This window comes from Acomys minous (genome assembly GCF_964271855.1).
Source record: "Acomys minous genome assembly, chromosome: 2".
Lineage (NCBI taxonomy): Eukaryota > Metazoa > Chordata > Mammalia > Rodentia > Muridae > Acomys > Acomys minous.
This window is the reverse complement of record NC_140484.1, coordinates 58374813-58514022: the sequence shown is the minus strand read 5'-3', so window position 1 is coordinate 58514022 and position 139210 is coordinate 58374813. Positions and strand designations below refer to the sequence as shown.

Genomic DNA, 139210 nt, shown 5'->3' with positions numbered 1-139210 from the left:
TGTGATAACCTGGCCATTGTGTAGAAAGAAAAAATTCTGAAACCAAGTTTCTTCAAACTGCCCACATTCATTATGCTGTTTATAAACTTTCTTTTAGAGTCTGTTAGAAGTTATTGGTTGCAACACATATTCAAATGTCTTTAGCAATTTGGGTTTTCCTTAATAATATTTGAAATCATTTATACAATTAAAAACTTAAATTTTATATATTCATAAAAGTTACCATTACAAAATAAATCAATAAATATACATTATAAAAATCCCAGGACAGGTGTAGCATCTTGAACTCAGTGGCCATGGTCACACCTCACATTGTTGATGCAGCTCACAAAGGCAGTAATGGCTGAAAAATCAGGCCTTTGGGAACATAAATATCGTAAAATCACATAGTAAAATAAAAAAAAGAAAATTAATAATAGCAAAGATATAAGAAAATCACCACAGGGACTATTAAGAGCAGCACCAGGCAATTTCGAGCTCTGGTTGGTGCACAGCTGGAAGGTGGGTGCTGGATTTGGCGTAGATAGTTATGCTAATTAAGCTAGCATGCTTTACAATTTATGGGGAGTACTGCATTACCCTCCTCTAAACATCAAAAACAAGAAGTAGTTGCCAGACAGTTGTATTCACCTTGTCCTGGCTTTGCCTTCCCTCCAGCCCAGGGGAAGCTGTCCATGGCTGATGTCACGTGCAGCCACTCCACTAGGGTCTCAGAGTGCTGAAGCCCACTCAGAACTCAGGAAACAACTCCCTCCTTCACCACCACCACCCCCCCAACCGTGGTCTGATTTATTGCACTGTTAACAGGAAAACATTGTTTGCTCCCAGAATGTTTAACAGCAGCTCAGACTTGGAGGCCATTTGGCAGATGACAACACAGCGATTCCAACTCCTTTGATGTGGGGAACTCTGTCCCCAGGCCAGGCTAGCTTGTTTGCACTGATATTGTGTGTTTTATGCTTTTGTTTTACTTGGAAGAGAATTTTGGGCTTTAGTCAAGGCCACTAATTTAATGGAAAGTGGTATGAAATAACAGCTATTTATCCAACAAGTCTCTAGTTTGCGACCCTTTTAATCGGAAATAAGAGTTTTAACAAGGGTCAAACATTTTACCATACAAAAACAAGAGAAAACTTTACAAGAAAGCATCCTTGAATCAACTCCCACCTTGCTAGCTAGCTTTTTAGATATCCAAATGTCATATTTGCCTATTATTTTTTAAATCATTGTGGCTGCTGGGTCCCATTTTTCTCTGAATGGAAAGGAATGGAAAGTCAGAGCACCACCAGACCTGACACAAGTGACCTGTCCCGGGGGAAGAAGCACAGGGTCTAGGAAGTGGATGTTCCTTTGTCACCTTTGTTCATTAAGCTATTTAAGTTAATTAAGAACATAAATCCTAAACATGCTCTCAGATGGAAGGGTCGTGATTAATATAACAGGGTAGCTTTTAGAGTGCTGATGTACCAAGAAGAAAGAGAGCTAACAAAACGCAATCAAGCAAGCTAGAAAGGAAACGCGCGTATCGTAAAGCCAGTCGGCCAGTGGTGTAATAAACATCCCTCCTTACGCACATTAGGTTTCACCGCAGTAGTAGTAGTAAAGATGTTCCTGTATGGTGATTTAGTCGTGTGTGTGTGTGTGTGTGTGTGTGTGTGTGTGTGTGTGTGTGTGTGTGTGTGTTTTCCAAGGATGCCACCTTGTGCTGCTTCATTTATTGATCCATATGCTGTGCTTTCTGATTCCATTCTTGTTCAATCCGTGTCCTGGTCGAGTACTACAATAACAATCTCATGTGCTCTGCCTTCCTGGAAATCTATCACCAGTTCTCTTACAGTACATCTGCGGGTGGTGCACTGGCATTAATAAGTTCATGGTGTGGTAGTGGTGCCACCATTTTCACTGTGTCCTTAACCATCGTGGTCCCCTTAGGAACTGGCGTGCTGCTATCCTGATGTAAGAGTTGTGCTAGTAACTCTTAGGCGTCGTTGTAAATGGAGTTTAGATTTCACCACAGTAGCTGTACATCAGTTTCTGCACATTTCCCGTTGTGTGGTGCTTTAGTCACACATGCGTGTGGTTTGCAACAATGCTGTTGTGTAGTACCAGAGCTGTCGATGTGTATGCAGAGCTCTCCTATTCCATTCACTTCAGCCAGTGTCCAAGTGCACTGCTGTCATTATAATCTTCTGTGATCCCCTTTCCCTAGAACTTCTTCTGTAGCCACAAAAAACAAAAACAAAAACAAAATAACAACAACAAAAAAAAACAAACCTTGCAGCTTACATCAGAGCTATATGTGTTGATTACAAATACTGCAAGTGTTCTCTCATCAGCAGGTCCTAAGTTTTATAGAGATACATAAAGTTATGTGTATAGGTGACACAAACATGAAAACAAAACTGTGGAATAGGAGAGATCAACAGGAGGGGGGTGACATAGGGACAGGAGGACGTACGAGGAAAATATGCTCAAAGGGCATACTTGAGTGTAAATAGCCTTAAGTAACCCAGATAATTAAATAGAATAGTAAAATGTTTTCAATACATTTATTGAGACAAAACCACATAGCAATATTTCAAATATGAGAATAAACAAAAATTAGGAAAATATAATAAACAGAAAACATTTGTAGCCACGGTGATAAGGGCGGCAGAACACTGTGAGTTCCAGTTTAGTCACTTTTCAACGGCTCTGGAGGATATTAGAAGATACATTCTAACCAGTAGTATTTTGTTTGTTTGTTTTTAACTTTCTACTTTTGCATATGTTTCTTCAGAAGTTGCCATTCTAGTGAGAAGAGTGGACAAGAGAAGCTCTCAGGAATGTCAGAGAAAGAACTTAAGTGTCTCTTCTCAAAGAGCAATGACACACGAACAAAATCACCAACATAGAACAAAGACCTCAGAAAAGAATGTTAGGGACCATAGGATCAGGAGCATCCCCTAACATCAGGAGAAGAAAAGGGAACAGAAAAGCTTTTCCAAGAAAGTATAGCTGAAGGCACCCCAAATTCCATTTATTTTTATTTTAATTTTATTACTTTATTCAGATTACAACTCAATTATTATCCCATCACTTGTATCCTCCCATTCCTCCCTCCCTCCTGCTTTCCCCCTATTCCCCTCCCCTAGGTCTAAGACCAAGGGGACCTCTTCCCCCACTATATGGTCATAGGCTATCAAGTCTCCTCTTGGTAGCCTGCTTATGTTTTCTTTGTGTGCCACCAGGCCTCCCCACCAAGAGGAGGTGGTCAAATATGGAGCACCAGAGTTCATATCAGAGTCAATCCCCACTCCAATAACTGTGGAGAGTCCTGTCCACTGCCGAGATCACAGTAGGGGTTTGATGTTAAGACTTGTATTGCCCTTGGTTAGTGCAATAGTTTGAGCAGAACCCCCTGGGCCCCGATCCACCCATCAAAATGTTCTTGTAGGTTTCTAGGACCCTCTGGGTCCTTCTATTTCCCTATCTCCTATATTTCTTTTACCTAGAGTCTCAGTAGGATGTCCTCACATCTATCCCAATCTCCTGGTAAATGAAGACTTTCATGGGACATGCCCCTTGGGCTAGTGCCCAATTATAAGTGAGTATATACCATGTGGGTCTTTCTGTTTCTGGGTTAACTCACTCAGTATGATCATTTCTAGTCTAATCCATTTGTCCACAAATTTCAGGATTTCCTTGTTTTTAATAGCTGCGTCGTATTCCATAGTGTAAATGTACCACAGTTTTTTTATCCATTCTTCAACTGAGGGACATTTAGGCTGTTTCTAGGTTCTGGCTATTATGAATAAGGCTGCTATGAACATGGTTGAGCATATGTCCTTGTTGTGTGGTGGAACATTTTCTGGGTATTTTCCAAGGAGTGGAATAGCTGGATCTTGAGGAAGCCCTATTGCCAGTTTTCTGAGAAAGCGCCAGATAGATTTCCAAAGTGGTTGTACAAGGTTGCATTCCCACCAGCAATGAAGGAGTGTTCCTCTCTCCCCACATCCTTGCCAGCATGTGGTGTCACTTGAATGTTTGATCTTAGCCATTCTGATGAGTGTAGATGGAATCTCAGAATCATTTTGATTTGCATTTCTCTGATGACTAAAGACATTGACCAAATTCCATTTAAAACACTGTACATATGCAATAAGCTGAGAAAACTCAAAGCAGAGTAAAGAGATTGAGATTCAAACCAACACACATCTCAGCCAACCTACAGAAGACAGTGACAAAGAGAGACCCAGGAAGCACTGGATCAAAGCAAGGTGGCAAGATACGGCAGCTCCCTCCACAAAGTGGATTCAAAGAGGCAGAAGGGCTGAGGGGACACTGAAATCACAGAGAATAACTTGCTGTCAATCCAGAACTCTACATCTAGACAAAAGAGAGGGGAGGGGGAGAAGATGAAGAAGAAGGAGAAACTGTTTTCTTTAAAAAAAAAAAAAAAAAAAAAAGGTCTTGAAGCCAGGCTCAGTAGCACACACCTGGGAGGCAGAGACAGGCAGATCTCTGTGAGGTCGAGGCCAGCCTGGTCTACAAAGTGAGTCTAGGATAGCCAAGGTTACACAGAGAAACCCTGTCTCAAAAAAAAAGGTCTCTAAAATCATGAACAGGTTTGTCTTAGATGCTAAAAATGTCTTTCCAAATAGAACAAAAGGATAAAAAGATGGTGCATAATGTCTGTGAGTGGGTTTGACACTTAATTATGTCCAAGCAGGACAAGGCAACTTGGGAGGAGTAAAAGGGTCCCAAGAGCAGGCAAAAGAGGCAGAAACACCCCCTCTCTTGCGGTTAGAGTTCCATAAAAAGAGCTAACAACCATAGCAGGTTCCACAATTGCCACTTCAGTCTCTGTGAGCCCCTGTGAACCCTACTTAGTTCACTCTGTGGTTTGTGTTCTCCTGCGGTCCTTCACCCCTCTGGCTCCTACAATTCTTCCTCCCCTCCTTCTACGGGGTTTCTCAGACCTCTGCCTAGTGCTTGGCTGAGGGTCTGTGTACCTGCTCCCATCATCTGCCTTAAGAAGCCTCTCTGATGACAACTGGGCTAGGCACCAGTCTATGGCTATAGCAGAACATCATAAGAATCACTTCACTGACTTCTTTTTCCAGTAGTTTGTGCCTCTACTCTACATATCTGGGCTAGCCAGCTTCTGGTTCCTGGATACCCTGGCAGTGCCAGGCTTGGGCTCCCCTTCATGGCACGGGCCTCAAGTTAGATCAGCCATTGGTTGGCCACTCTCGCAAGTTCGGAGCTACCATTGCCCCAGCACATCTTGCAGGCAGGGTAGATTGTAGGTTGACAGGTTTGTGGCTGGAATGGTGTCCCACTACTGGAAGCCTCGCCTGGCTACAGAAAATTAGCCTGTTCAGGCTCCATGTTCTCCATTACTAGGGGTCATTGCTAAGGTCACCCTCATAAATTTCAGGAATTTTCCATTGCACTAGGTTTCCACATTTCCTGCCAATTGCCCCCAATTCCAGTCAACTATCCCTGCATCCCTCTTTCCCCCATATGATCCATCATTTTTGCATCCTCACCTTCCCCTAGACCTACACAAAATCTATTCTATTCTGTTCTGTTCTATTCTGTTCTGTTCTCCTTTTGCTTAAAAGCTAATATCCACTTATAAGTGAGTACACACCATGTTTGTCTTTCTTGTTCTCAGGAACCTCACTCAGGATGACTTTTTTTTTCAAGTTCTATCCATTTGCCTGCAAATTCTATGATGTCATTTTTTAACATATGAGAACTATTCCATTGTGTAAAGATGCCACATTATCTTTACCTATTCTTTAGTTGAAGGGCATTTAGGGTTCCAGTTTCAGGCTATTATGAATAATGTCACTATGAACATAATTGAGTGTCTTTGTAGTAGGATGGAGCATCCTTTGGGTATATGCCCAAGAGCTGGATCATGTGTAAATAGTGATACTGTGACTTCTTCCTTTCCAATTTGTATCCTCTTGGTCGCCTTCAGTTGTCTTTAGGCCTTGTATTCCTGATCTCTCCAAGACTTTTATCATGAAGGATGTTAGATTTTTGTCTAAGGCCTTTTTAGCATCTAATGAGATGATCATGTGGGGGTTTTTTTCTTTAAGTTTGATTATATGGCAAATTATCTTGACAGATTTTTGCATGTTGAACCAGCCCTGCATCTCTGAGGTGAAGCCTGCTTGGTCATAGTGGATGATCTTTTTGATGTGTTCTTGGATTTGGTTTGCAAGTATTTTATTGGGTATTTTTGCATCTATATTCATAAGGGAAACTGGTCTGTAATTCTCTCTTTGTTGAATCTTTGTGTGTCTTGAGTATCAGGGTGACTGTGGCCTCATAAAATAAATGTGGCAATGTTCTTTCTGTTTCTATTTTGTGGAATAATTTGAAAAGTATTGGTGTTGAAAGTCTGGGAAATTTTTGTTAAAAAATCAGATTGGCCCTGGGCTTTGTTTGTTTGTTTATTTGCAGAGTTTTAATGATGGCTTCTATTTTCTTTTTTCTTTTTTTTTTTCTTTTTTTTAAAGGCAAGACAAAGTTTTACTTTTAAGTGATTACAAGCACACCAAATAACATGTAACAAATGGAGTCCTAGTATCTAGTGTTTGGGTTAGGATACAGTAACAGCAACCTCCACAACGTGTTCACTGTCCAAAATTAGCCAGGATGGACTGTAAATCTGGCTGCTGCTTCATGGAGTTAGAAATAGCTATTTAATACTTTTCCATAGATAATGCCCCTGGCCTTTAAGAAAGTGGAAGGGAACAATTTAGTCCCTTTCTTTCTTCAAAGAATTGGGGTTTTTTTCTACTAGACTAATAACAGAAAAGTCAACATTGCTGCCTGTCACTTGCACTAACGCATAGGAAAACAGGTGACATAAACTCCTTAAAAACACACAGATAAGATGATGAAACTTCAGGTCCAAAAATCTAGATTTGATATTCTCAAAAAGCGAACAGACTACAACAGCATAGAGAAATAACTTAATGCCTTCCAAAACAGAACTCGAGCTCTGTGGAGGTTTCATGTCCTATGAGGACATCTCCCACGCCAACCCACAGAGCAGGTGCTTCCATCTCCTATCCACCTATGCGGTAGTTCTCATGGATTTCTGGCTCAAACTCCAGCTTCTATTTTCTTAGAGGTTATGGGTCTATTTAAATTGCCTCTCTGATCTTGATTTAACTTTGGTAAGTGGTATATATCAAGAAAACTATCCATTTTCTTAATTTTCCAATTTAGTGGAGTGCCGCGTTTTATAAATATTTTATTAATTTATTCATATTACATCTCAATTATTAGCCCATCCCTTGTATCCTCCCATTCCCCCCTTATTCCCCTCCCCTATGACTGTGACTGAGGGGGACCTCCTCCCCTTGTATATGCTCATAGGGTATCAAGTCTCTTCTTGGTGACCTGTTATCCTTCTCTGAGTGCCACCAGGCCTCCCCATCAAGGGGACATGGTCAAAAATAGAGCACCAGAGTTCATATGAAAGTCAGACCTCACTGTCCACTAAACGGTGGAGAATGTCCTGTCCATCGGCTAGGTCTGGGTAAGGGTGTGAAGTTTACTGCCTATATTTTCCTTGGCTGGTGCCATAGTTTGAGTAGGACCCCAGGACCCAGATCCGCCTGTCATAATGTTCTTCTTGTAGGTTTCCAGGGCCCTCTGGATCCTTCTATAGTGCATCCTTATGATTACCTGGATTTTCCTCCATGTCTTTTGCTATGTCCCTGATTTTGTTAAGTTGGATATTTTTCTTTCTGCCTTTTAGTTAGTTTGCATAAGAGTTTGTCTATCTTTTTTTATTTTCTCAGAGAACCAACTCTTTATTTCATTGATTCTTTGTAGTATTCTCTATTTTTCTATTTTATCAATTTCAGTTTGATTATTTCCTGTTCTCTACTCCTCTCATTATAGGTGGTTGTGATCCACCATGTGGTTGCTGGGAATTGAACTCAGGACCTCTGGAAGGGCAGACAAGAGCTCTTGACCTCTGAGCCATCTCTCCAGCCCCTCTCCAATTTCTTTATTTAGGCACTTAGTATTATGAACTTTCCTATTAGCATTACTTTCATTGTGTCCTATAAGCTTGGGTATGTTGTGCATTCACTGTATTCTAGAAAGCCTTTAATTTCTTTCTTTGTTCTGTCTTCATCAAGTAGTCATTCAGTAGAATTTTGTTCAGTTTCTGTGAGTTTGTAGATTCTCTCTTGTTTCTGTTGTTGAAATTCAGCTTTAACCTGTAGGGGTTAAAACCCTGATATTATCCAGGGGTTTATTTCAGTTTTCTTATATCTGTTGAGACTTTCTTTGTGACCAAGTATGTGGTTGATTTTGGAGAAATTTCTGTGAGGTGATGAGAAGTTATATTCTTTTGTGTTTGGGTGAAATGTTCTGAAAACTACCCATTAGGTCCATTTAGTTTATAAATCTGTTAGCTTCAGTATTTCTTTATTTTGTTTGTTTGCTTGTTTGTTAATAACTTGTCCATTAGTGAGAGTGAGGTATTGAAGTCTCCCACTTTCAATGTGTGAGGGTCAACTGTGGTTTAAGCTTTAGTTTTGTTGGTGTTTGTTTGTTTGTTTGTTTGTTTACGTGCCCTTGTGTTGGAGCATAAATGTTAAGAATTGAAATGTCATCTTGGTAGATTTTTCCTTTGATGAGTATGAAATGTCCTTCCCCATCTCTTTTGATTACATTTCTTTGAAGTCTATTTTGTTAAATATTAGAATGACTATACCAGTTTGTTTCTTAGGTTCCAGTGCTTGGAAAATCTATTTCCAATCCTTTACTCTGAGGTAATGTCTCTCTTTGATATTGAGGTATGTTTCTTATATGCAGTAGAAGGGTGGATTCTGTTTTCATATCTATTTTGTTATCCTACGTCTTTTACCCTGTGTCTTTTTATTGGGGATCTGAATACACTGACATTGAGAGATATAGGTGAATAATAATTGTTCATTTCTGTTATTTTGGCGGTGGTGATGGATGTGTGTGTGTGTGCATGTGTGTGTGTGTGTGTGTTTCCATTTTTTGGTTTTGCTAGCATGAGATTATTTACTTCCTATGTTTTCATAGATATAGTTAACATCCTTGGGTTGGAACTTTCCTTCTAGATTCTTTTGTAGGACTATATTTGTAAATAGATATTTAAATTTGATTTTATTATGGACTATCTTGTTGTCTCTGGCTATGGTGATTGAAAGTTTTACTGGTTATAGTAGTGTAGGTTGGCATCTGTCCAGGCCCTTCTGGCTTTTTAGAGTCTCCACTGGGAAGTCAGATGTAATTCTAATATGTATACCTTTATATGTTACTTGCTCTTTTTCACTTATAGCTTTTAATATTCTTTCTTTATTTTTTACGTTTAGAGCTTTCATTATTATATGGGGAGTCTCTTGCTTTGGGTTTCATCCTTCTGTTATTGTCTAGATCTATTACGGGAGGTGTTTTCTTTTCCCAATTAAAAGTATCTTGTTTAGGCTTTGGTTTTTGGCTTTTGTAGGGGGTTGTTGTTTTGTGGAGGTTTGTTGTTGGTTTTGAGATAGCATCTCTCTACATATAACCTAGGCTGACATTGAATTCATGGAAATCCTCTGACCTAAGCATTTCAAGTGCAAAATACATTCCTAATGCTATACATGTGTGTCTAGCACTTGTGGGACAGAAAGGTCTTCTTTAATGCCACATGGGTTATATAGTAAATCTGTTTCTTAACTCCCCCAGAGTATCTTTCTAATATTTATAAACAATACTTTGACTACAGCAAAGCTTCCCTCTACTGTTTTATTGGTGAGTTCTATCAAAGTTCAGAAAGTCACTACAGGTTAAAGCGTTGGAAAGCACAGAGGGGAAGAGTGTGTTTCCATGGTTTCTAGAGTTAGCGCAATTTGAACCATGAACATCCATGGCTTATTGTTATGTTTGGTACAAATGTAATGTTGACAACAATACTATTAGCAAGGTGAACCTATTCACCAACTAAAAGGAACATTCTGTGAAGTAAACACAGAAGTGCATTTACACAAGGCAATATTTCCAGAATGAAACAGGAAGATCTAAGATCAAAAATTGAACCAGGCCGGGCATGGTGGCGCACACCTCTAATCCCAGCACTTGGGAGGCAAAGGCAGGCGGATCATTGTGAGTTCAAGCCCAGCCTGGTATATACAGCAAGTCCAGGACAACCAATGATACACAGAGAAACCCTGTCTTGGAAAAAAATTTTAAAAAACAAAAAACAAAAGTGAACCAGGCAACAATGGCACATACCATTAATCCTAGCACTTGGGAGACAGAGGCGGGCAGATCTCTTGAGTTCAAGCCCAGTCTAGTTTACAGAGTGAGCTCCAGGAGAGCCAGGGAAATCCTGTCTTGAATAAAAAGGAAGGAAGGAAGGAAGGGAGGGAGGAAGGAAGGGAGGAAGGAAGGAAGGAAAAACAAAACAAAACAAAACAGAACAAAAATTGAAAAATCATTTCAATCAAGACAAGTGATCATCTCCACTCTCAATTAGTACTGTTGGTACAGTTAACACTGAGTTAATACTGTTGTTAGTTAACTAGGTAAAGAACAAACATCTTCCAACATCATCATCTCCTATTTGTACACTTGGCACGACAAATCCGATAAAATCATGAAAAAACAACCACTTCCATGGCCTAAGGCACAGTCACTCTGTCCAACAGATTATCTGACCCAACTTACAAAGGTCAGACAATTGAGTAATATGAAAGGAAACTAAAGGCCATCGCTTTGAAAAATCAGATACAAATAAATGTCATTGCTATCAAAAGGCATGAATATCTGCACTTAGTACTTGATGTTGTCATGGCAGGCAACAACATTATAGGAGTTACTCAACGTGGCTGCAGACTGCACTTGCATTTGGTGACACTCTGACTCTCAGAATGTGTGTGTTTAGGCTAGTTGTAAAGGTACAGGCATTCCCAGTCACAGGTTCCAGAGACTTAGTCTATCCTCTGTATCTTCATGTTCCCACTCAGTCTACCAGATCCCAGGATTGACCCAGCCTGACAAGAGAACATTGTGTCCTCCAGCACCACCAGAAGGACTAATTTGGGCCTAAGAGAAGAAAACAGATATAATAGTGAAGGCAGCTTTACTTACACCCTTGGATCAGGGTCATACCACCCAGAAAGCAGAGGAGAATCAAGAGGAGAGGACTTGGTTATCCATCCATCTTCAACTCACACCATTAAGTCTCATCTCAGGAAGAATTTCTCCTGAAGTCTCTGCTAAAAATGACACCTGTCTTCAACCCCTTTCGCTCCTATAATTCTTCTTCCCCATGCTCCAAGGGGAGGGATGTGATGGAGATCTCCAATGTGGACTGTCATTCCACCTGAGTTTTGCCTATGGCTCTCTGCATCTGCTCCCATCAGCTGCCAGAGGACGCCTCTCTGATGACGGCTGGACTAGGCACTGGTCATGATTTTCATTCTGTCTGGATTGCCTCACTCAGGATGATCTTTTCTAGCTCCATCCATTTGCCTCTTAATTTCATGATGACATTTTTTTAGCAGATGAGTAATACTCCATTGTGTAAATGTACCAAATTTTCTTTATCCATTCTGTTAAGGGACATCTAGGTTCTTTCCAGTCTCGGGAAATTATGAATAATATCACTATGAACATAGTTGATCGTGTGTCCTTGAGGTAGGATGGATCATACTTTGGATCTATACCCAAGTGTGGTATAGGCTGGGTCTTGACATTGATTGATTCCCAGTTTTCTAAGGAACCGCCATATTGATTTCCATAGTGTATGCACAAGTTCGCACTCGTACAAGCAGTGGAGGAGTGCTCCCCTTGCTCCACATTCTCACCATCATGAGCTGTCACTTGTGTTCTTGATCTTAGCCGTTCTGACAGGTGTAAGATGGAATCTCAAAGCATGGCCCACAGAATCAACCAAGCAGGGCTCATAGGGACTCACAGAGACTGAAGGAGCAATCACAATGCCACCCTAGGTCTGCACTAGGTCCTCTGCATGTATGTCACGTTGTTAGTCTTGTGGTTTTGTGGGACTCCTAACAGTGGAAGCGGGGGTGTCTCTAACTCTTTTGCTTGTTCTTATGACTTTTTTCCTCCTACTGGGTTACCTCATCCAGCCTTTATATGAGGTTCTATACCTAGTCTTATTGTATATCCCTGGGAGTCTTGCTCTTTTCTGAAGGAAAACAGGAGGGGTGGATCTGGGGGTGAAGGGAGTGGAGAGAGGGGAAACTTTGGTCAGGATGTATGAGAGAAAAATAAGATTAAAAAAAAAAGATGACACCTGTCCATAATAGGCTAGGAGAATTAATTAATGATCAGAGGGCAAAACCACAGCTGTGGTTTAAAGAACAAAGCTGTCTACACTACTAATAGTTTATTCAGAGAGCATTTGAGTTATAATACTGTGTATAGTGTACAACATCATTTTATATAGAATCCTGAGCCATAAATAATTCAAAAATCTGTTGCTTAGACCTACTGTCATGTTTTCTAATGCACCCAAAGATGCACAGTTACACACAAAAAACATATAAAATTATAAAGCATAGACTAATATATTTTCTGTATTACCAGTTAGAAGACAAAGTGAAAAAAGATCTCTTCACTTTTAAAACACACTAAGGTCCACCATATGCCTAGGACCATAACAGAAATGGGGACATGGAACTGGATAAAAGAAATAATCAGTACTCGTTCATGTAATAACATCTTATGATGCAGAGGGCTGTTGAGCTGTACTGTACTCCTGGATGGACAAATACACAAATTCTCCCCAATTTAATTCATTGATGAAACAAATCCAATTTTTTAAATCCCACACACCTTTGGAACTTGACAAACTGTTTTAAAAACATTTCCCACTTACTTTTTCACAAAGGAGTGCATGTCAGTCAGTGGCACACTTGTCAACATATGCAAAGCCCTGGGTTTGGTCCTCAGCACTGCAAATATTAACATATGCATACAGTCAGACTATCTCAAAGCTGGCTAACTTTACCACTGTTTTTTGCCTCCATGGAATTTTCTAGCTGATTTGACAACATGAAATGGGAATCCAAAAGTAGAACTTCTTTGTTCGGCCCTCAGTTTACAGTTGGACCAATAGTGCAGCAGTGCCAGATCAGAAGTTGAGTGTTTGCAGCCCAGTGTTGGCTTTGGCCTGGAGTGAGCAGGACATGGTCAGTACTGCCTTCCAAAACCCTTTTCCCAGCAAACAAACATGGACAAACATGATCTGAATGTATGCTCACTATGCTGGGCAGTGTCAAGGAGGAGGACAGTCTCCCACCCCCAGGACTGACCTATGGGTTGGTGAGATATTCCTGCATGTAGTCACAAACACTGCGGCAGGTGCCAGCAACCAGAGTATTGGCAGAGCCCAGCCTCATCCATGTCCGATCAGTAGATACAACTTCTAAGAGACAACAGCTACAAGGTTCAGCCTTTGAAATGATGGCCAACTGCAGCTAATAATAAACCAGTACCTTAGGCCAAGGGAGAAGACTGTGTGATTGGCTGATGAGTCACCCTCCTTCTCGACAACACATTATAAAATCTTTGTTTTTCCTCAGGAAATTCCTACAAGCTTACCGTGGGGTCCCGGGAGCGCCATGGCTGTTGTTGGCATCACCATTGCCTTGCTGGTGTGGGTGGTTACCCTCCTCGTCATATCCATCTGGAAGCAGATCTACAGCAGCTGGAACCTGCCCCCGGGACCTTTCCCACTTCCTTTCTTCGGAAACATTTTTCAGCTGGATCTTAAGGATATCCCCAAGTCTTACACGAAGGTAAGAGAAATATTGCTGCATTAAGAAAACAAGCTAGAGGTTAGATATAATATGTACACGTTAACCTCATTGTCAGCTGTCATCCAGTGACAGGTTATCACGCTATTAGAATTAACAGTCCAGTCCGTCTTGGGCCTGCAACACCCCCAGGAGAACTGCCATGCAGACCCAGAGGCCCTGTGCAGTGGAAGCAATTATGAGAGACTGGCGTTGCCGTTAGCATTATGTGACAACAGATACAACAACAGGAGTGCCCTGGCTAGTGTCAGCCTGTGTCAAAGAACAGACTGAAAATGGAAGTATTGAGCCAACTGTGATTTGCCAGAACAGCAGCATCTGCCTTTTGCCAATGCTGTGAACGTTGCATGGTCTAACCAGCATCAAAATGCTACCAGGCAAGGAGTTGATGCTTGGTGTCTGTGTTAGCGGTTGTCTTTGCACATGGCAGGGTAGCTACAGGCTTAGGAATGTTGATTCCCAAGTTAGCTGGCAGTAGCTTGGCATGAAGAGCCTTAATCTTAGGAGCAGATGAGAGAGTGATGAGTGTCACCACTGATTAAACAGCCACAGAGAAGAGAGTTGTGTCTAGACAGAAATGCCCCCCTGCAAACCCAGCTCTTCAGGTGGAGAGGGTGTCCCTGCAGCAGACTAGACAGAAAGGGTCCTTCCCCAAGCCCTTGTCTCTCTCTGTATGGAGAACAGGAGGGCAGTCTAAAGCAGGCTGACTCCTGCCTACCTCCTGCTCCACTCTGTGCATTGGTCCCTGCAGCTGGCAAAGCGCTTCGGGCCAGTGTTCACACTGCACCTGGGCTCGAGGCGTGTCGTGGTCCTGCATGGCTATAAAGCTGTCAAGGAAGTGCTATTGAAACACAAGATGGAGTTCGCCGGCCGAGGGGACATTCCTGTGTTCCAAGAGTACAAGAACAAGGGTGAGTTGGTTTTCCTGGGCCATTGGAGGGGGCAAACTAACAGGGAGAGTAATGTGAGTACCATTTAACCACTCAAATCTTTTTTTTTTTTTAAGTTTTTTGAGACAGGGTTTCTCTGTGTAGCCTTGACTATCCTGGACTCGCTTTGTAGACCAGGCTGGCCTCAAACTCATAGAAAGATCCCCCTGTATCTGAGTCACCATGCCCAGGTTGATTCCCTAAATCTTAGTGACAGCAACAGAAGGAAGAAAGACTAGGCAAAGACTTGGTTGATGGCTTGTGCCTGCATGAGAGCATCTTTAAGATTTGTACTGAGCAGGCAGTGAGACCGCCAGCAACCACCCTCACAAGAGAATGGCAGACGGACTATTTCTGACCCCAGGAAGTCTCCTCCGGAGGAGTCCTCCTCAGGCCTGTGTGCTTTTCTACATTTGTCTTTCCACTCAGCCTCAACTGTCTCTGGGAGTAGATGGCTCCATACACCCAGGTCCTTTCACTTGCCCTGAGGTACCTAACCCCGCCTGGCACTCTACTTGCAGGGAAAGACCAGGCTTTAGGTATTTGTTTTACTCTATTCTAGCTGGAGATCTCCAGAGAGAGAGAGAGTTGCTCTACCCTGAACCTTGCCCACCTGTTCCTCCTGTAGAAGGGAAGTTCAGGATACAGGCTGGCTGATTTTTTTTTTTTCTGTTTTCACAACTCTATCTTCTGTTGAGTGTGGGCACCCAGAACCAGAGGTGCTCCAAGCTCACTGGTGCCACCTGCCTGCCCAGCCTCCACCTTGTCTGTACCTTCTTACTTCTTTTTCATCCCAGATATCTATCTCAAAGCAGATAGATGAGAAATAAAGTGTCCCATGATCCTGCCTGAGTCAGTACTGGTGATAAATTCCTACAAAGCTTTTTCCTTTTGTGTGAGATTTTAGATCAAAGCATTCTCGGCTTTAGGTCTTATCTTTAGTGTCTAGCTTGGTTTCCCAGTCTGTGTTTCCAAAACTATTTTACCTCAAGCAGCAGCATTTGATGGTCCCTAATCAGTACTGTGGGTTTCTGATTTGTCTCAGAAAAAAAAAAGCAAAAATTAACCATCTCAGTCCTTGTCCTTGATATAGGAGTTACTGATACCATACCAAGCAAAGTGACAAGGACCTGCTAGAAAGGGCACAACCCTTTACGTGTCCTCTAGCCAAGCTCAAGCAATGGGCCAGTGCAATTACCATCTGCCTCTCCATAGGCTAGATTCAAGAGGTATTTGCTGTCCCTGCCTAGGGGCTCCAAAATCCTATTTTTATGCACCCCAGAGGGGCATGTAAAATCAGTTGAGCCTTAGGTAAGGAATGACTTTGAGTCTCCAGTGTTCATTATGTGAATGTTTGTGATAGTAACAGGATTAAGCACAGGTGTGTGGCAATGTACCAAGATCACAGCATACATCATTTGAGGAAATATTGGGAAAATGTCATCCTCACCAGACAGTCAACCTAGTGAAAGAGCCCCTTACCACAGTGGTAAGGTGTCAGCGCTGCCACTTTCTCAGCCATCGGGTCTTCAGGATAAAGACCTCCTTTAACCTTCAGAATAAAACTGAAATCATAAATCTGAGCCATGTCACATACTTCCCTCTCCCCTCTCAGGCTGGCCATCTCTTGTTCTAGAAAGTACTTTAGACCATATGTGCCCTGAAAACTTCCCCCTGTCCTGCAGAGTGTTTCACTATGCATCTCATATGTGATTAGACTGTTAATATGGAGAGAGTATGAGATGCAGGCAAGCACTGCACCCCCATGTGGAGATTCTAAGTCATTGTTGTCTGTCTTGAGATACTCAGAGCCTAGAAGCAGGTATCAAAACATTCTTTATTAAGGAAATGATGATGGAAGAAAGTAAGAGAGGTGGTAGGGAATGGGTAAAGAAAGAGGAAGGACTCCTGCAGTGTAGAGGGACCTGAAGGTCTTTACTAGGCAAAAGCTAGCTGGGTGGGACTGGGTGGGGCTGGGTGGGGCTGGCCCTAGATACCCTGAACTGGCTCCAAGAGAATCCAAGAGCTCCAAGAGACAGCTACTCAAGCCATCAGTCAGCATGGCTTAGATTCAGTTTTGAGGAATGAGAAATGCTCACAGAATTAGCTGAGCTAGAGATGGGAGGAAAGGAAAAAGAAGTTTCAGAGTAGTTGATTCTCAGTGTCACCACGGGGTTAACCACGCCTTGCTCTAGGAGGAGAAACAATCAGTTTCGTCTGAGGGGAAAGTACTCCCTAACATTTCATTGAGAAGAGATAGCACACAGCTTTCTCTCCTAATGTATTCAAGCTGGGACATCCTCTGACCCTCAGGTTTTAGTAAAGGATGTTGCTTTGAAACCAGAAAGCCGTGAGTCGAAGTGTTTGTGTCGTGAAGGTTAAAATCCATGAGCTCAGAAATGCTGCTTTAAAATTCTATGAGTAGACAGAAAGAGGGGGCGGGTCCTCGGTTGGAGTGGCTGCCTGCAGCTTATTTAGCATGGTGAAGGTTCAAAGCAAAGGATGAAACCAAAGAAAATAAACTGGTGCTAAGAAGCGGCAGCTATGAAACACAGCCTGTTCGCTCCCTTTTCTTGTACTTCTTTGTCACCTGTTCATCCCACCCAGCACCCAAGACCGTTTCCCCCTCCTCCCCTACTTCTCCAAGAATTGGGTATTTATGGTAACCTCTGTGGGTCCCTTTTTCTTAGGGGTTATTTTCAATAATGGGCCCACTTGGAAGGACGTGCGGAGGTTTTCCCTAAGCATCCTCCGGGACTATGGAATGGGGAAAGAGGGTAACGAGGCCCGCATCCAGAGGGAGGCGCACTTCCTGGTGGAGGAGCTCAAGAAGACCAAGGGTTAGTATATCAGCAGGTGGGAGGGGTCCTGGCTAGGCTTCCGAGGACACTGAACAACCTGGAGGCAGTTAGCAGCTAAAGGAATCCTGGGGAAGAAAAAAACGCCAAGCTGGTCCCCTGGCACTGCCTTCTCAATTTGAGTCCCAGCTCTTTCCAGAAGAGCAAAAGTGGCCTCCGGGTGTGACTGTTGTACTCTAGAAGGCATTTAAAAAGTAAAGACCCTCTGCTCAGAGGTAGTAGGTAGACAGCACAGTCTCCTTGTGGATCCCACTATATGGAGAGTAAGGGCTACTTCTGACATGGACTCTGGTGCCCAATTGTTAATCACTTCCCCTTGGCAGGGCAGCCTTGCCAGGCCACAGAGGAAGAGGATTCAGGCAGTCTTGAGACTTGATAGGCTGAGGTCAGATGGTAGGGGAGGAGGGGTACCCTTTCTGAGGATTGGGGTTGGGGGGTAAGAGGGGGGATGAGGGAGGGAGGGTGGGACCAGAAGGCAACAAAGGAGAATCCTACAATCGGGATGTAAAGTGAACAAATTTTAAAAATAAAAAGTAAAGACACTTGGAGGCTCACATATCCATTAAGTCCTCAGTGAGAACTCACAGAAGGCCGAGTTAACTAGGGAATGCCATGGTGAGGTGCTCATACCCTTTCCCTGTTTTCCAGGCCAGCCTTTTGACCCCACCTTTCTGATTGGCTGTGCACCCTGCAACGTCATTGCGGATATCCTCTTCCACAGACGTTTTGATTACAACGACAAGAAGTGTCTGAGGCTCATGAGTTTGTTCAACGAGAACTTCTACCTGCTAAGTACTCCCTGGGTTCAGGTGACTATGCTCCTCCTTTCCCGTGAACCTCCAGTTGTACTGTTTACATCAGAAGGAAGAAGAGGAAATACGCAGGTTGCGTGAGAGAGACAGGCCTAGGAAAGCAAATTACAGGAGCATACAGGAGGGCATTGGACTAGGATGGCTCAGCACCCCTCCCACTTCCGTGCCTGTGTAGGCTTGCATGTACTCACTCCTACCTGCACCACCTGGAGAGCAGTACCCCCAAAAGACACTGTTGGACCCCGTGTTCTAAATAGTATGATAAAGACAACCATAAATTCATTGTTTGAAGGTTCTTGTCAGTTACATATGTTTTGTTCTTCCTAGCTTTACAATAACTTTTCGGATTATCTACGATACCTACCTGGAAGCCATAGGAAAGTCATGAAAAATGTGTCTGAAATAAGACAGTATGCACTGGAAAAAGCCAAGGAACACCTACAGTCACTGGACTCCAGCCACCCCCGTGATGTGACTGACTGTCTGCTGATAGAGAGGGAGAAGGTACCGGACAAGATGGGCCTCCTGGGGTGGGCAGAGTGCATACAGTTCCTACACTGTGAGCCACTCGCCGGCGTGCACGCTGAGCACCATGGCTGCATTTTGATGTTCTTGGTTTTTCATAAGCATACATGGCTTCAGCGTGACCACCATGCTCTTCTCGGGTTACTTTTGGAAGGCATAGGCCCACTATTCGGCTCCCTCCAGGCCAAAGACGGACTGCAACGCTTTGGGGAGTCTAGTCTTGTGTGAGAAAACGTCAGCATCCCTTTTTCATATTCATCGCCCAATTTTGCTTAGCCTCCAGTGTTCTGGGCCTTTCCACCTTTATGTTCCTGGAGCCACTAAGCCTCTTACCTGCCTATCCCTTACTTTCTTGCCGTAATGGCTTGAAAACACTGATTTCCTCTAGACAATTTCCATTTGAGAATCCCTGCCCCTGGTCCAAAGAGCACAGCCTTGAGCCTGAAGAGAGGTTGACACTAGCCCCTACAGCTTAGAGGTCACTAGCATCATTACACAACTCTGGCACTACTGGCCAAGACAAGACCCTGTGACCTGGTTAAGAAACCCTTTCCTGTGCTTATCCTTTTTCCTGGGAGCCTCAGTTTCCCTCATCATGAGGTAGAAAGAGCTGTTTCTTCATAGCACAAGGAGTCTGCCATAGCCTGGTCTCTGATGAAGAGCAATAGGCACCACTTTCTTACAGCTGAAGAGATCTGACCAGATCCCTGACTGTCTCCCACTTCACAGGAGAAACACAGCGAGGACCCCATGTACACCATGGAAAACATTTCTGTGACCTTGGCCGACCTGTTCTTTGCAGGAACAGAGACCACCAGCACAACTCTGAGATATGGGCTCCTGATCCTCATGAAATACCCAGAGATTGAAGGTACATGACTGAGAAGCCAGACGCCCAGGTGGCACAGCTGTGCCCTGTCAGGCTCACCCTGTGTGCCAGGCTTCTGCTGTGGTTCTGTGGCCACCTTCTTACCTTCAGTGCCCCAATACCACTAAATGAACATCTTTAAAAGCACATGGCCTTGTATGCACCAGGGCTTAGTATCCTGAAGACTGGCTAGTCCTCCACCCACGCCCCACTGGGATGCTTACAGCCCAATGCTGAAATGGAGAGGGGAATGAGTCTGTGCTCTGCCCTGTAATAATTTATAATGGAGAAAATAATGTTCCAGTTTCCCCCTGAGAAACACTCTTTGCATTTGTAGGCTGAGCACAGTATAGGGGCCAGGCTGGGTCATGCTGGAACACCTCACCCCAGGGGGCTCTGAGGTGGAAATTGAAAGGGAAGCAATCAAGGCTGTCCCATAGCCACTTGACTTCCTCTTCAAGGCTTGGAAGCCAAATCTGGGCAGAAAAATTCTGTGCCTGAAGCGGGAGCAGGGGTCTTAACCCGGCATGCTGAGGGTATACATACATTTGCCAGATATGTGCAGTGTGATGACCCCACATGTAAGCCAGTGGGGTCGCCTTTAGTAGAGGAACTGAGGGGACTGACAACCTAAGGTGGAGGTGCTCAGAGGCCTGAAACCCTGCTGTTCTCTGAGCTAAGCATAGATCAGGGCAGTGACTACATACAAAGCAATGTTTGCCAAGAGCATGTTTGTGTGTCTGTCCGGTCCAGGGCCAAGATTTGAACTCTGGCCATTCTGTCAGCAATGCCTTTGACTTTTCACATCACACAGAAAAATGAAAATGGAAGATGACTAAAGTCCAGGGAGGGAAATGTATAATCACAGTAGTTAGAACTTGTACGACTGTGCTAGGAAACATAAATTTTAAAATGTTTTAAATTATTAGCATAATGATTTTCTAATATAGATGAGGAAAAAATAAATATGACAGGGACATATACATTCATTGCCAAATTGAACATATACTGACTTTTTTAAATGTTTGCTTTGGAGCTTTTTAAAGAAATTAAACATTATAGGGCTGGCTAGAGCCCTACAAACTCACACTTCCCTGCTCCGCTCCCCGGCTATGGTGATGCTTCAGGACCACTGTGTAGCATTTCCATGTGACTTGGACATTGAAAATTAACTAAATATCAAAATATAACTCATATCTTTATACATGCCTTAATAGTATATCATACCATATACACTTAATGCAGCTTGCTTTTTTCACTCCACATATTATAGAGCTCCACAGCAAATCCTAATCACAGAAAGACAAAGGAGCTTGACAAAGGCTGCTATTGCCTCTGTCATAATCACAGAGACTTTCGGATTTCAATAACTATATTCTATTCTGTCACCATCTTTCTATTTTAAACAATAGTAAGATGGCCTAGGGTGATAATTCAAAGATTTCCCTCTAAGAGGACATTCCCAAGACCCTTTTATTTCTACTGACATGAAGAGAATTGGAAAACCATCACCAGTTATGAGAATGGATACCCAAACTTCCTGTCAACTGTGGATGATCTCACAGATCTTAGCTTCATGGACATTTGTGTGGAAATGACTTAACAATTCAAAGTACCTGGGGATTGTAAATATAGTTTAAAGTGCTCCATAAACATACAGTGTGTGCCTTGGCAGGTGGATGGAAGAATAATTAGATAGATGTCTGGGTGGGTGGAGGTTTTGAGGGAAACTTGGACAGATGGATAAGTAGGTTTGTAAGAGTGTAGTGGGGTGAGGTAAGTGGATGAAAAAGTGGGTGGGTTAAATGAGCAGATAGATGAGCAGGTAGATAAAGGTGACTTTATATATAATATATGTATGTATACATATATGGGTAAGTGGGTGGTAGGTAGACATCAATTCTGGAATTAACCCTTTAAACTGACGTCATTCATGCCTTGGCAGAGAAACTTCATGAAGAGATTGACAGGGTTATTGGGCCAAGCCGTGCCCCTGCTGTCAAAGACAGAATGGAGATGCCCTACATGGATGCTGTGGTGCATGAGATTCAGAGATTCATCAACCTTGTCCCTTCCAACCTGCCCCATGAAGCAACTCAAGATACTGTGTTCCAAGGCTATGTCATCCCCAAGGTCAGGCATGAGCTGGAGAGCGCTCCACGTGCAGTGTCCTGTTAATGTCTCACCTAGGTTGCTCTTCAGGCTAGAGACTCAGGGGCACCTTTGAGCAGCATATATGGCTGGATGTGGGAATCAAGGCAGCATGCATTCTTGCCCTGCAGAACTCTTCACCCATAGTCACCCCAATAGCCTCATGACTGAAGAAATTTAAAATATGCCATCCTGAACAATGTAAAGTTCCAGCAGCCCTCTTTGCTAGGGTCTTCCAGATCAAAGTCTATGTTTTGTTAACGTGACTGATAGAAACTTCTGCTTCTTCTTCCAGGGAACAGTTGTGATCCCAACTCTGGACTCCCTTTTATATGACAGCAATGAGTTTCCAGATCCAGAGAAGTTTAAACCTGAGCATTTTCTGAATGAAAATGGGAAATTCAAGTACAGTGACTACTTCAAGCCATTTTCTGCAGGTAAGCAGAGGTCAGGGGTCACACGTTCTCTGAGAAATTGTCTCCTTCAACCATATGCTTACTTTCATGTGCTCTCCCCATCTTAGATAAGGGCTACCATCCCAACTCTGCCTTGCCCTTGTAATGTATAACCCAAGGATATTCTTTCCTATTCAAAGAAATCAAATGGCAATTTCAACAGCAGTCTTGGAAATGAAGTGTTCTGGGTGGATAATTTTATCACAGAGTAGACATTTTTCTAATTAATTGCTCAGCTTTTCTACTCTAACAAGACTCAGTAAAAAGCTCTCAAAATTGTATTACTGAATTCTTCATAAGTTACAACAAAAATTGCTAAACTCTATTCTTTAGCTACCTAGACTCTTGGTAAGCATCTGGACCTGCCCAGATGCTCCCATCCCAGGACCTCCCCTAGGATTTCCACAGCCGGTTTGATAACGTTAACAGCCTATGTTTGCATAGGCTTCACCTGTCCCATCTTCCTGAAGTTACAGCAGAAACTTTGGGTCCATTTTCCTAAACTACTGCTTGTTTATGCAGCACAGTTCTGAATGTGTAGTGTCACTACCTGGTCCCTGAATGAGGCAATGTCACTGACATTCTTGTTCTCTGACATATGGCCACTGGTGTTCAAGGACCAATGAGTGAGGACAGTTAGTCCCACTTTCAAGTGATGTGCCTGAAGCCTCCTCCCACACTCCCAATCCCTTAATGTTAGACGTGTTAACTTTACAAGGTCCCCTCAGCACCTCATCAGCACTCTTGTTCCTTCTAGGAAAGCGCGTGTGTGTTGGAGAAGGCCTGGCCCGCATGGAATTGTTTCTGCTCTTGTCTGCTATTCTGCAGCATTTTAATCTGAAGTCTCTGGTTGACCCTAAGGATATCGACCTCAGTCCTATTACAATTGGCTTTGGCAGCATCCCACGCCAATATAAACTCTGTGTCATTCCCCGCTCGTGAAACCTGGAAACTGCCTGGCACAGCCATCCATTGTTATCCCTTAAAATGTGTTCTCAAAAGATTCCAAGCATATAGAGTTTGTGCCATAAAATGGAACAGAAAAAATAAATAAAATCTTGATGGACCATGTTAGTTATGAATTTAATGACAGCCTTGTCTCCTTGGCTGTGTCAAAGTTCCCCGTAAGTGAATACCATTTCAATGCCCGTAGTGTAACATCTTCCGATGTGTTTGTCTCTGACTTCAGGATATGTTTGAATATGCATGGATAATCATGGTTATCTGCCTATCTCAAGACTCTGAATTTAATGATATATTCAAAATTCTCTTACGGTATAGAGTATCATATCCCTAGGTTCTCAGGACTATAATGTGAGCAGCTTCATGTTGGCCCTACTTTCTAGCTCATCTACTTTGGGTCACTACCCAAACCCAAAGTTTACAGACCCCACAGCAGTAACCACCGAAGTTGCTTGGACCATCATGACCCCACAACAGAAAGACTTCTTCCAGGAAAAGTGTAACTTTAACTTTTGCTTTGGGGCAGAGATGTTTTAACTTAAAAGATTACCATTAGAAAAATTCCAAAGTATCAGGGGAAAGATGGGGTGTGTGTATGTGTGGCTCTAAGGGCTATTGACTAAAATTGTAGCATCATCTGGTCCCTGTCTAAGATTGACACCTGGTTCAGCAGAATCACTAACTATATTCACTCAGTGGTAAAGCTTGAGATGCCTCAACTTCACATGTACAGTTGCAACCCAGGCCTGGTGGCATACATTTTTAATCCCAGCACTCAGGAGGAAAAAGCAGGCAGATCCCTGTGAGTTCCAGGACGGCCTGATTTACATAGCAAGTTTCAAACCAGCCAGGACTACACAATGTCTCAAAACAAAGAAATAAATAAAACAGGAGTGCAGATCTTTAGGAGAATTAGCCTGTCCTTTTTAAAAAAAATTACTATTGCTTTTTAGTGTGCATATTTCCTCCAGACCTGACATGTCCATGCCCATTTTGAAAATACAGTGACTGTCACAACCTATAGAAAACTGTTCCTGAATCATGGCAATGAAATAAGCTATACAGCAGATATGAAAGTCTATGAGAACAAGGCTGTTAGCATTCACTTCAGTACAGAAAGGAAGCATCAAAAGACACTCAAGAGACCTTACAAGATCCTCTTCTGGAGTTCCGCTCAAATCTGAAATGGTACATTCTAGAACATGTAAAAAAAAAAAAAAAGACTGAGGCAGGACTTAAAAAGGAATAACTGTCTCTGAATCATCCTTGTTCTGTAATTCACCCTGATAACTCATTTATTCCCTGAGTTGGGTTTGACAGAATCTTTCCTTTTTGTCCCCTTCCATGTGTGGAGTGAATATCCATTCATTTGCATCTTACCAGGCAACCCACAAAACAAATGGCCCAATGGAACTAAAGATGACTAGGGAAGGTCTGCCAGGTCCTCCTCAAACAAAAGAGCAGCTTTAGTTTAGGATGTTCCTGGCAACAGTTTAGATTTCTCATGAGCACTACAGACCACATGCAGACTCAACTTTCCTTGTTTGGCTTGAAGAATGAGGTGGTGATGGAATGCATAGAGCTGGTGATGTATCTTCCTTTGTTTCAAAGTCTATGCTCTGTGGGCCTCCATGAAGAAATTAAACTACAGGGTGGCTTCCGATCCTGGAGCAGGTCCAGCTCTAAATCCTTCTGGCCAAGGTCGGAAGGGTGTGTCAGATACTCTGGTGAGCGAGAGGCAGGAAAAGCATTGACTAAGAGCCTGCGGTGTGGACCCTAAGCTAGTCGAGAGTCAAAATTGAGCCAAGACACTTCCAGATTCAAGACTTGAGGGGCTTGGCCCCAACACCCACTCATCCACTCAGTACATACTCAGATGAAGAAGAAGTACAAAATATCCCCTTTATTTCAAACAGCCTCATGTAGTGTTTGGGGTCAGTGTGTCCTCCAGGCCAAGATGGGTATCAGGTCCTGCTTGGTGAGGACTCTTGGACGTTTTCCTCGTTGACTTCTAAGGGCTTGGGACTGGCCTGTAGAAGATAAAGGCTCAGGCATTTTTCCCTGCTCAGACAACCCCCTTCCATCTTTGTGTGCCCATGCTACCACGTGTCTACACCTTCACCCTAGCTGTGCCTGTGCAGCAGGAACATCCTTTCCCACAGACTATACTCTGGAGAACACCAGTATTCTCCTTTCCCTTTTGCCCCAAGATTTACCATCCTCCATGAGCTGTCTCCTTCATCTTGCATATTCTGAATTTGAGCAAGGATCTGTACCCCGTGCTTTTCCAGTTCTTCCTTCACCCTATGGAGGAAGAGTGGACAAGGAGAATGGACACAGGAAAATCAAAGTATAAAGAGACATAGGCAGAAGAGGGGCAACAGCTGCCATTCATCCTCCTGGGAAGAACGAGGACACAGGAGCTCCTTGCCCACCTCTGCCGTTTCTGCTGTAGCTGTTGGCACCTCTGCTTCAGCTGCTGGTGGTGCTGAGCTGCAGCCTCTAGGAGCTCCTCAGCTTTCTTGTTCTCCTCCTTGAACATCTGCCTGGAAGTGGGGAAAGGAGTCAGCGCTGGGCATTTCCTCCTCTTGCCCCACCCTACCTCTTACATTGCTGCGGCTGCCTCGTGGCTTCGGAGGAAGAGCCCATCAGTGAAAGTGGAAGACCCCTCAGACCCACACAGGGCAGACAGGCGATTTTTCACATCCTCCAGCTTCACCTCAATCAGTTTCTCTACAGAGAGAAAGAGGAATGAGCAGGTGAGGGCAGGTTGATGCAGGTGAGGGCCACCCTTCTGCCCTGGCCTCACCTTCCTTGAGCAGCTGCTCCTTGCTGCTGTCCAAAGCTCCCATCTCTTCTGCCAGATGTTCAGGCTTCTGAGGGGTGGAACAAAAAGAAGACCTCTCCAGATCCCCTGGCTCCCTCCGGCTTCAGAGAAGCCTGCGTAGAGCTGGTCATTTCCCCCATCAGTAAGGTTCACTGCCTAGTGCCCTGCCCCTCAGCTCACGCAGCCACGGCACAGCCCCAGGGCACTGGCCTTGCCATCCCTCTCCTGGGACCTTTTAACCTTGGGAAAGGCTGAAGGAAAGCACTTGAAACCCTAAAATCTGCAGGCCTATGGTCCTGAGCCGCTCTCCAGGGACTTAGTTACTAGCATTTCTCCTCTCTTCTCTCCTCTGTGGCTTCTTCACTGACCTGCTCTTCTGACATTCAGCCTATTTCCTGCTGGGTGTCTGGGAACTCCCGGGGTGAATGTTAATTGTTTGTTCTGTGATTTGTCTACTGTGTCTAAGATCGTCTTACACACACACACACACACACACACACACACACACACACACACGGATATTCTCAATGGATGATGACTCCATTTGATGTTATCACAGCACACACACACCCAGAACACGGCTGGGCTTGGGGTGACAGCAGGGCCACCAAGGCTTGTATAAGAACAAAGTATAATAAATGGCATAGCTTTGTATGACTCACATGAAATTCCATGAGGTCCTTATGTTGGCTCATCAAAGCCTCCAGTTGTTCTTCAAAATCCATCCTAGAAGCCAACCACAGAGCCACAAAGGCCATGAGCTACCACAGGCCTGAGTCTGTAGAGCACTCAGGGACTTTGTTCATGTCCACTCCTCCACAAGGAATGCCTTCGCCCCCTTGATCATGAAGGACTAAGCTTGGCCAGGTCCTCTGCCTACCCAGGGCATTGCTGTACATAAAGCACATCCCCAGCCCAAGCCTCCTGCCTTGAGGTTTACCTCAGCTGCCTTAGTTTGTCCTTCTCATTGTCAATCTGAGAGTGCAGGAAAGAAATTCTCTCTTTACACTCCTGCAACATGCTGTGCTTCCTGGAAGGAAATCCACAGTCAGCCATGTTTTTGAATGACTCAAAGACAGTTGAGGGAGGGTTGGGAGCATCTATTCTGTTCCTCTGTATTCAGGCAGGTGATGCGGGAGGGAACAGGAACACTTAGGGAGAACACTGTAGGCATGGTATCTTACCTCTGTGCCTCACTTTCCTTCTCCTCACAGTGCAGCCGCATAATCCTCAGGCTCTCTGTAAAGGTAATAACTGGGCTTTATGAATGCTTGTTGAGGCATCTAATTTGGCAGATGGAACAAAACAGATCACTTCAAATCTGTGGACACCTGACTGGATTTTGACATTTTCTGGGTCTGGTAAAAAGTCATAGGAAGGTCATGAGGTCAGGAGTTCTTAAGTTTCTAGCTCCTAGAGAGAGTGGATTTAGGCAGGTACTACAAAGCCTGGAAATGGCAAAGATGGGAATACCTTGCTTTTTATTCAAGATATCCTTCAGACGCACTTTCTCTTCATGCACTAGAAAACATGATAAAGGTTCAGGCATTAGGGACCAATCACAGAAATCTCAAGGTGTGACCCTAACCAAGATGTAGTTTCCCTGAGGCAGGCAGGTTTCCAGCCCTATGGTAACCACACTTCTATAAACACAATATGCCATACATTCACAAGAGACACCTGTGAGGACACTGAGTGACAGCCACTAGTCCTGGGAAGAACTACCCCAATCAGAAGGGCCATGTGATAGGTAACACAAGACAACTAAGAAAGACCTCTCCAGTAACAGAGCTGGCGGGGCAAGGCAAGAAGCTGTGTTATCTGGGGCAATGGATGGAGGATCATGTCTACAAACGACTCAGGCACAAGTGTCCTCAAAGGCATTTGCAGAGCTTTTAGAAGATAGGATGCTGCAAGAACATGAGGTTGGAGAAAGAGAAGCATCTTGGCCCTGGTGAGGATATCAAGTGCTTGCAACACTGCCTTGGAAGTCTAAGACATTACGGAAAGCTCCACACTCTCAGTCAACTTACATTCGTCCAGTTCCTTCTGCATGGTATCCCAGACAGTCTGAGCCTCTCCAAGCTCCTCACTGGCTTTCTTTTTTGCTTTACCAAAGAGTAGGATAACATTTAGTTAGGCACAGCCTCAAGCACAAGTGATGATTTCATATTCATCAAAACACCTAGGGGGGCCCAGATTTTACAAAACAGGAAACAAGGCTTTCTAAATCCTGGTCCTTCTTGCTGGCTCAGGTGGCACAGCGCCACCTTCAGAGGCAAATGACTACGGCAGTTACATGCAGGAAGGTCTTGGACTTACATCTTCATGAAACAACTACACATGCACTAACAAGGACTCCTGTATTTCTACATTTTTATTGGGCCTGGCCTGGGAAGACATCTGGCTGCTCCTGGATAACAGCCAATCGCTGAGCTCACCTTGCTGAACCTCGTTAATGCGGTTAATCAGGACCTCAACCCGGGGCTCGAGACTTCCCACTGCAGGGAAAAAAAGGAAGCTCATTGTTGATAGAGTATGCCTGCCTAGGATTCTGCAGCTTTCACGCCACAAAAATCTCCTAAGCATCTCATAAGCACAGGTGCTACACTATGGTCTCAAAGTTGGAGTGTGAGGACAAGGAACAGAGCCATAGAGATGCTGAGTTAGGCTGTAGGAACTTTAGTCAAGGGAAATGAAGCAAAGGGAAATTTCTAAAGGTAAAGTCAGGAAGTGTTTCTCAGATATAGGAAAATGTCAAGTAAGAAAAGAAAGCCCTCGAGCCCTCTGGATAAGGTGGAGGGTGCAAAGTGCAGAGGCCTGCCCTGAGGAGGAAGTGAGACTACAACAGGGTGGCATGGCAAACAAGGAGAAGGTGGCAGGGTGTGACGGGAAGCAAGGGTTAGGGGTAACGCCTCTGGACCTAACAGAGTGCTATGGCATCAAGGGAGACTTAGGACAAGGTCTGGGGAAACATTTTGCCTTCTTCTGTTCCATCTCTGCTTCTGTGATGCTGAATCATCAGGGCTCCCTTTTTAGCTCAAAAACTAAAATGTACAGAGCCACCGAGATGGTGCCGTGAATAGAGACACTTGTCACCAAGCTGACAACCTGAGTCTAATCCCTGGAATCCACATGACAGGAGACACCTGGCTCCCTTAAGCTAGCCTCTGACCGTCACACTCTGTGCTATGTACAAGAGCATGAACACTGCACACGCACACACACACATGCATGCACACATAGATGCACACACACATACACACACACACACAGAGGTATGCACGCATGCACGCATGCACACACACACATTTCTTAAAATTAAAACTGAAGTTCAGAAGCATCCATTTTTATGTGTATGAGTGCTTTGTTTGCATGCATGCATATGCACCACATGTGTGCCTGGTGCCTGCAGGGACCAGAAGAGGACATCAGATCTCCTAGAAATGGACTTCCTGATCCTTGTGAGACACCGCATGCACGCTGGGACACATCTGTCCTCTCCTAATGCTGGGCTACCTCTCTACACACACACATCCAAATTTCAGTTTTAAAGAAAGGTAATGTGAATAAAACAATTTATTTGTGTGAATTGTGGTGCTTGGGGTTGAATCTACATCTGCCTGACTTCAAACCTCAAGGTAGGCCTCGCAGGCAAAAGAGACACATGACCTTTCTGCAACTTTTTCACCATTTCCATTAAGTCTTGAATTTTCTGTGTGGACATGCACTGGCCTGCGGAGATAAAAACAAACATTTCAAACTAGAAAGGAGCTAAAAAATCACTGTAATGGGTTGATGGCATTGTCAATTAGGAAGTTCTAGAAAGTCTAGAAATACATAGACTATAAACAAAATGTACTGCAGAAAGTATTTTTAAAATAGCCAATTTTTAAAACCAACTAGATACTTGCTGAGATGAAGGAATTATTGAGGCTGTTATATAGTTATGGCAATAGTTTTATTTTCCTGGAGTACAAATAGCTTTACTTTATATAATTGATACCAATTAAAAGCTTCCACAGAAAGTAATATTTTGTATTAGTTTTTATAGTCAGTATATACATCTATTTTTAATTTTCTGGTGAATGAGATGTTGGAAGGCACTACTACCTGTGGTGTTAGCATCACAGTAAAGGAATTAGTCTACGAATCACCTGATTTTTAAAAGGTCACCGATTAACATCCTTTTGTCAAATGGATGCTAATACTGATTAACCAATGCTCAAGATCTAAGAAACAATTCAGGGATAGAAAGACACAGTAAAAAGCACTTAAGGATGCACAAGGCGCCGTCCAGATTAGGAAACTGCAGAGGGAATTTCTTAACATCAAGGGGGAAGGGGGTTAGAAAGATTCCTAAGGAATGATAAAGTCTTAAAAGCTACATTAATTTAATCTCAAAAAAATGGTCTGTAAATAGATTTTGATCCAAATAAATGCACTGTTTAAAAAAAAAAAAGCAAAATTTTTTAATCAACTAAATACTTGCTGAGATAAAAGAATTGTTGGAGCTGTTAAACAGCTACGGCAACTGTGTGATTTTTCTAGAGTACTTGTCTTCCAGATACATGCACGGGACATTTATAGATGACACAGCTGTCAGGGGTGCTCTGTCAAAACAGAGTGATGGAGGGGGGTGGGGGGGGGAGGAATTGACTAAGTCACAAACGTCAAAGCTGGGCGGTAGAGTCATGGCGTAAGCGCATCTGGTTCCCTGCTTTTGTATAACTTTGAGTTTATCACAATAAATAAATATATATATATATGTATGTATGTATAACATATATATACATATGTATGTGTGTGTATGTATGTGTGTATATATATATATATATATATATATATATATATATATATATATATATATATCGTTTTGCCGCCCCAAAACACAGAAGTTAAACAATCGTTTGTGCAGAAAAGTCAAGAACCGCAGTTTTGTTCGGATGCAGTCCCAGCAACCCTCACGCTAGGCGCGCTATTCTGGCGACAAGTTCCGGACAGCGAAGTACTTCAGGCCTGGCGCCACAGGGCCCCCGTGCGAGCCCGCTGTGGAGGTGACAGGTGTGTGCCCTACAACAGCCCCACGCTAGGCCTGGCATCGCGAGGCCGACTGGCTCTGAGGCGACACGCGCCTCGTCAGCGAAGATGGCGGTCGGCACCCCCCCCCCAACCTGCCGATCTCCTCAGGCCTCCGCCCGCCGCCCTCTCACCCCGCCAGCCCGCAAGGCCAACCCAGGCGCCCTCCAGCCACTACCTCCGGGCCCCTCAGGCCCGTGCAGCGGGTCTCCTGATCCCTCAGGCTCCACACCCAACGGGGGCTGCGGTCTGGTGGCCATACTGCTCCACTTCCCCAGCTGCCACAGCCGCTGCGAGGCTGTTACACACTGCACCTGCGCAGTACGCTGCCAGTGAGCGCTAGAGGACCACGTGGTCAGCCGCTGCGCATGCGCAGGCATAGACCTTGGTCGTCGTCGTCGTCCCCCACCACCCCCCCACCCCTCCCCAAGATAAAAACACAAATCTTATTTAAATGTGATAATCAAAATGAAGACTTGAACGCAGTAACTGGCCAGTTTCAGAGGCTAGTGTGGACAAGCATGAAGGCCTCACTGTCGACAGAGGTTAGGGTTATGGTTGTTAGAGATAGAATTAAAGGCTACCAAGAAGAGCCTTGATACCCTATGAGCATACACAGGGGGAGGCGGTCTCCCTCAGTCACAGTCATAGGGGAGGGGAGTAAGGGGAAATGGGAGGGAGGGAGGAATGGGAGGATGCAAGGGATAGGACAACAATTTAGATGTAATATGAATAAATTAATAAAAATATTTTAAAGGAAAAAATAAAAAAGCAAAAATAAATAAATAAATAAATAAATAAAGTTGTCAGTGTTAGGCTTTGGGTTCCATGTGGGGAATTTCTACTCTTGGACGGAACAGTGATACTGAGCAGACTCATGATGTCTGCTGAAAAGAACCCCAAGGACCTGTGGTGGACATGACAAACAACCCAGTTCCCAGTTCCCAAGAGACCATTCACCACGACTTCAAAAAAAAGCCTGGTGTCTCCTCCATGCTATGCCTAAGCCATGCTAAGCCATCTGCCAAGACATAGCCCGGGTCTGAGCTCTTCTGGCACATTCCACACCGACCTGAGGGTTGGGGGGGGGGGGACCTATTCTCACCTCGCTCCTCTATGGTAGTCTCTGTGACTGAGGTACAGACCTTCTTATACCACAATAAGCCAACAATCCATGTCTGATAGTTTGCTCGTCCAGTCCCAGTCTAAAGTCTCGCAATACCTGCCCCGGAACACACTAGGCTCTCAGAGTTCTTAGCGGGAGAGAGGGAGGGAAGTCTGGTGGACTCCTGCTCGGAACAGATGCTAAGTAAGGCTCCCTGGATCCCACTCAACAGCCACTCTAGAAATGCGAGTGAATACCTGGTACTCAGTTGACTTGTGTTGATGCTTTATGCACACTGTGTTGATAAGTAAGCTGGCATGAGGTGCCCATAGGGAAATAAATAGTATATTTAAAATTATGTACTGTTTTATTGAAGACCAAAACTAAAATGATATGTATGTACATGTACATGGAAACTTTTCTAAAATAGACCACACCCTGGGACAGGAAACAGATCTTTACAAAATTCAAAAGGAATGAAATCACTCTTTGAATTCTATCAGACTGCAATTTAATAAAACTTAAAACTGACTGAAAACTGCCCGCATGCATGTGTGTGAGTGTGCGTGCGTGTGTGTGTGTGTGTGTGTGTGTGTGAGAGAGAGAGAGAGAGAGAGAGAGAGAGAGAGAGAGAGACAGAGAGAGAGAGTGTTCTGATATCTTATGAGGACCATGAATTTTTTTGTGATTCAAAATGTGAGAACGTAATAATTACATGTCTGTATATTTCAAAGCACAGCAAAAAGACATATACGTCTTTCCTATTTGTGATGGCTAACCTTCATTGTCAACTTGATTGGTTTAAGAGTTGCCATGGAAGCACATTTCTGGTTATACCTCTTAGTGAGGTTTAACTGGGGGGGGAAAAAGACTTAACGTGCATGTGGGCAGCACCACTGATAGTGAGGTCGTAGAGTGAATAATGAGTCAAGAAGCTGAGCACAAGTATTCTGCATTCTCTGTGCTGACCCTGGAAACAACACAGCCAACAGTGTCCTGCTCCCACACATCCCAGTCACAGCCCCCTCCCACCTCCCCTCCCACTCCCACCCTCCCTCCCTGTTTCCCCTGCCCCCCTCCCCTACTCCTCAGAGAAGGGGAGCCCCCTCCCACCTCCACCCACCCCCTCCAGCATCCCCGCCAGGGAAGTGATCAAAAAGCAGGCAGCAGAGTCCATGTCAGAGTCGGCACCCGGTCCCCTCACTAGGGGACCCATATGAGGACAGAGCCGCCTGTCGGTTACATCCGTGTAGGAAGCCTAGGTCCAGTCCTTGCTTGGCGCCAACTAACCAGGGCCCAGGGGAGCCTGTGGAGGTGGCAGGTCCCACCAGCATTCCTTCCCTACACGGATGGACTACATCTTCTTCAACTACAGGCCAAAATGAACTCTTCGGCCCTTTTAAATAGCTTCCTGGCTGGCATTTTGTATTTTAGAAAAGTAACACACTGTGAATCTCTTGCTGGGCCTAATTTACAAATTAATCTTTCATATAAAATTTGTTCATTATTTTTAGGAGTTTCCTGGTAAGATGTTGGGGAGTGCTAACGAATGGCATCATGTCATCTGAAAATCGGGATAGCTTCACTTCTTTCCTATTTGTATGCCTTTAATTTCCTGCTCTTGCCTTATTGCTTCAGCTAGTACTTTTGAGCACAACGTTGAAAACAAGCATAGACAGTGGCCATCCCTCCCTGGTGCCTGACTTTAGTGGGATTGCCTCAAACTTCTTTATGCAGGATGATGCTGGCTTTTATTATGTTGAGGTATGCTCTCTCCAGCTCTATGTTTTCCAGGACTTTCATCAGGAGGGTATTTTGTGTTCTGACAAGGGCTTTTTCTGTACCTATTGAAATGTGCAGTGATTTTTGTCTTTAACTTCATTAATGTGGTTTATTACATTTACTAACTTGTGTGTGGTGCGTATGCATGAATTGCAGGAATAAAGCCAACTTGGTCATAATATATAATCTTTTTGATGTCTGTCTATATTTTATTTGCAGTGTTTTAGTAAACATTTTTGAGTCTACATTCATCAGGGATGTTGGCCTGTAGTTTCTGCTGTTGCTGCTGTTGTGTTTCGTTGTACCTTTCCCTGTTTGGGGTATTAGAATGATACTGCCTTTGTAGGAGTTTGGGAGTGTTCATTCTGTTTCTGGCTTGGTTGTTGTTGTTGTTGTTGTTGTTGTTGTTTGCTTTTTGTTTTTGTTTTTAATAGTTTAAGAAAAAATGAATGCAGATTCTCACTGAAAGAATTCTACTGTGAAACTTCGAACCCCGAAACAGATCTAACCAATGGACAGGACAGTCTCCACAGTTGAGTGGAGAATGAAGAGTGGGGTCTGACTTTCATACGAACTCTGGTGCCCCATATTTGACCATGTTCCCTGGATGGGGAGACCTGGTGGCACTCAGAGGAAGGACAGCAGGCTACCAGGAAGAGACTTGATACCTTATGAGCATATACAGGGGGAGGAGGTCCCCCTTAGTCACCGTCATAGGGGAGGGGAGTAAGGGGTAAGTGGGAGGGAGGGAGGGATGGGAGGATACAAGGGATGGGATAACAATTGAGATGTAATATGAATGAATTAATTTTAAAAATATTTTTTTAAAAAGAGTTCTACTGTGAATCCATATGGCTGGCCGTAGATGTTTTATTTTCTAGCTGGAAAGTGTTTTATTATTGTTTCAATCTCTTCATTTGTTATGGGTCTGTCTAAGTTGATGGCTCCTTCTTGGTTTCCAGCTTAATGGATACAGGTTTCTAAAGTATTACCTTATAATATTCTAAATTCCTTTGGTGTCTGTTGTAATATTTCCCTGCTCATTTCTGATTCAATTGAGTCTTCTTTTTCTTTCTTTTGATTAGTTTATGAAACTTGTTTATCTTATCAAAATAATAGCTCAGATTCATTGATTATTTTATTGTTTTCTTTGTTTCTGTTTCATTGATCTGTGCTCTGATTTTTACTATTTCTTGACATGAACTAGGTTTGGATTTAATTTGTTCCTGTTTATCCAAATATTTCCATGACATCATTGAGTAATTTATTTGTACTATTTCTGATTTTTTTTACTATAGGTACTTAGAGCTAAGACTTTTTCAGGGAGGCAGAGGCAGGAGGACCACTGTGAGTTCAAGGCCAGCCTGGTCTACAAAGCAAGTCCAGAATAGCCAAGGCTACACAGAGAAACCCTGTCTTGAAAAAAAGAAAGAGAGCTACATATGTTCCTTGTAGTAGGACTGTTTCCAATGTGTCCCAGAGGTTTAGTTGTGTTTTGTTTTCATTTTCATTAGTTCCAGTAATTTTTTATTTCTTTTTTGATTTCTTCTTTGATCCATTCATCACTCAGTAATGAGTTGTTTAATCTCCGTGAGTTTGTGTATATATTAAAGACCTTTTTTTCTGTCAGTTTTAAGTTTTATTACATTGTTGCCAGATAGGATACAAGGAGTGATTTCATTCCTTCTGAATTTGTAAAGATTTGTTTTGTGTTACAGGACTCTGTCTATTTTTAAAAAGCTTCCATGTGCTGCTGAGTAAAATGTGTATTCCTTGATATTTTGGTGGAATATTCTATAGCTATTTGTTAAGTCCATTTGACATATGATACCAGTTATTCCTGTGTTTCTCTGTTAATTTTTTTGTTCAGATGATGGAAAAAGTGAGGTATGGAAATAGTCTACTATTAATGAGTTGATGCCAATCTGTGCCTTCAAATCCAGTGTGGATAGATAGATAGATAGATAGATAGATAGATAGATAGATAGATAATGAAATTAGGTGTCCTGGAGTTTGGTGCATATATGCTTAGGATAGTAAAGTCTTTTTGGTTAACTGTTCCCTTGATTAGGATTAAGTGCCTCTCTAATTCCTCTGATTATATTTAGTTCGAAGTCTATTTTGTCAGATATTAAGATAAAGATGCCTGCTTGCTTCCTAGTCCCATTTTATTGGAATAGTTTTTCTATCCTTTTACATTAAGATGGTGCCTATCTTTAAAGCTAAGACTTGTTTCTTATAGAGAACAGATAGATGGATTTTGTTTCTTGATACAGTCATTCAGCCTGTCACTTTTGATGGAAGAATTGAAGCCATTGATACTTAAAGATATTATTGAAATGTGGGCGTGTTAATTGCTGTCATGTTGTTGATGTTTGGTGGTTGTTTGTGTTCTCACACAAAGTGGTACATTGTGGTTTGCTTTTTCCACCTGTTTTTGTTTTTGTTTTTTTGTGGGGGAGGGATTTGTTGTTTTGTTTTTTGTTGGAAGGGTTGTTATGCTTTGAGTTTCTTTTTTTTTTTTTTTTTTTTTTTTTTTTTTTTTTTTTTTTTTGAGTCAAGGACCCTATGTAGATCTAATTGTCCGGGAACTCATTATGTAGCCCAAACTAGTCTGAACCCACAAAAATCCACTTGCCACTGCCTCCTGGATGTTGGCATTAAAGTTATGCACCACCATGCCCAGTGATACTTTGTGGTTTTATGGGAGTATTTGGACAGAGTAAAGGGAAGGGAGAAGTGGTGTAATTATAGTATAATCACCAAAAGTTAAAAAAAAATGTTGTTACATTAATTGACAGTTACCTTTTGCCATGCCAAGTGCAGTCACTGAACTTTTGAAAAAGTAGTATAGTTTATTGTTGATTTTCAGGTATGTGTGCCAGAGAATTAAAATAGCCTTTTTTATTTTATATGTAAAGAAATGTTGTTTTCCCCTATACAGTCCAGTAAACACATCATCACAAAGTGTTCAGTCAGACTTTCAAAAGCATGACCTATAGTCATCACTTAAAATGTGTATCCTGTCTAAGCTGTGGATCCTGTTGTCTGAGATCACAGCAGCGCATGAAAAGACCTATCAGAAGGAGCCATCAACATGTGAGAAATGACTTTCACTGATGAGTTGTGAAGCTACTTTTTATGTGCAAAATATGATGACCAAGGGATTTTAGTTTCTGTTTAGATGAGAGTTGACTTTTTATTCTGATAAAGGATATAAAAAAAAAATCAACACCTGAGAAGAATTGACCTGAGACTCTCACTTGCTTTATTTTCCTGTTGCTGTCAAAGACAACTTAAGGGAGGAAGAATCTAATTCATATTACAGTTCCAGGCTATATAGTCTATCATAGTGCGGAAGTCACAGTGATAGAATCTTGAAACAGCTGGTTATATCACATCTATAGTAAAGAAGCAAAGAGCCACAGATGAATACATGCATGCTTACATCATCTCCATTTCCCCGCTCTTACCACACTTCAGCATTCCCACACTGTTGTTTTAACAAATGAAAAATCTCAAACATTCAATTTTACCAATAAAGACTCAGGAGCCAGATGCTGGGGTGAAAACTTGCTATCCCAGAGAGGCAGAAAAAGCACCCATCTGATCCTTCCTACTTAGCTCATGTCTCAGAGGAAAAAGCCCATAAAGCTCACTAGCTCAACTGACAGCCCAGGAGGAAAAGGGCAAAAAAAAAAAAAGAAAAAAGAAAAGAAAAGAAAAGAAAAGAAAAAGAAAGAAAGAAAGAAAATCTCAAGGCCAAAGGCTTGCTAGCTCAAAGCTCAAAAAGGTCCTTCTTTCCTATTCATGCCGTCTTAAATACCCTTCAACTCAAAGTCCCTCCTGCTCTTTAACCACTGTCTGCTGGGATTTTGCTTTGCTTCTTGACCTAGAATTAACTTTAGTAAATATTGTGTGCAGAAAGCTCTTGTATTAAAGGTCTGTGTTAGGGCTGACTGAACCACACCATAATCACCTGTTTACAATAAACAGAAAGTTCTTGAATTAAAAGTGTGTGTTATGGCTGAACCACACCAAACAAGAAACAGGTTTTCCACACTCCCAGGGTTCACAGTGAGATCAAATATCCTGTAGCATTTCCCCATTTTTGTCTAAATAAAAGACTTTTCTCTAACATCAATAAACTATGTACTACATGGTAAACACACACACACACACACACACACACACACACACACACACACACCTTCTAGTCCATTAGTATTTGGCAACATTGGAGAAGGTATTCTATTATCTATCCTATCTTAATTAGTCTAAAGTTTTGTAGCTAATTATTCTCTTATCATATCTTATGTCTATCAACCTAAAAACATCTATCTAGACCATAAACCATCTTTTTAACTCTCTAAGCAACTACGCTTAATTGTAAAGCTATAATTATCTAGTCTTCAACATCATCAGAGACCTAAGAAGGATAAATATCTGAATAAACAGCAAGTGCAGAGCAAGCCTCTTCCAAAACATAGAAATGACAGATTCTACTGGCTGCCTGGAGAGTCACCCAAGATATTTCTATAATGTTGGAGCATCATCTTCAGCCTTCTAGCTCAGAAAATCCGACAGACTTTTCTGTGGAGCAGGTAATAATATGAAGGATTTGCTCACATTGTCCTTGCAAAACTTGGCAGTCAACTTTCCTACATCCAGTTTGTCCAGTATTCTGTCTGCAGTAGGAGCAAGACCTTTTCTTGCTCAGTGGCTAGCTTGTCACACATGTAGCCATCTCCTAAATGAGAATTTTCTGAGGCTTATCATTTTCTTTGAAGTTGAAAGAGGGGTGCTGCCAGGAGCTGACATGTCTTGTCAAAAAATTCTCAAATTAATAAAACCTCTTTAAATGTCATATTCTACAGATCTCTGAGGTATTTAAAGACCATCTATCGCTAGTGTATCTGAATTACTTGTTTCTAGCTATATATTGACTGATTAAATTAAAAAGTATCTGTGATTAACAGAACTACTACCTAACAAAACCATGAGTTTGGCTGAATATTAGTTTGCATTTCTTAATTATTATATTATAAATAGTTTGTGATAGTACTTCAAAAGGACTAGAAGTTCACATTGTATTTCTAAGAATTACATAGGTATAGTACCTTTAAAAGAATTGATACAAAGTATATTATAACCAAAATATATCTTAACTTTGTATCATATACAAAAGATCTATACAAATATAACCAACTATTACTTTAATTTTGTATCAATATACAACGATGTATAAAGTAGATTCCATAATCCACCCTTTTCACTATTGTTCCTATATTATTTCTATATCCCCCTTTTGTCAAAATAAAATGGAAAGATTTTAACTCTAATATAGTAAAACTATTTACAAAAATGAAGCAATTTTTGCCAAGCTTTCCACAATAACCAGCTTGATTATATTTTCAGTCTTAGGAGTAAGTATTTTTGAGTTCAAAGTTCTGTAAAATGTTCATGTTAGTCTCATTTGAACTCAGAAATTTGAATGTCCTAAGCAGTCTGTAGCCTGAAGCTGATCTTTGTGTGGTGATTGTCAGCTTAGTGGAAATCCTGACTAGCCAGAACATAACAGTCAACTCAAGGGTGTCTACTGTTTGTGAAAACCAGGCATCAGAAGAAGCATAAAGCAGTTTGCCCCAGTGATTGGTGTTACACAATCCAGGTGGATTCTTAGTTAGTTAGTTAGTTAGTTAGTTAGTTAGTTAGTTAGTTAGTTTTTAGGCTTTCTATAGACTTGGTACAATCCATACAACCACAGAGGTTAGGTATACAGGTAAGAGACTATGCAGGTGGTCTTTGCAGTCACCACACCCAGCAGAGTAACAACCCATGGGAGATAAGAAGGGAGTTCAGTTCAACACAACTAAGTAGCTAGTGTTGGTTCAAACTTCAAGAGTCAGACATCAGTTTATTTTAGGCATGTCTAAGCACAGCCCAATTTGGTGAAATTTTTCCTGCTAATAATTAATTCAATCCCACAAGCACAATAAAACTTAAAGATGTGACTACATTAAAACTCGTTGTAAAGAACTTGTGGCATCTTCCATTAATATGGGTTCTATAGATTGACTGCATGTGATAAGTTCCATAAGGATAGGATCTATAGATTGAAAAGCTCACAATAAAGGTCTATGGAGGATTCAGCATGGTCCTGGACACAAAATAGTGCAAAGATCACCAAGCTTAACCACGGTCCCTCCCAGCCTTCTGAGACTATAACAGATTATTCATTCCTTTCTTTGAAGAAACACACAAGGTTCTGGTTCCCCTTATATGTGCTTATGTGTGAGCACAAAGGCCTCCATGTCTCCTGCAAGACTAGGGAAGAGGAGAGTGAAGCATCTCCCAGGGAAGGAGAAATAGGATGCACCGTTATGAAGAGACAGGATTGGCATGGGGGCTGAAATTTAATGGAAGAATTTCATGGAGAGAGGAAAGGAAGAGAGGGGATACCAGGAAAGGCTAACACTAAGGGTCTTTTGAAGTGTCATATTAAAAAACCTACTACAGTAGAAACCTCTGAAAATATATACACATATGAAGGAAATCTCAATGGAGTCATCAAATAATGGCAGCGACAAAGCCCCCAATTAGACAACTTTTGCCACTAAGTGAAACATTCAGTATCAGGAATGTGTTACATCTAGTTGAATTGTTGGCTAAAGGAGCCCCCATAGAAATCCACAAAAAACTAAGCTATTTCCATGGATATTGGTTGTTCTCCAGTAGTTGATGGTAAGGCTCTATTGCTGAAGACGACACCTATCTACCTCATTAAACACAGTGAAGTTGGGCTGGTGCCTAACTAGAGACTTCATCCTTGCTGACTAGTACTCATGGTATTGGAAAGTGCCGTGCATGTTACTAGAAGAGGAAGGTAAATACAGCCAGATACAAAGCCTTCAATCCACAACAGTATCCTGCCTGCATGATGCAGGGGCAATGGTGGCACAGATGTTGTAGAAGAAACTAACCCCTCTCTGACTGGACTTCATGCCTGCTCTATGAGATGGAGCCCATGTCTGACACTGCTTGAGTGGCCAAGAACATGAGACTATATATGAAATAGACCTAGAGGAAAACAAAGTATTAGTGTTCTTCTGAAGGAATATAGCAATAAGATGACTTCTAATGACATCCTGCTACGCCCATAGGTCAGCATCTCATCAGGGAAGCTTTCTCCAGCAAGAAATGGAAACTAATACCAAGACCTACAACTGGGTAGTGCGTAGAAAGTGAGAGACCTTGTAACACTCAGTCTCAAATGGGATATTTTCATCGAGCCCCTCCCTTCAGGGATCAGGAAGAAGAGGTGGAAAGCTGATTAAGAGCCGGATGGGATGGATAAGACCAAGGAAATACAATAGGGTCAATGCACATATGAACTCACAGAGACTATGGCAGTATCACAGCATGCCCAGGGCCTGCACAGCCTGGTCCCTGGCACTGAGGAGAAAGTGGATATGAGCTCCTATCCTAAACCAAGAAGCTATCTCCAATTGACAACTGCTTGCAAGGAAAAACTTAGTTTCTCTAATGGGGTCCCACTGGGTATGCAAACTATACTTAAGGGCCAACCCCATGCCCAGCAGTAGATATCCAACACAAAATAAACTCAGTGGTATTTTTAGAGAATTTTCATCTCATATTGCTTTGTTTGGACTTTTTTTTTATCTTACTGGTTTTTTTGCTTGTATAGTATAGGTTTTTATGGGTTTGATTTGTGTTGGGGGCTGACTCTGTACGTATATGTATTTCTAGTGCTTTTTCTTTGTTGTTTGTTTTGTTTTATTCTGGTTTTTTATTTGTCTTTTTTCTTTTTTGTTGTTGTTGTTTTAACTTTTTATTGATTCTCTGTGATTTTCACATCATGCACCCCAACCCCAATCATCTCTCTGTTGCTCCATATCCGCCCTCCACCCTTGCAATTTCTCCCACAAAAGAAAACAAATCTTGTCCTGGAAGCTTTAGTGTGTCGCAGTGTGCCATACCCTTTTGTCTACACATCTTTACTTGCAAATGTCCATCACAGTGAGTCGTTGGTCTGGCTCAAGGCCTCTGGCTTCTGCTGCATTATCAATACTGAATTGATCTGATAGGTGATTCCTCTCAGATATCCTGTTGCCCTGTGCGTGGAGATCCTTCAGCTTTGGATCTGCAGGGATGGTCCTTTCACACACTCCAGCAGATCCTAGGTGGGATAAATGTTGAGGTGGGCCAACTCAAATCCCTGGATCTGGACCTGGAAGGTAGCTGAGTTGGTCAGGCCACCAGATTTCCTGGGCTCGCAGCACCAGTGTGAGCTCTCCAGCACTGCTCCAGCTAACTCACCCAATGCTGGAGCCACCAAGGGCAAGGTCAGCTCTCAGGCCCTCAGGCCCTTGGGGCCAGCTCACCTGTGCCATCCCTAATAGGGCTAGCTCTACTGTGCTTCCCAGGTGAGGTGCCAGGCTCACTAGCTTTGAGAAACAAGGAGTTAACCTCTCACTTGCCCACACTGTGGCAGATGAAGGGTAGAACCAGCTCTTCTTAGTGCTTGCTCACACCCTTAGGACTGGCTCACCCACATCCCTGGCACCTGAGTCAGCTCTACTATGCTGCTCAGGTGAAGGGCATGGCCAGCTCTCCTGAGTGTGGTGGCAAGGGACAGAACCAGCTCAGCTCAGTACAGTGCCTCAGGTGGCAGTCCAGATCAGGGACATCTGCATGGCCTTTGATAGTAACACAGGGACATCAACACAAGCCCCAGCTGCCATAGGACCATGCATGGACCCAGATAGACCCTCACATAGAAGAATGGGCCCTGATATCCTGATGGCCTTAGGTGACAGCACAGACCACTTAGGTTAGCATGTCCTGCCTTGGCAGCATGGCCCTCAGACATCCACATGGTCTCCAGTGGCAACCCAGACAACAGACATCCAATTAGCCTTTGAAGGTAACTCAGGCCAAAGGCATCGACACAGACCCCAGTGGCAGCAGGCTCATGGACCGAGACATGGCTCTTGGGTCACAGGCCTGGTCTGGGCCAGGACATCACCATTGCCTCCTTATATGGGCCTGTTCCTCACTACCTTTGTGTCTTCAGTTCCATCTTTCTCCACAGTGTATGAGCCCCTCAGCTTGGCTTTCTCTTCCATATCTCCACTGTGTACTCCAACTTTCTCATCTTTCCATTACACATGAGCCTACCAGAGTGGCCCCTAGAGCAGGTGTTTGAATGCCTTTCTGCCTGAGTGTATTGCTTCTGTCCTCCCCAAGCAAGGAGGTGAGGGACAACCTGGAGTGGACACTTGAGGGTCTCTCTTCTGGCTATGCTGGACTAGCATGGCCCACCTGCTTGTTTTCTAAAAAGAGAAAGAAGGCACGGAGTTGGAAGGGTTGGAGAGTAGGAAGGATCAAGGAGGAGAAACTGTAATCTGTATATTGTACGAAAGATTATTTTCAATTAAAAAAATAATATGGATTGCTGTTAATTTTGTACTCAGTCATCCCTGCTGCCCCTTGGCCACATGCTGGTAAATTTGTTCTAGGGCTCAGATCTTTGTCTGGTTTGGCTAATATTCGTTCTAATTGTTTATTCTGAGCTGGTCATTGGACAGCCTCCTGTTTTATTTGCAGGACATTTGGGAAGGGTGTTTATTTTGGCCTGTTTTCAAAGCACTGGTCAGATTCTGCATGCATTTGTAAGCACTCGGCCTTTTTCTTCAGCCACTTTTTTCTACTTTTCTATTTCCTCTCCTGCTAATTATATTATCATTGGGTGTTTTTTTTTTTTTTAGTCTAGAAGTTCTATGAGTGTCTGATCATAAAAAGCCCAAAGTTCACTGTCATTGTTACCTACAGCCAGACATGGTAGAGGTAATTATCAACTTGGCAGAATCACCTTGGAGATGGGCCTTTGGGCATTCCCATGGGAGATTTTTCTTGATTATGTCAAATTTATATGGGAAAATTCATGTTACTTGTAGGCATGACTACTTCCTGGGCAAAGGACCACGGACTATATAAAATGGAGAATATCAGCTAGCACCAGCATGTATCTGTTCTTTATTCTCCTCTTTTGACTACAGACACAATATGACCAGTTGCTTCCAGCTCCTGCTGCCTTAACATCAGAAAGTCATGGCGGATTGTACCCTACATTGTGAACTGTAGTACACCTTCCCTCCTGAAGTAACTTTCATCAGGGTATTTTGTCACAGCAACAGGAACAGAAAAATAGGACAACATGCGCCATTCTCAGAAGGAAAGCCATAACACTCTATCTTGATCTTGGGTTTGAAGGAATCGTCGTGATTCAGCTGAGAAGACTCATGCATCAGACTGACTATGAACCTCAGCATGTTCCTGAAAATATGCATAAGAAGACACACATGGTTAAGTACTGGCCTTAGAGTGGTAATCCTAGGATTTATTCTAGAGGCTAGGAGCTTACATCTGTTTGTAAAATTTAGCCTGTTGTACAGAATTTTCATGATGCCAATGTTCTTCAGTTTTCTAAATTGGTGGTTAAATGAAAAGGAACATTTCTTTTTAAGAAAAATGTCAAAATTACTAAAGGTTTTGGTTTCCTTATCCAAAGACAATTGGTTCTTCTATATCTATGACCTCCAGCTTTGGAAAACATTATATCCTTATAAAATAACTATTGTAAGACAAATAGTAAAGGTGTACATTTTTTAATTAATTTATTTATTTATGTTCTATCTGCATGCACACCTGCATACCAGAAGGGGGCACCAGATCTCATTATAGATGGTTGTAGTTGCTAGGAATTGAACTTGGGACCTCTGAAAGAACAGATGGTGCTCTTAACCACTGAGCCCCATGGAATACATTTTTAATCCCAGCACTTGAGAAGCAGAAGCAGGCAAATCTCTGAGTTCTGGGCCAACATGGTCTAAAGAGCAAGTTCCAAGACAACCAGGGCTGCATAGAAAAACCCTATCTTGAAAAACTAAATAGTAGTAGTAGTAGTAATCATTGTTGTTTTTGTTGTAATAGCAGTAAATAGTGCAGCCTACAAATATAAGACAACAAAAGAAACAGACTAACTTTACCAAATGGAGATATTATGCACTATTATGAGGGACTTTGATGGTAACTTAAAAGTAAGAATTGGCTTCCGAGAGTTTCCACAGTGCCCTCCCAGGGGACAGAGAGATAAATGAATGAGAACTAAAACCAGGTGATTATGTCAATTGAAATACACCTTATCAAAGACTCTGTCCAGTTTCAGCACGAAGGACCGTGTTGGAGCCTTCCAACCATCTTTGTACTATGAAACCTTAGGTGATGAACTGTTAGATGAATGTCTAGCTTCAAAATTGCGAAATTGTGCCACTTTCCTTGGATGCCCATAGAGACATCATAAAAGTGAGATTGTGTTCATTTTCAATGATACCAATTGGTGTCCCAGGATATAAACTCCTTCCGATGACAACTCTTCAACTCTTACTCTTTTCAACATATTTTTAAATCGTTTTACATTTAGGTATTTTAAGAGTTTTCTCTGCTACTTGGAATTTCTCATGGCATATTCAATTGTATTTATATAACTAGTAATGTTTTTTATTTTACTGAAGCCAAACAAAAAAAGGATAGCAGTATTGCGTGCTCTGGGTAATCAGGTCTCCTTACCCCGGAACCCCTCCCACCTCATTTGCATCAAATCTTCTTGTTTGAAATGATTCCAGTTTTGCATGATCTGACAGAGGTCTGTGTTAAATTTTCTAAGAGCAACTCAATTAGAGCACCCCTGCTTTAACGCCAACTTGCTAGAGTCCCTACAAGCAATATTTCACACTAAGAAAACTAAAAGAGTATTAGGTGTATTCCCCCCAGCTGAGTTAGCATTTTGACGTTAATATTAAATATAGTAAAATAAAGCAAAGTCTTTGTGAAGTTGTACTGTCGACTTGAAAGGGTCTAGAGTCACGTAAGAGGCTTTGGTGATGGTGTTTTATCACAGAGAAGAAAAGCCACGCGTATCTTCCTCCACTGCTCTCTATGTTATCTTTGGAGGCCGACTGTCTCCCTGAGTTTGGTACTCACTTAGCCAGCCAGTCATCCCCAGTCATCCTCCTCCAAGGCCTGATGCTTGCACAAGCACTTTACCTACGAATCCCCCTCCCTAATTCTCTACATTATATCATACTGTGTTTTGATTAGTTTCATTGCTGTAGCTCCTCAGTGTTATCAGCAAGTTCCTTTCCCAGCTGCCCAGCAGATCGCAACAAGAGAAAAACCCGCCAGCTCGTGTTCAAAACCTGGCAAAGCACTCTTCACATTGGGAACAAGCAGCCAGTCTTCTCTGACAAGCCAATGGGAGTTTTCACTTCCCATTAGCAAGCTCAGTTCAGAGCTATCTGAGCAAGATTTTTTAAAAATAATCTTTATTATTAATTATTAATGTTATTGTCAATTATTAATAGTGTTATTGTTGGTGGTTATTAATAATGATATTTATTATATAAATATGCACTATTACTCACTTAGTAGACAACTTAGTTTTTAAACAATTTATAACATTAAAGGTAAGTGTCTACCTTCTCATTTAACTAGTTTTATAAAACTATGTTATCAAAACACCAGAAAGCTCCATTCGGGCTGTAGGCTGCAAGATGAAATTTCCACATGAATGTTAGAAGCCTGAATTGTTTTGCTACTCCTTGTAAAGTGATTGAGTCCTTTAATAACAATTTAATTAATAATAATAATAGTAGCAATTTGGTTTAACTTTTAGTAAGAGGTTAACAATGAAGATAGCATTTTGGGCACTGAAGTTCATGTTTTACACAAAACACATTTCACACCAAAATGTTTTGTTTCCATATAAAAGCCACCTTTGGAGTCCAGTGAGCACGATATCCCTAGCCATTCCTATCACCAGGGAGATAATGACACAAATGCTTAAACTTTCTCCTTGGCTTCCCAGGTAGAAAAGGATAAGTGTAACATTACTTCTAAAATTAAGGAAGATGAGAAACAGCTTCTGCAGGCAAATCTTGCGTGCAGAGACATATATATATGGTGAGATGCGCCCGTACCACTGCCCCTCCCCATGGTAAGACACATGAAGCAATTAATGGAACAGAAACAGGTAGGTCTCCAGGTAATCAAGTCAAAGCAAAGGAATCTCCCACAGGAATTCTTATGCAGAGGGGACTTAGTCTATTAGAATGGATATTTTTAGCACACAAATAGAGTAAAAAATAAAGACCTATGTAGAAAAGATGTCTGAATTGATTCTGAAAGGAAAAATAAGACTTCATCAACTAGCAGGAATAGACCCAGCAGACATTGTGGTACCTTTTACGAGCGCTGAAATTGCCTCATTATGGGTAGAAAAATGATCATTGGCAAAGAGCGTGCAGTAACTTTTTGGGTGAGATTAACAACAAATATCAGGAGACTTCAATTTATAAAAAAGAACTAATTGGATTCTCCCTCATATAGTAAAAGAAACACCAGCTTCTGGAGCACCTACATTTTACACTGATGCAACTAAATCATGAAAGGCAGCGTATAAGTCAGGAAAAATAAGTAAAGTGGCTCAGAGCCCTTATGATTCAGTTCAAAACTCAGAGTTGTATATCATTCTTATGGAATTATGTGATTTTCCCTAATCCCTTAATATAGTTACTGACACCATATAAAGAAAGAGTTGTTTTACATATTAAAACCACCCTTCACTGGGTGGTGGTGGCACACGTCTTTAATCCCAGCACTCAGGAGGCAGAGGCAGGAGGATTGCTGTGAGTTCAAAGCCAGCCTGGTTTACAATGCAAGTCCAGGACAGCCAAGGCTACACAGAGAAACCCTGTCTCGGGAAAAAAAGAAAAAAAGAAAGAAAAAGAAACCACCCTTCGCCAAGCTTTCTATATGTTTTTCCAGATTTGAGTCTGAAGTAAATAACCAGAAATAGTTTGTGTACCTGGCATGTACTTAATAGACTTTGGTCTCAAGCCTTTCTGAGATCTGCTGAATATGGCATTTAAAATGTTTAGATTTTTACCACCCCTAACAGTAAACTTTTAGGTTTCCAAGAAGATGACAGGCCCCCATCAACAAAACCACCTGGATTGTGTAACAACAACCACTGAAAAAAAAAAACTGCTCCATGTTTCTTCTGCTGCCTGGTCCTGAACAGTGTACCCTTGAGTTGACTGTTACGTTCTTCCTAGTCACAATCGCCACTAAGCTGACATATACCATCCAAAGATCAGCTTCAAATTACAGACTGCTTAGGACATTCAAACTGCTGAGCTCATATGATCAACTGTAGAATGTAGCATTTAAAGATGTTTTATTAATGTGAGACTTTTTGACAAAGAGACATGTCAGCTCCTGCCAACACCCCCTTTCGACTGCAAAGATGATGATGAGCATCGAAAAAAATTCTCTTTTGGGAGATGGCCCCAGATGTAGGAAGCTAGCCACTGGGCAAGAAAACGCTTGCTTGTACTGCAGAAAAAATGCTGGATATCTGTCAGATGTTCTGAGCCAGAAGGCTGAAGATGATGTTCCAATGTTATAGCGATATCTTGGGTGACTGTCCAGGTGACCAGCAGTATCTGTCATTTCTATGTTTTGGAAGCTGCTTGCTCTGCACTTCCTGTTTATCCTTCTCCGGTCTCTGGTGGGGTTGAAGACTAAATAGTTATAGTCTTACAATTAAGCTTAAGTTGATTAGGATTTAAGACAATGTTTTAGATCTAAAAAGATGGTGTTTGATTGGCAATGCAAGTTATAATACAAAATAACTTAGGTGTAGAAATGCAGACTCACCAAAACAGAATAGATAGTAAAATACTTTCTCCACGGTTGTCAAATACTAATGTGCTGGACATAACGAATGTATTTTTTTACCAGATAATATATAGTTTATTGATGTTAGAGAAAATTCTTTTATTTAGACAAAGAGGGGAAATGTTGCAGGATATTTGATCCTATTGTGAACCCCGATATTGTGAACTGTAAAAACCTGTTTCTTGTTTGGTGTGGGTCAACCTTTAATACAAGAACTTTGTTTATTGTAAACAGGTGATTATGGTGTGGTTCAGCCAGCCCTAGCACATATCTGTAATCCAAGAGCTTCCTGTACACAGGATTTAATAGAGTTAACCCTAGGTCAAGAGGCAGAGCAAGAAGCCAGCTGACAGGGATTAAGTAGAAAGGAACTTTGAGAAAAAAAAAAGTCATGGAGAAGGAGCTTTAGGCTTTTAGCTTTTGGCTTATTCCTCCTGGGCTGTTGGTGAGCTGGCAGGCCTTTTCCTCCTGGGCCATCAGTTGAGCTAGCAAGCTTTTGGCCTCAAGCTTTTGACTTTTTTTGGCTTTTTGCTTCTGGGACATGAGCTGAGTAGAACATCAGCTGGGTGCTTTCTCTGCTTCTCTGAGCTAGCAAGTTTTTACCCTAGCATCTGGCTCCTGAGCCTTCACTGATAAAATCGAATGTTTTGGGATTTTCTTTATTTATAACAACATCTTGTTTCGAGGCCAACCTGATCCACAGAGCACGTTCCAGGGCAACCAACTCTACACAGAGAAATGCTTTCTCAAAAAGACAAAAAACAAACAAACAAACAAAAAAAAAACAAGGAAACATGTAAAGTTTTGTTTTTCTTTGGCTGTGTTATCTGGAGACCTGCCTCTGTTCAACTAATTGCTCTGTGGCTCTCAGCACAGGGAGGGGCAACAGCACCGGTGCAGGTTACAAAACAGACCCATTTCTTTACATCAGAACTTCTGTGCAGCTAACCCTAACCCTAACCCCACACTCCTAACCTAAGCCCCACACCTCACTGCTATGGTTTGAATGAGAACAGGCCCCATAGGCTCAGGTTTGAATGCTTGCCCTCCTGTTGGTGAAACTATTTGAGAAGGATTGGGAGCAGCCTTGTTGGAGGAAGTACGTTACTACAGGTAGTCTTTGAGGTTTCGAAAGCCCTTACCATTCCCGGTTAGCTCTCCCGTGACCCCTCACCACCACCTTGTGAATACGGAAGTACCTTTCATCCACTGCTCCAGCAGCATACTCGCCTGCAGCCATGCTTCCCACCATGGTGTCATAGACTCACCCTCTAAAGCTATAATGCACAGTACACTCCTCTGCGAGGTGCCTTTGTCATGGTGTCTTGCATTAGCAATAGAAAAGTAATTCTACCACTATGCTGAACCGCATAACCCTAATACCTTATCCCTAGCACCTTAACCGTAACCATATCACTAGCCCTGACCCTCATAACCTTCAAGGCTAAGCCTGAGTAACCCTAAACCTAACCCCCTAACCCTCCAAACCTAACTGTAACCCTAATCCTAAAACTGGGGCACTAGGAGTTAGGTCCCCGACTGGTAGGCAGGCAGATAGGGAAAAGGGATGGAAAATGATGACATGCTTCCATTTTCCTCTTGATCTGAGACAAAGGCCTGGCAGGCTCGTTCTCCCATCACTGTTCCCCCATCCTCTTTCCTGTTGACTGCCCAGGCTTGTCAGGTAAGCTCAAGGCTGAACCTGGGTACATTTACTCAAAGCTGTGGGCCTGTCAACTTCCTTTTCTTTGTTTAGATGGGCCAACCTAAAATTAAAGAAATAGAGTCCATCCCTGGCCGCAATGTCTAGCCCATCTGTGAAGTGTGTGAAAAGGCTGGTCCTGCAGATCCAAAGCTGCAGGATGCCCATGACACAGGGCAACAACAGGATGTCCTAAAGGAGTCCTCATGAGGACCCCATATTGATGGTGTAGCAGAAGCCAGAGACCTCAAACCATATGACTGTTTGGACAAAAGGGTATACTGTGTGACACATCATGACACACTGCAGCTTCCTTGGCCAGATGTTGTTTCATCTTGTTGTTGCTTTCTTTGTGGGAGAGGCTGCAAGGATGGAGGACAGAAACAGGAACAAGGAGATGAGTGGGATTGGGGTGATGATGTGAAATTCACAAAGAATCAATAAAAAGGTTTTTTTTTAACTTGAGATTCTCCCACTGGACTTAAAGGAGGCTGATCTTAAGACCACCTTCCTACCACATAAGGTGATCGTCAGCAGTGCCAGTGAAAGGCTTATACAGACTCACTGGTAAGCAAAGAGGGTCTCTATGATGCTGTTTGACAACAAATTCTCTTGGGAAAAATGAATGACTATCTCTATTGTCACCAATAAAAATGGACAATTTCCTTTAAAGCTATTTGGCAGCCATTACCAGTTAAAAACAAACCACACCCTTTGGCTTCTCCTTAAGCCTTTATATTATCCATCTTCCCCTTGTCCTTTCTGTGGCCTCGAACTATGTAGTCTAGCTCACCTAAAACTCACAGGCATCCGTCTACCTCTGTATCCCAAGTGCTAGGACTAAAGGCATGCACTAACATACCCAAGTCAGGGGACACTCTGAACTATATCACCCTCTAATTACTTATTCTGTAAACAGGGAAAGTTGCTTGAAATTCCCTATGCCCAACTCTTCTTTTCCTGCAAGATCACCTAGAACTCACGAGAAAATACAGGATGGACTCAAAGACCAGCTAGAGCTGTAGTGTGCTCTCGCCCAGGGAGAAATAATGTGAAAGGGGAAAACAAATTAGAAGAAAAGTTCTCCTTTGGGCTTATAGGCCCACCAATAAGCAATAGGCCCCCAAAAAGTCCCCAAAGTGCTATCTCAATCTCTGGAATATCCAAGGCCCCCAATGTCCTGCATAACTGCTCCTACTCCCTTGTCCCAATGAGAAACAAACGTGTCCTTCTGCTGCCCCTTCCCACACACTCCCAGGACTGGTTTTATCTTAAGTATCAGGAGACAGATGGAGCCCACAGGCTCTGCCTTCTATACCCTCACAGGATTGAGAGCTGGGAAACTACACTGAGGACTAAGGGCAGTATGTCCAGTGCTTTTAGCAATTAAATCAGGCATACAAATCATGCTGTTACTAGAACAAACTCTAAACCCTTGAGAAAAGAGCAGAGTGAGCTGGGCGTGGTAGCACACACCTCTAATCCCACCACTTGGAAGGCAGAGGCAGGGGGATCTCTGTGAGTTCCAGGCCAGCCTCGTCTACAAAGCGAGTCCAGGACAGCCATGGCTATTACAAAAGAGAAACCTTGCCTCAAAAACAAAACAAAAAACAAAAAAGGAAAGGAAAGAGCAAAGTGTTAGACTGGGATGTTGCAAATGGAAAATGATTTCTTCACTGCCCATGGGACTAAAGATGAGGACTTTTTCACAAGAATTAAAATGACATATATGAAAAATGGAGAGGATATTTTCTTTATTGTGGAATACAGGGTCTTAGGAAAGCTAGGGTTAAGCCTGTCAGCAACACCCAGTTATCCCACACAGGCTTCAGGGAGACAAGGAGATCTCCATTCTTTTCCTCAGACTACAGGAGGCTATGAGGAAAACACACAAATGCAGAACTGGAATCACCGTAGGAAGTAATTTGGATTGTCTTTCATGTCATTAACTACCATATCAAGAAAAGTAAACACAAAACACTTCCATTCAAGACACACACATGCTATATTCATTCCATGGTTCTCTTAATCCTAAAGTTGACCATTATATTGTAATAATTATATATTTTGATGTAACTCAAATCCAAAATTTGTTTATAAAAAAACATTGTGACACATAAAAACATTATAGGTTAAAATTTTATAATCACTGAAGACTCAGAAATCCAGTTTATATACTCCTGTACTATCCCATAATTAACTTTTCAGCAATAATTTTAAACTTTAATGAAAATGAGAAAATGATTATTAGAGATATTCTGCTTACTCAGCAGGATGCTATTAGCATACTCCCGAGACCTCTACCAATTTAATGCCTGTGCCAGAGCAATGAAGTCACTCAGTGCACTATTTTGCCAACCCCACCCCACTCCCTCACACACATACACACATAATATAAATAAGTTATTGTAAAATCCTGGAAATAAACCGGCGCTAAAAGCTCTGCAGAACTAGTCAAACAAGATACATTAATTTATGTGCAAGTTATGGGTTCTTGTTTCCATGAAGAGGAAGTTAAGTTTGAATTTATAAGTAATGTGTCTTGAGAATAAATTTAAAAGAAAAAAAGAGAAATGTATCTTTTTTTGCTGGTTGGTGGTGTCACACATCTTTAACCCCAGCACTTGGGAGGCAGAGGCAGGCAGATCTCTATGAATTAGAGGCCAACCTGGTCTACAGAGTAAGTTCCAGGCCAGCCAGAGCTACACAGAGAAACCCTGTCTCGAAGTAATAATAATAATAATAATAATAATAATAATAATAATAATAATAATAATCAGAGCTACACAGAGAAACCCTGTCTCAAAATAATAATAATAATAATAATAATAATAATAATAATAATAATAATAAACAATTCAAACAAACTAGAGACTGTCAGACATCCTTTCTATATTAGATTTCTTTCCAATAATCATACTCTATATTAGTGAGCTGGCATGAGATGGCTAGCTGGCTCAGACACCTGCTACCAAGCTTGATAACTTAAGTTTGATCCTTGGACTCACATGGAGGAAGGAGAGCTGACCACCCCCCAGTTGTCCTCTCATACATACATTACATTACACAGAGAGGTAATTACATTTGTAAAGAATTTTTTTCTCCAATGTAAACATTTTTACTATTTTCTGAGGTGTAATATTTTGGACAAGGATGTCCCATATTCCTTACATGCATAATATTTGCATCCAGCAAGAATTATCTATTAAATGATGTTTTATATTTGAATAAAAATGTTGCCAAGGGCCAGGCGAGATGGCTAAACAGATATCAGAAGGCAACCAAATGGTGGCTGATAACTATGTGTATTACAGTCCCAAGAGATCTGACACCCTCTTCTGACCTCCACACGGTATCTATCAAGCATGCATGTAATTTGCAGATATGCATGCAGACAAAACACCCATGCACATAAATTAATTTTTGAAACTTTACCGTGCAGACTGAGACGATGGCTCACTGGGGGAAGCAGATGCTATTCAAGCAGGAGGACACAAATTCAGACCCCCATCACCAAAAACTCGGCACAGCCTGGGTGTGATGGCTCACACCTTTAATCCCAGAACTTGGGAAGCGAAGGCAAGTGGATCTCTGTGAGTTCAAGGCCAACCTCATTTACATAGTGAGTTCTAGGACAACCAGAATTACACAGACCCTGTCTCCAAAAAAAAATTTTTTTTAGTTAAATAAAAACAAGCTAGGCATGGCAGCACAACTTGTGTAATTCGAGCACTGGGAGGGATAGGTAATTAAGGTTCTGAGGACTTGCTGGCCCCGAACAGTGAACTCCAGGTTAACTGAGAAAGGCTATCTCCTGACTTGTGATACAGGCCAGAATAAGGGCGCCTGCCACCAAGCAAATGATTTAAACCCAATCCCTGGGACTGACACACACAAATAAGTATTGAAGCAAATTACTTATTTAAAAATTTTAAAGAGAGGACTGGAGAGTTCGCTTAGTTGTTAGGAGCACTTGTTTGCTCTTGCAGAAGACTGGGGTTTGGTTCCTAACACCCAAATGGCACTAAAAACTGACTGTAATACCACTACCAGCATACCTATATTTTAACCAGACTTTCTCCTCCTCTTCCTCCTTCTTTTATTTGCTACTTTTGAGTCCCTTGATGTTCTAGGTTTAACTTCTTAGCCTGATATAAGTAATATTGTGTATTAATTACTTTCCTTATTGCCCCAACAAAATACTTTACCACAACAACTTAATAAAGGAAAGGGTAACAAGCAGGCAGAAAGAAGACCCACACCTCTCCTACTGTCTCTAAGATCAAATCCTCCCAGTCGTATCCACAGCTCTGTTACTGGAAACCTGCTATGGTTTTTCTTTCCTCTTTAGCTCCATCCCCAATGAATAGCAAAGACTTTCTCTTCCAAACATCCTTCCCCCAACTTTTCCCAATAACCCAGCCTCCAACATCAGCAAGCACTCCCTCTGAACACATCATCTGAACAAGCCAGGAAAACAACAACACGGCAATCACACTCTCTGAAAATCCAGAGAGGAAATAGAAACCAAGAGGGAAAACCTCATCCAACAAAGACAAATCCAGAAATCAGCACCTAGGCCTTTAACCATGCCAAACCGAGATGCCAAGACACCAGTGTAGGAACACAATCAGCAACAACCAGGGCAATATCTCTCCACAAGGCCCAGCCGTCCTGCCTCAGCAGGCCCTAAATATTCTAGCATAGCTGAAGCACAAGGGGAAAAAAACAGCCGTTATGAGCATGATCTAGGTACCTAAGGAGGAAATTTATAAATTCCTTAAAGAAAGCCAGGACAACACAAACAGTGTAAGAAAATAAAACTGTTCAAGATTTGAAATTAAAAGTATAATCAATAAGGAAAACTCAAGGAGTTCTGGAAATAAAAAAATTTAGAAACTTGAACAGGAATTACAGAAGCAAGCTTCACTAACAGAATACAAGAAATGGAAAAGAGAATCTCAGTAACGGAAGACATGACAGAAGGAATGGATACATTGGCCAAAGAAAATATTAGATCTAAAAAAGTCCTGACATAAAGCACTCAGGAAATCAGGGAAACTGTAAAAAGATTAAACCTAAGAATAATATGTATAGAGAAAGGAACAGGAACTTAGATCAAAGACCCAGAAAAGGTTTTCGACAAAATCGTGGCAGAAAATTTTCCTAACCTAAAAAAATGCAATGCCTATAAATGCACAAGAATCATACAGAACACCAAATAGATTGTACCATAAAAGAAAGTCCCCTCACCACATAATAATCAAAATACTAAACATACAAAACAAAGAAAAATATTAAAAGTTGCAAGAGAAAAAAACAAATAACATATGAAGGCAGACCTACTAAAATACACCTGACTTCTCGATGGAGACTCTAAATGCCAGAATAGATGGACAACTGGACAGATGTACTGTCAACTGTAAGAGGCCATAGATACAAGCTCAGACTACTATACCTAGCAAAAATTTCAATCACCATAAATAGAGAAAATAAGATAATCCACAATAAAGCCAAATTTAAACAATATCTATCTACAAACCCAATCCTAAAGAAGTTTCTAGAAGGAAAAGTCTAACCCAAGGAGTTTATCAACATATATGAAAATATAGGAAATAAATAATTGTACACTTATGTACACCTGAATTTTTATAAAGAAGCTAAAAATGTATATTGGAAAAATACAGCATGTTCAATAAATGGTGCTGGTCTAACTGGATGTTGGCATATAGAAGAATGCAAATAGATCTATATTTACCACCCTACACAAAACTCAAGTCCAAGTGGATCAAAGACCTCCACACAAAACTAGATACACTGAGCCTTCTTGGGAAGAGTTCTTGGGAATGGCCTTCAGTGCATTGGCACAGGTGACAGCTTTCTGAACAAAACGCCAATACCTCAAACACTAAGACTGACAATTAATAAAAGAGAACTCCTGAAACTGAAAACTTCTGTAAGCAAAAGGACACCTTCAATCAGACAACGCGACAGCCTACAGAATGGGAAAAGATTTTTATCAATTCTACATTTGCTAGAGGGCTGATATCTAAAATATATTTTAACTCAAGAAACTAGATATCAAAAAAATCAAATAATCCAGGGCTGGAGAGATGGGTCAGAGGTTAAGAGCACTGACTCCTCTTCCAGAGATCCTGAGCTCAATTCCCAGCAACCACATGGTGGCTCACAACCATCTATGATGGAATCTGACACCCTCTTCTGGCCTTCAGGGGTACGTGCAGGCAGAGCACTGTGTACATAATAATAAATACATAAATCTTCAAAAAAATCAAATAATCCAATTCAAAAATGGGGTACAGATATAAACAGAGAATTCTCAATAGAGGAATCTCAAATGGTGAGAAACATGTAAGGAAATGTTCAACACACTTAGCCCTCAGGGAAATGCAAATCAAAAATACTGTGAGATGCCATCTTACACCTGTCGGAACGGGTAAGATAAAAACACAAGTGACAGCTCATGCTGGCAAGGATGTGGAGCAAGAGAAGAACTCCTCCATGGCTGGTGGGAATGCAAACTTGTACAGCCACTATGGAAATCAATAAAGTGGTTCCTCAAAAGAAAGGGAAATCTGTCAACCCAAGACCAGCTACACCACTCTTGAGCATATGCCCAAAGGATGCTCCATCCTACCACAAAACACTTGGTCAACTATGTTCACTGTGGCTTTATTCATAATAGCCAGAAACTGAAAACAACCTACATGTCCCTCAACAGAAAAATGAATCAACACAATGTGGTACATTTACACAATGAAGCATTACTCAGCTGTTAAGCTGTTAAAAAAAAATCACAACGGGGCTGGAGAGATGGCTCAGAGGTTGAGAACACTGTGTGGTCTTCCAAGGGTCCTGAGTTCAGTTCTCAGCAACCACATGGTGGCTTACAACCATCTATGATGGAATCTGGTGCCCTCTTCTGGCATGCAGGCATACATGCAGGCAGAATATTGTATACACAATAAATAAATAAGTCTTTAAAAAACAAAACATAACAATGATATCATGAAATTTGCAGCCAAATGGATGAAACTAGAAAAAAAAATCATCCTGAGTAAGGTAACCCAGACACTGAAAGATAAATATGGATATGGTATGGATTCACTTATATAGTGGAAATAAGCCATTAAGTAAATGATAACCAACCTACTTGACAGAGAGGTTAGGTAAAGAGGCCATGCTCTAAGGGGGGATGCAAGGATCTCCCTAAGAGGGGCAAATAGATTTTATGGGCAGACTGAGACAAGTGGGAATAGGAATGGAAAAATCAGGTGTCAGCGGGATGAGGTTAAGAGAATGTGGGGAGAAACAGCTGGACAGGGGGCGGTTGGAGAGGAGGGAGAAAGCCTAGTGCAGTGGAAACTTCCTGAAATCTATGAAGGTGATTATAAGAACGACTCCTAGTTACAAGGGATACAGAGTCTCAACTGGACATCTCTTGTAGCCAGGCAAGACTTCCAGTGGCAGGACTAGGTTACATTCAATTGAGTTGTTGGCTAAAGGAGGGGGGGGAGGGTCCCATGAAAATCCCCAAACAACCCAGGCTGTTGCTAAGACAAAGTCTGAGGCTCTGCAAACTGACAGCAGGGCTCCATTGATGAGAGCAACACCCATACAACTTACGAACATGGAGAAGTCAAGCTGGTGCCTACGTGGAGCCTTCACCTCTATGTCCTAGTCTCTGGTATTGTAAGGTACTATGCAAGCTACTGAGAGAGAAACATGGACACCAACCCAGCTACAAAACCTTTGACCTGCAATCTGTCCTTCCTGAAAAATATGCTAGGGTAATGGTGGCACAGAACCTGTGGGAGTAGCCAATCAATGTCTGGTTTGACCTAAGGCCTCACCCCGAGAAGGAACTCACACCAACTCTGCTTCGGTAACCAAGAACCAGAGACAAGACAGCCCAGATAACTAGGGTAAAATCAGACACTACTGGTCAAAACGAAAATCAATAAAATGATTTCCTAGTGATACTCTTCTCTACACATAGGCCGGTACCTTATTCGGTCATTACCAGAGAGGCTTCTTCTGGCTGCAGATGGGAACAGACACAGAGACCCACAGCCAGACAGTATGTGTAGAGAGAGTCTAAGTCGGAGGTCTTCATCCAATCCCTCCCCGCTGAGCTCAGAGAATCCCACAGTGGAAGAGAAAGAAAGCCTGTAAGAGCCAGAGAAGATAGAAGAGACCAGGAGAAGGCGGCCCATGAATCGATTAAGCAAGGGACCTAAGAGCTCACAGAGACTTAAGCAACGAGCGCAGGGCCTGCAGGTGTGGTAAGTCTAAGGGTGCAGTAGTGGTATGCATACCCACAGCTCTCTAACCTGACGTTGGCAATTTTCAAGTATTAATAATTCACTTACTGTCATAAGTAATGAAAGGGATGGGTGGTGAAAGAGAGCTCTGGCTGGGAAGGGTATGAATAAATAGTGTGATGACTCCAATGAGGCAAACCCTGGCATAATCTTTACTTTGAGAGTGGGTGCACTTCTAACCAACAGAACACAGCCCAGATGGCATGGTGTTGCTTCTGTGGTGGTGTTATATAAGATGTGTTACGACACATCCCACTAAAGCCAGATTTTCCTGCCAGGGGACTCAAGCAACGATGTCATCAACAGCCTGTAGAGGGAGCCACGGGGTAGGAGCCAAGGACAATCTCCAGCCATCAGCCAACCAGAAATTAGAGGCCTCCATCTGACACCCACAAGGAAATGAACCCTGCCAAACAGACTAGGAAATAGAATACGGCCGACGAGACCAATTACTAGATACTGTTTATTGATCTATCTAGTGACTTCCTTAAAGCATTATTTATACAACCTATTTGCCAAGCATGCTTTCATTTGCTACCTGGGACAGAGCGCCCTGGAGAAATAGCTGGAACAACGTGTCTTTGCTCTGAGCAACCTGCTGACTGCAGCATAGGCCTCTGTAAAATCTGGCTTGCTTGCCTGCCCCACCTTGTGGTTGTATAGTATAAATTGAGACTACAGACTAGGCCCAGCATGGCTGCCTTTCAGGAGCTGTGCCGCCTTCGGCTTTGCTGCGCCAGTGACGTCCAGTGCCAGCGACGTCCAGTGACGACCCTTTGTCCCTTCGGTTCCATTCTCATTGGTGTTGGAGTGCTTATCCAGAGAGATTCCTGCAGCAACTGAGCCAACTTGGAAGCAGACCTTCCCTGGAAGCTTCAGTACTCGATGTGTCTTTGTGAGGCCCTGAAGCTGAGATCTGGCCAAGCTGGAAGCTCCTGACAGCCTCAAACAGAGCTCTGCATAGACTGTTTTATGGCAAAGGGTATGGAAACGTGTTCTGCAGTAATAGAAAACTAATACTGATTGTTGCAAAGATGGATGGACAGACAATTGCAAAGTGATGGGAGTTCTAGTGCTCACAGAAGTGTTGGTTCTGGTTTCTGCCTAATAACAAGCTTCCATTTGGTGGTTTCAATTTGGAAAATATGAGAAAGTTCCAGATATGTGTATTTTACTTTTTGTTTGTTTTTGGCTTTCCGGGGGGCCTTGCTTCTGTTAGGCAAGTGCTCTCCCACTGGGCTGCTTCCCTGGCCTTTGTCAATTATACCGTAGTTGTTGCAGGAGAGGAATTGCCAACTCTAAGTGTCTCTTTCCGTTTATAAGAACTGTATCTGACAAAATGCTGTATAACTAGATATCTTACATGTGTCTTTATATTTGCAGTATTTTTCAAACTTTTCAAAATGTTTCACATTCTATTATGCTTTGTTTGAATCTAACGATAGGACAAGTGTTTATAATGACAAATTTTGGTAGCTAATCCCTTACAATCGAGGCCTCTAGGTTGTGGAATAAAACTCGGTGGTAGGGCCTTTGCTTAGCATGTACAGGACTATGGGTTTGATACACAGAATAAGTAAGTAATAAACGTAAGAAGAGGACTTTTTTTCAAATTTTCCTAAAGGTACCAAAGGGCCCTGCTGTGTAGAGCCTTCTTTGGGGAAGTCTTGGGAGGTCTCCGTGTGGTGAGCCTGGTTGGTTCTTTCAAAGGGCATAGCTACAGTATTCTGACAGCCGGTTGACACCCCCATCCTACACCACCTGGTTCTTCCTCCAAGCAAACAGCATCAGGCCTCTTTGGGGGAAGGTTTAAAGAGCAGTCAAAAACAGCTGACTGCTGCTTGTCAGTTTGTTTACATTGGAGACGTCACAACAAGTGATCTGAGTCCACGTTGAAAAGTGCCAATAGGAGCCGGAGAGACGGCTCAGGAGGTAAGAGCACCGGCTGCTCTTCCAGAGGCCCTGGGTGTGGGTTCCAGCGCCCACGTCGTTGTGATATGTATACAATGAGGAGCCACGCGACAGATCCGGGACAAAGAGGTTTATTGTATGAAGGCGGGTGGGCGGGGGAGATAAACAGTGGGGGCGGAGATAGACAGTGGGGGCGGAGATAGACAGTGGGGGCGGAGATAGTCAGTGGGGGCGGAGATAGACAGTGGGGGCGGAGATAGACAGTGGGGGCGGAGATAGGCAGTGGGGGCGGAGATAGACAGTGGGGGCGGAGATAGACAGTGGAAGAGCCTTGGGGAGGGAGAGAGACAGAGGGAGGGAGGGATAGACAGGGAAAGGAAGAGAATGTGAAGTAAAAGTGGAAGAGAGAGGTGGCAGGCAGATTCTTATCTCGAGAGCACCTGGCATGGGTGGTGACATAGGATGCTGTCAGGACCCTGAAGGCCCCTGAGGGCAGGCCAGTTGAATTGCCTACACACCAACATAACACATGTGGCCCATAACATCGGCCTGTAACTCTACTTCCAGAGGATCACTCACCCTCCTCTGGCCTCGGCCTACACTGTAAACATGTGACACATGGACATAGCGTGCGGGCAAAACACCCACACACATAAAAAATAAAAATAAAAAGATAAATAAATCACAAAAGGTAAAGAGGAAAAATAAGTGTCCTCGTCCACAAAGGCTCATCTTGGGCAATGCCACCGCTTCCAACTCCTCTGCGGTCTCCTAGGGGATGTTCCAAGGACGGCCTCTCGCTTCTTTCTCTGGGAGGAGAGGATGGTAACTCTGGAGGGTCAGTTGTTTCCTGCCACCTTGTAGGCTCCTAGGCTCACACTACAGTCATCAGGCCCTGCTGGAAGAGCCTCTACCTGCTGCATTATCTTCACCAGCCCACCCTTGGTTTTTGATAGATCGCATGATACCTTCAGAATGCGCTCTCTATACTGTTACAACACTAACACAGAGGAGTGGGGGGAGGGAGGCGGTGACGTCACAGGGTTCAGATAGATGCCACCTCCAGAGGCCTTGCCCTCCCACCCATCTGCACCAACAGGTAAAATGGGCAGAGAGAAGGCCTTGAGGTACCGGAGAGCTTTGCTTGGCACCTTAACCATATTTGGGAGTGCCTACTGCCCCACGGTACCCATGACGAAACTAAAGAACCGGACACATAACCTATCAGTAGCCAAGACCAGGAACCTTGCCTGCCCTCTTCAGTGTGGCCTTATCAAAATGTTAGTGGGGAGGCTGGAGACCTGAGCCAACTAACTAACACTTCGGTCTCTTCAAAAATTAATTATTGTCTGTGTAATTGGGACGGGGGAGGGGAGTGTCACAGCGCTTGTGCAGACGTCAAATGACAACTTTGTAGCGTCAGTTCTCGACTTTCACCTTTACATGGGTTCCTGGAATTGAACTAGTGTCCTCTGGGCTTTAACTCCCGCCCTCCGCCCGCCCCTCCTGCCCCCCCCCCCCCGCCCTCTCCCCTCAACTATTTTGTCCTCCTTGCCCCAGCAGCCAAAGCATTAGGCCCCACTGGCCCCGCCTCTTCCAGGACCAGCCCCTCCCTCAGCCACCCACCCTCCTTCCCCAATCGCCAACAGGCCCTCCCACGCCTCCCCATTCTTTTCCCTTAAATCACCAATCCTCAGGCCCCCAAACGGAACAGGCTGCCAGGGCTAGCCAGGTAGACAGAAAGGCGGCTTCCCCAGGCGAGTTCAAATAGGTGGCCCCAGGAGTTGGGGCGGGGCCTCGGGCTGACTAGAGGAGCTTATGGAGGCTGGCTAGGTGGGTGTTGCACAGACCTGAGCTCCAGGGCAGGACATGAGTTCCAGGACCGCCCCGCGGCTGATGACGCTCCAGAGACACCTGGGATGGCCGCAGGTGAGGAGCTGGCTTGTTCCCTTGGAATTCCCGTAAGGAGACAGGGAAGGAGGCAGGTGTGGGAGGTTGGGGGCGGGGTTGTTCCTAAGACACTCAGCCAGGCACTCAGGAGAGCTGGGTCCCAGAAAAGCAGCTAAAACCGACGGGCTCATACCAGGGAGAGGGGGTAGTGCCCAGGCAGGGGCAATGGAGGGCACAGGTCAGCTTTGTTTAGCACTTGGCACCTCACTCTGCAGCTCAGCGAACTGAGCCTGCCCCTGGGCCGTGGAGCTCTTTGTTTGCTCTCCTCACAGCTAAATCGAAGAGCCAGTTGGGCCTGTACATACAGGCCCCAAGGTGATCACACTGACTCTCTACTCAGGCTGGTGACATGGCTACCGAGAGCAGTCCACTGACCACACACGTACTAGACACTGCCTCGGGGCTCCCTGCCCAAGGCCTCTGTCTCCGTTTATCTCGCCTGGAGGCCCCTGCCCAGCAATGGATGGAGCTGAGGACAAGGTAGGAGGCAGTTTCCGGGCTGGGATCGGTGAGTACCAGCTCCAGCCACACAGTGTCCTTCCCGGCTTGGGGAATAAGATCTTAGGCAGTGGTATTGAGGTGGAGCATTGAGTCCAGAGCAACAGTGAGTGGGCGTGAGTCTGGTGTGGGCACTGGGAGCCGGAAGGCAATACTGACCAACCGCTGCCCTATTGATTGATGCCTGAGCCTTGTTTTCCTCATCTGAGATAGCAGGCGTGATGACAATAGCTTTTTCACCAGATGTGTCTACCTGGGACAATGCTATGGAATGTCTGAGACCGCTTGGTTAGGTCCTGGCCTGTCCGACTCAGCCCAATGGGCCTGCTGGGAGATGAGCCAACTAGAGGGGGCTGATAGAAAACAAAGGCCTCAGTCACCTTGTACTAGACTGAAGGCGCTTTATTTCTTTTCTCTGTCCTCTATAGCTGTGAGCTAGTGCTGTAATTAACCTCTTTTGCAGAGGGAGACTGAGATAACAGAGATGAGGTAAAAAAGCTAAGGCTCCACTCTGATCCAGTACTGGCCTTTCAACCTCAGTGAGCCAGGCTCAGGCCCTGGTGGCCTTGACCCTCCTACATGCTCTGTCGGGGGTGGGGATCTGTCCGGATCAGGGCTAGCCAGACAAAGCTGGTAGAGTTGTCTTGAGAGCGAGCGGGTTCTATTTAAGGAAGGCAGGCTGACCCATCTCCTCCTCCCTTCTGGCCTGCCTGCAGGAAGAAGCTGTGTCTTGTCCCCTCCTGGTTCAGTCCTTCACAACAGCTGGAGAGGTTTGATCCTGTGCTGCTCTGCTTTGTGGCTTCCTAAATAGTCACTGTGGTGGCGATGTCCTTAGGGACTGCCCCCCACACCTGCACTCCTATGTGAGACTGCGGGAATCATCTGAGGATGCCGGCATACCGATCAGGAGAGCTGAGAGTTTCTCAGCTCTTCTCTCCACTTTGTCTCTCCACAGCTACACGAACCTGGACGGTCGCTGTCCTGGGCTCCTGACACCAGGCCAGATAAAGCCAGGCACCTATAAGCTGTCCTTCGACACAGAGCGCTACTGGAAAGAGCGGGGTCAAGAGAGCTTTTACCCATATGTAGAGGTGAGGACCGTGGGTGGGTGGGACAGCTGGGCCCCGACTCACTTTTGGCCTCAACCAGGTCCTGCATCCAGGCCAGGGACAGACTGGCCCCACCTCTGCCACTGTGGTAGCAAGTGAGTGAACTCACATCCTTTGTGCTCTCAGAAGGTGTCCAAGGACCTGAGGCAACTTTATACTTCGTGATGACACACTGAGCCGCCCCTGGATCAGGTGGCTGAGAGGGAGAGGCCAGACTGAGAGTGTCTCATCTTCCTTTGTAGGCAGCTTCTCAACTGGATGTGTTAGTTGCTTCCCCATCACTGACACCTTACGAGCTAATTATTTACTTGGGCTCCTTATTTCAGCCCATGATGGCTTGGCTCCACATATTCACAATGGCAGTAGGGCGTGTGGAAGAGGAGGGCTGTCCCCTCATGGTGGACAAGCAGCAGAAAGGAGCACAGGGAAAGACGCAGCTCTCTAGAACACTACCACGCTACCCAGGGACCTTCCTCCAGTAGGCCCCACCTCCAAGTTCCAGGACCTACCAACGATGTCATCACGTGATGAATCCAGTTAATCACAAGAGAATAACCAGTTGATTACGTAGGTCAGATCAGGGCCCTTGAGATCAAATCCTTTCCCCAAAGCTCACCAACTGGCAACCAAGACCTCTGCATCTCCTATTGGAGACACCATTCACACCACCGTGACCTCAGACTTTACCCCAAGTGTCTCCCACTTCCAGGCTGCCACCATCAGACCTGACCTCCTGCCGTCTGCAAGGCGCAGGGCCTGTTGCAGGAAGGACTCGCGCTCTTCAGTGTCCTCACGTGCCTCCTCTGCCTCTCGTAGGTTGTTTTCACTATTGCAAAGGAGACCCAGAAGTTCCACGTGCCTCTGCTGCTGAGCCCATGGTCCTACACCACCTACCGGGGGAGTTAGTTAGAGTGACATTACCTGAAGAAAGCCATCTGTCCACCTGTCCCCTCTCCCGGACTCAGCCACCCACACAGGTCACCAGCATGGGCTTTGTCCTCACAAGGGACATGAAGTTGCTGCCTGCTGAGGAGATCCTAGCTGCCCTGGAGTTTTCTAGCAGGGAGCTGTGACGTCAGTGTCAATAAAGTGAGTCCCAGCACCTGCAGATCTGAGCCTATCATTGGGACAGGGACAATCGGCTTTGCTAGCCCTGCCACTGCTCCAAGTCTCTTGGTTTCTTTTCCTGTTGTTATGATAGAAATGCTCTGACAAAAGCAATCTGAGACAGGGTTTGGTTCCAGCTCAGTTCACGATACAGTTCTGCATGGTGGGGACGTCACAGTGAAGGAAGGCCGAGGGTCACACGGTGGCTACCGTCAAGAAGCAGAGAGCAATGCTGGGCAGTCGGTGGCACACACCTTTAATTCTTCTATCCCAGTGCTTGGGAGACAAAGGCGGGCAGAACTCTTGAGTTCAAGGCCAGCCTGGTCTACATTGCTACAGTGTTCCAGCACAGCCAGGCCTGTACAAAGAAGCCCTGTCTTGAAAACCAAAAGAAAAAAAAAAAATAAGAGAAGAGGAGCTGGTACTCGGCTGCTTTTTCTTTTATACAGTTGAGGAGCTCCTGCAGGGAATGGTCCCTCCCACAATTCCTGTGTCTTTTCACATTGACATAAGCTGGCCCCTCCACAGACCCTACTCTCCAGTAATTCTAAATTCTGCCAAACTGACACCACCAACATCACAGCAGGTGATCAAGGAGACCTCTGAGAAGAGGCCAGTGAGGTCACAGGTGGGAGGCAGAGGTGAGCTTGGGGAAGCAGGCCACCAGTGAGGTCCTTCAAAGAGCACTGCAGGAAGTTTTCCACAGACAGACACCAGAGGAGAAATGCAGGTGAACCTTTACTGCTGATGAAGTCTAAAAAAAAAAAAAGAGAGAAAGAAAGAAAGAAACAGAAACTTTCTCTCCTTGGTGCAGAAGAAATGTCATCTGGAGAGGGAGGGCCAGGCCTCCCTAGAAAGGTGACAATATATTCATGAGTCCTGCTACACCATAGCCCACCATCTGTCCCATCATAGACATTCCCAATGACTGGAATCCCACATTATTCAGGGGAATCCCAAAAGCCAACAGCAGTTACCTCAGATGTGCAAAACATAGTAGCCCTGACACCCACCCCACAACAGATTTGCTCTGGCCCACTGATCACTGGGTGCTCACCCAGCACCAGCAATGGAAGAGTTAAAGGCTTCTTGGTGGTGGTGGTGCTGGTGTTGATGCAGGCCTTTAATCCCAGCACTCAGGAGGCAGAGGCAGGTGGATTGCTGTAAGTTCGAGGCCAGCCTGGTCTACAAAGCAAGTCCAGGACAACAAAGGCTACACAGAGAAACCCTGTCTTGAAAAACCAAAAAATAAAATATAAATATAAAAAGGCTTCTCTGGGTCTGGCCGCTTCCCTGGATGAGGATTCTTCAAGCATGTTTTGTTGTTGTTGTTGTTGTTAGTTTTGGTTTTGGTTGGTTTGGTTGCTTTGGTTTGGTGGTTTTTGGTTTTTTTTTTCCCCTCGCCCTCTTGGCTTCTTGAAATCCTGGTACTGGGTAACCATGTCTACTCATGTTTCTAGCATTGGCCTGTGTCTGACCAAGTGACAGGACACCTTGTGCCTTCCTGACACACCTAACTTCTAAATTTATCAAATCTGGCCTGGATATACTGCCCAAGTGATCAGGGGAACATGAAAAAAAGCTCTTTTCTTTATTCCTTTTCCTTACTCCAAGCCCGTTTCATTCTGTCTGGTCTCTCTCCCACGCTGCTTAAATGTTTCTAAGTATGCAAGAGGAACAGCAACATGTGCGCACACGTGCATACACACACACACACACTCCCACCAAAGGCTGCTCTGAAATAAGGTATGATCTAACCACTCCTGAGGTATCTGCAGATCATTTGAGAATTTGATTCCAAAGTCTGGCTAGAGTTTGATTCCTCAAAGTGGCTCTCAGCCTGGCCATGGGGACCCACTCGCCTCCCCCTTGATTTCCAAATTCTCAGCACCACAAACACTCCCAAAGTCTCTCATCTCTAAGGCTCTTCTTCCCCACTCTTAAGAAATCTTTTATCTCTGATTTCTTTGCTCTGCTCTCAAAAGAAAAATAAAATCTTAAGATTATGCTTTACACACACACACACACAAAAAGTAGTAGCCCTGTAGAGACAGGGTAATGTCAGGAAGGGAAGGTGTCCCTCTGGGTCTGGGCACTGTGTCAGACATGCTGTGGCCCACTAAGGTTTAAGTTCTACTCCTTGCAGGGCCAGGGAGAGAGGAATAAGTCCAGCACCTTGATGTAAATAAATAAAGTAAATGTTAACAGTTTGCCAGACCAGGACCAACACCTTTATATGCACTCACTCGTGAGGCTCACACAGGGGAAAGGGGCAAAGGGACGAACTCAGCAGAGCTGTGGCCTGCATAGGCTAGTGGCTGTAGGCACCTTACCAGCTCAGGACTCCCCAAGACCAAGTTCTCAGCACAAAGGAGATTTATTTGCACCAGAGGGAGAAAGGGCCGGGGATAAGACAGAAGGTGAGGGGGAAGGGGAAACAGACAAGGGAGATGAGAAAGTGGTATTTACCCCCAAAGGACTGCCTCTGAATAGAGAGGAGACAGACATGACCCATGGGGAAATGGCACTTTACAAAAGTCAAAGGGGAAACCTCCTGTTAGGATGAGGTGCTTGATTTTCACTGGGCATGTTAATTAGATGAGCCAAAGGGGGCTTTTGATTACTGGACTGCCATCCTTTGACAGCTGCACCCGGTGGTCAGCCTCAGGAGGGGGAAGTGGCCAAATAAAGGGATGCACCCTGGTGACTGGCTTTAGGAATGTAATCTGGTGGTTTTTAGCAAGACAGCGGGAACAGAGGAGAAGGGCAAGCCTGCCAGAGCTGTGCTCTTTGCCTTGCCTAGAGTCCTTTCATTCTCTCTCACCTTTTTATTTTGTTATTGGTTCAGAGTGTCAGGTAAGTGGGGGGTTGTTGTGTATGGCTGCTTCCTGCTGACACTGGGGCATCCTTGTTAGGGGACCCAAGGAATCTGGGTTGCTGGTCAAGGCCAGGAAGAGCAGGCTGTTTCGCTTGTTGTACCATAGGAAAGTGTAGTCTGTGAGGCTGGGCCACGATATAGGTTCAGAGGAGCCAGCTGGGCCTGAGGCTGGAGTTTCTGGAGCCATCCATAGTTGATTCCAAACCATCGGGACAGATAGACTAGGGCGGGGGTAGAGTTAAGGAGTTTAGGGGAAAAAAAAATTTATCTTGATGGACATTGGAAACTTCTAGGTTCATGGTCCTGGTGGTTGGAAAGAGGAGTCCCAAAGCCAGGGAAAGGGGGAGAGACCCCACCCTTGGCAGTAGGCAGGAAAGCCTAGGCTGTTGGTTTGCAGGAATACTTACCAGGAGTGCCAGAGTTTTTGAGAGAAGCCAGGGAAATTTAGATTTGACTCTATAGGGTTAATTGGGGGAACATCTGCTATCTGCAAGCAGGGTGTGGTTGTGTTGGGGAGAATAGTGTTTGAGAGTCTTTCCTGCGGTATGTGTGTGGGTTCTGAAACAGATATCTTAGCTGCACGGGTGATTGGAGAGGCTCTTGGCAAATGGTGAGAGGAAATGATCACTAACAGATTTGGGGGGTGGGAAGGTTAAAAAAATTGGCTTTGGTTCTCAAATGGGGACTTGGATGGTCACAGGAACAAGTGAGCCATAGTGAGGTATGGCATCGGCAACTAGGGTTATCGGCAAGGGGTGGTGGCACCCAGAGGAAGGATAACAGGTCACCAAGAAGAGACTCGATACCCTATGAGCATATACAGGGGGGATCCCCCTCAGTCACAGATATAGGGGAGGGGAGTAGGAGGAAGCGGGAAGGAGGGAGGAATGGGAGGATACAAGGGATGGACTAACAATTGAGATGTAATATGAATAAATTAATAAAATATTTTAAAAAAAATAAGTGTACCAGAAGGGTAACTGCCACAGAAAGCAACACGTTACACAGGAGATGAGCAGAGATGATAATACAAACGCTAGCTATAAACAACTGCCAGTGAAATTTTAGACGAGCCGTTTACCAAAGAGGTTCTGTTAAGACTTGTTACATGAACTTTTCCTACACCTACGCATGTAACCGATGACAGACCAAAGTACAATTCCACCCAAGTTCAACTTGACAAACCAGTGAGTTTGCTGGGCCTACCTACCTGGGTGAGAGTTCCTTACAGGAGTATGGGTGGCTCAAACAGCTCTTTGGCCAGCAAGGCATCACCCAGCATGGATCCTGACTTCCCCAGAGCTGAATAGATGGAGTCGCCCCCTTCGGTGAAACCGTCCACTCTCAACATATTTTAGCACCACAAGACCATATGTAATTAGGACACAGTTACATAGAGCTGGCAAGGAAGTACTGGAGGGAGGAGCTGAGATCTCAGGTGAGAGTTTGAGGACCCTCACCCCTTCCTTCTTTGAGAAAAGATCAACAGGACCAACCTTGAGGATCATTTGTGAGTAGTCATAACTGCTTCCCATCACAGTGGTAATGGCTCGTGGACCCAGAATACAGCACGCTACAAGACGACCAGTCAACTGTAGAATGAGCGTTTCTGTGAACAAAGTCAATTTGATCCCAACTTACTAACAGCATAGAGCAACATACGTGGTTCACATCCCAGTATTTTAATTATGCTAAAATTTCCACAAGAGGCTTGGTGTTGTGGTGTATGCCTTTGATCCCAGAACTCAGGAGGCAGAGGTAGGAGGATCTCTGTGAGTTCCAGGACAGCCAGGACTACAGAAAGAGACAGGGTCTCAAAGCAAACAAACAATAAAGTTTCCACAAGAGTTTTCAGTGCAACTTGGTTTTCAGGCAGACAGATCAAAGGCATAAATAAATGTTAAAAAACTAATCAGGCTGGGTGTGGTGGTGCATGCTTTTAGTCTCAGCACTTGGGAGGCAGAGGCAGGCAGATCTCTGAGTTCCACAACAGCCTGGTCTACAAAGTGAGTTCCTAAGCAGCCCGGGCTACACAGAGAAACCCTGTCTCAAAAAAGAAAGAAAGAAAGGAAGGAAGGAAGGAAGGAAGGAAGAAAGGAAGGAAGGAAAGAACGAAAGGTAGTCAGAATTTGGGCTACAATGATTTCTATATTTAATAAATATAGCATATTTGCACATCTGCAAAAGTTATAATCTGATACATCACCGATCAGTATGGAGCGCTTTGCTTTTACTTACAATCAAAGAAGATTCTTCAAAGCTCAAGCATAGTGGTGTACACCTTTGAGGCCAACCTGGTCCACCAAGTGAGTTCCAGAACATCCAGGGCTGTTACACAAGAGAAACTCTATCTCAGAAAAAAAAGAAAGAAAAAAAGAAAAGGAAAGAAAAACAAAAAGATGATTGAAGCATAAACACTTAGCAGTGGGGGCTAGAAAGATGGCTCAGTGGTTACAAGTATTTACTGCTCAATCCTGAGGACCAGAATTTGGGTCCTAACACCCACATGAAGTGGCTCACAACTACCTGCAACTTCAGCTTCAAGGGATCAACTGCCTTCTTATGGTCTTCGTGTGTGTGTGTGTGTGTGTGTGTGTGTGTGTGCGTGCGCGCGCCTTCATACAGAAATTCACAAAACTGCACTCACACACCTGCAAATAAGTAATACTAAAAATAAAAACTAAACTTGAGATCCCAAATCTATCTGCCTTGCCTCATTGACTGGATCTCGACAGACAAATCCACCCCACAGAGGGTCCAGATGCTCTCAAAAAGAGCAAGGGTAGGTGGCAGAGAGCTGATGGACACCCAGCCCAGGTGCTGCCTGGATATGGATGTGTGGGAGCAAAATCTTGTGCTGATTCTAGGGACTCAGCAGAGACAAAGGCACTGATTGCAGAAAGGAGCGGCAAAGAAAGGCCTTACTGAGGGAGAAGTGACCAGATACAGCCACAGAGGACTGGCTGCAGATCTGTACAAACACACGGGTGAACACACATGGGTGAACACGAAGTAGGAGATTCTCTATGAAGGCAGGGGAGTAGGTCAGGTGATCAGTTTGCAGGAGGGTGTTGTTTGCTTGAGTGTTGTTGTTGTTGTTGTTGTTGTTGTTGTTGTTGTTGTTTCCATGTCTGTGAAATAAAAGCTGAGGCACTGAGAATCAGAGGAGACAAGTAGTGTGACAGGAGCCATCTCCAGGGTGCGAGAAGACACCCCTGAAGCAATCTTCTGAAGCTTTCAGCACCCAGGACAAGGTTGTGGTCATGTGAGGTTTGTTGGGTTATGTTCTAGCTACACTCCAACCAGTGGTGTGAACTCAGCCTGTGTTGGGGCCTTTTCAGGAAAAGACAAGTATTCCAGTCAGCTTTCTATCCCTGTTCCTACGCATAGTGACCAGAACCACGTGGGGGAGGAAAGCCTCTTCGGCTTCTGTCTCCACACAGTCCATCATTGAGGCAAGTGGGGGCAGGAAGTGAAGCAGCAGCCATGGACAAAAGCTACCTTCCTGGCTTGCTCCTCGAGGCTTGTTCAGCCTACTCTCCTCTACCGCCCAGGACCACTTGATAAGGTGGCCCCGCCCACAGAGGGCTGAGACGTCCCCCATCAATCACTAATCAAGAAAATGCCACCCTGCAGGCTTTCCCACGGGCCAGTCGGCTAATGGTGACTCTTCAGTTGCGATGTCTTCCTCCCAGATATGTCTAGGTTGGTGTCAAGTTGACAAAAACCAAGCAGCACAAGTCAGCGCCAGAGGTGGCGGGCATAGGTCAAGGAGTGATGGTTAATGGTGATACAACAAATACAAGTTGTATCCAGACGTGATGTGAGCCAGGCTGTGTGATCCCAAACAAGTTCAAAGGCTGAGGGATCCGAGGGAGCGAGACTGGATGGTCAGATGGTGTATAAAATGGCATGTGACGGGGCTACTCCTGCCACCACTGCCCGTGACTAGAGGACAGCCTTGAAGTGGTATCAGAGGAAGTAGAGGAGAGAACAAGATCGCAGGAGAGGGGAGGACAGGGGACAAGTGTTTAGGGTGTGAGGTTGCTACAATAAGACAGGAGGAGTAAGCAGGGGCAGGCAGCGCGGAGACCCTCACATGCTTATCCCAGGCTAGCCCACAGAGTGGTGTCAGCCAGCCAATGCTGCTGAGGGGCTAAGACACACAAGAGAAATAACTGCACACTGGAGCCACAAAGGGAGGTCAGGGGGCCATTTGTAACCCCCACGAAGGACAATGTGAAGAGTAAGAAGCTAAGCAGGAGAAGTCTTTCAAAGATTCAGTTCTGTGCCAGAATTTGCTTGGGGGGGGGGAACCTGGAAGGGAGGGGTCTGTCTCAAAACAGGTGTCCAGGCCAAGCCCCCCGGAGACGCTCCTTGCAGGAGTCGGCTCTCTTCCTCCATCGTGTGAGTTCTAAGGGTCAAACTCAGGTTGGCAAGAATGGCATCAAGCCCCCTGACTCACCAAGCCATCTACGTAGCCCCCAGAGCCAGGATTTAAAGCTGAGCCAAGGTGAGCACCACAATTAGACAGGAGCCCAATCTGCTTTCCCACTAAATTTGGTGACATAGGCTGCGCTGCACAACCACTCCTGCATGTGTAGACTTATATACGTAGAGAGGTTCCATCACTATAGGATAATTCATGTTAGGAAAGAGGGTTGGAGAATACTCGTTATAAACAGGAATCTTCAAAGGCAAGAGCCACTGACATTGGGTCAGTGCTTGAAGGACACAGAAGAAAAGCTCTGGGGTTTATGTCACGCGTCAAAGCCCCCAGAGCATACACAAGGCTTAAGTATAATCAAGCAAATGGTAGGGTACTGAAGGTCACCATGATGCCCTTTTCAGACATGGCATGATGGGGCTCCCTCTGACAGTGGGGAAAGGGAGAATTCTGTGTTGAAGGAGGAGCCTCCCCGGTCTGAGCCCATCTGTAACGGGCACCACGTAGGAGAGGCCGTCACACCACCAGGTGGCAGCAGAGGATAGGAGAGAGGTAGGAAACAGCCCAACTGCAATTCTTCTCGGGGCCACCCTATCTCACTTGGATACTGCCTCCAACTTCAGACCACCTGTGACCCTAGGAAGCCCCCACCCCTCTGATATGTGCCCAGGCTCCTCTCCCGCCTGTAGTAGTTGAGTGGACTCAGCCTGAATGCAGAGGATTATCAGACAGCTCATTATGAAGAGGTGGGGTCCGAACCCCAAAGATCGATGTAGACCCTTCCCAGAAGCTGTCGCTGCATGGTAGAGGCCACGCATGACCTTTGGCTCGCCTCTCTGGTAGCTCTCTAGCACTAGGTTCACCCAGCTTTGGGATTGATTCCACTCACCCCGACTTATTTGCCAACAGCCCCCTTATGATCCACTCAAGGCTGGCACTTCTTGGCACCTGGTGGAACACAGGGACATGCTCGGCCCACTTGTCCTGCCAGGTCCTGATAGGTATACCCCGCCCCCGGGCAAGGTGCCACCTTCTAAAGCATAAAAGCCTAGTATCCCCCAAGCAGTTCTTGTGACTGTCGCCATGAAGGGGAGCGGTGCTCTTCTGCTGGCGTCTCTGACCCTGCTCTGCATCTGTGGTAAGTCTAGGCCTTACTTCTAGCACTTTCAGAAGGTAAGAGGCCCCAAGAGACTGAAATCCTGAGGTCAGATGGACAATGCCTACCTGTGTCAAAGACCCTACCCCCCCCCAAAGTGCAAGGGAATTTGTGGATCCCAGTCCCAGCCCAAGCCGCCCTGACTGGGACAGGTGTGGGGAGGTGGCATGGGGGGCGGGGGTGGGAGGGGAAGGTCTGCAGTTTCTTCCCTGGTGAGGTCAGGAACTCAGAGGGGAAACCACAGCCGCTCCCACTGGTGCTGATGGGAAAGGGATCTGCAGGCGGTTGGCCTGGGTGGGACAGAAAGATGTGGGACAGGGAAGAGACCAAGTCCCTCCCCTTGACAGGATAACCCTCTTGCAATACAGGGCTGACATATACATCAGAAGACGACAATGAGTTCTTCATGGAGTTCCTGCAAACGCTGCTGGTGGGAACTCCAGAAGAGCTCTACGAAGGACCCCTGGGCAAGTACAATGTCAATGACATGGCCAAAGAGGCACTGAACGACCTCAAGTCCTGCATCGATGAACTGAAGCCTGAGCATAAGGAGCAACTGGTCAAGCTGCTGGTAACTGGGCTGGGACCTCCATCACTCAAATGTCTGTGGGCCTCCCAAGACCCGCCCACGCATGGTACCTCCCCATCCCTACATCCACAGCAGCAAGCTGAGGTGGAGACCTCCCAGAGAGACTTCCAGAGTCTCTAGGTCCTACTTCCCCCCCACCCAAGGACCATGTCCCACACAGGCAGGACATGTGCACGCAGCCTCTCCCCCGAGGTGCTGGGAGGGGTAGAGCACAGTGTTCTGGAACCTGTCTATCCCCACTGGTATGCAATGCCCCATCTGCCTCTGGGGCTGGAAGCTCTGGTTGTTGCTTACCGGCTCTCCAGGTCCTCACACACATTTCTCTTTCAGGTACAAGTGCTAGACAATACAGAGGACACATAAGCAGGCCTGAACCATGGCTCCACTTCCATGAACGACGGGACCAGCCACACAAAGCAGCCACGGGTGTGCTAAAGACCACTGCTTCCTCAAGAGTAAATTCACCCTCGAACTGTTAAATCAATAAAGCCTCCTGCAGCCCAGGCACTGGCTTTCTCTCTCTTTCTCCCTGCAACCCAGGGACACACACACACACACACACACACACACACACACACACACACACAATCCTATCAAGGGCACCCTGAGGGATACACCAAAGCTGCAGGCTCACATGCAGGGTCACTTTCCAGAAGCAATGCATGGGAGCAGCCTCAGGACCCCGTGTGGATAGGGAGGGGTCCAGGAGGGACAGGGTGTCCTGTGGCAGGATGGAGGAACCGAACCCAGAAACGCTGGCTAGGCAGAGCGCTCGGAGGCTGGTGATTCCTCACAGGGGCTGTGCCTAAATAAAAATAAATAAATAAAGCAAAAATGCAGGCAGCTGGTGCATAGAGACTGGGAGCTTTGCGAAGAACCTCTCGTTCCCAAAAATCACTCCTAGAAAGAGAGCCCAACCTGAGCCAGACCCTTAAGAGGAACCTTATAGAGGCCAAGAAGGGAAGCCCTGAGGCTCATAAAGCCACCCAGGGTGCTGATGGGTGGGCTTTGCCAGCAGGGAAGCTGAAAGGACAGCGGTGTCTGAGGAGGTGTAGGGAGAAAGCAACCTGTCTAGGTATGCCCCCGCCCTCACGCATCAACACAGCCTCCAACCCAACCCCACACTCCAAGATCTCCTAGCCAGAATACCCCTATCCTCCAGTGTCCCCAAATCAGTGGCTTCTAGTGGGCCAAAGCTAAAGAGAAACCGCACCGCACTAGATCTGCATCTGTCCCAGCCATCACAAAGGGTTAAAAATAACCTGGAGAGTAAGGGGGTCCCTGGAGAGGTGGGGTGGTCTCTGGAACAGAAGAGTTCCCTCAGGAGAGAATAGGAGCTCCTTAGAGAGTTGAGGAGTTCACAAAGAGGTAGAAGTTTCTGGAGAGGCATGTAGTCCCTGGAGATGTTGGTACCCCCAAGAGAGGGTGTGGGTTCCCCAGAGAAGGTTGGTTCTCTGAAGACAGGGTGTCTGGGAAGTGTAAGCTCTGAAGAGAGGCCTTGGGCAGAGGCCATTGTCTTCATCACACATGCTGTAATCTAGAATTCCTTGTGGGACAGAGCCACATTCTAGAGCTCAGGGACGGGGACCCCTCCCCAATTCTCAAAAGTGGGGGAGAAAGGGAAGCTTTCTCTCCATGCTCCTTTTTAGGGATCTGCCTGGCACAGACGCCAGGGGGACAGGCCACCGGTGAGGAGGCTGGGTCCCAAGCTACTCTAGGCCTATTCCTGCACGGAGGAGGTGAGGCCTCCCAATTGCTCCCCTCTGGCCCATGACACAGCTCAGCCAAGAAGCTCTGGACCCTTGCGGGCCAGCTCTTTGCAAAATTGCACCCAGGGTTCTCTGGCCGGCCCAAGCTCCCTCAGAGCTAAGATAATAGTCAGTGCAGGGCCAGAGTGGGCAGCTCCCCTGGGCCTGTCCTGAAGGCATGACACCCACCCATATCTTAGAGCTGGGTAGGGGTGAGCTCACCACACCAAATGGGGAGCCCTCTGCTTGTCACTGCTCAAGACTCCCATTGGGCAAAGACTGGGCCTGCAAGATGCAGTATCAGCAGAACCCAGGATGGGGACATGAGGGCCAAGAGTAAGATGCAACAGGGTGTCCCAGCACCTGGTCACCCTCTTGTCCGTGGACAGAGCCAGCCATGGCAGAGGAGGTATGGGTAGGCGCCTGGAGGCCTCATCGCCCCCGGGGGCCCATCATGGCCCTCTACAGCAGTCCTGGACCCAAGTACCTGATTCCACCTACCACTGGTAAGATTTCCCAAGGCCCTGGGGATTATTGGGGACAGGGGAAGAAGCCAAGGACCGGTTTGGCCTGGGATGGGTCAGGGCTTAACCCTTGACTCCTGGCGGAGAGAAGGATGTTTCGCTCCAGCAGCAGCCCTGAGCCCCTGTGCCCACAGGCTTTGTGAAGCACACACCCACCAAACTTCGAGCACCGGCCTACAGCTTCCGTGGGGCTCCCATGCTCTTGGCGGAGAATTGCTCCCCAGGGCCCCGCTACAGTGTGAACCCCAAGATATTGAGGACTGGCAAGGACCTTGGCCCTGCCTACTCCATCCTGGGGCGCTACCGTACCAAGACCATGCTGACCCCCGGCCCGGGTGAGTGACCTGACCCTCCCCCGCCCCTCCCCCACCCCCATTCTCCCACCCATCCAAGCCCCCACCCCGCTGCCTTTGGCCCCAGGCCCTGATAACGCTATGTGAAAGCCAGAGAGCCTCATTCCTTCCGCTCTGGGGATGCCATCGGGCCTGAAACCCACCAGTCCTCCTGCACCTGGAGTCCAGGGACACAGCCCACACCAGACCTCAAGCTCACTGCTTGAGAACAGCCCTGGGACCAGTATTTCTACTGAGGACAAACCTGACCAAATCTGTTCACCTACAGTGCTGAGAGGCCCAGAAGCCTTGTCTTAACTGTTTGGGACATCATCCTTCCTTCGTGGGCACTCAGGTGTTGGGGGTGGGTGGGGAACCCCAGATGCTTCTTGTTCCTGCACACCCTCCCTCCTCTCCAGGTGATTACTTTCCAGAGAAATCTACCAAGCATGTATTCGACTCGGCGCCCAGTCATTCCATTTCTGCTCGGACCAAGACCTTCCGAGTAGACAGCACTCCAGGTCTGCTGCGGGGGCCCCAGTCAACTGTTAGAATAGAGTTGAGGGTCCCAGCAGGGGTGGAGAAGGGGTAGCCTTCAAAAGGTGGAGGGTATCCAAGACAGGAGGTAGTAGCCCCGTCCCAGCCTGAGGCTCCCCATCCCCCGCAGGCCCTGCTGCATACATGTTGCCTGTGGTGATGGGGCCACACACGGTGGGCAAGGTCTCCCAGCCCTCCTTCTCCATCAAGGGCCGCAGCAAGCTGGGCAGCTTCAGCGACGACCTGCATAAGGCAAGGGTCATCCCAGTTGAGGTCAAAGCCTGACCCCAATGACCTTTCTGACCCTCTTCCCCAAGAGCCATGAATCCCCTAGCCCACAACGGCCCTGGTGAAGCTCTTGGGTGTCCTTCACCCCTTGGGTGCCTGCCACATGCTCGGGCTTATTCAGTAGTGGGGGGGGGGGCCTGGGAGACTAACTTGGGCCATGTGGTGACACTGTTTGTGGGGTCCTGCCTGGAAGACAAACACTAATTTTAGACAGAGGCTAGGGAAGCCAGGAAGAAGGGAGGGAAGCCGTGAGCCTCTCAGGGGAAGAAATGCCTACTTGTATGAACAGCTAGTTCAAAAGCCCTGGAGTAGGCACACAATACCCAGTAGCACACTATAGGAATTTGTTGACCTCACCAGCCCCTGGCCTCTGCCCTCAAGACCAAGAGGAGTGTCCCCACTAGGGAAAGGACCTTGCACACAGCCCCCAGAGGCAAGGACACCGGGAATGCCACTGCCACAGTGAGGCTGAGATGGATAGTAACACAACCCCCCCACCCCATAAACAGTGGGGTGTTGTTCCCAATGGCTGACAAGCAGCTTAAGAGTGACTTTGGTGACTCAAGGATCCAAACCTAACCCTGTCCTCTGGGGCCACACGCCCTGTGAAAGCGAAACCTGGCTGAGCCTTCTTCAACTTCCAGACTCCAGGTCCTGCTGCGTACCGTCAGACTGAGGTTCAAGTGACCAAGTTCAAGGCTCCACAGTACACCATGGCTGCCCGGGTGGAGCCCCCAGGGGATAAGACCCTGAAGCCAGGACCAGGAGCCCACAGCCCTGAAAAGGTCCAGGAACTAGAGGGGTCCCAAGAGGGTCAGGGGAGGTGATCCGGAACGCGTAGGGAGGGCCTACACTCTGCAAGGGTGAGTGGGGGGGGGGGAGGCCACGCACCCTTACTTTCAGCAGTGGCCCTGATGGTAATCTTTCAGTTATGGGAAATCTGAGCTCTAGCCTCATTGCCAGAGACCAGCCCACTGTCCCCAGTATCAGTTAAGGGATACTGGGCACAACTCAGCCTTCGCACTGGCAACCCTGGCCCCAAGTTCAGGAAGAGCTGAGCCTTTCATCCCACCCCTAGGCTGAGCATGCTTCTCACAGTCCTCCTCCTCCCCCTCCCCCTCCCCCTCCTAGGTGACCTTAAACAAGCCTTGCGCCCCCACTGTCACCTTTGGCATCAAGCATTCTGACTACATGACGCCCCTGGTTGTCGACGTGGAATAGCCCCCCCCACTCTTCATCCCATCGATCTGTGATCACAATCCTCCCATAGACATGGCTGGGCTAACAGCGGATTGGGCACTTCATCAAAGGGTCAGCTGCCAGCCTGGCCCTGCACCACAGAGCACACTAGTTTGGATGGTTTTGACAAGTTATTATTATTTTTTTCCTGTGCTATCTTCTGTTTGTTAATCTTGTTTCCTGCCATGTCCAAATTATTTAATAAACCACAGATTGCACTTGTAAGGGCTTATCTTGGCGAAAGGACAGAGCTTGTCCAGAGGGGCCCTGTCTTGGCTTCCTGGCCTGGAGGTCCTGCAGAGAAAGCAGAAGGCCTAGGAGTTTCAGAGTTCCACCCGATATCTGAGCTCCCCTTCCTAGGTTCTCCCCTCTACACGCAGGCTGAGAGAGAGAGGTGCAGAGCACCTTGATCATGGGGTACCACAAAGGTGCTGACTGATGGATGCCCTGTGTATGTGTGTGTATCTATTATGAAGAAGCTCCAAACATGCAAGGTTATGCAATCACCTGACACACACCTCATGTCAGCACACTGGCCTTCAGGCTTCCATGGGGGGGGGGGTCGTTGGGTACGACTCCCACTAACCTGCCTGGAAGACTTGGGCATGGCCATTTTCACTGTGCTACTGCACAGTGTTATTAAGTGCAAACCTTAGTGGAGCTTGTTTCCATCCACAGCCAGTAGGAGAATGTGTGCAAGAAAGCTGTGGCATCTTAGCTGGGCCTGAGGACGGTGTCTGCAGAGGTTCTCAGGGGGACCCAGGCCCAGCTTCAAGAAACAGAGATACAATATCACCTCAACTTTGTAGCAGGTCAGCGCAAAACAGGTGGCCTTACCCAACACACCTGGGGGACCCATGTGTCCCAGCCTCCTTGCATTTACTCCCTCAGCCCTTAGGCGGTAATGCTGTCACCATCCTACCCTCAGATTGGCAGTGAAGGGCCACACAGAAGGAAGTAGGTGGGTCTGTGGCTGCCCTGCCCAAAGCCAGGGAGATAAGGCGTCCCTGGAAGATAGGCAAGGGTGGACTTCAGTGCCCAAGGCCGCCCCCAGACTAGGGTTGGCTCAAAATAACTCAAGTTCCTGGGAAACAAGGACAAGGCCTACACTGACTCCCAAGACATTAAGCAAGAAGCCTTGCACTGTAGGATAAGCCTGGTCACTGGCTCTCAGTCCCTCACTGGGCACCAAAGCGTCTTATGGCTTGCTCGTGCTCAGGATCCACCCACACATTAGGGGAAGTGCCAGGGGTATAGGCCTGAGTTGGACAGTACGGTCATGACCTTCAGAAAGTTGCTCTGACCCAGTGGCTGGGGAGTTAGTATCTCCCTTCACATGATTCATGCAAGAAACAACAACAGCTAAATGTGACAAGAGCTACAACCGTGATTCCCCAAAGGAGATGAAGAACTACAAACAGCCATGGAGATTGGTGGAGCAGGGCGAAGACCTGAGGAGAAAGCCAGCCATGATGGGGGGAGGCAAGGGATATCTCAGAGAGGGATGACACTGCTGCGCCGGAAATTATCCCAAATGCAGAAATTTACACCTTAGTCTGCACCAGCAAGATGAGTAGGTGCTGGCTATTACAAGTGTCTCAGGAAGCCAGATGCGAGTGCACGTGCCTGCAATGCCAGGCTAAGGCCAGAGGAACATCTATAGGAGACCAGCCAGGGTTTAAGAGCATCCTAGGAAGCACGGCAAACCACTATCTCACAAAAACAAAACAGCAAAGTACCCTGGGGCTTATCAACCCGGAAAGTTAAGTCAGCAGTACACGGTTCCAAGGAAACAAAGCAGAAACATGAAACACCTGCTGTGGGTCCTGGTGGAAGAAGGATGCGGGCAGCTGGTACCATGCCTGGTGACAAGCGGAGGGCAAAGGCAAAGCCCTGGTGCACACAAGCTGGGAGACAAGACTGAGGCACAAGGTAGATGAGCCTGGCTGGCAGTGCGTGGGGCAAACAGCAAAGCTACAGAACAGGCAGGGTGACCTGCGCTGTACCTGGTGGGGGCGGGAAGTCAAAACAAAGGCTGGCCCTCCTCCTCTACCTCCTCCAGGCTTGGGGCTCAGGCAGATACACTGGAAGGGCCAAATGAGCCTAAGGTCAATGTGTTCAGAGAAAAGCTGCTCTGTAAAGGAAAAAGGGGAGGGTGCCTAGTGCTATAGCAGGGCACTGCAACAGTCACGGAGAGGCCCGGATATGACAAAACCTGGCTTCACTTGGAACTCAAGAGTGGTTCTGAACAGATGGACCTCAGGATATGGCCACATGGGTGGCCAGTGAGCCAGTTCAGGGAGAGACGAGGGCACAGACATGAGTAAGGTCAGAGACAAGCACAGAACGTCGCAGTTTCTTAAAGACATTTTATGTGAAGACAAAAAGTGCTAGGCGCTCATAAACTGTTGTCCCAATCAGCTCCATGAGTCAGCTTGTGTGCAAATGGGACTGGTCAAGGAGGGAGGGAGGGTGGGCAGGTAGGTGGAGTTATGCAACGAGAAGATGGCTCAATCTTTCCCACACTGAGAGAGACCAGCTGTGCAGGGTAGGGCAAGGTTCAGAGCAAGGTCAAAAGTTCCTGCTACACAAATGCTTTCATAGGTGGCCTCCAGCCTCCTAAGGACCCCACACACACACACACAGAGAGATCCCTCCGATGCCACCTGGCTCTGAAAAACCACACAGCACTGTTCTCAGTCTGTCAGCCTGGGGGATGATTCTTAGTCCCAAGGACATCCATCTCTGCTCCTGGACACACGGGTCTTGTGGCCCACAAGGATCTTAGTCCAGTGCCTCTAATAAGGGCTGCCGTCCACTCCTCTATCCACAGCTTTGCCTCTTCCTGGGGTCTGACTTCAGCCAGCAACTGGTGGGTACAGCCTTGACTCTTGGCCTGCACAGGCCCACTCCAGACTAGCCTGGAGTCAGGATGACCGTCATTTGGAAAGGACTCATGACCATATCCCCTTTTGGTGTCAGCTCCAGACTCTTCAATAATGCAGATAACGGTCTAAACCAGGCACAGACATGTTAGGGCAAGACAGGAGACCCTTAAGACTTCAGCTTCTGAGGAGTGTGGCTGGTGGCCACAGTGGGTGCATTCGGGACTCACAGACTCTTTGCTTAGATTCTTAACATGGCTCTGGCTCTGCCAGTGTCTTTAGCACCAGGGAGCAGGGTTGGGTTTTGCCTTTTTCTTCTTCCTTCATACACAGGACAAGCCAACAATGAGCTCGTTATGACAGAGGCAGCTGCAGTTGTCCTGACTTAGGAAGATGAATGACCCATGATGATATCTTCAAAGGACTATTTTTGTTTTTGTACTCATGTCCTTTGGGGGGGAAACCAGGAGAGCCGGTGTAGAAAAGCCTGGCTGCCCTCTGGCACCATCGGCTCACGTCCTTGTCCTCGACAAGAGGTAGGAGAGGACGAAGAAGGCCACAATCAAGACCACGGCCATACCACACAGAAGCTTCCGGTTGTCTCGCCCAGACCGCGCCACTGTGGAAAAGCGCTTCACACTCCCCGTGAGTAGGCTAGTCACGCTTGTAAAATCCGAATCCTGCGGAAGGGGACCCAACAGGATCACATAGAGTACGGACCCTTGGCCCCCCACCCCCACCACACCAGCACTGAAGGGTAGGGACCGCAGAGCAGATATACACCTGCATGCTTACCATGCTGTCTAGGTACTGGTTCTGGTCTTCTGTGTCCCTGTCGATGTCCAAGGCCAGCTGGTTGGGATAGAGAGAGGGCAGAGTCAAGCAAGGACACAGAACACGGCCACCCATCTTCCCTTCAGGGTGACCAGACTTTACCCCCAACTCTGCTAGGTACCTCTCACCAGATAAAGCTTAAAAAAGGTCAAGGTGTTACCTGGGGGCATCACTCGAGTCAGCATCCCCATGGACAACACACGGCCTCCTTCCTACCCTCTCAGCCCTACTCACCAAGGCACCACACGGAAGGGAACGGGGTCACCACTGACCGATTTGAGCCTGGTAACCTTGGAGGCCAGGCTGTCGGCCATCCACTTGTTCTCTTGGTCTAGAATCTCCTCCACAGCACCAGAGCTCTGAGCTGTAAGAGACAGAGGCTGAAGGATAGCATTCACTCATGACGGCGGTCCCTGCCCCCTCACTCCAGTGGAGTCTGGCCTAGTGGGAACATCTGGGAAAATTCCACCTATAAACATACGTCTGCCAACTTAGCAGGTCCCACCCTGAGGTTCCAACAGGTGGACCATCTACACGTCAGGCATGTGAGCACCTGTGTGTGTGCCCAGGCCAGGACAGGCTGGGGAACCCGCAGCCTCAATCTACCCTACCCTGTTGTATTCTAGTAGGAGCATAGGAAAGACGGAACAGCCAAGCAGGTGACAGGAAGGCTGTGTGGGGATGACCTGGGAATCGGGTTCAGAAAAAGGGTGAGAAAGGCCTTTTACTGCAGAAGCTATGGTGGCCCCACGTCTGCAACCCACACAGGACCTCTGGAAACCCCAAGCACTAAGACTAAACTTGAAGCATTTCTGTCACGGTACGTGGTTCCGAATCACCTAAGTGCGATGGGCACCGGTCTGAAGCATAAAAGCTAGCGACCCACCTAACGTGAAGGAGGCTAGCAGCACCAGCAAACTGGTGCGACCAGACCCTAAAAGAAAGGACGGACGTATCCTGCCAACCACTGCATAGCCATTAGTATGGCCCGAGCATCAGTATCACACCTGGTATACTGAACACAGGTACCGGGAGGTGAACCGAGGCACGCAGGCCCCTCATTCGTAAAACCCTGTTTGGACCCTCCGCTTCCAGCTCGGGACATCAACCACACACAAAACTGATGCCATGCCAAGCGTAGTTTAAGCCTGTTTTTCCTGGAATACGTAAGCGCCACCCCACGCAGGTCCCCCCACCGAGAACTGAGCGATGGCTCCGGCTCCGGCCCTCGCCTCCTTCCTATTGCTACTACCTTCGGATGCGCTCACCCCGAGTCCAATCTGCCATCGTGCCTCCCAAGGTCCGCCACTCCGGGACTCCGCAGAACAACGACGGACGTGGCACCAGTACCTGGAAGGCTCTTCCGGTTCCGCCTCGGGTCTAATAACTTCCGGGAGAAGGACCTGGAGCGGAAGAAGCAGAACTGTAGTTGTTCTCTGGAATGTAAATAAGGGAAGGGCGGGCCGCCAGCATTCGGGCCCACTGACTGGTCAGCAGTATTGGTCCCGAGATGTGGGTGTTAACCAGGAGCATGAACTCAGGCATAAACCTGCAGTCCAAGCTGGGAACTGGCTCAGTAAAGCAGCCGGGCGCCTAGGCGCTGCAATGTCTAGGTGTAAGAACTACAGGATAGGGAGGACAGACAGATCGGCAGAAGACTGGCGAAGGAGACGCCCGGGCCTGACACCGAGTAGGGGCAAGCGCCGCCGGCTAGCGGGTGACAAATGATCCACTGGAGCATTGCTTGTGTGTGTGTCACTGTGGGGGTGGGGTGCACGTTCACCGATTCTGCCTTCAACTAAGTGGTGTGAGCACCTGTGTCCCCGCTACCCAAAACTCGTACACTTCTAACACCTGACACGCGGCAAGGCCGCCCTTCCGTCCCCGCCCCCCCCCACTTCACCCCGCGGGAGTGGCTTTCTCGCTGGGGTTTTCCACTTCCTTCTCTCCAATCCTTCTCATACACTCTGCAACTTTCTTTTTCTCTTGATAACCATTTTATTTTGGTGATTTGGTCTTTTGTTTCTTTTGAGACCGGCCTCACTAGGTATCTCTGGCTAGCCTAGACCTCAGATCTGACAGCTGGAATTTTTTTTTTTTAAGCGTGAGCCACTATGCCCGGCTGACCACATTATTTTGACCACCCGAGTTGTTGCACTTGTCTTTCCATCTTCTCCATGGAATATGAGCTCCAAGGTTTGGACCTAACAGGAGACAGGGCTCCCTTCTTTATCACGCGGGTAAGGAGGGCGGTCCATGCCCGGGCCAAGCCGCCCCCTTCACCAGCCGGGAACTCCCGCTAGAGAGGAGGGCACAAAAGGGGGACGCTCCCAACGGCGCTCCAGCAAAAGCAGCTCAGCGACCAGGACAGGGTTGCTCCACCTTAAACCAGAGGCCCGCCCCGCGTCTGTACACACCCTTTGGGCTCAGCTGAGCTCCCGGCATCCCTCACGCCTGGACGCTGGGCTTCCGGACCTGGGCGGAGCCCGCAGCTTTGGCCGATTGCGTGTGCCCGGCCCAAGCCTTCTAGCACCCGGTGCCAGGGGCCATGGAGCCCCGGGCAGTTGCCGATGCCTTGGAAACGGGAGAGGAAGACGCGGTGACAGAAGCTCTGCGGTCGTTCAACCGGGAGGTGAGAGGCATCCAGATGCCGAGGAAATTTCATAGAGAGAGGAAGCAGCAGTGTGCGCGCAACTCAGCTGGGTGTGCGTGCGAGTGTGGCAGGGAGCGCGGCGGTGGGCGGTGGTGGGCTGGGCATCGGGTGTTGCTGTGATGGGCCGTGGTGGGGCAGGTATATGGAAGGCGAGGGTGGGGCTTGCCTATGTTCAGAGAGGTGGCTGCTGTCTCTGAGGTAGAAACAGACCTGACTCGAGGAGTTCAGGTTCTACCTGCGTGTGGACCTGAGCCTCCTGGCTCTCCCTGCAGCACTCCCAGAGCTTCACCTTCGAGGATGCCCAACAAGAAGACAGGAAGGTAGGTGTCCCCGCCCAAGGGGCTCCTAGGGCAGGCACGGGCTGCCCCAAGAAGAGGGCCCCCGTACGACCACTTTTTGACCCTCCTCACAGAGACTCGCAAAGCTGCTGATCTCCGTACTGGAGCAGGGATTGCCACCAAAACACAGTGTCACCTGGCTGCAGACTATCCGAATCCTATCCCGAGACCGTTGCTGCCTGGACTCGTTTGCCAGCCGCCAGAGTTTACAGGCACTAGCCTGCTATGCTGACATTAACGTCTCAGAGGAGCCCATCCCACAGCCCCCAGACATGGAGACCCTACTCGAGTCTCTCAAATGCCTGTGCAATCTCGTGCTCAGCAGTCCTACGGCACAGATGCTAGCCGCAGAGGCTCGCCTGGTGGTGAGGCTGGCAGAGCGTGTGGGACTGTACCGCAAAAGGAGTTATCCCCACGAAGTCCAGTTCTTCGACCTGAGGCTCCTCTTCCTGCTAACAGCCCTTCGCACTGATGTGCGCCAGCAACTGTTTCAGGAGCTACAAGGTGTGCGACTGCTGACGGATGCGCTGGAACTGACACTGGGCGTGGCTCCCAAAGAAAACCCCCCAGTGATGCTTCCGGCCCAAGAGACGGCGCGGGCCATGGAGATCCTCAAAGTGCTCTTTAACATAACCTTTGACTCTGTCAAGAGGGAGGTGGATGAGGTAAGTTGTAGCCTGAAGTCCATGGTGGGACTCAGCCCAGCCGGGACACTTTCTGGTTTTGCCTCTCTTTGTACCTTAAGTTCCCGGGGTGTCAGATAGGGCAAGGACAAGAGGACAGTCTAGGCAGAGAACTTGGGGTTTCTGAGCTGTGTTGTGCATGGGGTTGGCGGGGAGTGGTCGCCACAATGCTTCAGGTGGACAAAATCAAGTGCGCTGTAGACAGAAGAGCCTAGTGAGCAGAGCCGCGTCGCCCTGTTCCTTCTTACAGGAGCCCCTTTCTGCTTTTTGTTAGGAAGATGCTGCCCTTTACCGGTACCTGGGGACCCTTCTCCGCCACTGTGTGATGGTTGCCGCTGCTGGAGACCACACAGAGGAGTTCCATGGGTGAGGGGCAGAAATTCCCGAGCTGGGGATGGGGACAGTGCTCAGGCAAGGGTGCAGTGGTCCTCAACCCTAGCCGGGAGTCAGAATCTCCTGGGAGCCCCCACCCTAGAGGACGGCTTTCGAGTGGGAGACCCTAGGAGAAGAGCTGTGAACTGAGAAACAGAGCTTTAGACGGAGGCAGTGGTGGCCATGGCATTGCTCCTGAGGGTAAGAACCAACAAGTGCCTCAGCTGAAGAGCTTGGTTTCCAGAGATTTCTTGGCATCCGGCTGAGACAAAATGGGGCAGAGTGTCCTCCAGGCCTCCATATCATGTGTACCCCAGGAGAAGAGCCAGGGATTGCATCTGTGCTAGAGTCACTCTGTCAAAGGCCTTTGTCTGTCTGTCCCCAGGCACACGGTGAATCTCCTGGGGAACCTGCCCCTCAAATGTCTAGATGTCCTTCTCGCCCTGGAGCTCCGTGAAGGATCCCTAGAGTTTATGGGAGTTAATATGGATGTGATCAGTGCCCTCCTCGCCTTCCTAGAGAAGCGTCTGCACCAGGTAGGCAGGGGACCTGTTACGTAGTCCCATGCAGGGACTCTGGCCCCAGTTGTGGTGGCAAGTGTTTCTGCACCACTGGAACTGGCACGTAGAGCTCAGCTTGATGGAATACTCTGGGCAATTCCTCTGATTGCTCCGTGGCCCACACAAATGGTAGCCACTCAGTCAGGCCCTCTCAGAAGCTTGTAAAACACCCTATGTGTGAGCCGCCTGCTGCTGGGGCTGCTGCTGCTGCTGCTGCTGCTGATGTTGATGTTGATGATGATGATGTTGATGATGATGATGTTGATGATGATGATGATAATAATGATGAACAAAGAAAAGCAAGCTTCTCAGGGCCTGCTGAGGTGAATGTTATCTTTTAGGTCTCTGTAGTTCAGTTAAGTGGCTCTCAGATGCCTGTCCTTACTGCTTGTGACCCTCGGGCTCCTAATGTTCCTATCCCTGGGCGGCCGTAGACGACAGTATAAGCTGTCCCTCTGCATCCTAAGAGGGCATAGCTAAAGGTTATCTGACTCCTATGACTGTCTGCGGGACATGCAGAGGAGCTGGTGATCTCGCCCATCCTTGTGGCACTCCCACAGATGAAAGCCAGAGGTTGCGATTCATTTAGCCCTCTGAGGAGGGTGCTCAGTACCTTCGAGCTGGGTGACTGCCCCTATTGCTGTGGCTGCTGGTGTTGGGCTCCAGGGAGATCATGGGAAGGCAGGGGCGGGACAGGTACCCCACTTGCTGTTCGGGAGACTCTGAGTAGAAAATCTGTCTCCCAAGGGTAGTATGTACCTCCAGAAGTATGCCCTGTTTCCATCACTTTTTAAGGGGTTCACAGACCTGGTGTAGCCAGAGATGACCTTGGACTTCTGATCTTCCTGCCTCCCCAAGTGCTGCGATTATAGGCTTGTGCCACCGTGATTGGTTTAGTATTTCCATACATTTTAAGACAATAAACACCCACCACTCTGGCCCTTCGTTAACTCACTACAGAATGGCCCCCTTTACAAGTGTCTGTTGTCAGAACCATCTGCTACCGTGTGCAGTGTGCCCCCCTCCCACATGGGGAGCATGTCACAATGACAGGAGCCTTTTTGCAGACCCACAAGCTGAAGGAGTGTGTGGCACCTGTGCTGAGTGTGTTGACGGAATGTGCCCGCATGCACCGTCCTGCCAGGAAGTTCCTGAAGGCCCAGGTACGTGGGAAAGGAGACAGAGCTGGGAAACACAGGCTGGATCCTTTATAGGCCCCTGGTTGCTCCGAGCCAACGCTTAGAGTCAGCTGCCTCCCCAGGTCCTGCCCCCTCTGAGGGATGTGAGGACTCGGCCTGAGGTGGGGGACCTGCTGCGAAACAAGCTCGTCCGCCTCATGACACACCTGGATACAGATGTGAAGAGGGTAGCTGCTGAGTTCCTCTTTGTCCTATGCTCTGAGAGTGGTGAGTTTTGGGGGAGCCCAAGCCCCAGGCCTCCCCTGCCTCAGCCATAGTCATGCACTGACCTCTTGCCCTGGTCTCCAGTGCCCCGATTCATCAAGTACACAGGCTACGGGAATGCCGCTGGCCTGCTAGCTGCCAGGGGCCTGATGGCTGGGGGCCGGCCCGAGGGCCAGTACTCAGAGGACGAGGACACCGACACAGAGGAGTACAGGGAAGCTAAGGCCAGGTATGTGCCTCAAATATACACATGGGTTCCCTTATATATATATACCTCGTTTTACCCCCTCCACCCCGCAACCAGAACCAGTAGAACACAGGACAGGATGAGGAATTGGTAAGACCTAAAATCAGGCCCTTGTGTCCTGAGTGTCACCCAGCAGGTGAGCCCTCTGGGAACCAGGGGGATCTCCCTTCTGAAGTCCCACCACCACCCAAACTAAGATGGTGGGTAACCCAGCCCTAAGTACAAAGACGGGGACCACCTGCTCCACGAAGCCCCACTTTTCCTATAGCATCACTAACCCATTTCCCTGTTCCTCGGACGTAGCATCAACCCTGTGACTGGAAGGGTGGAGGAGAAGCCGCCCAATCCTATGGAAGGCATGACAGAGGAGCAGAAGGAACATGAGGCCATGAAGCTAGTCAGCATGTTTGACAAGCTCTCCAGGTATGTGCTGTGGGAAGGCTCGTCGCTGGGAGACACGGGAATGCTTAGGATCCTGGAGCGGCTGCGTTAGGCATTTGAGATAATTTGCCTGGAGGTCCCTCTCCAGAAAGGAAAGATGGCACAGTCAGCGTAGAGCGCTGCCTCTAGATGTTGAAAACGAGGGCAAGAACGTAAAGGAAGGACTGCCTAACATCTCAGAGCTAACTGGCTGGTGGTTCGGATCCGGGCTATTAGTCCAAGTAGCAGCCGAGGAGGAGCAAGGTCCCCTGCCCTGCACACTTGGTCCCCTCCTCAACCGCACTGTACTTTCCCTGCAGGCACAGGGTCATCCAACCCATGGGAATGAGTCCCCGCGGCCACCTCACATCTCTGCAAGATGCGATGTGTGAGACCATGGAGGGGCAGCTCTCCTCAGACCCTGACTCCGAGCCTGACTGAAGACGGCAGCGGCTTTGCTCCCCTTCAGAACTGGTGCTGTTTCCAGACATGTCCCTGGGGTGCTGCCACGAGAAGCCACACTCCTCTCCTGCCGGGGAGCCTTTCTCTGTAACCCCCACACTGTCCATCTTTTGCCTTTGGTCTTGTCTTTAGGCCTGTCGTAGTCTTGCTCTCTGTGAAGACTGGGGACCCACCTTTAACTTCCACAAGTCAGTTGTTTCTTTGGTGTTTACCAAGCAGATGCAGTGGCTGCAGCCGTGGGCAGAGTTGCCTTGGCACACGAATGAACGTGCATGCAGGAGGGTGGTGACTGAGCAGGGTGCACATTGTGTGGGCGTGTCTGGGCCATATGCTGTGTTTCCAACATGTTAGAATCTCTTGGAATTGTTTAAGTATGTCAAAAATACACCAAGCGTCCTGGTTCCTGCTTCTGGCCCCACTGAGCACGGGGCCAGTGGCCTCTTCTAAGTTGCTCTTGGTCCTGGCCCAACCACCCACTGCGGTGCCCACACACCCACGCCTCTCTGCTTGTGGCAGCTAACGCCCTCACAACCACTGGTTTAGCAATTACAAAAAGGCAAAGGTTGTAAGACAAGGTAAAACCTGAGGTCTCTGAGGCACAGAATAAAGAGTTTGGGAAAGACTGTATCTGTGAAGTAGCCGGTTGAAAGGACATTAAATAGAAATAGGAACTAATTTCAGAGAATTCAAGGTTTCCTAGATCACCACACATCTGCCACTGAAGGACAAGAACAGAAGCCCCCAATCCCGGGACTCCTGTTGGGTCTGCCTGGCAGCCTGAGTCAGAATGGGCACAGTGACAGGAGGGCCTTCCACCTGCCAGGAAACAGCCTAACTGTACGCATCTAGGGAAGAGCCAAAGAGGAAGCAGCCTGTGCTTAGTCATAACGCACACAGGACAGGGAAAGTCAGAGACCCAGGAGGGCTTCCCAGAGGAGTGCATACCATTGGTTTTAGCATTGTTACTGGAAGAAGCCTGGGTGGGGTAGTGGGGAGTGGCTTAGGGAGGGCTGAGCAGATGGGGTTCTAATAGACGTGGGTATTCTTGAGGGACTGGGTAGAGGAGGAGCCTCAGCTAACACCAGGATAGGTCAAGGGAATATGGGCTCAGTCCTGTCATCCAAGAAGAGGACACCCACATAACCTGTCATATGTCAATGATTACTGTCCCAAACATGAAAAATGCCAAGTTTTTATACTAAAATTTATTTCGTGCGAGAAATGAAGTTTTTTTGTTTTTTTTTTTTAGTTAGATGCCACTGTAGAGACCAACATGCTAGATTAGCCGAGTGTCACCTGGGTCTGGTGATGGAGGACATGCTGTGCCAACCTCCTGATGACGCTAAGGGCCACTGCCGGAAAGCAGTGTTGTGCACTACAAGCTTCAGCAGTGATGAGGTGGCCAGCACACATGGAGCTCCTTTGCATTGCGATGGCATGGCCCCTGGGTGAGCATCCCTGGTCAGCCTTCCCAAAGGTAGCCTCAGAAGATGCTACCCAGGTCACAAGTGGTTTGGCCCAGGTGTGGAAACCCCCCGGAGCTGTTTTCAGGCATGAGGTCTCCGTGGAAATGGATGGCCTCCTGTGTGACTTTCCCGCAGGTGAAGAGGCCATAGTCTTATCTGTCCCGTCCATCCAGCTGGAACAGACAGGATGTCAGTCAGCTTCACACTCAGATACAATAGTAACCCCAGGCCTGGATCACTTGTGGAAGTCAAACAAAACATTTATGGGATAAGCCTTCGCTCTGAGGTGAACAAGTGCTGCCAGAAGGCCTAGCACAACACTGGCAGCTAAATAAAGACTTTCCTAACAAATGGCACCAGTGTGCATTCAACCTAAGAGCCAAACTTTGGAACAAAAAGATAAAGGTAATACTGGTGGTTACATCTCTGTGGAAACAGTGAATCCCAGGCTCATCCTTAATATACCTTGCTTCTCTTTGGTTGTTTCATTAAGAGCTCGGGCTACACATCAGAGGCTAGGAGCTTTTGCCAGTAGAGGTGAGGAGAGCACCGCCAAGGCCCAGAGCCACAGGCTGGGATTTCCTTAAGATCCCATCTTGGCAACAAGGACATCAGTTGAGATATATTCTAGTGAAATCCTCTAGGCGGGGCTGCACCTGTCTATAATCATACAATTGGGAGTTAAATGCTAACACACCATATTAGAGTAGAACACAGATAACAGTTCTCATAGGAAACTGTTTTCTGCAAACTACAGATACTGTAAAGTCTAGAAAGCATAGTGTTCCCTGGCTTCCTATTCCCAATGGCTGGAATGGATAATGACATCCTTGGTTAGCTCTGTCCCATGCAGGATGCAGAATATGTCACCTTCTCAGCCCTCCCTTTCCCCTAGACCACGAACCATGTCTCAGCAGTGAGTTACAGGGTAGGCAGCAAAAAGCAGTGGTCTGTAGAAGCACCATCGTTCTAAGTGCCAGCAATGCACTCAAGTCAGTGACCAGAGACGCACTCTGTTGGCCTGGGCCCCAGAGCTTAGCACTTGTACCTTGCCGGTTTCCTGCTGGATGAGATCCTGCAGCTCTTGTGTCCAGCCCAGGAGGTCCACCAGCCTTTCCACACCATGAACTACGTCCCCTAGCTGGGCCACATCCTTGTTGCGAGGACTCAGAGCAAAGGGCCCCACCAAGTCTCGGTTGATGAGCAGTCGGGGCACTGACTTCTGTACTGCTTCGGACAAGCTGGCAAAAGGCTCTACCTGACGGATGGAAAGATTGAGGCCTTGGGCAGGAGACAAGGTTGGCACTGTGACACAAAAAAACTGCCACTTTGTTTTTGAAGGCTTCTACCCCCTGGTCTCGGTGACCTTTTTCCCATCTCCAGCCTCCCCCGCCCTTTGTTCAATGGGCTGACACAAACCCTGACTCCTCCCCATACTCCGTCATCCCCCTCCGTCTGCGTGTTCTGCCTGCAAGCATTTTCCTTCCACCTGCTCTGTCCACTCTACAGCCTGCACCCTGCTCTGAGCTTCTCCTATACTTGCCTAATATAGAAAAGCAGGCACCCTTTACTCTCCTGCTGCTGTCCTACCTCCCGGGTCCCCATCAATCTCCTGAAAGGCAACTCTGCTGTCATATTTCTACAGCAAGAGTCACAGTATAGGAAATGAGTAGATTAAGGGGTAATATCAAGCCTGATGCTTATCTAAAAGGAAAAAGTCAGTTCTCACCTTTTACTAAGAACTTTGAAATGGATTATGGATTTTGTTTTTCAAGACAGGGTTTCTCTGTGTAGCCTTGGCTATCCTGGACTTGCTTTGTAGACCAGGCTGGCCTCGAACTCACAGTGATCTACCTGCCTCTGCCTTGGGAGTGCTGGGATTAAAGGTGAGCGCCACCACCCCCATCTTAGATTATGGATTTAATTGTAATTTGGTAGTGACACACCTGTAATCCCAGCAGTCAGAGAGGGAGACAGGAGTGTCAGATGTTCAAGGTCATCCTTAGCTACACAAAAGTTTAAGGCCATCCAGGGTTACATTAGACCCTCAACTCAAAATAAGAAAAAAAATCAAAATAAGGGCCTAGAAAGATGGCGCCGCAGTTATAAAGGAGTTGGGTTTGGTTCCCAACACCCACATGGCACTTCACAACTGTAACTCCAGTTCCAGGGTATTCAATCCCCTGACCATGGGTACCAGGCACGTGGGACACACATACATACATACAGGCAAATGTTCATATACATAATTTTTTAAAGAAAAAGAAAAATAGGCCAAAAAAAAAAAGAAAGAAAGAAAGAAAAAGAAAAAACGCTTAACAGTTCTTAAAGAAAAAGTAAGGGAAGGCCAAGCTAGCTCAGTGGGTAAGGAGCTCGCCGCCAAACCTGACAACCAGAGTTTGCACCTTGGGACCCACGAGGTGGAAGCAGAGGACCGGCTCCCATACACGTACACACAAACAAGTGTTTAAAAAACAAACAAACAAAACCCCAGTCTTAAAAAAGAAAGACAAACTAGGTTTATAGGTAAGGGTGGGGAAAGATTTGCGACATAACTGAAGTGAGAGCAGACAGCGAGAGAGGACAGCGGGAGCGGACAGCGAGAGCGGACAGCGAGAGAGGACAGCGAGAGCGGACAGCGAGAGAGGACAGCGGGAGCGGACAGCGGGAGAGGACAGCGAGAGCGGACAGCGAGAGAGGACAGCGAGAGCGGACAGCGAGAGAGGACAGCGAGAGAGGACAGCGAGAGAGGACAGCGAGAGAGGACAGCGAGAGAGGACAGCGAGAGCGGACAGCGAGAGAGGACAGCGAGAGCGGACAGCGAGAGAGGACAGCGGGAGCGGACAGCGAGAGCGGACAGCGAGAGAGGACAGCGAGAGCGGACAGCGAGAGCGGACAGCGAGAGCGGACAGCGAGAGCGGACAGCGAGAGAGGACAGCGGGAGCGGACAGCGAGAGCGGACAGCGAGAGAGGACAGCGAGAGCGGACAGCGAGAGAGGACAGCGGGAGCGGACAGCGGGAGAGGACAGCGAGAGCGGACAGCGAGAGAGGACAGCGAGAGCGGACAGCGAGAGAGGACAGCGAGAGCGGACAGCGGGAGCGGACAGCGGGAGAGGACAGCGGGAGCGGACAGCGGGAGAGGACAGCGGGAGCGGACAGCGGGAGCGGACAGCGGGAGCGGACAGCGAGAGAGGACAGCGAGAGAGGACAGCGAGAGAGGACAGCGAGAGCGGACAGCGGGAGCGGACAGCGAGAGAGGACAGCGAGAGAGGACAGCGAGAGAGGACAGCGAGAGAGGACAGCGAGAGCGGACAGCGGGAGCGGACAGCGGGAGCGGACAGCGGGAGCGGACAGCGGGAGAGGACAGCGGGAGCGGACAGCGGGAGAGGACAGCGAGAGCGGACAGCGAGAGCGGACAGCGAGAGCGGACAGCGAGAGCGGACAGCGAGAGCGGACAGCGAGAGAGGACAGCGAGAGCGGACAGCGAGAGAGGACAGCGAGAGCGGACAGCGAGAGAGGACAGCGAGAGCGGACAGCGAGAGAGGACAGCGAGAGCGGACAGCGAGAGAGGACAGCGAGAGCGGACAGCGAGAGAGGACAGCGAGAGCGGACAGCGAGAGAGGACAGCGAGAGCGGACAGCGAGAGAGGACAGCGAGAGAGGACAGCGAGAGAGGACAGCGAGAGAGGACAGCGAGAGAGGACAGCGAGAGAGGACAGCGAGAGAGGACAGCGAGAGCGGACAGCGAGAGCGGACAGCGAGAGAGGACAGCGAGAGAGGACAGCGAGAGCGGACAGCGAGAGCGGACAGCGAGAGCGGACCGCCAGCACTGCCACACTGATAGCTACATAAACCTGCTGTGGGAAAATGTATAGTACGATGCTTCATACACTATTAATTATGTTGCTAATTTATAATCCAAAATAAAAATGGGCGAGTGATACACCTGTGTAAAGAAACAAATGGTCAATAAACATGAGTGGCAATGTAAGATCTCACTGTTCGTGCTGGGGAACTAAGCCAGGTTTTGTACATGCTAGGCAAGCAACCCACTAAGCCCCATCACCAGCCCCATCATATCTACTTTTAATTGTTCAGACTGGCAGAAAAATAAAATAGATCATTTTCATATTGGTAAAGATGTGAGAAAATAGACACCCCCCCCCCACTTACACTAAATGTCAGCACTTGTCCTACAAAAGTACCTGCCTGAGTGTAAATACATACAAGGGTAGTCACCACAGGGAGACTTATGACGAAAATCACTATTTATCTCTACTGTCCATCAATAAGAAACCGCCTGCATAAACTTTCTTATAGGTCCACAATTCCTTGACTTCCAACCCTTATGACAGGAAATGTTTCAGAATCCTGGATATTTCAGATTTTAGGAAAGATCTTATATTTCTATAACAAGGCACAGTGGAGATCCAGAGTGCTCCACTATCTAGAATATTGCTAATTTTTCCGCAAACATGGGATGCAGGACACTGTAGTGTCTCCTCACACTGGTCATGGGTTGAGGCCTGCCTTGTGTGGGCCCTCACATTCACCGGGCACACCACCAGCAGGACACTCACACCATCCACAAAACGCAGTGTTCAGCTTCTGGACATTTGCCCATACGGAAAGAAACCCAAGAGAACACAGGCCAAAATGTTAGTAGCTACTAGTCTTAATGGCTCAGAGGTTAAGAGTATTGGCTGTTCTTCCAGAGGAAGTGGGTTTGAATCCCAGTACCAACATGGCAGCTCACCTCTACACCTAGTTCCGGGGAGTCAGATGCCCTCTTCTGGTCGCCACATAAACCAAAAACACATGCAGATAAAACCCCCACATACACAGAATGAAATAATAAAATGTAAAATAAAGCGGATTCTTCGCTTTGCCTCTGTAGTTATGAGTGCTCTATTAGTTTATTTGGTGGGTGGGTGGGTGGGTGGGTGGTTAGCTGGTTGGGTTTCTGAGACAGGGTTTCTTTGTATAGCCCTTGTCGGCCTGCCTATGCTTCCCAAGTGCTGGGATAAAGGTGAGTGTGCCATCACCAGTCAGCATAAATGCATCCTTTAAAAGAAGCATATGGTGGGCTGGGCAGGAGTGGCGCAGGCCTTTAATCCCAGCACTCTGGATGCAGAGGCAGGCTGACCTCTGAGTTCAGGGCTATCCTGCTCTCCATAGTTGAGTACCAGGACAGACTAGGTAGAGACTCCCTGTCTCAAAAGGAAAAAAAAGAAAAGCATATGATACTTTTATAAACAGGGAGAAAGGGCTATTTCCACTTTACTTCAAAAATAATGATTAGTGACAGCCTTAGTGTCCTTATCTGACAGCTCCATAATCAGCAGCACTTGGCCCACACCCTCCTGAGTATCCCTGCCTGCCCCTCCACCCCCCACCCAATCTGTCCTCTATTCCAAGCCTGTATCTGACACGCTCTGGAATCTTCTGCTTGCTCACCTTTCACTCAGTTCCTTCCTCGGGTCCCTCCTGACTCTACCTCCCACACCCACCTTTCGCTACCTCAAATACAAGTAAGATGTGTGGCTAAGATGGCGTCCTCAAACCCACCCAACAGGCACAGGGCACATCCTAGTCCTACGGTAGCTCACTCTCTCCCGTGTTGCACTCATCATAGTGCCCTCTGCCTTGGCATCCAAAGCCGTGGGTCCCACAGGTTTATTTACCTTACTGTGTGCCAGCACCATCCAACCCCACTAGCAGAGCCTTTGCTGAGTCCTATCACCAGGGCCAATTCACAGCACAGCCCACAGGAGCCTTTTTCAGCAGGAAACCAAAGCATCAGACTTCCCAGTGACCACTGTCATGGCCGGGCCTCATTGCTGTCCACTATGGAGAGTCCCATCAAAACAGATGTGCAAAGCCTTACCTCTTTATTGAGATCCACTGACAAAGTTCACATTGAACAGCCATGTTTGCGAAGCTGCCTCTCCATAACCCATGCCACAACATTCACTCTTACACGATCCCTTTGTGCACACTGCCCCTAATGGTGCCTTAATTTTAAATCTCACTTTGGTGGCCTAAAGCACCAGGAATGGCCTGGCTCACAGCACACAGTGACAGTGACAGGCTGAGTGCGTGCAGCTTGGCCTCTGCACATCTGGCTTGCTAAACAGAGCTTTCTGGACCTTCTGCCTCTATGGCTGCAAGCCCATGGGCTTACCTCCCTGGCAATCAAACTCAGATGCGGATCACCTCCAGTGGTCATCTGCCAAGAGCCTCAGACCCACATGCGGACCCCAACCCCACTGGTCCTCTGACTGCCCCACCACCACACACACCAGTCAACTCCTGATGCTGCAACAACCTTTCCCCACCTGAGGTCACTTCGGGACTGCCATCTGCTCTTCATCCCAAAGTTCAGCTCTGGATCTCCATCAGCCCCTCTGGTCCTGCCCCATGGCTAACCTCTTACTACACACTTATGTCCCACACAGCCATTGCTTCCAAATCCTGGAGTGTCACTATCAGTGACTCTACTCACCTGAAAAGGTGGTACCATCAACCAGGCCCCACCCCTCCACGCCTACCATCCTCCCACCCGGCCCCCACATGCCTTTCAACAAACCTCCAGGGAGGTCCCAAGAATGAGTAGCAGATCTGCCAGGGCGAAATCAGCCACATGTAACAAAAACTTTGCAGGCAGTGGCTCCCCGAAGAATACAATGTCAGGTTTCACGACGCCGGTACACACGGGGCAGCGGGGCACCTTGTCTGCCATGACATCAGCCTGGGGAGCCAGAGAGGGAGGGGCCAAGGAAGATGGCATATAAGAGAGGAAAAGGCAACGGTTTCTAAAGGAATTTTTAAACATGTCCAAAAAGCTGAAGTATGTAATGGACCACATGTGGCTTTAGCAATTTTTGTCAACTGTTTCTTAAAACCTCTAAAATGGGGGTTGGGAGGGGACATGAAATACTTCAAGTCAAGTCACTTAGTTTTATCCACAAATTCTCCTGTAGGTTCTACCTGGGATGGACCACAACACTGAGGCAGTGTTCTGCGTGCACCCTGCATACGGTGAGAAAGGGCAGCATACGCCTGTGCCCAGGGTGAGCTGAGGTGACTGTGTGCAGCTTCCACCCTAGAAGGCATTCATGTCAGCTTCAAGTCACTGCTGGCATCGTCAGGAGTGACCATGCCTGCCTCCTCATAGGGTAAGGTAGAGTAAATGACAATTTCTAAGAACTACACCGTAGCCCATGGCTCACGCCAACGGAAACATCCTTGTAAAGTAAAGCTTTACGGCTAACTAAGTAGAACTTTAGTAGACTAACTTCAGCAAGAATGAGTAGAAACAACTGCCGAAAGATGTCATAAATTATCAGCTACAGATAATAAAACTATATTGTGTTTAAATTAAAAGGAAGAAATGACCAGTTTAAAATATCAAGAAATAGAAAAAAATGAAACATTATGGATATTTTTAAAAATAGAACTTCTAGAAGTAAAAAACAAATTCAACAAAAGGACTTTATGCTCTGCAGCAAAACAAAGTATTGATGAGTTGGAAACAGATCAGAAGAAATAACCCAGAATGCAACACAAGCATTTAACAATGACAGACACACCAGGCATGTTGGCATGCGCCTTTAATCCCAGCACTTGGGAGGCAGAGGCAGGTGGATCGCTGTGAGTTTGAGACCAGCCTGCTCTACAAAGTGAGTCCAGGACAGCCAGGATTACACAGAGAAACTGTCTCAAAAAACAAAACAAACAAACAAAAACCAATGAGGTATCATTACACAGCTGAACAGATGTGACCTGTACCTTGAACATGGATAACAAAATATACTATTGAGAACGTGGAGCAGTAGTGATTTTGGCTGCTGGTTAGAATGCACCATATTACAGTCACGCAGAAGACACGAGGATGCTGGTGGTGGTGGTGGTGGTATGCGCATATGTGTGTGTGTGTGTGTGTGTGTGTGTGTGTGTGTGTGTGTGTGCGTGTAGTGAACCCAGAGCCTCACATGAGCTAGTCAAGCCCTCTAAGCGGTATCCACTACATGTATTACTAAGCTATATACAGCCATAGTTCTGTACTTCTTACAAAACTAAACACACCGCTGCTGTGATCCAAAATTTATGTTTCTTGATATGTATCCACACTACTTGAAAACTTACATTCACAGAAAAACCTGCAGAAGGCAATTCGCATTCTTGAACTGAAGCATTCACATTGCTAGCAGAATCGACAGAGCATGGTACATCTAGACAAATGGTACAGTACCCAGAGCTAATAAGAAGTCAGCTGCCTGGCCTGGAAAATATATGAAGGAACCAAATGCACACTGCTAAATGAAAAAAGCTAGTATGAAAAGGCTGCACTCTGTATGATCCCGATTTTATGACATTCTAGAAAGACAGAACAGTAAGAAAGTAAGAGCGGAGTTGCAAGGGGTTGGAGTAGATGAAGGATGAGCAGAAAGAGCCCAAAGGAGGCTGGTGGCACACGCCTTTAATCCCAGCACCCAGGAGGCAGAGGCAGGCGGCTCGCTGTGAGTTCTAGGCCAGCCTGGTCTACAAAGTGATTCCAGGGCAGCTAAGGCTACACAGAGAAACCCTGTCTCGGGGGAAAAGAAGTACTGGCTGCTCTTCCAAAGGACCTGGGTTAAATTCCCAGCACCCACGTGCTGGCTCACAACCCGGGCACAACTCCAGTTCCAGAAGATCTGACATCTCTTCTAGCCTCTTTGGGCACCATGTGCACCCATAGGGCACATATGCAGGTACACATAAAATAAATAATATAAAATTTTAAGTGCTGAAAAAAGTGGACTGCCACATGGAAAAGAATGAATTTTATCAAGGCAGAAAGCCACAGTCGAATAGCACAGGTTGTGAGCCCTTAAATGGGATGTGTGGCTTTGTAAAGCAGGCGTCTAGCATGTCTAGAGACAACTGTGGACTGAGGCTGCCTGCACTCACCAGCGCATGCAGACCCGAGGAACTATGCCAAACCATGGCTTCAGCATCAGACAGTTCAGCCTTTGCACACCAGGTACAATCCCAAAATAAAACCTCTGAGATTAAGCTATGGAAATGGCCACCATCACATGGCACATTCTCTACTTCCTGAATTGGTTCTGAGACCAAATAAGTTCAAGGCCAGCCTGGTCTACAGAATGAGTTCCAGGACAGCCAGGGCTACACAGAGAAACCCTGTCTGGAGAGGCGAGGGGCTCCAAATAAATGTAATTCTTTGTTCTATCTCAACTAACGAGTTGGAACCGTGTGTGTGTGTGTGTGTGCGTGTGTGTGTGTGTGTGTGTGTGTGTGTACATATATATATGCACACACACACACACACATATATATATACACACAAATTGGAAAAGAAAACTTAATAGTAATCAATGAAATAATTTTAACATTTGGAGGAACATATATATATATATATATATATACATATAAAAATACCTTACATGTATGTTTATGCATACATATATCTTTTGTTTAAAAAAAACCAAACCATTACATTATCCACCAAATCATAGTTAGAAGGGATTGGTTAAAGAGAGATTTGTTTTCTTTCTTTCCTTTTCTGTTTTTTGTTTTTTGTTTGTTTGGTTTTTGGTTTTTTGTTTGTTTGTTGACACAGTGTCTCACTATATAGCTCTGGCTGGCCTAGAATGCACAGAGATCCACCTGTTTCTTACTCCCAAGTGCTGGCATTAAAGGCGTGCACCACCATGGCTGGCTTGGGAGATTCATTTTTCCCATATATTTCTGCCCTGCATTTTGGGGGTGGAGGGAGTGCTGCTGGCCTAGAACCCAGGGCCTCATGCATATGAGGCAAGCGCTTCATCACTGAGCTGCATCCTCAGCCAAGTCTTGGTTCTTTCACATGTATTCTTTCTCTAAATTAAAAATAAAGGAGCCAGGCTTGGTGGAGCACATCCTTAATCCCAGCAGAAGCAGACGGATCTCTGGCCTAAACAGAAGAAGATGCATCGCTATGAATTCTAGGCCACCCTGCTCTAAATAGTGAGACTGTGTCTGAAGCAAACAAACAAAAGCCAGGCATGGTGACCTGCACTTGTAACCTCAGCACTGGGGACACAGACAGGTGGATCCCTAGGGTTTCCTATGCTGCCGGCCTAGCTACCAGATGAGTTTCAGACCACTGTGAGTATCCTGTCTCAAAAACAGACAAACAAACACAAAATACCACTTTTATAAGGTCCATGGGGACCGCAGAAGGCAGAGACCACTTCAGGTAACTCACCCACAAGTCCTCCCCTGGGAAAGACCTTCGACAGACCGTACACGTAGCTGTTGCAAAGGACCCATGAGCTTCAACCAGCTTTGAGGCAGGGATACCAGACACTGAAATTCAAACCAGAGCTCAGTGCTGCAGCTGCGGTGGCTAGGCAAACACACAAGCACAACCTCTGGGCTTGATAAAACTAGGTTTCAAAAGAAAAAAAAGCTGCTTGGCTGATTAGCAAACAGAAAAGGACTTCTCAGCTGGGCGTGGTGGCCCGTGCGTGTAACCCTGGCACTGGGAAGGCTGAGGCTAAAGAACTGAGAGTTCCAAGACAGTCTAAGTTATATAGTAAGGGGCAGATGGGCTGCGGCAGAGCCTTCTCAGCAGCTAAAGAGTTCTTGTGACGTTTATTACTGCGATTCGGTAACTGTGTGCTGAAACCCAAAAATAGGAAATTCCTACCTCCCCCTCCCTAAACCTGTCGTCCTGTTTAGGGGGAGACTTGGGGTAGCTGCTGTTGTCTCTGATTCTGAGCTGCAGATTCCTTCTCACAGGAACCCTGTCCCTGAAGTGTGATGTCTTTCTTCAGATCATAGCACCTGACAGAACAGAAGTGTCTGTCTCTGCCACAGATCTACATAGTGTACGTGGGGGAAGCATCTCCCTCGGGGTGTGCAGGCAGGCTGGCGCTGCTGCTGTCATGTGTGAAGTAGAGCCAAGTTGTCACTGACGGACTTGGACAACACTGAGATGTTGGTGGCTCTTCAGTATAATGGCATTAGAGCGACGCTTTAATAAGGCTTTATCTGCCAGTGATAGTCGCAGATATCTGGTCACTGTTTCTATATTAAGACCGTGATGTGAGGGATCTGCCTGAAAACAATCTGAGGGTGAAAGAGGAGAAGGCGAGAACAGAGAGCAAGGCCTGGCTGTGTTCCAGGAAATTGAGTGAAAGGACCTCAGGGTTCCTTAGGAGGGAGGGAGACAGAGAGGGAGGGAAAGAAAAAGGAAGAAGAGAAGAGGGAGAGAGAGAGAGTTGGGGGGCGGGGGGGGGGGGAGAGCCACACCAGATTCAAAATAATATGAACTTTAGTTTCAGCTAAAACTCAGAACCCAGAAGGTGTGTGGGAGCCAGGCCTACAGAGAGGTTTCAGTGTGGCCTCCAACACAGAAGTGGTAAAGGCTTAACCAGTTGCCTGGCAACAGTCCCGGGGCCAGCAGAGACACCAGGCCATTGAGGGTCCTCCTGAGAGAGGGGCACAGACGTGCAAGGGGCCGCGGCTCACCTCTCTCAAGCCCATCGATGTTCTGTGTGTACAGCCGCAGCAGCAGGTCCTTGTCGTGCAGCAGCCGCAGGAAGTAGTGGGTGACGTTGGGCCTGTAGTGCCCTGGGTACAGCTCCTTGGCCAACAGGAAGAAGGGCTTGGGGTTGTGAAAGAAGAAGCCAAGTTCAAAGATGGCCTCAGGGTAGGGGATGTCATACTGCTGAAGGTTGTTGTAGAGGCCACTCCCTGGGGATCTGGAGAGAGAAGGGAAAGGCTGAGCCCTGCAGAAGCTACAGCAGGGCGCGGGGGGGGGGGGGGGGTGGTCATCCGAAGGAACCGGGGTTTACCTGAAGTCGGGGATGCCGCTGGGTGTGCTGATGCCGGCCCCCACCATGACCACCACCCTCCTGCACGCTCTGGTGCGGATCAGCTCAGCTACGTCCTGCAGAGAAAGCTTCTTCTGGCTGTTGCCTCCACATCCGAAGCTGCTGGAAGCTCCCACGGAGAGGGATATGGGCCTTCTCCCGCCTGTGACACTGACAGCAAGAGCACAAAGGGAAGGCAGCAGGCAACAGTCAGTCTTCTGCTGCCAAGGGCGCAGCCAGACACTGTGTACATCAGGGAACCATCTGATTCTGCAGACTGACTGACCAGTTAGAACTTTAGAGTTGGAATGTTGCCGATCCAGAGCTAAACTTATCTTGAGCTATCTTTAGTCCCCTGGATAGGACACCTAACATCCTTTGACTATGACATAAGACCTTTGGAATGTATCGACTTCAAAGAGCACAAGTGTCCACTAAGCTAGGAGCTAAGAGTCTCTCATTAGATAGTATCTGAAACCTATAGCAGGGAGAAATTAATTAAAATTGCTGGTTTCTATGAAATAAAGGTTTAGAAATGAGCAAAAAAATTTAACTGATGTCAAAAGACAGGAAATAAACAATAAAACCTGAGAGATTGTGTTAGAACTTAAAGGCAAACTCCCAGGAATCTAACTCTCCTCCACTCCAGCCTCCTCTCTCTCCTCCACCTCACAATCTTCTCTATGCTCTTCTGGTTTTGTTTTTGTTTTGCTTTGCTTTGCTTTTTCAAGTCAAGGTTTCTTTGTGCAGCCCTGATGTCCCGAAACTCGTTCTGTAGACCAGGCTGCCCTCGAACTCACAGACATCCACCTGCCTCTGCCTCCCCAGTGCAGGGAGTAAAGGAGTGCGCCACCACCCTGCACCTCTTCTTTAGCACTCTTTCTTGTCTTAAGCAGTAGCCTCCAAGAGGAGCAAACATCTGTAGCGGGGCCAGTGCGTTGGTGCATCCCTTTCCTCCTAGGGCTTGGGAGGCAGAGGTTGGCGGATTCCTGCTATTTCTAGCCCAGCTGGGACTATATAGAAAGACTTAGTATCAAAAAGCAGAACACAGCTAGGCATGGCGGCACATGCCTGTTAACGCCAGCACTCAGGGAAGTCTACAGAGGAGTCCAGGACAGCCAAGGCTACACAGAGAAACTGTTTTGAAAAATCAAAAAAAGAATAAAAACAAAAACACCCCCCAAAAAACAAAAATAAACAAATAAACAGAAAACTATTAAGTTTCTAACCCAAACCTGGACAAGCAGCTGAGGTGCCTATTTAAGATATCAAAGCAGACTTTGCCACCAGGTTCTCCCAGCATCCCTCAGTTCCCACCTGTAACAGGGTATGACTGACATACCCCATCCTTTCTTCAACCCAGGGGCCGCGCTGCCCTCCCACCAGAGGCTCTTCCCTGTATAATTCAGACATTTTGGTTACTGGCCCCTCTTTTGTGCCTTTGGCCTCCTGGTTGCTATACTTGGTTCGCTCTCTCCCTTCCCCTCCCCCTTCCAGATGTGTCTGCCTCTGGCTGTGCTTCCTCACATGTCTATAATAAACTTTTCCTCCACCATCCCTAGGAGCAGCTCTGTCCTCCCCTTTCCTATTTCTTTTTTTCATTAAAAACAAAACAAAACAAATAAAATAATTTTAAAAAGAAAGAAAACAAAACAAAACAAAAATTTTGTATCAAAAGAAAAGACTGCTATAGCCTCTATGGCGGTTTTAAATAAGAATGCCCTCCACAGGTTCCTATGTTTGAATGCTTAGGCTCCAGGGAGTGGCACTACTTGAGCGGGATTAGGAGGTGTGGCCTTGTTGGAGGAAGTATGTTAAAGTCCATACCAGGCCCAGCCTGTTCTCTGCTTTTGGATGAGGATGAAATTTTCAGCCACTCTCCAGCACCATGCTTGCCTGCATACGGCCTTGCTCCCCACCATAATAATAATGGACTGCCTAAGCCTCTGAATTGTAAGCAAGCTCCAGTTCAATGTTTCCTTTCTAAGAGTTGCCATGGTCACAGCCAGGGCTACAGAGAAACCCTGTCTCAAAAAACAAACAAACAAGAGTTGCCATGGTCATGATGTCTCTTCACAGGAATAAAATAGTGACTAAGACAGCTTCTTTTAGGACAATTGTGGAAAAGATAGGTAGAGTTTTTTTGTTTTTTTTTACTTATACCACAAAACAGAGTTCAGAACCTAGAAACAGAAAGTGACTTGATTTGTAATAAAGATATTCAGTGTTTTTCAATGGGGAAATATTTGTTGTGTTGCTACTGTTTTATATTTAAATGCTGAAATAATAAGATGGCAACATGAGAAAAAAACATTTGATACCTTCTTCATGCCATCTAGAAATGTTGTATGTCTAGAGATAAGCTAAGCACACTGGCACATCATGTAACCATGGCTACTCCAGGAGGCTGAGGCAAGAGACTAGGAGTTCAAAGCCATACTTAGCAATATAGCAAGATCTCATCTCAAAAGACAGAGCATTCGGGAGGGAGGGAGGAATGGGAGGATACAAGGTATGGGATAACAACTGAGATGTAACCTGAAGAAATTAATAAATAAAATTTAAAAGAAGATAAAGCATCATAGGATAGAACAATAAGATTCTAAAGAAAATAAATAAATAAATAAATCAGAGGAATATCTTTATGACCTTGGGATTGAAAAGAATTGCCGGGGTTGGGGATTTAGCTCAGTGGCAGAGCACTTGCCTAGCAAGCACAAGGCCCTGGGTTCGGTCCTCAGCTCTGGAAAAGAAAAAGAAAGAATTGCCAACAACATTAAAAAATAACAATAAGCCAGGTGGTGGTGGTACATGACTTTAATTCCAACACTTGGAAAACAGAGACAGGCAGATCTGAGTTCAAAGCTGGCCCTTGCCAGCTGCGGCACTGGGTAAGGTAGCCGGGGCAGTGCTGAAGAGTTTGCCCTTGGGGTATCAGTGCAGAAGCGATGGCAGGCTGACTGACTCAATCACCACCCAGGCCCAGATCCAGGCCTTCGGGTTGGCCCACTCCAATATCTACTCCATATGGAGCATATGAAGGGGCCGATCCTGCAGATCCAAAGCTGCAGGACCTCCATGACACAGGGCAACAACGGGATAACTGAGAGGCACTATTCTGATGAGGATCGTACTGATAGTTTAGAGAGGCCCGGAGCCAGATCAATGATTATTTGCAAGCCAAGAAGTGTGGACAAAAGGGTGTACTGTGTGATACACTGTAACACACTACAGCTTCCATGACAAGACAGGTTTGTCAGGCTGTGATGACTCACGCCTTTAATCCCAGCACTTGGGAGACAGAGGCAGGTGGATCCCTGTGAGTTTGAGGCCAGCCCTGTGAGTGCAAGTCCAGGACACCCAAGGCTACACAGAGAAACCCTGTCTTGAGAAACAAAAACAACAACAACAAAAAGACAAGATAGGTTTGGTTGGTTGGTTGGTTGGCTGGTTGGTTGGTTCTTTTTTCTTTTGGGGGGATTACAGTGATGGTGGGTAGATATGAAGGGACAGGAAGATGAGTGGGATTGGGGTGCATGATGTGTCATTCACAAAAAATTAACAAAAAGTTAAAAAAAAAAAAAGAGCCAGATGTGGTGGCACATGCCTATAATCCCAGCACTTGAGAGGAAAAGGCAGGCAGGTCTCTGTGACTTCAAGGCTAGCTTGGTCTACATTGTGAGTTCTAGGACAGCCAGGGTTATGTAGGAGAGACTCTGTCACAAAAAAAACAAAAAACAAACAAAAAGTTGTAAGATTCGGAACTGTAAGAAAAATTATTAACAGGTCAGGCATGGTGGCACACGCCTTTAATGCTGGCACTCAGGAAGCAGAGGCAGGCAGATCTCTGTGAGTTCGAGGCCAGCCTGGTCTACAAAGTGAGTCCAGGACAGCCAAGGCTACACAGAGAAACCTTGTCTCAAAAAAAAAAAAAAAAAAGAAAAGAAAAGAAAAGAAAAGAAACAAACAAAAATTATTATCTCCAAGTTCTGGAACCAAAAGAACAAAAACAACAACAAAAAAGACAAAAACAAACAAACAACAACAACAACAACAACAACAACAAAACCAGAGGGAGAGAGAGATTGATTACTGAGGCAGAGAGATGGCTCTCTGTGCCTTCAGGGTTGGCCTGGCTGACACAGGGAATTCCTAGCAGGTCAGGCACCAGGCCTACACAGAGAGACCCTGTCTCAAAAATTAAAATATATCTTATGTAAACATGGAAAAGCAGTAGTGTATTAAGAGCTATTATAAATTTAATGAGGCAAAGCACCCAATCTCCTATCAAGTATTAAAATGTACATAAACTCTAAACAAGAAATAAAGAAAAAAAATATAGTCACTGAAAAGCCTCGGGTTTGAGTTTTAGGGGGGACATTGGGAAAGACCGTCCTTCCAGGTAGTGGCTTTAATCAAAGAGTTATTAACACCGTGAAAAGACAGCATGTGGGCTCTGAGTGGATCCCTTCTTATAGGCTTAGGGGAAGAGGCTGTTCCAGGCCCCGTGGTTGATGAGTACCCAGTAGTAAGTGGCTTGTAATGAGGTTTATTCTTATTCCCAAGCAGCAGGGGAGGACAAGAATGTCTTGCACTGTGAAGAAACGTGTGGCTTTGAGGATGTGAGGGAATTGATGTGAGAGCCCTCACTTAGTTAATATGTATCCATCATTGGTACTCTCAGGTAGTACCAGTACATAGAATCAATTATGAGGGTGGAGAGACAGATACAAGCGGGCATCACTTGAGTAGTATGTAACCTGGGTTTAATTTCAGCTTTTTTATTTGTTTGTTTATATGTATAGAAATGGTGGGATAATTTACGGGAGAGAAGATAGAGCGGAAGGCTCTGGGCACACCGGGCACAATAGTCAATTTCTTCCCATTGACATCAAGAGTGTTTAAGTGACTCGATGCCTAGAAATTTAACTGGATCAAAAGCTAGAGCCTGGGGCTGGAGAGCTGGCTCAAAGGTTGAGAGCACTGACTGCTCTCCCAGAGGCCGAGTTCAACTCCCAGCACCCACATGGTGACTCACAGCCATCTCTAATGAGATCTGGTGCCCTCTTCTGGCCTGCAGGTGTACATGCACATAGAGCGCGCATACATTAAATAAATAATCTTGGAAAAAGGAAAAGAAAAAAGAAGAGCTTGAGCACTAGCATCCATGTAACAGCCGGGTGTGCCTTGGAGCGCTGGACACAAGGGGATCCCTGGAGCTCATTGGCCAATCAGCCGAGTCAAATGGGTAAATGTCAAATTCATCCAGAGACTTGGTCTCAAAAAAACAAAAAACAAAACAAAACAACCAAGGTAAGAGCTAGAGAGATGGCTCAGAAGTTAAGAATACTTGCAGCTCTTCCTGAGGACCCAAGGTCATGACCTTCTCTAACACTTGCACCCATGTGAACATGCCCATGTGCAGACACTCACACAACTACACATAACTAAAGAGAATCAAAATAAATCTTTTTTTTTTTCAAACAAAAGGTAGAGGGGCTGGAGGGATGGCTCAGCAGTTAAGAGCATATACTGCTCTGCCAAAGGACCTAGGTTAAATTTCCAGCACCCACATGGTGACTACCATCCATCTATAAGTCCTGTCCCAGGAGACCACACACCCTCTTCCGGCCTTCACAGGCACTGCATACATATAATGCACAGACGTACATGCAAGAAAAATACCCATACCCATAAAATACATAAACTTTTAAAAAATACTTGTAAAAAATAAAAACAAGAAAGAAAGTGACTGAGAAAGACTTCTGACATCAATATATGGCCTACTCACACACAGATGTACCCACTCACAGAGAGAGAGAGAGAGAGAAATAGACAGAAAGACAGAGAGAGAGAGAAATAGACAGAAAGACAGAGAGAGAGAGAAGAAAAGCAATACAAACAGCACAGAGCCTGCAACTTGGCCTGCAAATGCCCCCACCAAATTAATTCTGCAACCAGAGAAGCATCGAGCACTGCAGCTCCACTTGGCCCAGGAAGGTTCCTGAGTCTACAGCCTTGACTCGGGACTCTCTTGCTATCTAACCAAGCTGCAGTGTCTCCATCACCATGGCAATCGGCCCTGGAGTCAAGACCATCAGCCTCAGGCCACAGGTTCTTTTCTGTACACCCTGAAAGCTGGGAAACCGGGTCAATTCTCCCATCAGACAGCCTAGTAACCAGTATAGAGACCTCTCCACACTGGCGGGAGCACATTAAACAGATTAAATTGACAACTCCCCCCAATAAATGACTAATCTAAAGTCAATATAGACATAAAACAGGCAACAGAGAGCATGTCTTTCACTCATAATACAATGCAGAAATAAAGATGCTAAAAGTACACCTTGAGCCAGGACAGCTCAGAACCTGTCTTCTAGCAGGTTGCTCCTGACACTGTTTGCTCTCTGTCACTTCCTTTGCTCCTTACAAAATCAACCTCACATCCTACTGCCTGCTTTCCCTAGAATGACATTCTAATGATAGTCTTAACCCTTCATTAAATCCTAGTGGTTCTAAGTAGCCCCTTTCCCGGCCAGCATATTCTGCCTTAGAAGCGTGGTCTCCACTTCAGAGGTCAAATGCCAAGGATAATCACTGGCCCTCCCCTTCAAGGCAACAGCGATGGCTCTCTCTCCTGTCAGGGTGCCTGTCAGCTCCTGCCTCTGCAGCTGTAGCACACAGCTGCCTCATCACCGAGGTCAGGGTTCAGTTATCCAGGGACCTGTGTGCCACCAGCAAGCCAGGAGGAATCTCCCACTGCCTTGAGCCTCAGTTGCCAAAGCTAGAGGCAAAGAGGTGAAGGTGACGGGAGTATTTTGTTACTGTTGCTGGTACCCGTTGTGCTGGGGTGAAGAGGCAAGAGCTTTGTCCCTGAATTACATCCCCAGGCCTAATTCTTACAGTCATATTTGGAGGAACCTATGTTTATAAACCTGCCACCAACGAGTACAGGAAGTGCACAGGAAAACAACAGCAAAGAAGGCTTCATCTCCTCCCACACTGCAGAGACGGGCCCCTGCTTCAGAAGTCGGTCCCTCTGTGTCAGGGTTGGGTACAGCCAAGCTTTACTGGTCGGTCCCTCTTCTCTGAAACAGCTTCTCACTCCTCACACACCCCATCTCACACGGCGCCAAGGGCCGCTCTTGCCCTAATATCTTCTGAACTCCTCTTAAATTCAAACCAGATGAGGATACAAATGGGACCTGAGGAAAAGTTATGACCATTGCTGTCTGCCAACTGCTAGACATGACTCGGGGGGCATGAAAGAGGTCAAGAATGAAGTCAATGACGTCACATGAGAGTGAGCAGAAGACATGTTCTGGAAAGGCACTCCTCCTCACGGCCATCCCCAGGGCTCCCATGTTAGGGTTAATGACAGCCAGTCAGTCTTACAGATGGCGTGGATTAGATATGCCTCCATGAACTCCAGTGTCCTTCCTCATCCCTGCTCCATCCTCTGCACCCAGACGCCTGGTGTAGAGAAAAAGCTCTGTAGCAGTAGAACACTTCGTTGAACACCTCTCTCTTACAGTCTTCCATACATCATGGGCATAGACCCTTGTCTACCCAAACACTCACGCATTCTAGGGCACTTAGAGTTCTCTCTAACAACTCTGGGCCCTAAGAATGTAAGGACTCCAGGCCAGGCGTGCAGTTCAGTGGTGCAGTGCTGGCCTGCCAGACAAGTGCAAGGCCTGAGTTTGGTCCTCAGCACTGAAGAATAAAAACAGCCGGGCAGTGGTGGCGCACGCCTTTAATCCCAGCACTCGGGAGGCAGAGGCAGGCAGATCGCTGTGAGTTCGAGGCCAGCCTGGTCTACAAAGTGAGTCCAGGACAGCCAAGGTTAACACAGAGAGACCCTGTCTTGAAAAAAATTAAATAAAGAAAAGAAAAGAAAAAGAAAAAGAAAAAAATCCAGACTTGTACATTATGTTGGCAAATTGAACTGTGCTGTCTGAGCTCACTGAGAAGCTGGCTTTGGAGGCAGAGTTGGCAAGCCCTTCCCCCAGTTCAGACCCATGTTTGTCTCAAAGTCCAAGGTCTGGGAGGCTGGCTCCCCGAACTATATGAGAAGAAGGAAAGAGAAGAGCAGAACAGCCCAAGAGTGAAAACACTGCGCCCTTGAAATCAGCTAGAAGGCGAACCATTCCCAGCAGAGGCGACTATTGTCTATGCCAGGATGTGACAGTGCCCGCAGCGGGGAGCAGAAGCGGGAGCTCAGACAGGGAGAGAAGGCGCATCTAGGAACTCTAGCTGACTCTCTCAACTTCCTCTGTCAGTTCCTGTTGGATGGAGCAAGTGTCCTAGTCTGATATTATCTCTGTCTGTTGCTATTTGTTCCTTTATTGAAAAACCTCACCAAAGGGCTCACTCTGATCTGTCAGGAAGCCTCTTTACTGGGAGTTCCACCTGGCTACTTATAGAGGCTCCCTCAGTAGATTTCTGCTATATTTTCGAATATCCAATGTGATGATCTCTCTCTCTCTCTCTCTCTCTCTCTCTCTCTCTCTCTCTCTCTCTCTCTCTCTCTCTCTCACACACACACACACACACACACACACACACACATTTGAAACTGAAAATATGCCCATCATAGATAATTCTCAGGACTATACAAAACATATTACTATTTCGTAGACAGAATGACTGTTAGTGAAAATTTTAACCTCACAATCTTTATGGGGGACAATTAAAACATAAACAACAGCTGGATGTGGTGGCACGTGACTGTAATCTCAGTAGCTGGAGACGGAAGCAGGAGCATCAGGAGTTCAAGGTCATCCTCCCTCTCACAGCCAGCTGGAGGACAATATGATCTCAGAGACCCAGTTTCAAAACAATGCAAACCACATAACTTTACACAAAGCAATCTACTAGGGACTTATACTCAAAATGGTGTGCAAACAAGGTTATTCAGCACGACGCTCTTTGTAATAAGTCAAGATTAGAAAGTATTTCAATAAGGAAATGGTGACATAAATTATGATACATGCATACAATGAACTTCCACAAGACAGTTCAAAGACTGCGCTGCAGTGGAAACAGCTGCATAAAAAACATCTTTACGGGGATGAGGTACAGATGGCGGGTCAGTAGAGCCTTGTGGGAGAGCGCACCTGCCAGGTTCTCACTACCGCAATTGCTTCCAGCTTCCTGCCGCTAAAACACCGCTGACAGCCTATCTGCAGGACCCCGTGTCTCCCTTTGCCGTGGCTCACCTCCCGGGCCCCACAGTCTGAGCGCAGCCAAGGCCAGTCGACCACTCAGCGCCATGATGTTCTGCAGGACGACGGCGCCCAGAGGGTCAAGTGCCATCCGAATCCCCGCCCCCATGCGCCAAGCCCCGCCCTCCAGGCGCTCTTATTCCCGCCCCTCCCGCTAAGCCCCGCCCCCAACACCTTCATTTTTGTCTCACTCAGGTTATGCCCCCCACCCGCCCCCGCAAGCTGGCAGCTTCCTACTCTATGCTACTCTATGGAACTCTGGCTTATTGGTTGGGAAGTCAAACCCGGAGTCTTCATCGTTTTACCACGCGCTCGACCTTCTTGACCGGGCGAGTGATAACTAATGCTCTCTGATCGCTTACTGCGGTCAGGAATTGCATCACACATAGTTCTCCCCAGACACCACGTCTGAATGCTGGAGGCTACGTGGCCAGCTGTCCACAGGCACTTCTATTCTTTCTTTAACGTCCCAAGGCCAGGGACAGATGTGCGGGAGAAATTCGAAGGAAGCCGAGAACGCGGTTACCTTGACGACCGCGACAAACGTGTGTGGTGGTGGTGGTGGGGGTGGATACTGATCCCGGCGTGCCTCGCGCGACGCGGTGACGGAAGTGAGTGAGCACTTCCGCCCGCCATCCCTGCCGGTTCCGACTGCTAGGTGTTTCTGTTCCCAGGACTGCAATCATGAAGGATGTGCCGGCCTTCTTACAGCAGAGTCAGAGCTCCGGGCCGGGCCAGGCCGCCGTTTGGCACCGTTTGGAAGAGCTGTACACGAAGAAGTGAGCTCCGAGGCGGGGCGGGAGGGAGAGAGCTGTGAGAGGGCCAGAAGTCTCCGGGCAGTCTCGAGGGTCGGGGATGTGGAAGAAAAGGGTCGACAGCCTAGCCTAGGCAGGGTCCTGAATCTAGACTCTGCTTTCCAGCCTTGCCGGCTATGACAGGTTGCTAAGCTTTGTCTTCCGTGTGTTCTTAAGTAAAGCGGGGCCCGAGTTGGCCTGTGATGCCAGCTTAGTTCAAACATGCAAATAGTTTTGAGGCTAGGGTGACCCTGGTAACTTGTACTAAGCTGTAGTGTGGTTGTCTACAACTTGTAATTTCTTCTTGACTGTACCATGAACCATTGATTCATCTCCTACTGCCCCTATTTTCTGTTGTGTTTCATATTGGCTTTTTTTTTTTTTGCCAGATCTTAGTGTTTCAGTTTGTTTGGAAACAGGATAAACTTAAGAACATTAGTGACACTGAGCGTTCTCATGAAGAAACACAAAACCTTTCTACGCAAATATTCATGTGGTTTGATGGTGTTCAGCAGTTTTCTACTATTAGTGTTTTCAAGAGAAAATTTTCAGTGTTTAGTACATAACTGTTTTTATGGGGTAACATTTTGTATTTTTCAAAGCATTATTAAACATTAGCCTTTAGTCTTGGTGTGAAATGCGCTGTGTCGATATCATAAAGGTTTGTATATTGGTTTGTTCTAAGTATTGGCTTATTTCATCCTTCTGACATCCCATTAACAGATGAGGAGGCTGAATATCAGTTTTCTGTCTCTCCACAAGATATTCAACTAATAAGTATGGAGTTCAAAATATAGCTGTAGAATTCCACAGGTCTTCCAGCTGGCACTCATAGTGAGTATTAGAGCAGCCTCAAAAATGTTCTCCGTCGTTACCTAAGAAAACTGAGTTTTGAGGATACGTGACCAAGGTGTAGAAATGAGCTTGAATTAGTTAGCACTTGCTTTAACTACTGTGCACTGAGACCTGGGTAGCACTGATGTTTGAGGGGACCATCAAGGCTGAAGGCGTCTGTTACTTCACATTAGTTTGTGGGTCTGAAGGGCTTTTTGTTTTTTAGGTTGTGGCATCAGCTGACCCTTCAGGTCCTTGATTTTGTGCAGGACCCTTGCTTTGCACAAGGAGATGGTCTCATTAAGGTAATGACTTAGCCACACTAGACCAGATTATGTTGGGTATACTCACAGGCTTTAATTATTATTGTATGTGTGTATGAAAGAGATGAGTGTGTGTATGTGTGTGTGCGCGCGCACTTGTGTGCATGTGCGCATGCCTAAGGGGTTGCAGGCAGTTGTGAGCCACCTTGTGTATACGCTAGGAACCCAATTAGAGTTTTCAAAATGTTCTTAACTGTCACTGAGCCATCTCTCCAGCCACTGCTCATAGGTTTTGGTTGGTTGGTTGGTTTGAGAAAGTATCTCACTGATTGACCTGGAACTTAGTGTATAGACCAGGCTGGGATCAAATTCACAGTCCACCAGCCTTGGCCTCCCAAGTGCTGCCCCTAGAGACATGCACTACCGTGCCTGGCTCTGCTGATGGACTTTTAAAGTCAAAAAAATGGGCTTTACTATGGTCGCAATGAGCTGCATCTTTTCAGCAACTATTGAGCACTGAGAAAGTACTTCTATGTCTGTTTTTTGGTGTAGTATTAGACAGATAAATCATCACATGTTACAGCTAATAATCCACAACACTGAAACAGACTCTCTTTTTTAAAGTTTAGACTAGAGCTAGGAACATGGCTTAACATCTACAAGGCCCTGTGTATCTTACACAACACCATGGAAAAACAAAGACCCTGGACCCGCAGCACACCTATAATCTTAGCACTTAGAAACTTGAGGCTAAAAGATCCTTAGTTCAAGACCACCCTGGCTTCCACAGGAGGAGGAAGAGGAGGGAGAGAGACTGTTTAAATGGCTCCCCTCACTTCCCAGCTCTCCTAGCCCGTCCACACTCGTGGGTTCCACTTGCCCAGAGATTTCTGTCCAGAGTAGTATAGAAAATAGACTGTCTCTTCAGTTGAAGGTGAGAGGGTTGGAGGGGGTACTGCGTGCTGTGTTGTCTCTGTAATAGGAGCACTTTTAAAATGTCAGCAGAAGAAAGGGAAAAAAAAAAGACACACTTTCCCATACTTGATCAGATTCCCTGAGGAATACCTATGAATTTTCTCACCGGAAGCCTCTTTTCTGAAATCGGTCCCTTTATCATCTGAATGTGAAAAGGATAGTTAGCGTATAATTGTAGCTTGAGTTAATTGTCCTGGATACATTATGATGCTCACAATGAAGCTTACCACTTTCTACCTCACCTCCTGGGGTTGTAAGGTTTTCTTATGGTTACTGCTTACCAGTTTGACATTTTACTAGCCTTAAGAAATTGCAGTCGTTTGTAAGCCTAAAAATTGTGCTGAGTATTCTGTCTTCCAGATTATGTGAAAAATAATAAATCAGACGCACTGTATGTTCTATATCATAGTGATCTGTAGTTCATATTTATCTTTTGCTTTCTAATCTTTAGCTGATATGTCCCCGCCCCATCCTTGCTTCTTTTTGAGGAGGTATTTGTTTTATTTTGTGTTTAAGAATGTCTTGCCTTCATACGCACCATGGGCGTGCTTGGTGCCTGCAGATGTTAGACAGCATTAGCTCCACCAGAGCAGGTGTCACAGGTGGTTGTGAACCATCGTGTGGGTACTGAGACCTGGACCTGGATCTCTGCACCAGCAGCAGGTGCTCCTAGCTACCTAGCCACTTCTCCAGCCCCTATCTGTTTCTTTTTGTTTGTTTGCTTTTGTTTTTCAAGACAGGGTTTCTCTGTGTAGCCTTGGCTGTCCTGGACTAGCTTTGTAGACCAGGCTGGCCTTGAACTCTCACAGAGATCCACCTGCCTCTGCCTCCCCGTGTGCTGGGATTACGGGTGTGTGCCACCATATCCAGCTTCTTTCTGTTTCTTAAAATAAAAATATTGTCATTTGTTTGTCTCTTCTTCTCTAGTAGTCTAGGAGCATCTTGGAAGCTCAGCAATTGCCCCACATGGTGTGTCCTTAGTACTGGTCTAGTGTCTAAGGAGGTACTCGTGTGCTGAGTGGCTGAGAGACATGGCAATATAGGCCTATAGAAAGCGCACAGCTTTCTGAATTCTGAAGGAGCACTATTCTGTTTGATTAGCAACACTTTACACTGATCTAGCTGTGTACTAGAAGCACCTTGGAGGAAGAATGTAGGAACTGGTATTTAGGATATTTTTATTTGTTTGTTTTTATTATTATTATTATTTAATATATAGAGTCTCTGTGTAGCCCTAGGTGACCTGGAACTAGCTCTGTAAAACAGACTGGCCTCAATTTCAGAGAGCTCTACCTGCCTCTGCTTCCCCAGTGCTGGATTAAAGGTGTGCTCCTCCATGCCCAGCTATTTAGGAGATTCTTACAGACCAGTGTTCGCGTTCTCAAAGCCAAGAGCTCTGGGTTGTTTGTTTTTTGTTTTTGTTTTTGTTTTTTTCAATAATTCATTACTGATCATTTACGTGGGCTCAAATAAGCCCTGCTAGGGTTCTCCCATCGCTCAACTAAGATTGGGGTGGTGCTTGCTTCCTATGTGATGGGTTTCGTGGTTTGCAGACTTGCACTTGGCAGTCTTAGTGCTGCCTTTCTAGCTAGAGGCAGCTTTAGGAGTCTGGCTGCTCAGAGTCAGGCTCATGCCGTACTAACTGTCCATCTTTGGTTTTGCAGCTTTATGAAAACTTCATCAGTGAATTTGAACACAGGTAATCCCCTTTGGTCAGTCTTTTCTTTTTTTTTTTTAACTTGAAAATAGATACATTAATGCTTTTTAACACTCAAACACTGATGTTTTTTATTTCAGGGTAAACCCTTTGTCCTTGGTAGAAATAATTCTCCATGTGGTTAGACAGATGGCTGGTAAGCCTGTTTGTTTCATAATAGAAAATACAAAATTGGCCAGCTTTGGTGGTGCACACTTGTAATCCCAGCACTGAGGGAGGCAGTGAGCGCAGCCTGAGTTACATAGTCCCACAACAGCATGGGGTACATTATGTATGAGACGTTTGTCATAAACGGAGAGAGAAAATCTTACTGATTATCTTGCCTAAAGACGTCTTAACTGCTTAAAAAGCTGCTGCTGGTGCGTCTGACTTTGTTCTTGTTTCTATTCTAGATCCTAATGTGGCTCTTACTTTTCTGGAAAAGACTCGTGAGAAGGTGAGTATGAAGCATGAAAAGCATTTTCTGGTATATATGTGATTTATAATTTATGTCTACACCTTTGGAAGCCATGTTCTTGGTCTCAGGGTCAAGTCAGTGCCTAGGGAGCAGCCTGCTCTGCACGTTTGCTACCTACATTTCTGAGGTTCCCTTGTTTTGTTTTGTTTTTTTAATCTCTTCAGGTAAAAAGTAGTGATGAAGCAGTAATCTTGTGTAAAACAGCCATCGGAGCTCTAAAACTAAACGTTGGGGATCTACAAGCTACGAAGGTGAGCGCATCGTGATGCACACGGTCAACCTCGTCGGCTGTTTCTTTTAAATATTTTAAGTTATAGGGGGAACATTTTAACCTAGATTTCTCCTTGTTTACCTGCTGCCACCTTTGTCTTATATATTCCACCCGCCTGTGTGGTTGGTTAGTTGGTTTGGTTTGGTTGGTTTGGGGTTTGGTTTGGTTTTCCCATTCAAGGTTAAGTGGCTGATAAGACGTTTACTCTTAAACAAAGAGTGTTCCCTGTGTGACCACAGCTGTCCATCCAGTCAGGACTTGAGTGTGCGAAGTCTGGGCGCTCATGATGACAGGCACCGCATCTCTGTTCTCTTCATCCTCTTGAGTTGTTGAGGATTTCTGTCTGCTTGTGTGTCTTGGGGCGTGCCTGCACTTATGTCTGTGCACCGTGTGTGCGCGGGGCCCGTGGAGGCCTGACAAGGGCATTGCATCCTCTGGAGCTGGAATTACAGCCAGACATCTGCTGCCATGTGGGTTCCAGGAACTGAACCCAGGTCCCCTACAAAAACAGCAGCTACTCCTAACTGCGAGGCCATCTCTTCAGCCCCATTTGTCCTCTTTTCACTTTTGCCCAGTTTGGGAGACAGGCATACATAGAGGTAGCAGTGAGGCTAACATAATAGTGTCAGTGTCCACCTCGTCTATCTAGAGACTGCATGTGCTTTCATTTTGGTTTAGTTGGTGCCCACATTTAGGGTGGGTCTCTCAACCTCAGTTACCCAATCTAGAAGTCCCTCACAAGCATCCCAGAGGTTGTCTCCTAGGTGATTCTAGATCCTCTCAGATGATAAATATATATATACACCGTAGTCTTCCCTAGCCAGATTTGTGACTTGATATGTGTAGACCATTCTTGCCCTGTGTGGTGTCCCATTGTATACATGTTTTATAGCATATGTATCTGTTCTCCTGCGAAAGGACTGAGACCATTTTTTGTATCACAAGTGCTGTTCATGTTAGCGCTCTCTGCCCAGGCTCCCCTGCGTGGGCAGTCCCCTGCCTGTGCTTGTGAAGTGGCAGTGTGACGTGTTCTACAGAACCTTATAGGCACCTCTCAGGCTCTCGGTTGTTGGTGTTTACCAGCGACTCCATTCACATCTCTACTGCTGTTAATTGCCTGTTAATACTTTTTCTACTGTGTCCTTTATATTTTCTTTCTTTCTCTCCTTTTGGTTTTTCAAGACAGGGTTCCTCTATGTAGCTTTGACTGTCCTGGACTTGCTTTGTAGACCAGGCTGGCCTCAAACTCAGAGATCAGCCTGCCTCTGCCTCCCTGAGTGCTGGGATCACAGGCGTGCACCCTGCACCCGGCTCTTCGTATTTTCTTGCTCATTACCCCTGCAGGATGTGGAGTTACATCTTTGCTAGTCTATAGCCTGTTGTATTTTTTTCCTGTGCTTTGGATGAACCAGGATTTTCCATTTTAGTGTAGTCAGTCTAACTAATGTTATCAGTCTTTGCCTTGGTAGCTTAGACTTTCCATCTTTTTGTTACATTCAAGATCTTTTAAGGTGGAAGACAATTTCACTTCTTGTGTGTAGGAAACCATTGAAGACGTTGAAGAGATGCTGAACAACCTCCCTGGTGTGACATCAGTTCACAGTCGGTTCTATGATCTCTCCAGTAAATACTATCAAACAATCGGAAACCACACGTCCTACTACAAAGATGCTCTACGGTTTCTGGGCTGTGTCGACATCAAGAATCTGCCAGGTAACACAGGGCCCTCACAGTTCTCAGTGTTCAGGGGGCCTATAGCTGAGCACAGCGGCTGTGAGGTGCGGAAAGGAGTAGGTCTTAAAGTGAACAGCTTTGTGTAGGTTTTTAGAGTATTTGTCTCCAGGGTTGATTCAAATCCCATGCAGGCTCACCTTCCCCCGTCACTGCCCTCTTCTGCAGGTCCATATTAGTAGCTAATCCTGATCCTGTAGGTGCTGTAGTGATGTGCCTCTCCAACCCTGTAGACAGGATGAAGGGCGTGTGATGTCCCCATAGCTGAGACCTTTGCTCTAAAAGGAGTTCATGCCTGGGAGGATAAATTACAGAGTTTTGAGAATCTAAAGATGGAAGGAAAAGTAACCACAGAGTTTTGGTGAAAATAAGGAGAGTGTGTTTGAAGACATTTTGCACTGTTTTCGTGCATGTGCTCTTGGTGATAAGGAGACTGGCAACTCCTAAAGATGCGGAGAAGGCTTTGCTTACTGCATTTCAACAGAACTATATCAGAAAAGCAGCTGCTGCGGCCAAGAAAAGAGAAAGCAGATTCATCCAGCCTAAAGAGCTGTAGACTGTTGAACCATGAGACAGTTGGGTGGCAGGGGTGAAGGTGGGAGTAAAGGATCTTACTATTCCAGGAAGTAGTATAAGCTGACCAGTGAAGAGACTGCACCCATCTGTCTATCAACAGTGTAAGCAAGTTCACGTACGTGGCTCCTGGGCTAGCCTGAATGCCAGTGCTTTTGAAGAATAGCTCATGCTGAGGTTTGGTGCAGCAACATTCTGAAAGTGATGAGCTTTGTAGAGCCACATGAGCCTGGCTGTGACTGGCTGTGTCATTTTGTAGTGTCAGAGCAACAGGAGAGAGCCTTCACGCTGGGGCTTGCTGGACTTCTCGGCGAGGGCGTTTTCAACTTTGGAGAACTTGTAAGTTGGCCTGACACTTAACAGTGTAGGGAGGAGGAAAGTCTGACTTGTGCCAGCTTACTGTCTCTGTGCCCACAGCTCATGCACCCTGTGCTGGAGTCACTGAGGAGCACCGACCGGCAGTGGCTGATTGACACGCTGTACGCTTTCAATAGTGGTGACGTGGATAGGTTCCAGACCCTGAAGGCAGCCTGGGGCCAGCAGGTGGGTTCAGGTGCCCGGGACTGCTCTTCCACAAGGATTCACTAAGCCTCCTCCCTACACACACCAGATGCCCAGGGGGTTCTATGCACAGGCCGGACATGGGTAGGCCAGGCTTCCTATCCCAGAAACAGGCCGTTAGGAGTCTGGGTCACCGCAGTGCTAGTCATAAAAACACAGTGTGTTTCTCTGTGTGAGGGAAGGGGCACTGTAGACCTCCCAGAGGAAGCCATGTCCGTAATCTTTTTGGTTTTTTGGAGAGAATTTGTTATTTTCCCAATTCTTTCTCCACTGAATCCCGTTCTGCTCTCACCATGTCTGTAATCTTGAATGAGTGAAGAGATGCAGGGGAACAGCGAGAGAGAGAGAGAGGGAGACAGACAGACAGACAGACAGACAGACAGACAGACAGACAGACTAGCTTGCTGTAGCAAATCATAAGAAACAAAAAGATCCAGGGATATCTGCACAGATGTCCCTGCTGGGACTTTCCATGGCAGAATGTAACCTGTTTTGTTTTTATTCTGAGGCATGGTCTCCCATGTTCTGGCTTGCCTTGAACTCTAGGCGCCAGTGATCCTCTTGCCTTATCCACAGCACCGGAACCACAGGTGTGGCATCATGCCAGCTGCAGACATCCAAAAAGATGAGCCACAGTGAGATTTTATGTTGTAAATTAGTCACTGACTGTTTTGACTCAGCACAAGTCACTAGGCCTTAGGCACTTTCAGCAGACTGTGTTCGCACAGCCAGTGCCACTCAACACTTTTCAAGGCGCAAGACTTGTTCTTTACTGGTGGTGCCTCCACCAAGAGTCTTGAGGTACCAGTTCATGTTGTCAGTAACATGAGAATAAATCTCGTTTCATACACTTGAGAGACAGCCTATTAATCTGTTTCTTCTCCTCCTCCTCCTCCTCCTCCTCCTCCTCTTCCTTCTCCTCCTCCTCCTTCTTCTCTTCTTGCTCTTGCTCTTCCTCCTCCTCCCCCTTATCCTCTTCCTCTTCTTGTTTGTTTTTGTTTTGTTTTGTTTTTTGAGACACGGTTTTTCTGAGTAGCCCTGGCTGTCCTGGACTCACTTTGTAGCCAGACTGGCCTCGAACTCAGAGATCCGCCTGCCTCTGCCTCCCAAGTGCTAGGATTACAGGTGTGTGGGACCATGCCTGACTAGTCTGTTTCTCCTTTAAATTCAGAGATAAAAGGGTTTATTATCACTTGGAACCATCAGTAAGGCTCAGCTAGCCGCAGTGTAAAGTGCTCAGGCTTGCCCACTGTCTTGTAGTCTGACCTGTAGTAGAGTCTCAGAACCCATGCTTCTGTTTCTGCACCTCACAGCCTGACTTAGCAGCCAACGAGACCCAGCTTCTGAGGAAGATCCAGCTGTTGTGCCTTATGGAGGTAAGAAGCACCCAGAAATCCCTGACCCCAGGACTTGAGCAGTGCTCTTGAACCAGCTAGGCCCCATGCGCTGTCCAGCCTCTTCTCAGGCTCCGCTCTGGCTGTTTTCTCTTTCTGCCTTTGCTCATTTAAGTTTGAATTTGGATCTTACCTTTTTTTTTTTTTTTTTTTTTAACATTTATTCTTTTGTGGGAGAGAAGTACAGAAAATGAGAGCATTTCTCTCCCCTGCTGCCTCATGGGTTCTGAGGATCGAATCTGGGTTGCCAGGCTTGATAGCAAGGCATTACCCACTGAACCATGTCCCTCACCCCACCCCACCCCCCTCTTCTCTATATATACTTTTTAATTTATTTTACATCTGGACAGCAGTTTCGCCTCTCAGTCCCCTCCCACTTTCCCTCTCCCCTCCCCCATTCACTCCTCCATTTCTCTTCAGAAAACGGCCAGCCGCCATGGATATCACCAGCTATGGCATATAAAGTTGCAGTAAGAGTAGGCACCTCTTCTATTAAGGCTAGATAAGGCAACCCAGTGTGGAGAAAGGGTCCCAAAGCCAGGCAGCAGAGTTAGAGACACCCCCTGCTCCCACTGTTAACAGTCCCACAAGAATACCAAGCTACACAACTGTCACACATGTCCAGAGGCCCAGGTCAGTGTCATGTAGGCTCCCTGGTTGGTAGTTCCGTCTCTGTGGCCCCTCTAGGTGCAGGTTGGTTGATTCTGTAGGTTTTCTTGTGGTGTCTTTGACCCCTCTGGCTCCTACGCTCCTTCCCCTCTTCCTGCAGTAGTCCCTCAGCTCCGCCTAATATTTGACTGTGAGTCTCTGTATCTGTTTTCATCAGTTGTTGGGTGAAGCCTCTCTGATGACAATTGGCCTAGATGCCAGTCTATGAGTGTAGTAGAACATCTTTAGGAATCATTTCATTGACTTTATTTTCTCCATTTCTGTTTGGCTCTCTCCTGGGTCTCTGGGCTATCCAGCCTCTGGCTCCTGGCCCGATGGGCTTTCTTCTCATGGCATGGGTCTCCAGCTGGACGGCTCATTGATTGGCCACTGTCACAATTTCCGCATCACCTTTACCCCAGCACATCTTGTTGACAGGACAAATTGTAGGTCAAAGGTTTTGCGGCTGGTTTGGTATCCCATTCCCTCCCTTGGAAGTCTCGCCTGCTTACAGGAGATGGCTTCTTCAGGCTCCAAGCCCCCGTGCTAGAAGTCTTAGCTAGGGTCACCCTTATCGATTCCTGGGAGTTTCCATTGTGTTAGTTTCTAGCTCGTTCCTGAGATGGCCTCTGATTCCAATTGTTCCTCCCAGTATTCTCTCCCTCTGTCCTCCCCACACCTGACCCTTCTTGTCCCCACCCCCACCTCCCAGCCACCATACCACAAGGACACTTGCTCAACTATGTTCTTAGCAGCTTTATTTATAATAGCCAGAGGCTGGAGACTTTTTTAATGATTTATTTATATTTTACATGCATTGGTGTTTTGCCTGCACCTGCATGTGTGGCATGTATGTCTGTGTGAGGGTGTCAGATCCCATGGAGCTGGAGTTACGGACAGTTGTGAACTGCCATGTTGGTGCTGGGAATTGAATTTGAATCCTCTGGAAGAGCAGCCTCTGCTCTTAACTGCTAAGCTATCTCCATCCCTGACCAAAAAACAAAACAAAACAACAACAACAAAAAAACTTAAAAAGCCAATTCTCTGACCACTTTTGCTTAGAAAAAATAGTTTTGTTTTTCAGATGACTTTCACACGGCCTGCCAACCACAGACAACTCACTTTTGAAGAAATTGCCAAAAGTGCCAAAATCACTGTGAATAAGGTATGGTTCTTGGACTTAGAGTGTCAGAGCCCCAGGGCTGCCCCACGCCTAGCAGAGTTCTGGCCTGGGCGAGCCCTCTGCTCCCAGCGCGGCTCAGGCAAGCCCCTTGCGCAGGTGGAGCTGCTGGTGATGAAGGCCCTGTCGGTGGGGCTGGTGAGAGGCAGCATCGACGAGGTGGACAAGCGGGTGCATATGACATGGGTGCAGCCTCGCGTGCTGGACCTGCAGCAGGTAAGGGGACCGAGCCCCTGCCCACGTCACGGGCGTGGGTTGTAGCAGTGCCGTCCTGGTTTTATGTGGACAGAAGCCATTTGGGAAGAAGACGCTTTCTGCACAGAGTGTTGCAGATGGGATTACTGCTGTAGAGATACCGCTGTAGGAAATGCACTCCCGGCTCTGAGCCCTGCATTTAGAGGCTTACCGTGACAACGGTGTGGCTGTGCTGGTGATGCCTCCTAATCTGAAAATTGGTACTCTGGTCAGACGTGTTCCTGGTTCTGTGACTTGATCCCACATCCTCACTCGTATTTTCTGGACATTTAATCTTGTGATTTCCTCCACTCTTTTTCTTTCATGTGAGTTTTTAGAATGTCCTCGTGACGAGACTTGGCACAGTGATCCCGTCACAGCCCTCTACCTTCAGCTCTGTTGCCCTTAGCATTTCCCCAAGAAGATCTAGAGATTTAGCACCACACACAGGGCCTGTGGCTCCCTTCTAGCCTGAAACCCCTGTGATCCCGATTTGCCTTTAGATCAAGGGGATGAAGGACCGCCTGGAGCTGTGGTGCACTGATGTGAAGAGCATGGAGATGCTGGTGGAACACCAGGCCCAAGACATCCTCACCTAGTGCCCCAGGGTCCTGCAGACCCTGCCACACCCCGCATGGCAATTCTTCGACCCCTAAAACTATCAGCAGAGATCTGACTTGAATTGGGATCCTACTAGGAGTAGGACCTGTACTTGCTATAAAGCAGAGATCTGTCATTGGTGGGGTGTGATTACTAGGAGAAGGCTCCAGTGTGGGGCGTTTTGTAGCCTGCATGGGTGGGAGGGGGGACCCCAGGCCTGGGTGATGAGGAAGGGCACAGGTGGGGATGGGGACGGAGTCGTCTCCACCCAAGTCCACCTTAGTGCACCTTCTCCATTGTGGTCTGAGAATGCTCCTTTAATAAATGCCTTTGCTTCGTTCTGTTGTTGCTTCTGTTTTTGGGCTTAGCTTCCTGGCCAGTCCTATGCCTGAAGAAAGGAAGCAGTGGTGGGAGCTAGCCTTACTGCTCCCCTACCACCACGCCCAGGCCTGCAACTGAAGAAGTGAGTTCTATCTTGTGAGGCAGGGAGGGCTTTCTGCAGCCCTCTTCAGTGCTTCCTCAGACCCAGGCATTCACACTTACCACCTAGCATCACTAGGGCACGCACAAGAATCGACACGAGCACGATGGACGAGTTTAATGTTGAGGGCTGTGCTGCCTTATGCCATGGAGCTTTTCTTATAGCTCTCCAAGTGGGATAAGATCCACCCTGCGGGAACCAGGAAGCCGACAAACGTGACACCGAGCCCCACGGCCTGCTCCTGCGGAAAGGAGAGCAAACGTGAATCTGTTGGCCACCAGAAAGACTGGGCCTGGCCACTGGGCAGGGGACTCCTGTCCTTAGAGCCCTGTAGTGCAGGCTTCGGCCTCAGCATCCCTCCGGCTGGAGATGACTGCCGCTACTCTCCCTCTCTCTAGGTTGGCAAGCCTTCTGCTTGGAAGCAAACAGGCTTTGCTGTGTCAGAGAGCTTGGCAGCCTCAAGTCCTTGGCAGGGAGAATGACCTCAGAAATCGGGAGAAAAGGCCTTGCCCTTCAGAGCCCAAGGTCTTGCCTAGCTAAAGCAGCTCCCAGGGAGGCAGAGGTGTACTCGGCTCCTGTGCTCCACAGTCATGTTCCAGGGCGCTATGTAGAACAATAGCAAAACAGCTAAGATTTCCATTGCAATAAACAATGTCAGGGCAATCCCACTCAGACGCCACGCTGGGTGAGGTCAGACACTGCCCTGTGTGGGTGCCTCATGAAGCCCTGTGTTCTCAGTAGCTTTATGTAAAGAACCGGATTCTGAGGTATCGACTGCCTGGTACCCTGAGTCCCCCCCTAAATATGGCCTCTGTCCAGGCTTTCCGTCTTGAAGCTGAGTCAGTACTTGATTGGAAACCATCTTCTCTGTTGACCTCAATTAATCCTGAGTGTAAGCAAATTTGGCCTAGAACGGGACTCTTACTGTGGACTGGGTCATAGCTGCATGCCTGTGACCAAGTGACCTGGTTCTTAGGTTAATTCATATGTAAGATAGACACACTTTATATGTCGGGGTCCTTGAGGATGCTGCTGTTTGAGTTTCACCCTCAGAGCAGCCCACCTTCCCCATAACTGGAATAGAATAAGCACATGCTACTATAAGCCCTGTATCACACTTGACCTCTGCCCCATAGTCATGCCACTGCTGACCTTGGCCAGAGGTAAGTAAGGCCTGAGGAAAGTACCCCCTCACCATTTACGTAGCCCTCTAGGTGCCTGGCCCACAGGCAGTGGTGCCAGAACTCCTCTCCTGGCACGTAGACACTGTATTGGCATAAAACACATTCACCTTTTCTTTATCACTTTAATCTTCCCTGTTGCCCTAAAACCCAGGAAATGCCACCTTAGAAGTTACTTACCATGGCGGAAGTAGGGGTTTTGGCTGGTTTGGCTGAGAGGTGGGCTTTGGGAACCACTGTATGCTTCACAGTCACTTGGAGCAGCTGCAGGACAGGGGGGAGCCTGGGCATGATTCTCGGGTCGCACTCCTTCCTTGGCCCCAAAGAGGTACCCTGAGTGGCCGCTGCGCGTCCTCTGTTCACTTGGCTGGTTAGGGCTTTTTATAGCTGGGGTGGAGAACTGCAGCTGTCTCCTGTCACAAGACTTGGCAGCAAGGATGCCTGCTGGTAGCTGGGAGAGAGCCAGTCTGCCCTGGGAGCTTGCTGTGAGCCCCTCAAAATGCAGGTAGAGGGTGTAGGCCATTCTGAGCAAGATTCACTTCTTTGCAGAAAAATCTTTCAATGAGATAGGTCTGGGAAAGTTAGGCTTGAAGTACAAGAGACGTGACATACTTTTAAAAGTAAATCTTAAATCTTACTGGTCAACCACACAGAACCATGCAACCTGCACCGAAGTTATGGCAATGATCCTGGGCCAATGACTGGCCTTCCCATTCTCACATGGTTTACTTTGAGCCAGTAGCCCCTGTTGTGTTGAGTCTCTCCTTCGTAGGTTCTAGGCGTAGCTGAGGAGTTTCTCCAGAGAGGCGCATGTTTCTACATGCTGAATGGCCTCAAAGGAACAAAATAGAACACAGAGTAGGCACTTTCTGAGTGCCAGCTGTGGCCTGCAGCCATGCCTGACCCCAGGCCTGTGTCCCCAGTCAGGGCACCAGGCTGGGTGAGCCCTAGCACTCTGGCCTCTGCAGACAGTGTGCCATCCATTTCTCCTCAGACTTGCCTTGGTGCTCCCCAGAAGACTGTCGCCCTCCTCCCAAGGCACACCCAACTCTCCCCTCCATGCGCTCCTCAGTTCTGCCTCTGTCCTCTTATCCCAACTGACTCCTACCAAATGCGAAGGGCAGTTTTCCAGCACTGTGTCAGCCTTGCTTGGCTTGGTGGCTGCCTTTCCTCCCAGCTCACTGAGTCTCTTTCTGACCTGTGGGTACCAAACTTCTTGGGTCGCCATCCGGTCTCCCCAGACCTCCTCTGCCCTGGACCAGTCTGCCTTAGCACTGCCAGCTTCTCAGTCTCCATCTGGGCCGGACTAAGCACTGACAGCTCTCCCCACCTCAGGGCCAAGTTCTGTGGCCCGGAAGTGTTCCTTCCGCGGCAACAGCCCCCTATTTCCTCTAGAGTTTATACTCTGCTTCCAGCCCAGCAGTAGCACCACACCCCAAAAAGATAAGCTCCCCATCTTCCCAAAGTCTAGCCTCAAACATCTCTACTTTGTTGTCTCCAACAGTTCCTATAAAGCAGCCATCATTACCACCTACACTGCAGTCTCCAACAGACTCTAAACGCTACCTTCTCCATAGCGCCGAGGCCTGAGTGATGTACATAGCACATTGTCAGCACACACTAGTGCTTTTACTGAGCAACCCCTTCTTTTCTCACATATCCCACGTATCCAGGTCACGAAGCTTTGTTCAAATGACATCTGAAGTATATCTTGCTCCACTGTGTGCTCCCTTGACTAAAGCATGTCGAGAGGGTAGGAACTCCGTGTTCTCTACTGAGTCTTTAGGATCTAGAGCAGTTTCTGGCTTACCTGATTGCTCAGGCAGAAGGCAATCCAGATGATGGATGGGTGGATGGATAGATGGATGGATGAGTGGGTGGGTAGGTAGGTGGGTGGGTGGATGGATGGGTAGTCAGTTGGGCAAGGAAATGTAAGGATGGATGATGTTTCCACCATATACCAGGCACTGAGCTAGACAGGGTAATGCAAAGCTGAGTCATCTTCAGGGAAAATGTTCCATTATCAGAAGGCATGGTCATGGCTGAGCGAGGACACAGCCCAGTGTGCTCCTTAGTTGCTTTCAGGCAAGACTGGTGTGAGCCCAAGCCAAGATATAGGAGCTATGGTCACTGGGCATTCAGCCTTGTCCTTAGCCATTGTTGTGTACATGGGACGCCTCCTTAAGCTCCACCTACCCTGTAGACCCAGTCCAATGCAGCAAGGAGCCAAGTCCAAGGAGGTCAGAGGGAGGGCTTGGGTGGGGGAGGTGGCTTGAATTTTATTTCCACAGCCCTAGGCTCCAGATTCCAGCCTCAGGCTGTGGGTGGGTGGGGAGGGGGGGCTCTTCCTCTCCTGTGGACTAATCCCTTCCGCCTGAAGCCTTAATTATAGCCTTGGGGGCCAGTCTTGGATAAAGCTGTGGACCTGAGCCTTGTTCAGAGGCTCTGTCTTCCGTTTATGTTTCTTCTTTCACAAATAAGGCCTGTCCCTAGCACGTCCAGGGCAGCTTCTGGCAGAGGTCTCTATCTCTGCCCTTCCAGGCCTGGGCCATTTTTTGACTGGCATTGGCAGGACCATCCCCAGATGACAAGACTGCCCTAGACCTAAATCGTACCGCCTGTCTACAAAGTTAGCAATGTCAAGACAGGGAATTGCTCCTGATTCAGCTCTGTCTGATATTTTAGCTTTTAAGAGAAGTTTTAGGCTTACAGAACAGTCATAAAGATGGGGCAAAGTGTTTCCACGTGACCCACACTATTCCTTATTGCTAACACAGTAGGAGCACATGCTGCAAAAGCACTTCAAAGGGCACACGGGGTAGAGAGACCCTCCATGGCTTCAGGCTTCCCAATGTCTCTTATCCTAAGCATGGTGGATGAGGCCTCAGTGAGGAAAGGGTTGGAGGGGGTGGAAAATGCAAGGAGTTCTAATCAAGAGAGTTCACAGACCCTCTCAGAACCAAGGTGGCCACACCAGCTATAGCCCTCCACTCCCTTCCCACACCCTCCCCAGACTGTCTGACCTTCCAGAACTTTCCAGGCACAACCTACCTAAAGGAAACCATATTGCTACAACAAGAAGACAGCTGAGTACAGTATAAAATATAAATAAAGGCCCCATGGGGCAGCCAAGAAAACTGAGCCATGGAGAAAGCTTCATACAGGCCAGCCGGCCACAGCGTAACATGAACATGAGTGCCTCTCTGGGCGTCTGGTCGACAGGTTGCCCTTCCACTCAAGTCTTTATTCTGCATGCAAACACACAACATATGCATGTGGCACCCAGAAGTATGAGAAGACCAAGAACCTGAACACCCTTTCTGTGAAACTGAAGGTCACCTCTGCTTCCCCGGACCCCTGGAGATCTGAGTGGATGAGTGTGGACACAGGGCACCACCTTGTGGCCAGACTTGGAAGTGCAGAGGCTCCTGGGGAAAGTTGTGAGCAGGAATCGGGCATGTTCTTAGAGACTCCGAAGGGATGTTTTAGCTATTGGTGCCCAGAGGTCACTGATAGGTCTCTTACTTTGCATTTACATTGGGCTTTTATTTACAGCTCATAAAACAGGTCCACAGAGTGTGGTATCTGAACCAGCAGCACCTGGAAACTAGCGAGTGGGGAACCGCAGCCTCTGTGCAGGGTCTGGGCAAACCAGCCTCTGCACTGCAGGCTCTCCTACAGGCATTTACAGCAGATAGATTATTCAGGCCTGAAGTTTTGGGGTTTGTTCTGTTTGGTTTTGGTTTTGGTTTTTCGAGACAGGGTTTCTCTGTGTAGTCTTGGCTATCCTAGACTCACTTTGTAGACCAGGCTGGCCTCGAACTCACAGCAATCCACCTGCCTCTGCCTCCCACGTGCTGAGATTAAAGGCATGCGCCACCACCACGCCTGGCAGGCCTGAAGGTTTATTTCTCATTTCACATCACCATTTTTATGTCATATATAAACGTGATGGATGATTGGGCTAGAGAGATGGCTCATTGGTTAAAAACACTTGCCCCGCAATTGCGTAACAGGCCTGGTATCCCATGATTGCCTGTAACTCCACTTCAAAGGTGTTTGAAGCCCTCTCCTGGCTTCTGTGTGTGCAGTGACATATACAGTGTGACTGTCCACATATACATGGCAAAAGTCACATGGATGCATATTAATGCATAACTAATGAAAAACGTAATGCTTCACACTCAACTCAAAACCAAACAGCCACTTTGAGAAATAGGAAAAGCTTGCCCAGGTGAGAACCAGTCTTTCCCCTTTACCTGCAAAGTAGCCCTCCCACTGGATACTTCATGTTTGCCAGAATCACAGAAAATTAAGGAGAGTTCTTAGAGGGGGTAGGGGTGGGTTGTTGTTGTTGTTGTTGTTTTGTTGTTGTTTACTGGTGCTCTAGAAAGGATGGATGACTGCTGAGCTAGCCTTGGAATGGGAGAGGCCACTTTGGCCTCAAAGAAGGTTAAGCTCAGAACAGGACCCCTGCTACCCTGAGCACACATGCCACAGAGAATAAGCCATCACAAGCACTGGCTGCAGTCTGAGGGCAGCGCTGCTGCTGTTTCTGCTCTTTTATGAACAGGCTCAGACCCTTGCATGTTTGACTCCTGGTGACCCATGCTGCCTTGCTTTGGCAGCAAGTCTTAAGTTGAGATGGCAGTCCGCTGTGTAAAAAATCATTCCTCGATGTGTAGGTTACTCTTAACTATTGACTTGGCTCGGAATCACCATAAAAGCATACTTCTGGGTGTGACTGTGTGGATGTTTCCAAGAAGGTTTAAATGAAGAGGATGGGCCTGCTCAGCATACAGGGCAGCACTATGCCATGGGCTGGGGGCCCCCGGAAGGCAGCTGAGCGTCACTGTTCATCTCTCTCGGCTTCCTGACTGGATTTAATGTAACAAGTGGCCTCTCCTGCTCTTACTGCTGTGACTCTCCACCAAGACAGAAGCACCTTCAAACTCCAGACAAAAATATGTGCTCCCTTCCTGAAGTTCTTTTTCTCAGATATTTTGTCATGCCAACAAGAAAAGGAGCTAATATACTCAGTAGATTAAGATGTCCACCCAGGGGCCGGGCGTGGTGGCACACGCCTTTAATCCCAGCACTCGGGAGGCAGAGGCAGGTGAATCGCTGTGAGTTTGAGGCCAGCCTGGTCTACAAAGTGAGTCCAGGACAGCCAAAGCTATACATAAAAACCCTGTCTCAAAAAACAAAAACAAAAACAAAAACAAAAAAAAGAGCTGGAGAGATGGCTTGGAGGTTAAGAGCACTGTCTGTTCTTCCAAAGATCCTGAGTTTAATTCCCACAACCATCTATATGGTGGCTCACAACCATCTATAATGAGATCTGGTGTGGAGGTATACATGCAGGCAGAATTCTGTACAAATAGTAAATAAATAAATCTCTTTTTTTTTTTAAAGAAACAAAAAAAAAAAGAAAGAAAAGAAAAAGAAAAAAAAGATGTCCACCCCTCGCCATAGGATGAGCCTGTACCAGGTGGGGATGCAGGATCGGTTGATTGAGTGCTTCCATGTCTAAAGCCCAGAGTCAGATCCCCAACACGACATAAACCTGGAGTAGTGATATATACTTGCCCTGGTACTAGAGAAGATCATAGAGTCAAGGTCCTCCTCTGTCCCATAGGAGCCTGGGATGAGAAAGATCCTGTCTCAAAAACAATAAAGCAGCAGCCAGCAAGGTGGGGCATCCCTAGTACTACACACATGGAAGAAAGAGGAAACAGACTCCCACAATTATTCTCTGACCTCCACCGGTATTCGACGCCTTGTACATGACCCCCACCCCACCCCCGTGCCAGTAAATAAATAAAAGTTTAAAATTAAAATCAAACATAAAAAGCCAGGAAGTGGTGGTGCATGCCTTTGACCCCAGCACTTGGGAGGCAGGGGCAGGTGGATCTTTGAGTTTGAGTGCCCTGGCCCGCGGAGTTTTCAAATGAAGACCCTAGAAGGGGGTGCGGGAGTGAAAAAGGACAGGAGACACGAAGAAATGAGGGCAAGACAGTATTTCCGATTAAGCCCCATTTATTGAAAATTTTTACAGGGTTTATATAGGCAATCTCGGGGGCAGGGGCATTTGGGGGAAGCAGGGTTGCTATAGGAACCTATTGGCAGATGTCCTGCTATCCATCCTTGGTAGCAAAAACTCCAAGATAAGGGAGTGAGCTCTGAGGGAATGCAGCTACGGAAGCAAGATAAGCAAGCGGCCTCTCGGGACCGAGTGGAGTGGCCTGGGCTGACTCCAGCCTGCTACGTGCCAGGCAGAGGTATAGAAAATGGAGTCTACAGACAAGGTGGAACTGCCCAATGTTTTAAGCCAAGAGCCACTAAGGGGAGCTCCCCACATTTGATGCCAGCCTGGTCTACAGAATAAGTTACAGAAGAGCCAAGGCTACACGGAGAAACCTTGTCTCAAATAAAACAACAGAACATTCCAGAAGCAGCTCGTGGCCTCTGGGCAGTTTTCCTCACCTGCCTGCCTCGCTCTACTGAAGTGACTCTGATAAGCTGCTTTCTCTGGTTTCTCTCTGGATCCATTCACAGCCCATCCCTAGCCTGCCAGACTTCTAATCCTCGTACATCCATGCTATGATTTTCTTCCATGAAAGGTAGATTGATGCAAGCTCTCTTGCCAGGAATGTGCCCTCTGGACCTGGCCACAAAGTTTCAAAACCTCAGCTGTTTGTTCATGTAATGGTTAACTTGATGTGTCAATTTGACTGGACTCTGACGTCGAGATATTCAGTCAAACACTAGATGTCTCTGCGAGAGTTCTTGCAGTGAGAACACCAGCCAAGTTGGTGGACTTTGGTGGAACAAAGGATCTTGCATAATGTGAGTGAGCCTTGTGATCAGTTAAAGGCATAAGTAGAGCGAAATCTGACTTACCCGAGCAAGAGAGAATTCTGCCTTCTGGCAACTCTGGGTGCTCTGCCCTGGGTCTGTACCTGCCAGCTTCCCATCAGGCCGTGAGCCCCCCGCGCCCCCCCCCCCCGCAGTCCCCATAATCTAGGAATCCAATTCCTAAAATTAGCCAACCTCGCCTTTCCCCCTTTTCTCCTCCTGCTCCTCCTCCCGCTGGCCCTGTGACCCTGCAGACTCCTGACTGAACTGACGCAGTGGAGGAAATTGAGCCCTAAACAGGGTAGCTTTTCTGACCTTTCACTCTGCAACGATGAGTCATCGATCCTCCTTTTCCGTTTGTTGTGTTAAGTTGGTGTCAAATGTAACACAGATACACCATGCGGTACAGAAGCGGAGCTTTGCCTCTTCTAAAGTCATACGCACGCGACGTACCAGGGAACACTAGTTCCTATGCAACAAGTGGCCACAAACCTAGCAACCTGACACAGTGTGCTTATCAAAATCTGTATTGCTGTGGGTCAAGAGCTTAATCCCTCCTCGGACCCACCAGGGAAGCTGACTTGAGAAAAGGTGTGTGGCGGGCCAACCACCTTTACGAACTCATTCTTCCTCAGTGTTAGCTGAGGCATGAGCCAAGGCAGAGTTGGAAGGTGTTGAGAGTCTGTTTGGAGGACAGAGTTAATAGGATGCTATGGAAGAGGGAGAAGAAATCCACGGCTTTGCTGCAAATATCTAGGGGGAAATCTGTCTGTGACCCAGGAATTCTCCTTTGTGGCCTGCAGGTGGCGCTGTCGAACTATTGTCTGTTCTCCTTTGTGGCCTGCAGGTGGAGCTGTACAACTGTTGTCTCCTTGGCGAACAAGCGGGGCCCTGCGGTTCCTAGCTTCGGCTCTGACCCACAGAAACACAGGGATGCTGATAAGCACATTGCTTGTAGCCACTTGTACGGGAACATCTGATAATCTCTGGTGCATTAAGTGTGCATCATTTAAAAGAGGGAAGGCTCCGCTTTGTAGTGCATAGTGTATCTGTGACCCATTGGCATGAACTGCACCCAAAATATTGTGCAATCATCACTGATATTCATAAATTCTTATCACCCCAAACAAACTCCATACCCATCAAGGAACAACTCCAGGTTCTTCCAGCTTTCTGTCTCTTTGGAGTTTTGTCTTGTTTTGCTTTGGTTGTTGCTATGTTGTTTTGTAAGTTTTCCTGTTGCTGGTTTGGCTGATTTGATGTTTGTTTGCTTGAGACAAGGTCTTACTATGTACCCCAGGCTGGCCTCAAATGCATTATTTAGCCCAAGCTGGCCTCTAAATCGAGGCAGCCCTCCCATCTCAGCCTCTCATTACTTTATGTGTCTCTGAGTTTGCCTGTTCTGCGTGCTTCACGTCTGTAGACTCACAGATGGCTACATTTGCTCCCTTGTGCTGGATGGCCTCGATCTAGGTTTGTCCGTGTCGTGGCACCTGTCAGAAATGTCTCCATTTTTGTGTCTGAACAGCATCCCATTGTTGGTCCTGACCACATGCCACAATCCCTTAATTTGTGACGGTTATTTTGCACGCAATGAGTGATCAGCCTCATTAAGAAACTACAGGTTTCTATGAGTGCCTTGACTCATTCCTTTTCAACAGTCACAAAGCTTACCCACAGTGGCTGCATCTGTTTTCTGTGAGTCTGTATTTTGTTTTCTCCTTTTCTTTCTCCCCCATCCCCCACCCACCGCCCCAGTTTGTGCTTTTTTATTTTATTTTATTTTATTTTATTTTATTTTATTTTATTTTCAGTCCAGGTCCCTTTATGTATCCCTGGAAGTCCTGGAACTTGCTATATAGATCAAGCTGGACTCAAATTAACAAATATCTGCTTGTCCCTGCCCCTGCCTTGGCCCCTGCCTCTGCCCTTGCCTCTGCCCCTACCTCTGTCTCTGCCTCTGCCCCTGCCCCTGCCCCTGCCCCTGCCCCTGCCTCTGTTTGTAGAAGGAAGAACCGTGTTTGAAAATGATGTTTAATTGAGTGGCAGAAAAAGTGACAAATCAGAGAAAACTGACAGAATAGGATCTGCCCAACTCTCACGAGAAGAGAGAGGAAAGGGAAGCCACTTAAGGGAGCAGCACGGTGAACGAAGATGGAGGCGGCAGTTTTACTGAAATAATTTTATAGAGAGGTTGAAGAGAGAACAAACCAGACCCAAGCTTGTGAAGACAGAACGAGCCAGAGAACGAGAAGGAGCCAGAAGATTAGAACAGATTGCTGGAGTTAGTCTGAGGCCAAGCAGAGCAATTCTGAAGCTGAGAGAAAAGGCAGGTTGAGTTAAGTCAGCTGGGTGAGGAGTTTGAGCCAGAACAGCTGAGTTGAACCAGCCAGCCCACAGCTCAGTAAGAACAAGATGGAGTGAGCTTATTAAGCAGCGACTCTTAGAGGCTGAAAACATTCTAGGCCTAGGTGAGACTGTGTGGAGGCTCGAAGCTTCCAGGACTCGACCTAGGTCAGCAGACAGAGGCAGTAAGCCTCCAAGGCAACAGTTAAGGCAGGCAAATAAAAGCTCCTTTTCCTTATGGCGCCCAGCTTTTGAGCTCTTTGACTCTGGGGCTTTTGGCTTCTCCCTCCTGAGCTGTCTGCTGAGCTAGCAAGCTTTTGGCCTTGGGCTTTTGACTTTTAGCCTCTGGCCTTTTCCTTCTGGGACATGAGCTGAGTAAGGAGGTCAGCTGGGTGCTTTCTCTGACTCTCTGAGTTAGCAAGTTTTCACCCCAGCATCTTGCTCCTGGGTTTTCTTTCTTTCTTTCTTTCTTTCTTTTTTTTTTTTAGATTTTTCGAGAGAGGGTTTCTTTGTATAGCCTTGGCTGTCCTGGAGTCACTTTGTAGACTATACTGGCCTCAAACTCACAGTGATCCAACTGCCTCTGCCTCCCGAGTGCTGGGATTAAAGGCATGCACCACTATGCCTGGCCTGCTCCTGGGTTTTCATTGGTAAATATCAAAGGATTTCGGTTTTACTTTCCTTTTTCTTTCTTTCTTTCTTTCTTTCTTTCTTCTTCTTCTTCTTCTTCTTCTTCTTCTTCTTCCTCTTCCTCTTCCTCTTCTTGTTTGTTTGTTTGTTTGTTTTTCAAGACAGAGTTTCTCTGTGTAGCCTTGGCTGTCCTGGACTCGCTTTGTAAACCAGGCTGGCCTCGAACTCACAGCAATCCGCCTGCCTCTGCCTCTGCCTCTGCCTCTGCCTCTGCCTCCCAAGTGCTGAGATTCATGTGCCACCACTGCCCAGCTAGGTTTTTCTTTCTTTAAAACAACATTTTATGCTGAGCAGTGGTGGCGCATGCCTTTAATCCCAGCACTCAGGAGGCAGAGGCAGGTGGACTGCTGTGAGTTCAAGGCCAGCCAGGTCTACAAAGCAAGTCCAGGACAGTCAAGGCTACACAGAGAAATCCTGTCTCTGAAAAAATAAAACCAAAAACAAACAAACAAAACATTTTATATATGTGTACAGGAATATGCATGCCATGCGCATGTGTGGAAGTCAGAGAAAAACATGGAGTTGATTCTCTCCTTCCACATTTATGTGACTTCCAGGGATCCAGCTCAGGTTGTCAAGCTGGTGTGACAAGCACTGTTAGCTGCTGAGATTTTCCTGTGTGCCTGTAGATACCGGTCTATGCTGAGCTGACTCATATGGTGCAGGGTGAGTGACACTTTCACTTGGGAACAGGCCTTAGCCGAGTCAAGAGCACTTCCTTCAAACTCACGATCTAAGAAAAGAACTACTAGCCCAGGCAGGTCAGGAGAATGTCACAAGCCACAGAGCAGCCAACGAGCAGCAGAGCCCCAAGCCAGATCCAGTTGGCCGCTCAGCAGCACTGGAAGGCTTACATGGGTTTGGGGGCCAGAGGCCACCAGGCTTGAGGTAGCTGCGGGCAGAGAAAGGAACAGAGTTACCTTGGTGAACACAGGGAGACACAGGAGTCAGAACTTTAAGGTAGGGGCACACACAGGACAGGTGTGCAAGGCTGGACACCTGCTGCCTCTCACTGTAGTCAAAGTGCCCTCCTGAGATGTGCTGGGGACTGCTGTGCCCACAAAGCCCCAAGGGGTGGAGGGCACTGCAGAGGCCCTGAGCCGCCAGCTCTGTAAAGCGGGAAAGGCTGAGGTTTAGCCCTAAGAGTGGTCTCTCAGTGTAGTAGTAAGGGTCCCCATAATCTTAGCAGCTAGGAGAGCCAAATCCCTGCTATAAACACTGGGGTACACAGGGAGGGGTGGGGTGGGGTGGGCGCTGCTCAACTCAGGGAAAGGCTCTGGGCACCCTGGGGGCATTCTGCCCCCCATTGCTCCCACCCTTTGTCCTAAGTCACAGAAGAGACAGACCCAGGGCACTTTAAAGGAATCTGTCTTCTGCTCACCTGCTAAGGCAATAAAGGGACACCTGTCCTCAAAGCTTCAAGTTTGGCTCCTTTAAAAGCAAGAACCTTCCCATGACCCCACCCACAGGAAGAGCCAGGTGCCTGGAAGGTGCTTTGCTGGCAGTGGTGATTAACTCAGCCTTGAGGAGGGTCCAGGGTCCTTGCCAGCCTACACTACGACAGAGGCAGCTGTGGACTTGTTCCTGCACTCTGCAGGGTAACAAGGGTCAACTTTATGGCCCCCTTCTCCCAGTGGGACAGTACAATTATTGTACCCAAGGTCTTGGTTTCAGCCTTCTTCCAGACATGCAACAGGGGCCCTGAGGACACCATTTGAGCTAAAAATTAACCAGACTGTGCGTGCGTGCAATGGCTTTCTTTGTATTATATATTCACTGTGGTGCTTGGGACGGGATCCAGGGTCGCGAGCTTGCTAAGCTTGCAATCCGCCAAGGAGCCACGTCTGATTATGGACACAGCACAAGCTTTACCCAGTCTTAAAGAAAAAAATAAATCATGCCACTTTCAGGAAAATAGGTAGAACTGGAAATTGTTACCTGAAATATCCCAGATTTAGAAAGCAAATGCGGCATGTTTTCTTTTATGTGGATCCTGATTCTAACGTATGTCTGTCTGTCTATCTGTCTATGACAAGGGACTATAGGGTATAGGTCAAGCTACTGGAAAGGGGACCATGAAAGGGGAATAAAAATGAAGTAGCAGAACACATGGCGCACAGGCCGTGTGGTGAGTGGAAGGAGGAGGGGACCAGCAGAAATGGGAGCTGTGGGAGAGTGAAGTCAGGAATATCAACAACAACAAAACAACAACAACAATAACACCGTCTATGAAAATCCTGTACTGAAACCCATTGCTCTTTACATATTCCTAATGATATTTATTATTTTATGTGCATTGCTGTTTTGCCTGCATGCATGTCTGCGTAAGGGCATCAGATCTCCTGGAATCACAGTTACAGACAGCTGTGAGCTGCCATGTAGGTGCTGGGAATTGAACTCTGGTCCCCTGGAAGAGCAGCCTGTGCTCTTAACTGCTGAGCCATCGCTCCAGCCTCTCTTACATAATTTTTTATAACTAATAAAAAAAAAATAAAAAGTTTCTGAGTCGGCAAGATGGCTCGGCGAGTAAAGGCCTTTTCAGCCAACCTGATTACCTGGATTCAATCCCCAGAGCTTACAAGGTAAACGGAGAGAACTGACCACTGCAAGTTAGCCTCTCACTTCTGCGTGCACACTGAGATACAC

General features: G+C 46.8%; 10 protein-coding genes and 1 long non-coding RNA gene across 16 annotated transcripts; 6 read left to right on the top strand and 5 right to left on the bottom strand.

The window, feature by feature from the left end:
- Positions 1–13594: 13594 nt before the first annotated feature.
- CYP2E1 (cytochrome P450 family 2 subfamily E member 1) lies at positions 13595–23491 on the top strand. Its single transcript, XM_084772639.1, has 9 exons — positions 13595–13808; positions 14578–14737; positions 17446–17595; positions 18262–18422; positions 18753–18929; positions 19680–19821; positions 21764–21951; positions 22265–22406; positions 23182–23491. Exons 1-9 carry the CDS (start codon positions 13632–13634, stop codon positions 23364–23366), a joined length of 1482 nt encoding a protein of 493 aa, XP_084628765.1. The 5' UTR covers positions 13595–13631; the 3' UTR covers positions 23367–23491.
- Positions 23492–25275: 1784 nt separating this feature from the next.
- Positions 25276–31614, bottom strand: SYCE1 (synaptonemal complex central element protein 1). Its single transcript, XM_084760052.1, is given in 14 exon segments — positions 25276–25372; positions 25375–25417; positions 25604–25691; positions 25823–25933; positions 25997–26120; positions 26197–26263; positions 26877–26940; positions 27155–27244; positions 27399–27453; positions 27688–27735; positions 28248–28322; positions 28656–28715; positions 29887–29949; positions 31472–31614. Coding segments are annotated over 14 exon segments (1020 nt in total). The 5' UTR covers positions 31554–31614; the 3' UTR covers positions 25276–25322.
- Positions 31615–62624: 31010 nt separating this feature from the next.
- On the top strand, positions 62625–65626 carry LOC311592111 (5-hydroxyisourate hydrolase). 3 transcript variants are annotated; one of them, XM_084772095.1, is made up of 4 exons: positions 62625–62922; positions 63252–63391; positions 64365–64500; positions 65335–65626. In XM_084772095.1, exons 1-4 carry the CDS (start codon positions 62881–62883, stop codon positions 65422–65424), a joined length of 408 nt encoding a protein of 135 aa, XP_084628221.1. In that variant the 5' UTR covers positions 62625–62880; the 3' UTR covers positions 65425–65626. The 3 variants fall into 3 exon arrangements, with proteins under 3 accessions (XP_084628221.1, XP_084628220.1, XP_084628222.1); XM_084772094.1 differs by having other exon boundaries at positions 62627–62890; XM_084772096.1 differs by lacking the exon at positions 62625–62922 and adding an exon at positions 62957–63089.
- A 142-nt stretch (positions 65627–65768) lies between these two features.
- Positions 65769–76217, bottom strand: LOC311592118. Its single transcript, XR_014777296.1, has 4 exons — positions 75958–76217; positions 70742–70850; positions 70000–70112; positions 65769–66379 (listed from the first exon to the last, which is right to left on the bottom strand). It is a non-coding gene; the product is annotated as an uncharacterized lncRNA (long non-coding RNA).
- On the top strand, positions 72908–75228 carry SCGB1C1 (secretoglobin family 1C member 1). Its single transcript, XM_084757390.1, has 3 exons — positions 72908–74088; positions 74475–74677; positions 75026–75228. The coding sequence occupies exons 1-3, from the start codon at positions 74034–74036 to the stop codon at positions 75056–75058; spliced, it is 291 nt and encodes a 96-aa protein (XP_084613516.1). The 5' UTR covers positions 72908–74033; the 3' UTR covers positions 75059–75228.
- Positions 76218–76283: 66 nt separating the features above from the next.
- Positions 76284–79669, top strand: CIMAP1A (ciliary microtubule associated protein 1A). Its single transcript, XM_084772099.1, has 7 exons — positions 76284–76434; positions 76833–76949; positions 77102–77302; positions 77719–77820; positions 77967–78088; positions 78769–78909; positions 79256–79669. Exons 2-7 carry the CDS (start codon positions 76841–76843, stop codon positions 79343–79345), a joined length of 765 nt encoding a protein of 254 aa, XP_084628225.1. The 5' UTR covers positions 76284–76434; positions 76833–76840; the 3' UTR covers positions 79346–79669.
- A 2049-nt stretch (positions 79670–81718) lies between these two features.
- On the bottom strand, positions 81719–85290 carry BET1L (Bet1 golgi vesicular membrane trafficking protein like). Its single transcript, XM_084772100.1, has 5 exons — positions 85210–85290; positions 84351–84485; positions 83355–83446; positions 83044–83100; positions 81719–82928 (listed from the first exon to the last, which is right to left on the bottom strand). Exons 2-5 carry the CDS (start codon positions 84367–84369, stop codon positions 82761–82763), a joined length of 336 nt encoding a protein of 111 aa, XP_084628226.1. The 5' UTR covers positions 84370–84485; positions 85210–85290; the 3' UTR covers positions 81719–82760.
- Positions 85291–85573: 283 nt separating this feature from the next.
- On the top strand, positions 85574–90847 carry RIC8A (RIC8 guanine nucleotide exchange factor A). Its single transcript, XM_084772087.1, has 10 exons — positions 85574–85714; positions 86008–86055; positions 86148–86738; positions 87031–87122; positions 87514–87664; positions 88756–88851; positions 88950–89094; positions 89176–89320; positions 89642–89761; positions 90079–90847. Exons 1-10 carry the CDS (start codon positions 85631–85633, stop codon positions 90197–90199), a joined length of 1593 nt encoding a protein of 530 aa, XP_084628213.1. The 5' UTR covers positions 85574–85630; the 3' UTR covers positions 90200–90847.
- A 559-nt stretch (positions 90848–91406) lies between these two features.
- SIRT3 (sirtuin 3) lies at positions 91407–113273 on the bottom strand. 4 transcript variants are annotated; one of them, XM_084772090.1, is made up of 8 exons: positions 113139–113273; positions 112771–112831; positions 103532–103720; positions 103206–103438; positions 101938–102038; positions 98275–98436; positions 92735–92944; positions 91407–91859 (listed from the first exon to the last, which is right to left on the bottom strand). In XM_084772090.1, exons 1-8 carry the CDS (start codon positions 113161–113163, stop codon positions 91839–91841), a joined length of 1002 nt encoding a protein of 333 aa, XP_084628216.1. In that variant the 5' UTR covers positions 113164–113273; the 3' UTR covers positions 91407–91838. The 4 variants fall into 4 exon arrangements, with proteins under 4 accessions (XP_084628216.1, XP_084628218.1, XP_084628215.1 ...); XM_084772092.1 differs by lacking the exon at positions 112771–112831 and having other exon boundaries at positions 113139–113268; XM_084772089.1 differs by lacking the exon at positions 113139–113273 and having other exon boundaries at positions 103532–103712; positions 112771–112871.
- Positions 113274–113373: 100 nt separating this feature from the next.
- Positions 113374–125349, top strand: PSMD13 (proteasome 26S subunit, non-ATPase 13). Its single transcript, XM_084772088.1, has 13 exons — positions 113374–113555; positions 114631–114709; positions 117307–117341; positions 117440–117495; positions 117752–117795; positions 117981–118067; positions 119629–119800; positions 120651–120730; positions 120809–120934; positions 122266–122328; positions 124079–124159; positions 124274–124390; positions 124912–125349. Exons 1-13 carry the CDS (start codon positions 113461–113463, stop codon positions 125005–125007), a joined length of 1131 nt encoding a protein of 376 aa, XP_084628214.1. The 5' UTR covers positions 113374–113460; the 3' UTR covers positions 125008–125349.
- Positions 125350–125591: 242 nt separating this feature from the next.
- LOC311592117 (cytochrome c oxidase subunit 8B, mitochondrial-like) lies at positions 125592–127051 on the bottom strand. Its single transcript, XM_084772101.1, has 2 exons — positions 126851–127051; positions 125592–125730 (listed from the first exon to the last, which is right to left on the bottom strand). Exons 1-2 carry the CDS (start codon positions 126959–126961, stop codon positions 125629–125631), a joined length of 213 nt encoding a protein of 70 aa, XP_084628227.1. The 5' UTR covers positions 126962–127051; the 3' UTR covers positions 125592–125628.
- Between the last annotated feature and the right edge of the window lie 12159 nt (positions 127052–139210).

Bases quoted from the DNA above. Each gene is read 5' to 3' on its own strand.
- CYP2E1 (XM_084772639.1), top strand. From the start codon at position 13,632: ATGGCTGTTGTTGGCATCACCATTGCCTTGCTGGTGTGGGTGGTTACC. The intron at 21,952-22,264 runs GTCAGGCATGAG...TTCTTCTTCCAG, and splicing joins AAGGCTATGTCATCCCCAAG to GGAACAGTTGTGATCCCAAC. The intron at 22,407-23,181 runs GTAAGCAGAGGT...TGTTCCTTCTAG, and splicing joins CTTCAAGCCATTTTCTGCAG to GAAAGCGCGTGTGTGTTGGA.
- LOC311592111 (XM_084772094.1), top strand. From the start codon at position 62,831: ATGAGTTCCAGGACCGCCCCGCGGCTGATGACGCTCCAGAGACACCTG. The intron at 62,891-63,251 runs GTGAGGAGCTGG...CTCTCTACTCAG, and splicing joins GACACCTGGGATGGCCGCAG to GCTGGTGACATGGCTACCGA. The intron at 63,392-64,364 runs GTAGGAGGCAGT...GTCTCTCCACAG, and splicing joins TGGATGGAGCTGAGGACAAG to CTACACGAACCTGGACGGTC.
- SCGB1C1 (XM_084757390.1), top strand. From the start codon at position 74,034: ATGAAGGGGAGCGGTGCTCTTCTGCTGGCGTCTCTGACCCTGCTCTGC. The intron at 74,089-74,474 runs GTAAGTCTAGGC...CTTGCAATACAG, and splicing joins GACCCTGCTCTGCATCTGTG to GGCTGACATATACATCAGAA. The intron at 74,678-75,025 runs GTAACTGGGCTG...TTTCTCTTTCAG, and splicing joins AGCAACTGGTCAAGCTGCTG to GTACAAGTGCTAGACAATAC.
- CIMAP1A (XM_084772099.1), top strand. From the start codon at position 76,841: ATGGCAGAGGAGGTATGGGTAGGCGCCTGGAGGCCTCATCGCCCCCGG. The intron at 77,821-77,966 runs GTCTGCTGCGGG...CATCCCCCGCAG, and splicing joins CCGAGTAGACAGCACTCCAG to GCCCTGCTGCATACATGTTG. The intron at 78,910-79,255 runs GTCCAGGAACTA...TCCCCCTCCTAG, and splicing joins GAGCCCACAGCCCTGAAAAG to GTGACCTTAAACAAGCCTTG.
- BET1L (XM_084772100.1), bottom strand. The intron at 83,101-83,354 runs GTCAGTGGTGAC...TATCCCAACCAG, and splicing joins AGGTTACCAGGCTCAAATCG to CTGGCCTTGGACATCGACAG. The intron at 82,929-83,043 runs GTAAGCATGCAG...CCCCTTCCGCAG, and splicing joins ACCAGTACCTAGACAGCATG to GATTCGGATTTTACAAGCGT.
- RIC8A (XM_084772087.1), top strand. From the start codon at position 85,631: ATGGAGCCCCGGGCAGTTGCCGATGCCTTGGAAACGGGAGAGGAAGAC. The intron at 86,056-86,147 runs GTAGGTGTCCCC...CCCTCCTCACAG, and splicing joins CCCAACAAGAAGACAGGAAG to AGACTCGCAAAGCTGCTGAT. The intron at 86,739-87,030 runs GTAAGTTGTAGC...GCTTTTTGTTAG, and splicing joins TCAAGAGGGAGGTGGATGAG to GAAGATGCTGCCCTTTACCG.
- SIRT3 (XM_084772089.1), bottom strand. From the start codon at position 112,867: ATGGCACTTGACCCTCTGGGCGCCGTCGTCCTGCAGAACATCATGGCG. The intron at 103,713-112,770 runs GTGAGCCACGGC...TCAGTGTCACAG, and splicing joins CAGACTGTGGGGCCCGGGAG to GCGGGAGAAGGCCCATATCC. The intron at 102,039-103,205 runs GTGAGCCGCGGC...TTTGAATTTCAG, and splicing joins CATCGATGGGCTTGAGAGAG to TGTCTGGTATCCCTGCCTCA.
- PSMD13 (XM_084772088.1), top strand. From the start codon at position 113,461: ATGAAGGATGTGCCGGCCTTCTTACAGCAGAGTCAGAGCTCCGGGCCG. The intron at 114,710-117,306 runs GTAATGACTTAG...TTGGTTTTGCAG, and splicing joins AAGGAGATGGTCTCATTAAG to CTTTATGAAAACTTCATCAG. The intron at 119,801-120,650 runs GTAACACAGGGC...GTCATTTTGTAG, and splicing joins CGACATCAAGAATCTGCCAG to TGTCAGAGCAACAGGAGAGA.
- LOC311592117 (XM_084772101.1), bottom strand. From the start codon at position 126,961: ATGCCCAGGCTCCCCCCTGTCCTGCAGCTGCTCCAAGTGACTGTGAAG. The intron at 125,731-126,850 runs GTAAGTAACTTC...TCCTTTCCGCAG, and splicing joins AAACCCCTACTTCCGCCATG to GAGCAGGCCGTGGGGCTCGG.